Consider the following 144,179-nt stretch of genomic DNA (forward strand, 5'->3'; position numbering starts at 1 on the left):
CCTGATATTCAAAGAAAGTTGCTGCTCGAGTCAGATCTAAAATTGGAAAAAGCAATACAACTTGCAATGTCATTCCAGCAGTCATCAGATGAGGCGAGATCTTTAGCACCTTCAGAGATCCATGCAGTAAACAGCAGGTTAGTCAATAAACATCAACCCCAACAGAGCATTCCAACTTATGCTAAACACCCTGCTCGTTCAAATCCTAGATCTAAATCTAGTAATAATTATCAAAAATGTCATCGATGCAAAGGTCCCCATGCATCTCATCGGTGCAAGTTCAAGTCTGCAACTTGTTATAAGTGCAGTAAGCAAGGTCACATTGCTAAGGCCTGCTTTGCAAAGTCTTCGTCTGTTGCTAAATCTAGCCAGTCAAGACAGTACCGCAACCAAAGGCAGCACTATGTTAACTCTCACCAAGACTACCTAACCCAACCAATGAACCACTCTACCTGTGAAAATGCTCAAACTGATTCGCAGCCGGATTTCAACCTGTTCTCTGTTAAATCAATAAGTCATGCTCCCATCAATGTACAAGTTAATATCAACGGTAAGAGCATCAGCTTCCAACTTGACACTGGAGCATCTCTAACAGTCATAACAAAGAAAGATTTTGACGCTGTCATAGGAGGATCAGTGCCTCTACAGCCATGTCACAAGTGTCTAACAACATACACTGGTGACAATGTTCCGGTAATAGGAGAGTGTATGGTTCATGTAAGTTATAATGGTCAAAGTGTTAAACTTCCTCTTCTTGTGGTTGAAGGAAATGGACCGCCATTACTAGGTAGGAACTGGTTAAGTGATCTTAAGTTAAATTGGGAGAGTATTTGTTCATTGAAGAATGTAAAAGAATCTAGTCTTACTTCACTAGATAAAGTTATATCTGAAAATAAATGTGTTTTTGGTAATTCAGGTTTACTAAATGATAGAACAGTGAAGTTAAGCATTAAAGATACAAATCCAAGATACTGCAAAGCTAGAGTTCCACCTTATGCAATGAGGAATAAAATTGAAGATGAGCTAAGTAGATTGGAATCTAATGGCATTATAAAGAAGGTAGACTATTCCGATTGGGCGACACCCATTGTGCCAGTGTTAAAGAAGGATGGTTCTATAAGAATTTGTGGAGATTATAAAACTACACTGAATAAGCAAATAGAGCTAAATAGGTACCCTATTCCTAACATTGAGGAAATTTCTTTGAATTTGGCAGGAGGAGACAAATTCACTGAATTAGACTTTAGTCATGCTTACACTCAACTAGAACTGCATCCAGATTCAAAAGTCTATACGACAATAAACACACATAAAGGACTCTACCAATATGAAAGACTATGTTTTGGCATATCATCCAGCCCTGAAATTTTCCAAGCTGTCATGGACAGTATTTTTAAGGATATTCCAAATGTTTGTGTGTACTTTGACAATGTGTACATAACTGGTAAGAATGACACTGAACATCTTAAAACACTTGATAAAGTATTAAAAATTGTTGGTGAAAAAGGTTTAAAGATAAACAAAGATAAATGTCAATTCATGTTGACAGAAATTAGTTTTCTTGGTTATATATTGAGCAAGCAAGGCATCAGACCTCAACCTGAGAAAACAAAAGCCATTAAAGAAGCACCCAAACCTGAAAATACCCAACAACTAAGAGCTTTTTTGGGCTTGATAAATTACTATGCAAAGTTCATAGGGAATCTGTCTGGTAAACTATCACCACTGTACAAGCTGCTACAGAAAAATGCAACTTGGCACTGGGGTAAACAACAAGAAGCTGCTTTTAATACAGCAAAAGAGGCTTTGTCTGCTGACACCTTACTAACTCACTATGACCCAGGGAAAAGACTTGTATTGACATGTGATGCTTCACCAGATGGTGTAGGAGCAGTCTTGTCCCACATGGATGAGAAGGGTGACAGACCCATTGCTTTTGCCAGTAGATCTTTGAACCAGGCTGAGAAAAATTATTCTCAGTTAGATAGGGAAGGCTTAGGCATCATTTTTGGTGTTAAGAAATTTCATAAATTTCTGTTTGGTAGGAAGTTCACCATCTTTACAGATCATAAACCATTGCTAGGTTTATTTGGAGAAAACAAAACCCTACCTGAGCATGCCTCACCAAGAATTCAAAGATGGGCTATCACACTAACTGCATACAATTATGAATTGAAATACAAACCTGGATCTGAGAATAGTGCAGATAGTCTTAGTAGATTACCTTTAAAAAACCAAAGCCTGAGCTATGTACCAGAAGATGTATTTGTTCTCTTCACTATCATGGATAACTCCAATATAAATGTGAATGATATTAAGAGAGAAACACAAAAAGATGAGTGCTTAATAAAAGTATATGAGTACTGTAAGAATGGTTGGCCTGAAAAGTCTGTGAATGATGACTTAAGGTCATATTAAATAAGAAATAAAAACCTTTGTGAAGATAATATAAAAGATGGAGAAGATGCAGTCCATTATCAGTCAGAGCTACCTAAACAAAGTATTTGTAACTTAATAAATGATTATGGTGATATGGCAATTTCAAATGTTTTAAAGAGAATACATTAGTAAGAAGGAATGTGATCATCAAACAACTTTGCTAACATCATTAGCACTTACAGAAACTAAAAGGGAAACATCAAAAGAAGAAAAAGATTTTTGCCATTTAATACACCCACTTCAAATACTGGATCACAGTTGCAAAGTGATATGGTCCAGAATATTACTCATAAACAGTATTTTTAGTTACCAGGAAAGCACTATCAGATTACCTGAGGAAATTGATCAATCAAAGAAATCTATGTCAGTCAAGGATCTGAATAACAGCATAATACTTTCAGATGCCAATTCAAAAATAGTTCCATTAAATCATGACAAAACATCCATTGAAGAGAATTTGGTGTTAATGAGTATGTGTATTTAAGAAACTATGGGAGAAAGGAAAAATGGATACCAGGTCAAATTGTTCAATGTACAGGACCTGTGCCTTATAAAGTTAAAAATAACTTGTGCAGATAATAAGTGTGAATCTGTCAATCCCACCAAGTCTGATCAGTTCACACCAACTCAGTTTGTTCCACAACCAAGTTCTGTTGATATGAGTGAACCAAGTTGTCTGGAGTCAGAAAATGTAAATTCTGGAGTTAATGATTTAAATCCTAGACCTCCTGAGATAGAGAATCCAGATGGTCAGAATCTTGAGTCACCAAATCAGAAGCCACTGAGAAGGTCAAGCAGGACAATCAAAGTCCCAAATAAGTTAGACCTATGATTCTAAAGGTCAAGAGGACTTTGACATTATTGTTTTGTATCTTGATTATGTTGTGGCATATTGTGCATTGTTTGTAAGGATGTAATCTACCATAGTGTTCATGTTACAATATTATTGGTGATTTTAGGATACTATCAATTGTTCTATTGAGAGATGTGTTATTGTGTTCTAAGGGTAAAGGGATGTAATAGATTGAGTTAATTGTGAGGTCAAGGGAACTCACTCTCTGTATTAGTATTATATTTATATTGTTATCTTGAGTGATGTCCCTTACATGTTGTTATCTATAAATAGTTCTCTCTCGCCATTTCTCTCCCTCTCTTGGCATGATGGCGTCTGTACATAATAAAGACTGTTAACAACCAACGCGGCTTCTCGTCAGTCATTACAATCCACGTCAGAGCTCAGTGTTCCCTCCATACATTTTTCTCCGGGGGGGGGGGAGGTGTGGGAGCGGACACTGAGTGATAAATACAGAACATTGTGGAGGCAGGGGGTGAGAACTCACGCCGGTAAAGGCAAATTAAGAGCCGACGTTGGAAGCAAATGTAGCTAGCTCCATATATATATATATATATATATATATATATATATATATATATATATATATATATATATATATATATAATTATATATATATATCAGAGGCGAAGCGAGGGGCGGGGCGGGGGTGCGGACCGCACCGGGTGAAACCATTTAGGGGGGTGGCACCAAGGCAGAAAATAGCTAAATATATAGAGAAAAACTTGAGGGGGGTGAAAAATCGAAAGTTTGAGGGGGGGGGGGTGCAAATCGAAAATTTGAAAGTTTGTCCCCGGGAAGGGTTTCTACGCCTCTGGGGGTGACACCGTTAAGTGCCGCACCGGGTGACACCCGACCTCGCTACGCCTCTGATATATATATATATATATATATATATATATATTAGTCTTTATATTAATAGCAGCTGTATATACATAGTATATAATGATTCAGTTTTAATACAGCACTGACATATGCACAAGCCATATACACAAACTCAAATAACACTCGGGAATTCCCGTTATCTAATTTTAAATACGTTTTTTCCACTAGGTAAAATTCGGGGAGTTCCATTTCACACTGGACAGGAACAATTTTGATTAAAAAGTGTTAAAGATTTAAGAATTGTTGAAACTCCGTGACACGGCAGTCCTCTACACTATAAAGAGTGAGTCACAGACTCTATGGTCAACTTGGTAAAAAAAACTTAAGTTTTGCAATATTATTTACTAGCCTATAGAATAGATATCTAGATCTAGATCTACTTGTCTTTAGTAACTCTTTAGGTCTTTAGGACGTCTTTAGGTACTAGTCTTTAGGCCTTTACTGCCCGGGCCTTAGGTAGTTCTTTGAAAAATTGAATGAAAGGTTAGCTTAAATTTTCAGATCTTTTTACTAAATTTCACTTTTTTGGCGAACACTAGATTTCCTACCTTCACTATCTTAGTTTTAGATCTAGATCTAGTATAAATCTATCTATGACTATGCTAAGACAGACAAGACAACTAATATTTTATTATTTTATTTTCACCAGTGCCAGTAGGACTACTTTTAAAGTGGTAGACCAAGATATTATTTTTGTATTAAGTAGGCCCCTATACATTACATAATGCAATGGCGTCGCGACATGGGGGCGAGGAGTGTGGACCGCACTGGGTGACACCATGTAGGGGGTGACACCAAGACAAAAAAATTGCAAAATATAATATACAGCCTATAGTTTAATGCTTAATTAATAATTTAATAGTCTAATAAATACAAACTGACAAATCCCGCCAAGGGTGGGGATAAGTGACACCATGACGTAAACTGCTAACTATAGACTATAGAGAAAACAATGTATACATCCAACTGTATTAATAACTTACTCTAGATACACATTGTTATTGTAAACTGTACACACTAAAAAGCTATCACCCATAGGTGACACCAACTGCAAAATTTACCGAGGAAAAAATGTTTCGTTGAATCTTTTTAGTTACTGTAAATTAAATGACCAGGGTGGAAGTGTCACCATATCTAATACTTTACTATGAAAGTGTTGCTTAATAGGCATATATATATATATATATATATATATATATATATATATATATATATACTTTTTATTTGGTGGGGGAGGGGGTGACACCATGAGGTTCAGCACAGGGTGGCACCCAACCTAGCAACGCCACTGCTATAACGTTAATAAACTTAATATTTTCAATAACATAACTCTTTTTTTTTGTCATTAGTTTATATTTTAAACAGACTAAAGTCGGAACATGGCAACAGATCCATCTCAAAAGCTAGAGTACAGTTCACATTTAAGGAGAGCAATAAGTGATACTTTTATTAATTTTATCATTCCAAACAATGTGATCCATATAATTCATCGATACAACTTAAGTGTTCTAACAGAGAGGGATATTGTAAGTAGATAATTGTGACAAAAATATTGTAAGTAGATAATTGTGACAAAAATATTGTAAGTAGATAACTGTGACAAAAATATAGTAGTAAGTAGATAATTGTGACAAAAATATTGTAAGTAGATAATTGTGACAAAAATATTGTAAGTAGATAATTGTAACAAAATTATTGTAAGTAAGTAGATAATTGTGACAAAAATATAGTAAGTAGATAATTGTGACAAAAATATTTATCCTGAATGGTTTTACTTTTAAAAATGACGGTCAAAAATATTGTGTTTAGTATATAAATCTAGGTCTAAATATGGAAGCTGATGTCAAATAAATATTTTAACCAGGAAAATGTCAGGTCTTGTGAACACAACAGAGGACCAAAGGATGCTAATGAGCTTCTCTTAGAGCGTCTGCACAAATATGATGGATGGTTTGAATGTTTGATTAAAGTTTTACGTGATCCTGATGTGAAGCTTCCTCATGTAGCTGAAGCAATGTTGGAGACAAAAAGTAATGTCTACACTCTTATACTCACTACTTTATAGGTCATATGTATAGTAGTCCCACAATCATTTTACTAAATAAAATAAAGGCAAACACATATAAATATATATTATATCCTCATTTAATAAATAAAAGATTGGGTGAACTGGGACAAAACTGTTGGTTTTAGACTGGGGTTAAAGGTCAGAACTACAGCCAGCATCCCTGAGCCACACAAAGCTTACATAATCAACTCATATCAAGACTTTAAAAAATAATTGTTTAACAGACTAATGTGTATATATATATATATTATATATATATATATATATATATATATATATATATATATATATATATATATATATATATATATATATATATATATATATATATATATATATATAGGCCTATATTGCATTAGTTTTGGAGAAAAAAACGATTTTTTTTTCAGAAAATTTGGATCAAACTCTTGCTAAGAAAGGAATAGAAGTTAGTTGAAATTTGTTTTAATAACATCTGTAGACTATTTTATTCACTCCAAAGATTTGTAAAGAAAAATCCACTTTTATCTCATCATAATAAAGTCTAGGATAAAATGAAAGTTGTGGCTACAGTTGTTATCTAAGTATAAAATAATACTTCAGGCTTAACAGGAAAGTACAGTTTTTCATTACTTTAGAATTATAATGGCCAGGTAAGCTTAGAAAAGTAAGATTTCCTTTTGGTATCAGGGGACAGACAACTCATAGCTCATTGGCAAAATTGACAATACAATACTACCATCTATTAAAATAGAGTGATTGAAGAAATACTATCATATTGCATTTGTACATGGATATTTTAAAGTGTTTCAAGTTTTTTAAAATAAATATTAAAAAGAGTAGAAAATAATTTATAGTTGTATATTTACTGTTTTACAATGGTAATTTTTAAATATTGTTTCATATGTAATTACTGTATGTATGTAATATTAACAACACTTACAAAATCTTTCAGAATTTAAAAATAAAAGGTTCTTCAAAACCAACCAATGACTTCTCCCTTTCATGTAAGTAGTCATGTTTTTTTGGAGATAGTCACTTAGCATTTGAAAGTTTTAATTTGTCATTTATATTATTAATAGGAAACTAAGTGGATAAGCTTCTTCATCTAGATTAACACATTATTATGTCTTCTTCTTCTTCGTCAAATGTAATTGTTTCCTAATCAGGGGCAGGACATTATTTACCCGGGGGGGGGGGGGGGGGGGGGGATGACATTAAGGCAAAAAATTGCAAATTATCTAGAATAAAAATGCTTTTTTTTAGTTTAATTCCCTATATATATATATATATATATATATATATATATATATATATATATATATATATATATATATATATATATATATATATATATATATATATACATACATTTTTTTTTTTAATTTTTTAATTTTTTAATTTAATTAATTTATTTATCATATAATTATTTTCTTTATGGATGGGATGACACCATGATGTACAGCAGCAGGTAACACTTGACCTAGCAATGCCACTATTCCTAATAACTAATACCCTTGTTATATTTTAAAATGACCAATGCTTTGAGATAAAAAAAAATCTATTCACAAATCACCAGCTACCAGCCAAGATAGCACCGGGCTCAAGCAGTCTGAGGTAGGCTACTGTTGGCTGGCCCCAACATTTTCATTGCCTTAATATATCATTTAGTCATTTTAGGTTTAGGTGAACTTTGGATGGAGACAAAAGTTTATGACAAAAAATGCACTTCTAATGTTATAAATATCTGATCTATAGAGCAAAGAGGGAGTTTTAAATTCAACAGTTTTATATTAAAATACATTGCTCAAGTGATAAATAATAATTGCTTATAAATATAAGTTTTAAATTAACACTTATGTTTAGGAAGTTTAACAAACAAATATTCTATGAAAAGTTGAGAAAATTATCATCAGCTATTGAAAAAAATTCTCTTTATTTTCCAAGTTTCCTTAACACGTCCTATTGAATGTCACAGCATTTTATAAAATCTACAAACTGGTACTTTATGTAATATTACACACTGCACATTTGCTTCTGTGAAATTCATGAACAAAACTTGACAGGCTGACCCAGTGGAGGCAACTTATCCCGATGGTCATACTCCTAAGACTTCGTATAATCCTATGACGGCTGATAATATGCCACGGTAATTATCTAACTATTAATTAAAATTATTTTTTAACAAAAAGAAACAAAGAAAACTGTTTCACTTAGTTGTATGATATTCAATGTAATACATATAGGATGCCATGATTTAATTTTCAAACACCAAGTTAATTGATGGTACAAAAGTTCACTTGTGAAGAAACAAATAAATTAGTGTCTTAGAATGTAGTCGATTTCCTTTGTTTAAATAAAAGCTCAACAAAAGCCAAATCTTGACAAAAGTCCAATATTTTCTAGTGAGAGGTCCAATATTTTCAAGAAAAATATACTCTTATATTTGTTCCTAGTGATCGATATAAATTTATTTTATGACTGTCGTAAAATGATGTAATATAATTTATTTTTTCTTGTGCAGTGCACAAGCAGCTTCACAATCCCCAAAAGATGGTCCAACACAGGTGATTATTTTTAGATCCATCAACATTCTGCTACAACTTGATGAAATAAGCTTCTGTAGACAAATTTAGGCAGTAGGCCTTTAGTACCATAGTTTTATTTTAAATACAATTTTTTTAAAAATATTGACCCTTAACAGTTAATGTTTTGTTTCATTATAATAAATTAAGTCATTTTTTTAATAACTGTAGAAAAGACACAATGTCACATCCAATAAACCAGACAGAGACTTCACTGAGCAGGAGGTTCAAGTTTTAGCTGGCTTTAAAGGCTGGGATCCCGATATAACGGAAACACAAGTACGTCTTCTTTTACACCTGTGATAATTCATTTCTTGATTTCTAGTTGGCAGCTGTCAAGTGTGGAATCTATTTCATCGTCTAAACCCCACTGAATCATTATTTTTGTCAAACTTTCGTTAAACCTTTTCAGTAATTAATAAAACAGGGACAGCATGGTCAGGTGGTTGAGCACTCAACTACTAGCTCAAAGATCATGAGTTCAGATCTTGGTCCAGACAGAGCACTCAACTACTAGCTCAAAGATCATGAGTTCAGATCTCAGTCCAGACAGAGCACTCAACTACTAGCTCAAAGATCATGAGTTCAGATCTCAGTCCAGACAGAGCACTCAACTACTAGCTCAAAGATCATGAGTTCAGATCTTGGTCCAGACAGAGCACTCAACTACTAGCTCAAAGATCATAAGTTCAGATCTTGGTCCAGACAGAGCACTCAACTACTAGCTCAAAGATCATGAGTTCAGATCTCAGTCCAGACAGAGCACTCAACTACTAGCTCAAAGATCATGAGTTCAGATCTTGGTCCAGACAGAGCACTCAACTACTAGCTCAAAGATCATGAGTTCAGATCTCAGTCCAGACAGAGCACTCAACTACTAGCTCAAAGATCATGAGTTCAGATCTCAGTCCAGACAGAGCACTCAACTACTAGCTCAAAGATCATGAGTTCAGATCTTGGTCCAGACAGAGCACTCAACTACTAGCTCAAAGATCATGAGTTCAGATCTTGGTCCAGACAGAGCACTCAACTACTAGCTCAAAGATCATGAGTTCAGATCTCAACTTGAGACAGCAGGAGCTCCATTAGTCCACCCAACTCTGATGGGTACCTGACTCACGTTAGGGAAAGTGAAGGGGACTGGACATAGTGCTGACCACATTATCCCTTCATATGTGAGGTGAAGAAATCCATCTTCATCTGCCCTAGGGATCACTAGTGATATTTTTAACCTGTGTTTTGATAAAATCTTTCAACATGTATGCTAAACTTTAATAAACATTTGCAACACTTATGCTAAACTTTATTTTAAAAATGAAAAACATGATAGTTTTGTATCTATTGATTTTAAAACATGACAACACACTTGTAGTGACCTTCACCCCAATGTAATAGAATTAATTATATTGATGTAGCCTGCCTATCTGGTCAGGAAAGTGTTACCTGTGATTTAAATATAGGCCTACAACCTTAGTGTACCTTGACCACACCTGTGTTACCTGTGGTTTAAATATAGGCCTACAACCTTAGTGTACCTTGACCACACCTGTGGTTTAAATATAGGCCTACAACCTTAGTGTACCTTGACCACACCTGTGGTTTAAATATAGGCCTACAACCTTAGTGTACCTTGACCACACCTGTGGTTTAAATATAGGCCTACAACCTTAGTGTACCTTGACCACACCTGTGTTACCTGTGATTTAAATATAGGCCTACAACCTTAGTGTACCTTGACCACACCTGTGGTTTAAATATAGGCCTACAACCTTAGTGTACCTTGACCACACCTGTGTTACCTGTGATTTAAATATAGGCCTACAACCTTAGTGTACCTTGACCACACCTGTGGTTTAAATATAGGCCTACAACCTTAGTGTACCTTGACCACACCTGTGTTACCTGTGGTTTAAATATAGGCCTACAACCTTAGTGTACCTAGACCACACCTGTGGTTTAAATATAGGCCTACAACCTTACTTGACCACACCTGTGTTACCTGTGGTTTAAATATAGGCCTACAACCTTAGTGTACCTTGACCACACCTGTGGTTTAAATATAGGCCTACAACCTTAGTGTACCTTGACCACACCTGTGTTACCTGTGATTTAAATATAGGCCTACAACCTTAGTGTACCTTGACCACACCTGTGGTTTAAATATAGGCCTACAACCTTAGTGTACCTTGACCACACCTGTGTTACCTGTGGTTTAAATATAGGCCTACAACCTTAGTGTACCTAGACCACACCTGTGGTTTAAATATAGGCCTACAACCTTACTTGACCACACCTGTGTTACCTGTGGTTTAAATATAGGCCTACAACCTTAGTGTACCTTGACCACACCTGTGGTTTAAATATAGGCCTACAACCCTAGTGTACCTTGACCACACCTGTGGTTTAAATATAGGCCTACAACCTTAGTGTACCTTGACCACACCTGTGGTTTAAATATAGGCCCACAACCTTAGTGTACCTTGACCACACCTGCATCGTCTGGTTTGTTTTCAGGTGGTCCAGAAGTTGACCCCATGTTTGATGTATGACGGACATTTTATCCTGTGGTACTGGAAGACCAAGAAACGTCCAGCTATTTCTGTTATGTCAGTAGCTATTTTATCATACACTCTAGGCCTACTCTTATGTTAGTAGCTATTTTATCATACACTCTAGGCCTACTCTTATGTTAGTAGCTCTTTTATAAAACACAGTCGGCCTATTCTAATGTTAGTAGCTATATTATCATACACTCTAGGCCTACTCTTATGTAAGTAGCTATTTTATTATTCACTACTGTTATATTATTGTTTTTTATAAAGATAAATATAATTTTATAATAATTCTATTGATTATTTAAAATTAAAAATAGGCATAATAAAGCCATTAAGATGTGTTGATATGTTAATGTGTTGATATGTTCATGTGTTGATGTGCTGATATTTTGATGTGTTGATATGTTGATATGTTAATGTGTTGATATGTTCATGTGTTGATATGTTCATGTGTTGATATGTTGATGTGCTGATATGCTGATATGTTGATATGTTCATGTGCTGGTGTGTTGATGTGCTGATATGTTCATGTGCTGATATGTTCATGTGCTGATATGTTGATGTGTTGATATGTTCATGTGTTCATGTGCTGATGTGTTGGTATGTTGATGTGTTTATGTGCTGATGTGCTGTTGTGTTCATGTGTTGATGTGTTGGTGTGTTGATATGTTAATGTGTTGATATGTTGATGTGTTAATATGTTAATGTGTTGATATATTGATGTGCTGATATGTTGATGTACTGATTATTCCAGAGATAAGAAGCAGATCAAGACTCTGTTGGTGCACAAGAAGCCTGACCCCCAGGACCAATCCAAGGTCTCGTACTACATCAATAAAAATGGCACCTACAAGACCAACTTGAAGGAAATCCTGGATCACCACTTTAATGAGGGTGTAGAAGACATGGGTGGGGATTCTAATGGTGGGAAAATTACATTCATTCAACCAGCAAACTGATTAATTTAAATTTAAAGATTTATTTATGTGGATAATGGTTTCACTTATCCGTGTAAATAATTAATACATTTACTTAGAAATAACCTACTTTAAAACAAAAGGTATATTAATTTTCTATTGAAATTTTTTTGTTTTTATACTATCTGGTAACTCATTTGTTTAAAATGTAAAATTGAGTTTTCAACCAACTTGTTGTTTAGTTGAGCTACAGTTGTATGGTGGCCAGAAGTGTTAGATGTTGTTTGCTTACAGATGGGAGGTTGGGATGGTTTGGTTCAAAACTTGTCCTGGTGTGTGTCTGTGTGGGATTGTTGAGTCAAGTAGAAATGTCAGCACAACTTGACGTGAAATCAGCTGCCAAACTTTACAGGCATATCAGTAGTCTAGGGTATCTCTAATCACCGGTGAAACAAATTTGTATTTATTACATTTTTAAAAATCTTAAATACCATAGATAATGTAATTGACAAACAGGTCATCACAAATTACCAACTGGTCATTCACAGTTTGACCAACAGATCACCTGAGTTTCTAAACATATTTCACCTGTATGATTCAGGCAGCTTCTAAAATTGATTATGTGAACAAACATAATGGTTTTCTGATTTTATTAGTTTTATAATGAGATAGGCCTATATATGTCATAGTGAAATATTTTTTTAATTTAAATGTAACAATAGAATAATTGTTAACTTTTCAAACACATTTTTAAAACCTATTTTGATGCATACATAATCATATATGATTGTATGTATTGAATATAATTTTTTTTAAAAATCAAATAAGATAACATTTTTGAATGTAAATTATCTCAGAGTAAAATAAACATCCATTAAATCTGATCTGATGTTGATGTGTTTCTATTCTCATGTTGCTGACACACTGCTCATATGTGTATAACTATACAAACAATTATTTTTTACGATTTTTTTTATTTGTGTACAGCAACTATCCAAACAATTATTTTTTAAGTTTAAAAAAAAAATTGAATCACATTATTAATTACACTAAGATTGAGAACATTTCCAAGAGGACTATTCATGTAGAAGTTGCTAAAAATTTCGACGGTTCTCTCCCTTTGCGTAAGGACCGTGAATGCTTTTAAAATGTATTTTCATTTCTTGTTTCCAATTTAAATGTGAATTAGAATCTATATTACTAGGATCATCTTTTAAAAAATTGAGAAAATATGTGATTTATGTTTTTGTTTTTTTGGTAAGCATGTTTTTAGCTAGAATTTTCTTGATAATTAATTGGTATAAGTATAATACTTGATACAAGATGGAAAGTGTAGATAACATTATTTATAGTATTTAAATTATTTTAAGACTAGATAGATAGATAGACAGACAGACGGACCAACAGACAGACAGACAGATAGATAGATAGAATTGTACCCAAGTTCTGACTACGCCATTGCAGCCTTTTGTTTACTTCTAGCTTCTTCAATGAAAATATGTTTAAGCCTACAGTCCCTAAGTAGACCGCCAACCCTAGAAAAATACTCACATACTAACTGACTAATTTCACAGAATAAAACTGTTCACTCGCAACATTAAGTTTTAGTTTAGCTGCTTTGTAAAACACCTTTCAGATTTCTGTAATCTTGTTTCGGTGGTCCATATATCATTAGTGGTCTCCAGTTCCCCCCCCCCCCCCCCCCCGAAAACGTCTACAGATTCCCCCTCCCCCCAAAACGAAATAAAATTTATATAGAAAATACATTTTTTCCATTCCCCCTCCTCCCCCCCCCCCCCGAAAATTTCAAGTGTCCCCCCCCCCTGGAGAAAAAAAGTCCGTAAGAAACACTGGTGGCCTCTCCCTCCCTCCCCTACTTTACCAGCATGGGCAGGTACCCACCTCATGCCTCGTGCCAGCGGACTTAACGAAAACAGCCTAGGCCAACTTATCCAGGTACGTCTATTTGGAGAGTAAAAATTCTTTTTGAGAACCATTTGAATTTTGTTATTTTATTTTAGAGCTGTAGTTAAAATCTACACGTGTGAATGTGTGTTATCAACGATCTGGTGTGTTTCCATATCCTGCTTGTCTCGCGATGCTGACCGAGATTGCCTCCCTTGTCTGATACAGACACGGCTTCGATACCCGCCCACTATCGCTCACGCACCGGTTTCACGCACCACGCGCTCCGCCATGACATCAACAGTTCACCCGAACGCCTCCCTACGGCTCATGTTTTGTTGCTAGAATTAAAACCCCAGTCTCAAACTCACATTTGATAATTTTTCTATCGACAACATGTGTCCTACACTTTTTTATTTAAAAGGTTTTAAAATAATCGCTGACTAAAAGCTAATAGTTATCCATTCATACTTTTTGTTTACAAATCTATGCTAATTAAGTAGAGATTTTATCGAGATAAGGAAGTTTCTCGGAGACTCAGCAGTTGCCCTAGAGGCACTAAGTTAACCAAAAATATTATGCTCCGAGCCAATTGGACTAGATTTATGGAAATGGAAGGAATAAGAAAAAAATTCAGCCGAGATATCCACCCATTTTTGTTGGCTTTAGTCTGAAGACAAATAAATCAAGGAGATTTCAAGGGGGATAAGCTCTAGATCTACATTTTTAGAGCGATTTCATAATATAGAGGTCATTTAGTGCTATTGAAATGTTTCATTATTAAAACATCATGTACAAAAAGTGATGTTTGGTCCACGGTGATGTTGAAACATGTTTAAAGTGATGTTTTGTCTACGGTGAGCTGAAGCCAATACCTTCAATAAGTCACATTGACATGTTATTTGAAGATATTGTGAAAACTGTGATATTCAAATATTCGGCTTCCACACGTTCACACAACCAAATGTGTCTCGCGTGATGAGCAGTACTCAGATAAATGTGATTATAACAAGCATGTGAAATGTGATCCTATATTTAGCCAAGAAGTAAACTACTAGTGCATGGAACAATTTACTACTGATAACTTTAGACATGGTAAGTTGTTTTATTTTATTTTTACTAGTCCCTGGTAAAGATGTGTTTCACTAAAGGTGATCTATAACACAGTGTATGAGACATAGTATTTTACATGGGACGTGTTAATTTACATTGGACGTGTTATTTTACATCGGGTGTGTTATTTTACATTGGACGTGTTATTTTACATTGGGCGTGTTATTTTACATTGGGCGTGTTATTTTACATGGGTCGTGTTATTTTACCAAAATATTTGACAACATATGGTTTTGTAAAAACAGATCTACTACAGCACTGATAGCTCCACAATAACCAGCTCACGGTACATCAGCAGTACTGTGAAAGATCGGCAAACTTTCAAACCACGTCCATGATTTGTTGCTCATCTGTTTATAATCTAATAGGGGTGCCCATAAAACTCATTTAAAATTGTTTTTTTTACTGATTAAAATAAGGCATACAAAAGAATGACTTAGCTATAAAAATGGAGTTTATTCAAAATTAATTATAAATTATATAAATGCAAAAAAAAAAAAACCTGTAGAAAAAACAAACACGGGAAACTATAACACATATCAAGCTTTCGTTTTTCATATTCTTTTGACCGCCTTACCTGATATGAAGTTACACTTTTCACAATTTTCGGCAGGCACAAACGAGATAAAGACGTTTTTTTAAACCTCGATAACTTAGTCCAGAACTGAGTTTCAGCACATTTCTGTTTTTGAATTTTCGTTTTTGCGGAGAATCTTTTATCTTTAGTTGCGCCACTGAATTCTACTTGGGCGGTGTTATCCCACCAGATGGGCGGTGTTATCCCACCAGATGGGCGGTGTTATCCCACCAGATGGGTGGTGTTATCCCACCAGATGGGCGGTGTTATCCCACCAGATGGGCGGTGTTATCCCACAAGGTGGGCGGTGTTATCCCACCAGATGGGCGTAGTGGGGTAGGGGTGTGTGAATGCTCACAATGAACATGTAGGCCTACAATAAAAAACCAATCTGGCAACTCTGTCCACAGTATGGCGTCATCCACTATGTTGTCAAGGACATGATCGTCTCACAGTTTGGCCAGGAAGCTTTGGACCAAATCCTGTAAGTTGTTTTATTTATTGGACCAAATCCTGTAATTTGTTTTATTTATTGGACCAAATCCTGTAAATTTTATTTATTGGACCAAACCCTGTAAGTTTTTTTTATTGGACCAAATCCTGTAAGTTGTTTTATTTATTGGACTAAAACCTGTAAATTTTATTTAATGGGCCAAATGTTGGACCTTATTCTGCCAGTAGTTGACCAAAGTTTGTAAATTCGTTTCACATTAGACCAAATTCTGTCAGCTATTGAAAAGTTGAGCCAAATTCTGTCAATTCTGTTTCAAGCGTTAAGCAACTCTACAATTCTTAAATGTACCTGTTATGGGTGGATGGGGGGGGGGGGGGGGGGGGGGGCGGTTCACAGTTATTTGATCTTCCACCCGTACCAGCCCCCCACCCCTCCCCTAAAATGAAGCTCACCACACCCAACATAAATCTTTTGCCACCCCCATCCCCCATCTCAATTACGACAGTTGTAGCCCACACCTACATGACCGACTGTCGGTGCAAAAAGACCAATCTCAGGTCAGCTAAAGTAGGCTAATGTTATCAGGGACACCTGTACTCGTTCGTCTGACCCTAACACCCACCCCACCCTCACATACACACACTATAAAACACTGAACAACTGACCCTATCTTAGATCCCCCACCCCACCACCCCACCCTCACATACACACACTATAAAACACTGAACAACTGACCCTAACTTAGATACCCCACCCCACCACCCCACCCTCACATACACACGCTTTAAAACATACACTATTACATCTATAAATAGAAACAGTTCTTCTAACGGAAATCTCGCGTGATGTAATTATCAGCTTCTTGACTTTATTATCTGCTTATCAAAGACCGGGGTAGCGAATTTCTCAACACGAGACCCTTACATCACAGACATTGATTTTATACTGCTACAGCTGTGCTTGGAATCAAGAGCCTTCATACACAAAGGGCAATCGGCCATAAACAATACCGATATTATTTTCATTCAAGAAATTCTACACTGTCGTCACAACCTACGAGAGATGAAACAAGACAGCTGATTGGTTCAACCTACATGGTGCCGTGTACCCGGATGTATCCGCTGGCCAAGTCTAGGGAGAAATGAACTGGATATCAATTATTACTGACATGAGAAGATGGCAGAAACAGTTTCTTTCAGGCATCTCTTGAGGGGAAAGGGGACTGCCACTCTGGAGGCACGTCTATCGTCCTCGCCCCCCCCCCCCTCCGAACGAAATATAATTTATTCAGAAAATAGACTTATCCCTGGAGAAAAATGTCGGAAAGAAACACTGGTAAAAAAACATTGAACAATGGACTGATGCGGCCATAGTGACCCAGTTAACTGTCACGTGATTTGCCATCTTGTACGTATGGAAGAGATGTATGAAAGAAACTCTGGTGTTGCTAGACCTATGGTGACGTGGGGCTAAAGGCTTACACAATTGTTTACATAACAGCTCACAAAACTGTTTACATAACTGCTTACATACCTGCTTACAGAGCTGCCAACAAACTTGCTTACAGTTTGTAGTCTACAAGGAACTCAATAAATTCAGCAAAAATGGAATCCACAAAATTAAAACAATCGGCCCACCACAATTTTTTAGTAGCTATTGTTCCATTCACATCCCCCCTCCCTCAGTGTACAGCCCACAACAATCTCCTACTCATCCCCCCCCCCCCCCCCCCTTCTCCTACGGTCACGAGTCGCGACCTAGATCTATATGGCGCTTTGAACCAATCGTTTCTTTCTGTGCCAAATTAGTAAATTACGGTCAAATTCTATAAATAGATCCGTCCAAAGACTAAGACAAGTGCATACATGTCTATGTTGATGCAGCAGGCTCGTTGGTCTAGGGGTATGATTCTCGCTTTGGGTGCGAGAGGTCCCGGGTTCAAATCCCGGACGAGCCCTAATTGTTTTCCAAAAATATTTTTGTAACCGAAGTGCCGCATAATTAAATTCAGCGTGACATTCGGAAACCAAGAAAATTAGTTGGCAAGTCATGTCAGAATCTTATCGCTTGTTTTTGTTAACGGATGAAGAAAAAAAAAAAAACTCGTCTCAGTTTACAGCAGATTTACACAGATATGACAGGGGTCAGGATACTCATATGAGGGCGGGGGGGGGGGGGGGGGTCAAGGTAATCATATGACAGGGGTCGGCAGCAAACAGTGACGTAGCGAGGTCGGGTGTCGCCCGGTGCGGCACTTAATGGTGCCACCCCCCAGAGGCGTAGCGACCCTTCCCGGGGACAAACTTTCAAATTTTCGATTTGCACCCCCCTCAAACTTTCGATTTGCACCCCCCCCCCCCCTCAAGCTTTCGATTTGCACCCCCCTCCTCAAGTTTTTCTCTATATATTTTGCTATTTTTTGCCTTGGTGTCACCTCCCTAAATGGTGTCACCCGGTGCGGTTCTCACCCCCCGCCCCCCTCCCCCCCCCCCCTCGCTACGCCTCTGGCAGCAAATCATTAGAAACTGAAAGTGATGTGTTTTTAAATCATCAATTTCGCAAAACTTGTGGCTACTGTCCTCTCACACACACACATGTGGCTACTGTCCTCTCACACACATCTGCTATTGTCCACACACCTTGCCACCAGGTGAGTGAATGACGTCACTAACAAAACAGTTATCACCCCTTGAGAAAACCGATCGATCCTCACTAAGACAAAATGGCGTTTGATTGAGAAAATCAAACGTACTGCCCATTGTTCTCGACCATTCGACTGGGAATATTGTGTGTGTGTGGGGGGGGGGGGGGTCGAGCTGCCGCGGGTGGTCTTGGTCATTTGAAAACGTCCCCCCACATGTCCCACATTCCAGGCATCACTTCTACCGCCCTCCCCCCCCCCCCTCCCGCGAACGAGATGGAATTTATATAGTAAACATATACTTTTACTAGTGTCCGTAGACCGCCCCCCCCCCCCCCCCCCCCGAAAATATCAACTGCACCCCCGAAGAAAAAAGTCTGTAAGAAACACCGGCCATCACGTACACAAATCTACTGAGATTAATCCGCCATCATGTACACACACCTATTGTCACCAATCCGCCATCATGTACACAAATTAATCCGCCATCATGTACACCATTTGGGATCTGACCCTCCCTTCATATCTCAGATTTACATTCAGCGCTAAGTATATGTCATTCATTACTTGAAATTTCTTTAGGCGTGAAATAATTATTTTGATGTTTAAAATGTTAACAGAAAACTCACGTGATCAAATTTTGTATTTTACAGCACGTGCGCTGGCCTTGACGAAAGCCGACATTTTAAAATGTTCTACCCATACGACGACAAGATCCTTGAGGCTCTGCTAGGGGCCACAAGTAAATGTTTAGGTGAGTTTCTTACAACTGGAACCTCGAGGTTCTGTTAGGGGCCACAAGTAAATGTTTAGGTGAGTTTCTTACAACTGGAACCTCGAGGCTCTGTTACGGACCACAAGTAAATGTTTAGGTGAGTTTCTTACAACTGGAACCTCGAGGTTCTTTTAGGCGAGTTTCTTATGACGGCTGGATCATCACGGCTCTGTTAGGCTGCTTATTTGCCGAGGCAGTGGCGTCACAAGGTCGGGTGTCACTCCACCACTCCCAAATAAGTTTTGCATTTTCGGTTTGGTGTCACTCCTTCCACCTACTACTTTATAATAAAACATTGTTTTGAAAATAAATTTTACGATTTGGTGCCGCCCCCTAAATCGTCTCACCCCCGCGCCCCACCTTGTAAGGCAGGTATTGCCAAAAACCTTTATGTCGTCAAATCAGAAACTAATACAATTTTAATACAGTATGAAACTGTGTAGTGCTACTAGTGCACCGTCTCCAATAATACCGGGTACCCGTTTCAGCTGAGTGAACTCAACTATCAGTCATACAATATTAATACTTTCTTTATTATCGTCAAACATGACAGCAGACAAAAAAGAGATGGCTAGAAAAAATATTCCTGTTCTAAAATTAGGTTTCGCTAGCCCTTGACGAGTATGGCTTCATAAGGCATGCGCCCAACGTACTCTGGCGGCTCTGGGCTAGAGTGCAGGTCTTTTATGCCAGACAAAATCTGATGAATGCGGAAATCGATGACCGAAAAGTGTGCGCTCATTAGCCACTGATAAAATAAAATTACAAAAAATGAACAAATTGTTTGCCACTGATAAAATAAAATTACAAAACATTAACAAACTGTTAGCCACTGATAAATAAAATTACAAAACATGAACAAAGTGTTAGCCACTGATAAAATACAATTACAAAACATGAACAAATTGTTAGCCACTGATAAAATACAATTACAAAACATGAACAAAGTGTTAGCCACGGATAAAATTACAATACATGAACAAACTAAACCAACATTTTGTGAGATCGCTAAAAACAGTCCAACGCGATAAAAAAAAAATTCATCATTGTTAAAACCAACTCACATGTACGTCCCATAACCCACCAGCTTCTGTGATAAAAACGACAGAGCAGTGTAGAATTTGCCAAAGGTATGTTAAATAAATCGGGAGTGATCTCCCCTAAACTTTCTCGAATATTCTTATATAAAATAACAGGGGATGGGAACTCGGTCTATAGACATGATTTTTAATCTATTTTAAATACTTAAACTTTTTAAAATAGAATAAAATCTCGTGGAAAAAGAATTGCACACCAAGTGAACGCCAAATAAAATGTGCATAATAGTAAGCAATATTATTAGTACTTTATAAATTTACAGGTGTTTTTTGAGAAATCGGAAATAGCGTAAATTACTACTTCCGGTCGACGGAAATTACTCAAAATTTGACAGAATGTAGAGAATTAGATCTTTTACTTACACGTGAAATTTTATTTATCTATCTGAAATAGTACTCAAGTTATAGGCTTTTGAAAAATTCAAAGTAGAAAAAGTACCACTTCCAGTTATCGGAAATCGCACAAAAGTTAATACGGATCTACGATTTTGATAAAATACTTATATATGAAATTTGATCAACCTAGCTGTAACGGTACTCAAGTTATCCTGTTTACACACACAGGCACACGGACATAATTGGATAATCCAGTTTTTACAACTCCATTACGCATAAAACGCCAGAATTTTGATAAATATGGATTTATAATATTTGCCCGATTAAAATAAGTCCTCTATGTCCCGGATGTGATGAAGAACTGAGGAGTTAAACGGTAAAAATGTCAAAATTTCATGTGATTTGTGTGCACGATTACAACACTTTCTCTATACTCTGTATACAAGAAAGTAAGAATTATTTTAGTTAAACCGTAAGCTGCCTCTCTGTGTGTTTCAGGTTTGTCTGTGGAGATGGTTCTAGAAGTGTTCGGGGATTACTTCATCACGTTCAGCTTACGTCACGGATATGACGACATGCTGAGAACCCTGGGTGGGGACATGAGGAGCTTCATACAAAACCTGGACTCGCTGCACTCACTGTTGGCCCTCAGCTACGACAAGATGGTGGCCCCGTCATTCAGGTTGGTGGCCCTGTGCTTAGGGTGGGTGGCCCCGTCCTTCAGGTGGGCGGCCCCGTCCTTCAGGTGGGTGGCCCCGTCCTTCAGGTGGGTGGGTGGCCCCGTCCTTCAGGTGGGTGGGTGGCCCCGTCCTTCAGGTGGGTGGGTGGCCCCGTCCTTCAGGTGGGTGGGTGGCCCCGTCCTTCGGGTGGATGGCCCCGTCCTACGGGTGGGTGGCTCCGACCTTCGGGTGGGTGGCCCCGTCCTTCAGGTGGGTGGCCCCGTCCATCAGGTGGGTGGCCCCGTCCTTCAGGTGTGTGGCCCCGACTTTTAGGTGGGCGGTCGTGCTCTCTGGGTTTTGCTGCGTTAAGGTTTCTCATGTCAATGTTTTCTAAGGGTGTCCAGTCCTAACCCCGCTGGACGGTGTGCTGGCAAACTCACCTGACCATGTTTAGTGAATGACTCAAAATTCCCATCGTATGCATAGTCTATCACACTGTTCAAAACAAAAATAGACGAATTAGCGCTCACGGTTTAACCCCGGGCGACAAACTGCACCCTGCAGAGACGCCGGAGGACGCACCTGATTCGACTATAGCAACCCATTGTGTCCATAGCCTATCGCGCTGTTTAAAATGAACGTCAGCACCATAATGCTCACGGGTAAGCCCGGGGCGCCAAATTGCCCCTTGCCGGGACGCCGGAGAACGCGCCTGATTAGATCAAGTCAACGGTTATTGTTGCTCATCGTGTCTTTAGTGTAAAGCCTTTTTAAATTTAAAAAAAAAAACGTAGGTGCCATAGTGCTCACAGGGGAGCCCGGGGGGCAGAGAGACACACACACATTGCTTTTTATATATAAAGATTGATATTTTAATTAATGAAAACTTTAAACAGGTAGATTGTGAGTGATGCCTTGCAAATACTCTAATTTGGTGCGCAGATTTAAACTTTGAAGAACAGTTGAAATTTAAGGGCTGCTATCAATATTTTATTGTTTGTGTATGAGAAAACGTCATCTCTTTCTCTCTATCACGCTCTCTGTGTGTGTGTGAGTGTATACATGAGGTATATGTGCGTTCCTATGTGTGTGGGGAGGGGGATCAGGTGGATGCAGCTTCTCTAACCGGTCGCATATTGCATACACTTTCCTATATAATTTCACGACAGAACCGTTTACGCGAAATCGATCTTTAATAAAAACAACATTCTTACCCAGTCGATTTTGCTGTATTGCAGTTCTGGAGGGGTGGGGTGGGGAGGCATACTGCCGGGGTAGTTAAACCGGTTAGCTAGATCCAGACCAGTGTAGTTAAACCTGTGTAGTTAAACCTGTGTAGTTAAACCGGTGTAGTTAAACCAGTGTAGTTGAACTGGTGTAGTTAAACCTGTGTAGTTAAACTGGTTAGTTAGAACCAGACCGGTGTAGTCAAACCGGTTAGCTAGAACCAGACATGTGTAGTTAAACCGGTTAGCTAGAACCAGACAGGTGTAGTTAAACTGGTTAGCTAGAACCAGACAGGTGTAGTTAAACTGGTTAGCTAGAACCAGACTGGTGTAGTTAAACCGGTTAGCTAGAACCAGACCGGTGTGGTTAAACCGGTTAGCTAGAACCAGACCAGTGTAGTTAAACCGGTTAGATAGAACCATACTGGTGTAGTTAAACTGGTTAGCTAGAACCAGATTTGTGTAGTTAAACCGGTTAGTTAGAACCAGACCGGTGTGGTTAAACCGGTGTAGTTAAACCGGTTAGCTAGAAGCAGACCGGTGTAGTTAAACCAGTTAGCTAGAACCAGACCAGTGTAGTTAAACCGGTTAGATAGAACCATACTGGTGTAGTTAAACTGGTTAGCTAGAACCAGACTTGTGTAGTTAAACCGGTTAGTTAGAACCAGACTGGTGTGGTTAAACCGGTGTAGTTAAACCGGTTAGCTAGAAACAGACAGGTGTAGTTAAACCGGTTAGCTAGAACCAGACCGGTGTAGTTAAACCGGTTAGCTAGAACCAGACCGGTGTAGTTAAACCGGTTAGATAGAACCAGACCGGTGTAGTTAAACCGGTTAGCTAGAAGCAGACCGGTGTAGTTAAACCGGTTAGCTAGAACCAGACAGGTGTAGTTAAACCGGTTAGCTAGAACCAGACCGGTGTAGTTAAACCGGTTAGCTAGAACCAGACCGGTGTAGTTAAACCGGTTAGCTAGAACCAGACCGGTGTAGTTAAACTGGTTAGCTAGAACCAGACCGGTGTAGTTAAACCGGTTAGCTAGAACCAGACTGGTGTAGTTAAACCGGTTAGCTAGAACCAGACCTGTGTAGTTAAACTGGTTAGATAGAACCAGACCAGTGTAGTCAAACCGGTTAAATAGAACCAGACTGGTGTAGTTAAACCGGTTAGCTAGAACCAGACCGGTGTAGTTAAACTGGTTAGTTAGAACCAGACCGGTGTGGTTAAACCGGTGTAGTTAAACCGGTTAGCTAGAACCAGACTGGTGTAGTTAAACCGGTTAGCTAGAACCAGACTGGTGTAGTTAAACCGGTTAGCTAGAACCAGACTGGTGTAGTTAAACCGGTTAGCTAGAACCAGACCGGTGTAGTTAAACCGGTTAGCTATAACCAGACCACAGCACGAGACCTGGCTCTCGTCACTGACATTGTGGCTTCGGTTTCTTCAAGTTCCCCCCCCCCCTCCCCTCCCCCACTCACTCCCCCACTCCCCCCCCCCACACACACACACACACACATACAAACACATATACACTCTCACTTTGATGAAATCCATCTGATCTCACTTTATCAAACGATTCTTGTTAATTCATTAAACCCGGAGGGGAAAGGGGGGGGGGAAGTTAGAGGAGGGGGCACAAGGTAGAACACAACAACGGGGGGGGGGGGGGGCAGAGCTCGGGGCCGCCCATGAGATAACTCCTAACATGGGTGGATAACCCAGTTCTGCCCTACCCCATGTGGGGCGGTTATGAAAAGGGGCGTTGTATGTCCACAATGTAGACAAGGGGAGGCAAACATGTAAACAAGGAAGGTAACTAATAGGACAACATTAGTGAGTAGTGGAGAAACTCACGCGTGATTGTGTTGTGTCATCAAACTTGTGTGAACATGAGGTCATTGAACATGAGGTCATCAAACTTGTGTGAACATGAGGTCATCAAACTTGTGTGAACATGAGGTCATCAAACTTGTGTGAACATGAGGTCATCAAACTTGTGTGAACATGAGGTCATCAAACTTGTGTGAACATGAGGTCATCAAACTTGTGTGAACATGAGGTCATCAAACTTGTGTGAACATGGGGTCATCAAACTTGTGTGAACATAAGGTCATCAAACTTGTGTGAACATAAGGTCTTCAAACTTGTGTGAACATGAGGTCATCAAACTTGTGTGAACATGAGGTCATCAAACTTGTGTGAACATGAGGTCATCAAACTTGTGTGAACATGAGGTCATCAAACTTGTGTGAACATGAGGTCATCAAACTTGTGTGAACATGAGGTCATCAAACTTGTGTGAACATGAGGTCATCAAACCTAAGGTTAGGGCTAATGTTAGTGTGTCTTTCACTGGCAAATGGACTTGTATACAAATTCGGACTTCTTTTGTGTTTAGCTTCAAGCTAAAAAACTGGCCAGTCACGTGTCCTGGGTGGCTGCTGGGAGATGAGCACTCCCTCAGATGATGACGTACTTCCGGTTACCTAAAGAGTTTTCTAATAGTCAATTTATCAGTGTCACTTTCCTCTCACGCGAGCATACAAAGCTAGTCAGACATCAGGTGACCGTAGAGCTACGACTAGCTACACTGGTGCTAGACAGAAATCAGATGACCATACATGTTGATTTCAGAAGAAAAAAAAACATGGCCGATAAAAAAACACTTTTTCTACAGTTTCTATCTCCCAACACATCTAAAGCCATCAGTACCGTGGATTTGACCGAGTTCATTATTGTAAAAATGCCTCTAGCGTTTGAGTTCTGGTTTCAAGAATTCCTTCCCCAGGACTGGCGAGGCGGGATAACAAGAGAATTTTTAAACCAATTAGTTAATTACACCTTAATTGTTCCCTGAATAAATCCCTTTTCTATGCAGGTTATTTTAAGCAGGATTGAAAAAAAAATCTTCACCGAAATTATGACGTGTAATTTTGTGTGGCCTTTCAAAGATTTCACAGAAGTTTGTTTAGGTTCGTGCAATAGATCATGTATGTTATGTGTTTTATGTCTGTCATGTGTTGTATGTCTTTCATTTGTTGCTGTATGTCTGTCATGTGTTGCTGTATGTCCGTCATGTGTTGTATGTCTGTCATGTGTTGCTGTATGTCTGTCATGTGTTGCTGCATGTCTGTCATATGTTGCTGCGTGTCTGTCATGTGTTGCTGTATGTCTGTCATGTGTTGCTGTATGTCCGTCATGTGTTGCTGTATGTCTGTCATGTGTTGTATGTCTGTCATGTGTTGTATGTCTGTCACGTGTTGCTTTAAATTAAAGCATTCCAATGTTATTTGTAACGGCTATGTAAAGACGATTATAAATATCAGAGAATGTGATGTTTCATCTTGTAACTGTCTCACCCCCCCCCCACCCCCACCCGACAGGTCTCTCCCCCCCCCCCCACCTCTCGCCCAAGGACAACATATAACCTGATTGATGACCAGTTAGATCGATAACTTCCCATAGATCTGTGCACCTGATTAAGATCTTCATCTCCTTTATTTGGCCCCTCTATCAAACGTAGGGAACCCTGTAATTTTAAAATTATGATAAAAAGTTTAGCATGGCTAAAGATAGATAGACCCGCATTTAATCTAATGATAAAAACCTCTTTAATTCAAGGCCAACATTACATCTTGTTTAAACAGCTTTCAATAAAACTGTGTGTGACATGCACGTAGGATGTAGTTACAGCATAAGTGCCTGTCAGCAGAAAATTTGTATTTTATAAAGGAAACAATGATAATATTTTTAAAAACTAATTTAGTCACATTTGTGCATTGTCATCGAGTCCTGACCTACGTAAAATGTTTGAAACAAATCAGTGCGATAGAATGTAATCAGAAATAGGGACAAGTTCTACTTCCCTTCACCGGAAACCACTCAAAATTTTAGAGAATTGATATAATAAAAATTTATACAAGTTTATAAAATTTCGTCCACCTAACTGAAACGGTACTTATGTTATCGGTATTTTAAAAACCGGTAACAGAATAAAATATCTTTTCCGGATATTATGGATCTTATGGAATTTATATACAACATACAACGCAACTTAACAAACTTCTGTGAAATCTTTGAAGGCCACAAAAAATGAAACGTTCTACTGGACTAGAAATTATTTCAAACTTTCGGTGAAGATTTTTTCAATCCTGCTCAAAATAACATGCATAGAAATGGGATTTATTGAAGGAACAATTAAGGTGTAATTAACTAATTGGTTTTAAAATTCTCGTGTTATCCCGCTTCGCCAGTCCTGGGGAAGGAATTCTGTAAACCAGCACTCAAACGCTAGAGGCATTTTTACACTTGGTCAAATCCACGATACTGATGGCTTTAGACTTTAGATGTGTTGGGAGATGGGAAATTTAGAACAAATGGAAACAAATGGTTATATTTTACTGGCCATGTCTTTCTTTAAAATCAAGTTATAAATGTTTACTTCCTGAAATAAAAGCCAACAAATTACCATCCAAGTAAATCAACTGTTTCTAATCAAATGTTTAGCCAAACTACACTACAAAATCCTACTCAGAAATGGTGAGAGAAATCGATTATTTTTTTGTGACGTTAACGTGGGGAAAATGGAACCTTTTGGTGGGGAGTTGTCTGTTGTCTTGGTCAGACTTGTCTGTTGTCTTGGTCAGACTTGTTTTGTCTGATGTCTTGGTCAGACTTGTTTTGTCTGTTGTCTTGGTCAGACTTATCTGTTGTCTGTTGTCTTCTTTGTTTCGTTTGGTCAGATAATGGCATGTTGATCTTTGAATCTGACGGTTAACGGGGCAAGTAGAGTTCACCTGTTTATGGGGCCATGACAGATGATGTGGGGCTGTGGCAGGTTATGTGGTTTTATGACAGATTATGTGGGGTTATGACAGATGATGTGGGGTTATGACAGATGATGTGGATTTATGACAGATGATGTGGGGTTATGACAGATGATATGGATTTATGACAGATGATGTGAGGTTATGACAGATGATGTGCGGTTATGACAGATGATGTGGTTTTATGACAGATGATGTGGGGTTATGACAGACGATGTGTGGTTATGACAGATGAGGTTATATAAAATGTTGTGAGACTGCCAACAGCTACTAGAACTTCAGGTTTCTGAAGCGACAAATGAATATGGAATGGAAACGTCTCTAGTGTTTGACCTCAGCTCGTGAGTGCGTGGCTAAAATAGATTTACACATTCGACAATTACATGCAGTAATATATTTACACAATGACGCCTGGAGCGGGTCTATAAACTAAACTATTGTTACAACGTTTTTAAACTTCCAGTAGGTTCTATAGATGTAAAATTGATTTTTGTTGTAAGACATGGTGGCGCGTGTGTGTGTTTGTGTGTGTGTGTCGCAGTAAACTTTATTTGAAGAAAACATTAGAGTCGTATAAGAAACGGTTTGTTGAGTGTGTGTGTGTATATATGTGGGGGGGGGGGGGGGCAACAACGTTGTGATTAGCAGCTACAGCATCATACAGCCGCCATTTGGCTCTCCATTTATTGTCATTAAAGACTGCTTCACCCCTCTCACCCACCACACCACACTCCGACCACCTCACCCACCACATCCTCCCACACACCCAACACACCCTCCACCCCACCACAAATCTGAGACACAATACAAGTATAACTTTCAGCTGCACAACATCTTGTACTACAGTATCTGCAGTAAAAAAACAACATGAGAATTGTGTTTCTTGGCGAAATTATTGCTACACGCATGTAGGTAAATCTATTTGAGTGTGGGGGGTGTGGGTGGGGGTGTGGGTGGGGGTGTGGGTCGGGGTGTCAAACTGTTAAAAGTGTCGTGTATATACAGGTGTTGGGTGCGGGGATGGAAAGTGAAGACGTCTGTAGGAAATCTACCTTGTAGGGGGTGAGGAAGAAAATCTCCCTTACACAAAATTATATCCTTGATCAAAGCTCCTTAAGTGGACGCCCGTCAGGGGCAGGTAATAAATATCACGAGTAACGTCCCTTTGACGCTCCTGCTATACAGGGAGTTGTTGTTGCTAGAAGGAAAACATTGGATGGCGTGACACGTGAAGCCGAGTCGTTGGTTACCACAGGGACAACAGTTACCCTCGTTACCATAGGGACAGACAACAGTTACCCTGGTTACCATAGGGACAGACAACAGTTACCCTGGTTACCATAGGGACAGACAACAGCTACCCTAGTTACCATAGGGACAGACAACAGTTACCCTGGTTACCATAGGGACAGACAACAGCTACCCTAGTTACCACAGGGACATCAGTTACCCTGGTTACCATAGGGACAACAGCTTCCCTAGTTACCATAGGGACAACAGCTACCCTAGTTACCATAGGGACAACAGCTACCCTAGTTACCATAGGGACAGACAACAGCTACCCTGGTTACCATAGGGACAGACAACAGCTACCCTGGTTACCATAGGGACAGACAACAGCTACCCTAGTTACCACAGGGACATCAGTTACCCTGGTTACCATAGGGACAACAGCTTCCCTAGTTACCATAGGGACAACAGCTACCCTAGTTACCATAGGGACAACAGCTACCATGGTTACCATAGGGACAACAGCTACCCTGGTTACCATAGGGACAGACAACAGTTACCCTGGTTACCATAGGGACAGACAACAGTTACCCTGGTTACCATAGGGACAGACAACAGTTACCCTGGTTACCATAGGGACAGACAACAGCTACCCTGGTTACCATAGGGACAACAGCTACCCTGGTTTCCACAGGGACAGACAACAGTTACCCTAGTTACCACAGGGACAGACAACAGTTACCCTAGTTAACATAGGGACAGACAACAGTTACCCTGGTTACCATAGGGACAGACAACAGTTACCCTGGTTACCATAGGGACAGACAACAGTTACCCTGGTTACCATAGGGACAGACAACAGTTACCCTGGTTACCATAGGGACAGACAACAGTTACCCTGGTTACCATAGGGACAGACAACAGCTACCCTGGTTACCATAGGGACAACAGCTACCCTGGTTTCCACAGGGACAGACAACAGTTACCCTGGTTACCATAGGGACAGACAACAGCTACCCTGGTTACCATAGGGACAGACAACAGCTACCCTGGTTACCATAGGGACAGACAACAGTTACCCTGGTTACCAATAGGGACAGACAACAGTTACCCTGGTTACCACAGATACAACAGTCACCCTGGTTACCATAGGGACAGACAACAACTACCCTGGTTACCACAATGTTAGGTCCCCACCTTCATTTATCATACAACGACCACAAACAGGAAGTCAACACCACCCAAATATTTAAATGAGTTGCCTTTTTTGTGCTGGTTTCATTTCCTTGTGCGTAGAGTAGCTTCCCTTGTTTAGAGTTGACTGTAAACCAGACTTACGCCCCCTGATTTCTTCTAATCGATGAGTAGCTGGTCTGTGATCACGTATGCTGGAGATCTTGTCTTTACAAAAACAAAAACAAATATCGAGTCAGTATCTAGCAATTAACAGGAGAAGAAAGTGTAGAGAAATGTTTAGATGAAAGTGTAGTGAGATGTTTAGATGAAAGTGTAGAGAGATGTTTAGATGAGAAAGTGTAGAGAGATGTTTAGAAGAAGGTATAGCGATGTTTAGATGAAAGTGTAGAGAGATGTTTTAAAAAAAAGGTGTTATCAAAATGTTTTGCTGTCTACACGACTCGCCACACCCAATATGACCAACTGGCCAGTTGACCAATAGACCTGCGGACCAACAGACTAACTGACCGATTGACATGCTGACCAACGGACCATCTGACAAACTAACCAGCTGACCAACTGACCAGCTAACCAACTGACTAACTGACCCACAGCTAACCAACTGAGCAACTGACTACCCTCTGACTACCAACTGACTAACTGACCCACAGCTAACCAACTGACCAACTGACCAACTGATGTTTGACCGTCCTGTACCATAACTTGCTCTGCGAAAAGAAAATTGATTGCAACGCACTCACTTCTCAGGCGTTGAACTTTGTAAAAGAGGATTATCTATTGCTTTATTTTTAATGTCATTGGATCAGTTGAGCCTATAATGATTAATCTGTTTATCCAGATGGATATATGGATAACCCGAGCGTCACTTGTTCAATGATATCCATGGGATAGGTTTAAAAAGTTGATTGAGTTTTAAGTGGATAGTTTTTTTTTTAATTTATCCGCTGTAAAGATTAGCAATCATGCAGGAGTTTTTGTGTATGTAGGCATTTACAGGGTGTCATGGTCGGGGGGGGGGGGGGGGGTGGGGGGGTGGGAAGGGAGGTTGTGAGGGTGTTTGAAAGTTTAACCCCCCCCCCCCCCTCCAGCCCGCCAGCTTGTAACATTCTGCGGAAATGTGAGATGACGTCATTATGTTAGGAAATGTGAGATGACGTCATTATGTTAGGAAATGTGAGATGACGTCATTACGTTAGGGTATGTGAGATGACGACACTATGTTAGGGTATGTGAGATGACGTCATTATGTTAGGGTATGTGAGATGACGTCATTATGTTAGGGTATGTGAGATGACGTCATTATGTTAGGGTATGTGAGATGACGTCACTATGTTAGGGTATGTGAGATGACGTCATTATGTTAGGGTATGTGAGATGACGTCATTATGTTAGGGTATGTGAGATGACGTCATTATGTTAGGAAATGTATCGACATTTTAAAACGTTTAAAGTACAACTATCTAAAGAAATTAATTTTAATGCCAAGATGTATAGTGGGGGAGGGGGAACCAGCATGGAAAAAACATGATGTACATTAAAGGAATTTGTTCTTTAGTGGGGGGGGGGGGGGCAGGCCTCACGGGGTTTAGTCGACTTGCTATGGACTCAACGCAATTACTGCATATAATTTAAAAATGATCAGATGTTTTTTTTTCGATATTTGATGAATGATGTTTTTTTCTATAAACCTAAGGCACTGAACCGTATCATCTACGGGCAACTGATTCAGGAATAATGTTTTTAATTTTTTTAAGTTAAGCTTTTAGTAAAAAGAGCGGGGGTTGAATGGTGGGTGGGAGGATGGGAGAGGAGAGAGGGAGGGAGAGAGTGTGGGAGGCAGGAGACAGGGAGGGAGAGAGGGTACACTGAGAATGGGAAAAGCCTCTCAATGGTGGTAGCCTCTCAATGGTGGTAACGGAATTCCCGTTAAATGTATCTGGCCACTGTAAGTAGTATCTGCTCAAGCGAACGTGTCAGTCGCGCGCAACAAGCGGGCCGCTATTCCCGCAGGAAGTGGAGCCTTGTTGTGAAAAACTTTGGTCGTCTGCTACGGATTTGTGCTCTACTTGTACTTGCCAAGTGCAATCTTCAACAAGTTAAAAATATGTTTATACACATTCAAACTGCAGACAGATTTATGGCGAAGTTTAATACCAGTTTGTTTCGCTGAGAAAATACAAGTTTTTAACGGACCGGTCGGCCTTGAACCCACCCAATCCCACAAAGTGTTGTTAGACTTTTGAACAGCCCGTGTGTTTGTAGCTTGTCCAAAGTCGAGATGTCAAACAGCCCTGAATTTTGGGAGATCTGCCCTGTACTGGGTGCCGTAGGTGGGCCTAAGATAAAACCTGTAGGTTGAGCTTAGAATAAACCTGTAGGTTGAGCTTAGAATAAACCTGTACTTCGAGCCAGACTTTTTACCAGGCATCCCCCACCCGAAGAATGTCTACCGCCCCCCCCCCCCCCCGAACGAAATGGAATTTATATAGAAAATATATACTTTTAACAGTATCCGCCCCCACCCCCAGAAATTTTAGTCCGTCCCGTCGTCGTCGTCGTTCCCCCCCCCCCCCCCCCAGAAAATTTCAAGTGCCGCCCCGGAGAAACAAGTCTGGAAGAAACACTGCTTTGAGCTAAGATAAAACCTATAGGTTGAGCAAAGATAAAACCTGTAGGTTGAGCTAAGATAAAACCTGTAGGTTGAGCTAAGATAAAACCTGTAGGTTGAGCTAAGATAAAACCTGTAGGTTGAGCTTAGATAAAACATGTTTTCAACTGATAGAATCAAAGATATATTAAAATGAAATAACTTCACGATTTTTAGACTTTTCATCATCTCTACTTGTAAATAAAAGCCACGTGGTTATTTTTGTCTCATCCTTGACCTCAGGATGAGATTAAAATCTGTGTTTTCATTGGTTGTCCTAAATGTGGGATGTCTACATCGTCCTTGACAGAGAAACTTTCTCGGAGGATAAAAATAGATTTTCTCCTCGAGTTGTAGCACTTGTTTCACATGTTACGCCCCATACGTTTGAAATATTCCATTAGATTGAACTGCCGTGACGTGAGCTAATGTTGGTGTTGTTGTCTACACGCTGGTGAGTGAGTTCAGCTCAGGTTTACCTACACTAGTCTAGTCTCATCCCGGGGGTATCTGGTTCATTAATCGCTGTCCCATGTTGTGGTCAATGGCTCGACCATACATTACGTCATAGATCCTGAGAGACAATGATCAATGGAGGGAAGGAGTGTGTGTGGGGGGAGGGGAGGGGGTGGTTGTTTAGTTACGTGACGTAACATACCTTTTGTGTGTGATTTAAAAAAGATTATATAATGTTGGTTTATTTAGATGTGTGCTTATGCTGGGAGGGTGGAGGGGGAAGGGGGTGGGGAGTAAATTATGACGTCATCGGACGGGTGCTTTCTGCTTTTTGACGCGAAAAACACGAACCCCCCCTTCGACAACAACACAGTTGCAGCCCCCCGCCCCCCCCCCCCCCCCCCAAGGCTTGTCCACTTCTCGTCTTGAATTTTAATCTCGTCTCTCACAATACATGACGGATTATCTTCCCATAGCCTCGGATTAGGTGAATCATCTCCCTTGGTCCAGACAAAAAGAACATCAGGTGTACTACTGTCGTATGCCACGTGACGTGACAATCATTGTGAGACGTGACAATCATTTTTTCACTCAACGTGACAATCATTGTGCCCAGTCCACCAACAGTTATCTGCCCAGTCCACCAACAGTTATCTGCCCAGTCCACCAACAGTTATCTGCCCAGTCCACCAACAGTTATCTGCCCAGTCCACCAACAGTTGTCTGCCCACTCTACATATAACTATATCTGAGCAACAGAAGAAATGCTATTGGAAATGTGCATATATTTACCACTCAAGCGCTGATGAGAAGCGTCAGTAGTTACGGAGAGTTTCCGTTCTTGCTTGATAAATGATCAAGACAGAGTTGTGGTTCCTGCTAGGATAAAATCAGATAACTGCTGCATTAGACGGCCGCACCTCGACACACCCCAAAGATTGCAAGTCTCTGATCCGGGGGTCGCTGAATTCACCGACACCCGCCCTACCCCGCCCTCCACACAAACATGTTCCGCGTGAGTAAGGTGAGGCAGTGACCTTCACCTTGCCATTTGTTTACGCTCCAGTTTGTTTTCCGTTAGACTTGGCTGTTTTTTTTTTACCCCGAGGTTTACCGATGACGTCACTTCCGGTTTTCAGGTTTATCCCGCTTTGTCAGTTCGTAAGAGAATTATGGGATGTTGTACAACATCTCTGTCCTGTCTACAACATCTCTGTGTTTTCTACAATTTCTGTCTGCAACATCTCTGTCCTGTCTACAACATCTCTGTCCTGTCTACAACATCTCTGTCCTGTCTACAACATCTGTCTACAACATCTCTGTCCTGTCTACAACATCTCTGTGTTTTCTACAATTTCTGTCTGCAACATCTCTGTCCTGTCTACAACATCTCTGTCCTGTCTACAACATCTCTGTCCTGTCTACAACATCTGTCTACAACATCTCTGTCCTGTCTACAACATCTGTCTACAACATCTCTGTCCTGTCTACAACATCTCAGTCCTGTCTACTACATCTGTCTACAACATCTCTGTCCTGTCTACAACATCTCAGTCCTGTCTACAACATCTGTCTACAACATCTCTGTCCTGTCTACAACATCTCAGTCCTGTCTACAACATCTGTCTACAACATCTCTGTCCTGTCTACAACATCTCTGTCCTGTCTACAACATCTGTCTACAACATCTCTGTCCTGTCTACAACATCTCAGTCCTGTCTACAACATCTGTCTACAACATCTCTGTCCTGTCTACAACATCTCAGTCCTGTCTACAACATCTGTCTACAACATCTCTGCCCTGTCTACAACATCTCTGTCCTGTCTACAACATCTGTCTACAACATCTCTGTCCTGTCTACAACATCTCTGCCCTGTCTACAACATCTCTGTCCTGTCTACAACATCTCTGTCCTGTCTACAACATCTCAGTCCTATCTACAACATCTCAGTCCTGTCTACAACATCTCAGTCCTGTCTACAACATCTCTGTCCTGTCTACAACATCTCTGTCCTGTCTACAACATCTCTGTCCTGTCTACAACATCTCTGTCCTGTCTACAACATCTCTGTCCTGTCTACAACATCTCTGTCCTGTCTACAACATCTCTGCCCTGTCTACAACATCTCTGCCCTGTCTACAACATCTCTGTCCTGTCTACAACATCTCTGTCCTGTCTACAACATCTCTGCCCTGTCTACAACATCTCTGTCCTGTCTACAACATCTCTGTCCTGTCAACAACATTTCTGTCCTGTCTACAACATCTCTGTCCTGTCTACAACATCTCTGTCCTGTCTACAACATCTCTGCCCTGTCTACAACATCTGTCTACCACATCTGTCTACAACATCTGTCTACAACATCTCTGTCCTGTCTCAGTCTTGTCTACAACATCTCTGTCCTGTCTACAACATCCCTACAACATCTCTGTCCTGTCTACAACATCTCTGTCCTGTCTACAACATCTCTGTCCTGTCTACAACATCTGTCTACAACATCTGTCTACAACATCTGTCTACAACATCTCTGTCCTGTCTCAGTCTTGTCTACAACATCTCTGTCCTGTCTCAGTCTTGTCTACAACATCTCTGTCCTGTCTACAACATCTCTGTCCTGTCTACAACATCTGTCTACAACATCTCTGTCCTGTCTACAACATCTCAGTCCTGTCTACAACATCTGTCTACAACATCTCTGTCCTGTCTACAACATCTCTGTCCTGTCTACAACATCTGTCTACAACATCTCTGTCCTGTCTACAACATCTCAGTCCTGTCTACAACATCTGTCTACAACATCTCTGTCCTGTCTACAACATCTCAGTCCTGTCTACAACATCTGTCTACAACATCTCTGCCCTGTCTACAACATCTCTGTCCTGTCTACAACATCTGTCTACAACATCTCTGTCCTGTCTACAACATCTCTGCCCTGTCTACAACATCTCTGTCCTGTCTACAACATCTCTGTCCTGTCTACAACATCTCAGTCCTATCTACAACATCTCAGTCCTGTCTACAACATCTCAGTCCTGTCTACAACATCTCTGTCCTGTCTACAACATCTCTGTCCTGTCTACAACATCTCTGTCCTGTCTACAACATCTCTGTCCTGTCTACAACATCTCTGTCCTGTCTACAACATCTCTGTCCTGTCTACAACATCTCTGCCCTGTCTACAACATCTCTGCCCTGTCTACAACATCTCTGTCCTGTCTACAACATCTCTGTCCTGTCTACAACATCTCTGCCCTGTCTACAACATCTCTGTCCTGTCTACAACATCTCTGTCCTGTCAACAACATTTCTGTCCTGTCTACAACATCTCTGTCCTGTCTACAACATCTCTGTCCTGTCTACAACATCTCTGCCCTGTCTACAACATCTGTCTACCACATCTGTCTACAACATCTGTCTACAACATCTCTGTCCTGTCTCAGTCTTGTCTACAACATCTCTGTCCTGTCTACAACATCCCTACAACATCTCTGTCCTGTCTACAACATCTCTGTCCTGTCTACAACATCTCTGTCCTGTCTACAACATCTGTCTACAACATCTGTCTACAACATCTGTCTACAACATCTCTGTCCTGTCTCAGTCTTGTCTACAACATCTCTGTCCTGTCTCAGTCTTGTCTACAACATCTCTGTCCTGTCTACAACATCTCTGTCCTGTCTACAACATCTGTCTACAACATCTCTGTCCTGTCTACAACATCTCTGCCCTGTCTACAACATCTCTGTCCTGTCTACAACATCTCTGTCCTGTCTCTGTCCTGTCTACAACATCTCTGTCCTGTCTACAACATCTCTGTCCTGTCTACAACATCTCTGTCCTGTCTACAACATCTCTGTCCTGTCTACAACATCTCTGTCCTGTCTACAACATCTCTGCCCTGTCTACAACATCTCTGCCCTGTCTACAACATCTCTGTCCTGTCTACAACATCTCTGTCCTGTCTACAACATCTCTGTCCTGTCTACAACATCCCTACAACATCTCTGTCCTGTCTACAACATCTCTGTCCTGTTTACAACATCTCTGTCCTGTCTACAACATCTGTCTACAACATCTGTCTACAACATCTGTCTACAACATCTCTGTCCTGTCTCAGTCTTGTCTACAACATCTCTGTCCTGTCTCAGTCTTGTCTACAACATCTCTGTCCTGTCTACAACATCTCTGTCCTGTCTACAACATCTCTGTCCTGTCTACAACCTCTCTGTCCTGTCTACAACATCTGTCTACAACATCTCTGTCCTGTCTCAGTCCTGTCTACAACATCCCTACAACATCTCTGTCCTGTCTCATCTCTGTCCTGTCTACAACATCTCTGTCCTGTCTACAACATCTCTGTCCTGTCTACAACATCTCTGTCCTGTCTACAACATCTCTGTCCTGTCTACAACATCTCTGTCCTGTCTACAACATCTCTGTCCTGTCTACAACATCTCTGCCCTGTCTACAACATCTCTGTCCTGTCTACAACTTCTCTGTCCTGTCTACAACATCTGTCTACAACATCTCAGTCCTGTCTACAACATCTCTGTCCTGTCTACAACATCTCTGTCCTGTCTACAACATCTCTACAACATCTGTCTACAACATCTCTGTCCTGTCTACACCATCTCTATAACATCTGTCTACGACATCTCTACAACATCTGTCTACAACATCTGTCTACAACATCTCTGTACTGTCTACAACATCTCTGTCCTGTCTATAACATCTCTACAACATCTGTCTACAACATCTCTGTCCTGTCTACAACATCTCTGTCCTGTCTACAACATCTCTGTCCTGTCTACAACATCTCTACAACATCTGTCTACAACATCTCTGTCCTGTCTACAACATCTCTGTCCTGTCTACAACATCTCTACAACATCTGTCTACAACATCTCTGTCCTGTCTACAACATCTCTGTCCTGTCTACAACATCTCAGTCCACACGTCCTGTGTCGACAATTGTGCACTGTCCGGCCTCCGGCCACAAATAGACCACATGCGACGCATCAAAGGATACAAAGACTTACTACACAAGACATGGATTAATGTCCCCCATTTGCCCCCCCCCCCACTTACCACTGGAATAAAGAATCGATACGAGGGCCACCATCAGTTTGTAAGACGTCACTGACTTGTCGGTTAGACGTCACTGACTTGTCTGTAAGACGTCACTGACTTGTCTGTAAGACGTCACTGACTTGTCGGTTAGACGTCACTGACTTGTCTGTAAGACGTCACTGACTTGTCGGTTAGACGTCACTGACTTGTCTGTAAGACGTCACTGTCTTGCCTATAAGACGTCACTGTCTTGCCTGTAAGACGTCGTGTTCCAGGTCAAAGAGTGACTTGTCTTTTCTTGTCTAGTTCTCTCCCTTTGATCTCAGGTCGCCCTAGAGTTGTCTCCCATCTATAATTAAGTCATGATGGAAAACTGTCTATCAAAGCCACACGCGAGCTTTTATTTAATGTTTGTACAGTTTTGTGTGACGATGGTACAGTTTTGTGTGACAGTTTTACGTGACGCTGGTACAGTTTTGTGTGACAGTTTTACGTGACGCTGGTACAGTTTTGTGTGACACTGGTAAAGTTTTGTGTGACACTGGTACAGTTTTGTGTGACACTGGTACAGTTGACCATTATAAAATGTATTTAGAATTAATTATCAAAATTTTCTACACCATCAACACCAGCAGCCACATCATCAACTTCACCATCAACAACAACACCACCATTACCACCAGCCACACCAACTACACCACCACCAGCCACGCCATCTTGACCACATTCTACTTGCTATTTTAGTATTTGTTTTCATGCTCATTAATGTATTTCCCCCTCCCCCACCGCCCCTACACACTGCCCATCTTTTGTTATTGAGAAACATACCAAGCTATCCCAACATACCAAGCTATCCCAACATACCAAGCTATCCCAACATACCAAGCTATCCCAACATACCACGCTATCCCAACATACCAAGCTATCCCAACATACCAAGCTATCCCAACATACCAAGCTATCCCAACATACCAAGCTATCCCAACATACCAAGCTATCCCAACATACCAAACTATCCCAACATACCAAGCTATGCCAACATACCAAGCTATCCCAACATACCAAGCTATCCCAACATACCAAGCTATCCCAACATACCAAGCTATACCAAGCTATCCCAACATACCAAGCTATCCCAACATACCAAGCTATACCAAGCTATCCCAACATACCAAGCTATCCCAACATACCAAGCTATCCCATCATACCAAGCTATCCCAACATACCAAGCTATACCAAGCTATCCCAACATACCAAGCTATCCCAAGCTATCCCAACATACCAAGCTATCCCAACATACCAAGCTATCCCAACATACCAAGCTATACCAAGCTATCCCAACATACCAAGCTATCCCAACATACCAAGCTTTACCAAGCTATCCCAACATACCAAGCTATCCCAACATACCAAGCTATCCCAACATACCAAGCTATACCAAGCTATCCCAACATACCAAGCTATCCCAACATACCAAGCTATCCCAACATAGCCCTTGTGTCATGTAGCCCTTGTGTCGTGTAGCCCTTGTATCGAGAAGCCCTTGGGTCGTGTAGCCCTTGTGTCGTGTAGCCCTTATGTCATATAGCCCTTGTGTCATGTAGCCCTAACCTGTCAACCGTCCACCCCCAGGTGCGACACTGAAGCAGACGGCAGCTTGACCTTGCACTACCACAGCTCAAGGTGTGGCTACCATCCTCTGGTCAAAGGTGGGTTGTGGTCATCTGGTTGTGGTCATCTGGTGGTGGGTTGTGGTCATCTGGTTGTGGTCATCTGGTTGTGGTCATCTGGTGGGTTGTGGTCATCTGGTTGTGGTCATCTGGTGGGTTGTGGTCATCTGGTGGTGGGTTGTGGTCATTTGGTGGGTTGTGGTCATCTGGTTGTGGTCATCTGGTTGTGGTCATCTGGTGGGTTGTGGTCATCTGGTTGTGGTCATCTGGTTGTGGTCATCTGGTGGGATGTGGTCATCTGGTGGTGGGTTGTGTTCATCTGGTGGGTTGTGGTCATCTGGTTGTGGTCATCTGGTTGTGGTTATTTGGTGGCGGGTTGTGGTCATCTGGTTGTGGTCATCTGGTTGTGGTTATTTGGTGGTGGGTTGTGGTCATCTGGTGGTGGGTTGTGGTCATCTGGTGGGTTGTGGTCATCTGGTTGTGTTCATCTGGTTGTGGTCATCTGGTGGTGGGTTGTGGTCATCTGGTGGGTTGTGGTCATCTGGTGGGTTGTGGTCATCTGGTTGTGGTCATCTGGTTGTGGTCATCTGGTGGTGGGTTGTGGTCATCTGGTGGGTTGTGGTCATCTGGTGGGTTGTGGTCATCTGGTGGGTTGTGGTCATCTGGTGGTGGGTTGTGGTCATCTGATGGGTTGTGGTCATCTGGTGGTGGGTTGTGGTCATCTGGTGGGTTGTGGTCATCTGGTGGGTTGTGGTCATCTGGTTGTGGTCATCTGGTTGTGGTCATCTGGTGGTGGGTTGTGGTCATCTGGTGGGTTGTGGTCATCTGGTGGGTTGTGGTCATCTGGTGGGTTGTGGTCATCTGGTGGTGGGTTGTGGTCATCTGATGGGTTGTGGTCATCTGGTGGTGGGTTGTGGTCATCTGGTGGGTTGTGGTCATCTGGTGGGTTGTGGTCATCTGGTGGGTTGTGGTCATCTGGTGGGTTGTGGTCATCAGGTGGTGGGTTGTGGTCATCTAGTGGGTTGTGGTCATCTGGTTGTGGTCATCTGGTGGGTTGTGGTCATCTGGTGGGTTGTGGTCATCTGGTTGTGGTCATCTGGTTGTGGTCATCTGGTGGTGGGTTGTGGTCATCTGGTGGGTTGTGGTCATCTGGTGGGTTGTGGTCATCTGGTAGTGGGTTGTGGTCATCTGGTGGTGGGTTGTGGTCATCTGGTTGTGGGTTGTGGTCATCTGGTGGGTTGTGGTCATCTGGTGGGTTGTGGTCATCTGGTGGTGGCTTGTGGTCATCTGGTGGGTTGTGGTCATCTGGTGGTGGGTTGTGGTCATTTGGTGGGTTGTGGTCATCTGGTGGGTTGTGGTCATCTGGTGGGTTGTGGTCATCTGGTGGTGGGTTGTGGTCATCTGGTGGGTTGTGGTCATCTGGTGGTGGGTTGTGGTCATCTGGTGGGTTGTGGTCATCTGGTGGGTTGTGGTCATCTGGTAGTGGGTTGTGGTCATCTGGTGGTGGGTTGTGGTCATCTGGTGGTGGGTTGTGGTCATCTGGTGGGTTGTGGTCATCTGGTGGGTTGTGGTCATCTGGTGGTGGGTTGTGGTCATCTGGTGGGTTGTGGTCATTTGGTGGGATGTGGTCATCTGGTTGTGGTCATCTGGTTGTGGTCATCTGGTGGTGGGTTGTGGTCATCTGGTGGGTTGTGGTCATCTGGTGGGTTGTGGTCATCTGGTTGTGGTCATCTGGTTGTGGTCATCTGGTGGTGGGTTGTGGTCATCTGGTGGGTTGTGGTCATCTGGTGGTGGGTTGTGGTCATCTGGTGGTGGGTTGTGGTCATCTGGTGGGTTGTGGTCATTTGAAGGTGGGTTGTGGTCATCTGGTGGGTTGTGGTCATCTGGTGGGTTGTGGTCATCTGGTAGTGGGTTGTGGTCATCTGGTGGTGGGTTGTGGTCATCTGGTGGTGGGTTGTGGTCATCTGGTGGGTTGTGGTCATCTGGTGGGTTGTGGTCATCTGGTGGTGGGTTGTGGTCATCTGGTGGGTTGTGGTCATTTGGTGGGATGTGGTCATCTGGTTGTGGTCATCTGGTTGTGGTCATCTGGTGGTGGGTTGTGGTCATCTGGTGGGTTGTGGTCATCTGGTGGGTTGTGGTCATCAGGTGGTGGGTTGTGGTCATCTAGTGGGTTGTGGTCATCTGGTTGTGGTCATCTGATGGGTTGTGGTCATCTGGTGGGTTGTGGTCATCTGGTGGGTTGTGGTCATCTGGTAGTGGGTTGTGGTCATCTGGTTGTGGGTTGTGGTCATCTGGTGGGTTGTGGTCATCTGGTGGGTTGTGGTCATCTGGTGGTGGCTTGTGGTCATCTGATGGCTTGTGGTCATCTGGTGGGTTGTGGTCCTCTGGTGGGTTGTGGTCATCTGGTGGGTTGTGGTCATCTGGTGGGTTGTGGTCATCTGATAGTGGGTTGTGGTCATCTGGTGGTGGGTTGTGGTCATCTGGTTGTGGGTTGTGGTCATCTGGTGGGTTGTGGTCATCTGGTGGTGGGTTGTGGTCATCTGGTGGGTTGTGGTCATCTGGTGGGTTGTGGTCATCTGGTGGGTTGTGGTCATCTGGTGGTGGGTGGTGGTCATCTGGTTGTGGGTTGTGGTCATCTGGTGGGTTGTGGTCATCTGGTGGGTTGTGGTCATCTGGTGGGTTGTGGTCATCTGGTGGTGGGTGGTGGTCATCTGGTGGTGGGTTGTGGTCATCTGGTGGGTTGTGGTCATCTGGTGGTGGGTTGTGGTCATTTGGTGGTGGGTTGTGGTCATCTGGTGGGTTGTGGTCATCTGGTGGGTTGTGGTCATCTGGTAGTGGGTTGTGGTCATCTGGTGGTGGGTTGTGGTCATCTGGTGGTGGGTTGTGGTCATCTGGTGGGTTGTGGTCATCTGGTGGGTTGTGGTCATCTGGTGGTGGGTTGTGGTCATCTGGTGGGTTGTGGTCATCTGGTGGGTTGTGGTCATCTGGTTGTGGTCATCTGGTGGGTTGTGGTCATCTGGTGGGTTGTGGTCATCTGGTGGGTTGTGGTCATCTGGTAGTGGGTTGTGGTCATCTGGTGGTGGGTTGTGGTCATCTGGTTGTGGGTTGTGGTCATCTGGTGGGTTGTGGTCATCTGGTGGTGGGTTGTGGTCATCTGGTGGGTTGTGGTCATCTGGTGAGTTGTGGTCATTTGGTGGGTTGTGGTCATCTGGTGGTGGGTGGTGGTCATCTGGTGGTGGGTTGTGGTCATCTGGTGGTGGGTGGTGGTCATCTGGTGGTGGGTTGTGGTCATCTGGTGGGTTGTGGTCATCTGGTGGTGGGTTGTGGTCATTTGATGGTGGGTTGTGGTCATCTGGTGGTGGGTTGTGGTCATCTGGTTGTGGGTTGTGGTCATCTGGTGGGTTGTGGTCATCTGGTGGTGGGTTGTGGTCATCTGGTGGGTTGTGGTCATCTGGTGAGTTGTGGTCATCTGGTGGGTTGTGGTCATCTGGTGGTGGGTTGTGGTCATCTGGTTGTGGGTTGTGGTCATCTGGTGGGTTGTGGTCATCTGGTGGGTTGTGGTCATCTTGTGGTGGGTTGTGGTCATCTGGTGGGTTGTGGTCATCTGGTGGGTTATGGTCATCTGGTTGTGGTCATCTGGTGGGTTGTGGTCATCAGGTGGTGGGTTGTGGTCATCTGGTTGTGGGTTGTGGTCATCTGGTTGTGGTCATCTGGTGGGTTGTGGTCATCTGGTGGTGGGTTGTGGTCATCTGGTGGTCTGTTGTGGTCATCTGGTGGTCTGTTTTGGTCATCTGGTGGTGGGTTGTGGTCATCTGGTGGGTTGTGGTCATCTGGTTGTGGTCATCTGGTGGTGGGTTGTGGTCATCTGGTGGGTTGTGGTCATCTGGTGGTGGGTTGTGGTCATTTGGTGGTGGGTTGTGGTCATCAGTTGGGTTATGGTCATCTGGTGGGTTATGGTCATCTGGTAGTGGGTTGTGGTCATCTGGTGGTGGGTTGTGGTCATCTGGTGGTGGGTTGTGGTCATCTGGTGGGTTGTGGTCATCTGGTGGGTTGTGGTCATCTGGTGGTGGGTTGTGGTCATCTGGTGGGTTGTGGTCATCTGGTGGGTTGTGGTCATCTGGTTGTGGTCATCTGGTGGGTTGTGGTCATCTGGTGGGTTGTGGTCATCTGGTGGGTTGTGGTCATCTGGTAGTGGGTTGTGGTCATCTGGTTGTGGGTTGTGGTCATCTGGTGGGTTGTGGTCATCTGGTGGTGGGTTGTGGTCATCTGGTGGGTTGTGGTCATCTGGTGGGTTGTGGTCATCTGGTGGGTTGTGGTCATCTGGTGGTGGGTGGTGGTCATCTGGTGGTGGGTTGTGGTCATCTGGTGGGTTGTGGTCATCTGGTGGTGGGTTGTGGTCATTTGATGGTGGGTTGTGGTCATCTGGTGGGTTGTGGTCATCTGGTGGGTTGTGGTCATCTGATAGTGGGTTGTGGTCATCTGGTGGTGGGTTGTGGTCATCTGGTGGTGGGTTGTGGTCATCTGGTGGGTTGTGGTCATCTGGTGGGTTGTGGTCATCTGGTGGTGGGTTGTGGTCATCTGGTGGGTTGTGGTCATCTGGTGGGTTGTGGTCATCTGGTTGTGGTCATCTGGTGGGTTGTGGTCATCAGGTGGTGGGTTGTGGTCATCTGGTTGTGGGTTGTGGTCATCTGGTTGTGGTCATCTGGTGGGTTGTGGTCATCTGGTGGTGGGTTGTGGTCATCTGGTTGTGGTCATCTGGTGGTGGGTTGTGGTCATCTGGTTGTGGTCATCTGGTGGTCTGTTGTGGTCATCTGGTGGTGGGTTGTGGTCATCTGGTGGGTTGTGGTCATCTGGTGGTGGGTTGTTGTCATCTGGTGGTGGGTTGTGGTCATCTGGTGGGTTGTGGTCATCTGGTGGGTTGTGGTCATCTGGTGGTGGGTTGTTGTCATCTGGTGGTGGGTTGTGGTCATCTGGTGGGTTGTGGTCATCTGGTAGTGGGTTGTGGTCATCTGGTGGGTTGTGGTCATCTGGTGGTGGGTTGTGGTCATCTGGTGGGTTGTGGTCATCTGGTGGGTTGTGGTCATCTGGTGGTGGGTTGTGGTCATCTGGTGGGTTGTGGTCATCTGGTGGTGGGTTGTGGTCATCTGGTGGGTTGTGGTCATCTGGTGGTGGGTTGTGGTCATCTGGTGGGTTGTGGTCATCTGGTTGTGGTCATCTGGTGGGTTGTGGTCATCTGGTTGTGGTCATCTGGTTGTGGTCATCTGGTGGTGGGTTGTGGTCATCTGGTGGGTTGTGGTCATCTGGTGGTGGGTTGTGGTCATCTAGTTGTGGTCATATTGTGGTCGGTTGTGGTCATCTGGTGGGTTGTGGTCATCTGGTGGGTAGTGGTTATCTGGTGGGTTGTGGTCATCTGGTTGTGGTCATCTGGTGGGTTGTGGTCATCTGGTGGGTTGTGGTCATCTGGTTGTGGGTTGTGGGCATCTGGTGGGTTGTGGTCATCTGGTGGGTTGTGGTCATCTGGTTGTGGTCATATTGTGGTGGGTTGTGGTCATCTGGTAGTGGGTTGTGGTCATCTGGTGGGTTGTGGTCATCTGCAAACAATGACCAACTCTATAAACTCAAGGTACAGGCGATGACCTACTCTATAAACTCAAGGTGCAGACTATGACCTACACTACCTGATATGCTGTGTGCTGCTAACATTTCTTAATGCGTCATCCCAACTCTCCAGTTGAAAAACAATTTTCTTCTACTCAACAAATTATTCCAATCAAGCCATCGACCGCAGACATTAGCTACTTCCATTTGTTCAAATCTTCTTTGGTGAATCCTTTTTCAGAACCACGATCCTGAGCGCACACTGAAAATGGGTTATTTCCCCCCTCCCCCAACATTATCTCCCTTATTTCCATTGCTTCTCTCCCTTGTCTTGTCTCCCACAAGAAAAAACAAAACAGATTGGTGTCACCTTGGTTGCTGACCTGGAGACCGCTGTCTTCACAAAGTCTGCTGATAATGTCTTCACAATGTCTGCTGGTAATGTCTTGACTAAAGTTGTTACATTTGACCAAAATTTGTAATGGTCACATTGACCTCTGGTGTCACGTGGTGTCACGTGACCGCTGATGTCACGTGACATCTTGTGACCTATATTGTCACGTGACCTCTCCCGTTCATTGCTTGCTCCCCCCCCCCCCCAGGTCTGCTGTCGGCCGTGGCGCGTGAAATCTTCAACCAGAAGTGTGAGATCACGTTCGTGAGCAGCAGCCGTGACCAGGTGGACCAGGGCAGGGACCAGGAGCACGTGATCTTCCGCGTGACAGTGGCAAGGGCTCTGGACAAAAGTTTGTCGCTGGAGAGTCATCAGTCAGATGACGCCACGAGTCAGCACAACCACGACGACCCCATGATGTGAGTACTTATAAACGTGCTGGTAGAACTAGACTCTGACTCCATATTAAACCAGACTCTGACTCCATATAACACCAGACTCTGACTCTATAAAACACCAGACTGTGACTCCATATAAAACCAGATTGTGACTCCATATTAAATCAGATTGTGACTCCATATTAAATCAGACTGTGACTCCATATTAAACCAGATTGTGACTCCATATTAAACCAGACTGTGACTCCATATTAAACCAGATAGTGACTCCATATTAAACCAGACTGTGACTCCATATCAAACCAGATTGTGACTCCATATTAAACCAGACTGTGACTCCATATTAAACCAGACTGTGACTCCATATTAAACCAGACTGTGACTCCATATCAAACCAGATAGTGACTCCATATTAAACCAGATTGTGACTCTGTATTAAACCAGACTGTGACTCCATATAAAACCAGACTGTGACTCTATATTAAACCAGATTGTGACTCCATATTAAACCAGATTGTGACTCCATATTAAACCAGATTGTGACTCCATATTAAACCAGACTGTGACTCCATATTAAACCAGATAGTGACTCCATATTAAACCAGACTGTGACTCCATATCAAACCAGATTGTGACTCCATATTAAACCAGATTGTGACTCCATATTAAACCAGATTGTGACTCCATATTAAACCAGACTGTGACTCCATATTAAACCAGATAGTGACTCCATATTAAACCAGACTGTGACTCCATATCAAACCAGATTGTGACTCCATATTAAACCAGACTGTGACTCCATATTAAACCAGATAGTGACTCCATATTAAACCAGATTGTGACTCCATATTAAACCAGATTGTGACTCCATATTAAACCAGACTGTGACTCCATATTAAACCAGATAGTGACTCCGTATTAAACCAGACTGTGACTCCATATAAAACCAGACTGTGACTCCATATTAAACCAGATTGTGACTCCATATTAAACCAGACCGTGACTCCATATTAAACCAGATAGTGACTCCATATAAAACCAGACTGTGACTCCATATTAAACCAGACCGTGACTCCATATTAAACCAGATAGTGACTCCATATTAAACCAGACTGTGACTCCATATTAAACCAGATTGTGACTCCATATTAAACCAGATTGCGACTCTGTATTAAACCAGACTGTGACTCCATATTAAACCAGATTGTGACTCCATATTAAACCAGATTGTGACTCCATATTAAACCAGACTGTGACTCCATATTAAACCAGACTGTGACTCCATATAAAACCAGACTGTGACTCCATATTAAACCAGACTGTGACTCCATATTAAACCAGATTGTGACTCCATATTAAACCAGATTGTGACTCCATATTAAACCAGGCTGTGACTCCATGTAAAACCAGATTGTGACTCTGTATAAGACCAGACTGGACAAAAACCTTCTAAGTGTCTAAAATCTAGTGCCAGAAAAACCCAATTAAAATAAGATTACGGCGCCTGGGGTGGGTTGAGGGTGGGGTGAGTGGGGGGGGGGGGGGGGTATGTTCAGACTTGTCCGGTGTGGTACACAGAGGTCATTGTGTGACGTCACCTCTGATGGTGAGGTAAGTAAAACGAGAAAGATTTCAAAGTTAAAAAAAAAAAACATGGAGTCGTTTAATGCCGAGATGGACGTGGAAGTGATTGTGTGTAGGTGTGATTGTTTGATTGTGTGTGGGTGTGATTGATTGTGTGTGGGTGTGTGTGATTGTTTGATTGTGTGTGTGTGGGTGTGATTGTTTGATTGTGTGTGTGTGTGATTGTTTGATTGTGTGTGGGTATGTGTGATTGTTTGATTGTGTGTGGGTGTGTGTGATTGTGGGCTAAGTTGCGAGTATCGTTTGGTTATTGGTTTGTGTGTGTGTGTGTGTGCCTCAAGTATTTCCCTACAGAATGTCACATGCCCATATAGTCACATATTAGGTAATGTCAAGTTTCACATAATGTCACATGTCACGTAATATCACATATCACATAATGTCACATACCACATAATGTCACATGCAACATAATGTCACATGTAACGTAATGTCACAAGTCACGTAATGTCGTATGTCACATAATGTCACATGTCACGTAATGTCACATGTCACAAAACGTGACGTTTTCTCCCCAGACCAGCCGTGACCTTGAACAAGGACCAGTTCGCCACAGCCTTCCCCTACCACCTGATCTTTGACCAGACTCTCCGGCTCCGGCAGTACGGCCGGAGCGTGGCCCGGCTCTCCCCCGTCCAGCTCAGGGAGGGCATCCTGGTGACGTCAGCATTCCGCATCCTCTACCCCCGGGTCAGCTTCACTGTCGACCACATCCGGCGCTTCATCAACGCCATCTTCATCCTCTCTGTGGGCCCAGGGGAGACGGGCGATGGGGACAACGCCTTCAGCATGAAAGGTGGGTGCTAGGTGGGTGCTACATGAAAGGTGGGTGCTACATGAAAGGTGGGTGCTACGTGAAAGGTGGGTGCTACGTGAAAGGTGGGTGCTACATGAAAGGTGGGTGCTACATGAAAGGTGGGTGCTACGTGAAAGGTGGGTGCTACATGAAAGGTGGGTGCTACGTGAAAGGTGGGTGCTACATGAAAGGTGGGTGCTACGTGAAAGGTGGGTGCTACATGAAAGGTGGGTGCTACGTGAAAGGTGGGTGCTACATGAAAGGTGGGTGCTACATGAAAGGTGGGTGCTACGTGAAAGGTGGGTGCTACATGAAAGGTGGGTGCTACGTGAAAGGTGGGTGCTACATGAAAGGTGGGTGCTACGTGAAAGGTGGGTGCTACATGAAAGGTGGGTGCTACGTGAAAGGTGGGTGCTACATGAAAGGTGGGTGCTACGTGAAAGGTGGGTGCTACAACTCCCAGCATGAAAGGTGGGTGCTACGTGAAAGGTGGGTGCTACATGAAAGGTGGGTGCTACATGAAAGGTGGGTGCTACATGAAAGGTGGGTGCTACATGAAAGGTGGGTGCTACATGAAAGGTGGGTGCTACATGAAAGGTGGGTGCTACGTGAAAGGTGGGTGCTACATGAAAGGTGGGTGCTACATGAAAGGTGGGTGCTACATGAAAGGTGGGTGCTACAACTTTTAGACACAACATCCCTGAGACGTCTTTAAATCTCACACAAGAGCTCTGATAATTCAGCCCATTAGCAGCAGATGTTATATGCAGGAGATTCTTAGAAAAAAGTTCTGCGACTTGAATGCTTCGCCTACACGAGACAGTTGATGTAATCTTCCCCTCATCTAATGTGACCTGAATAATTTACGTTAAGGACACGTGTCCTTGTGGGTAGGTCGCAGGCAGCCCAACCCTCAATTGACCCAATCGAGAATGTTCTAGAAATTATTCGAAAGGCCCATCAAATATTTAAAAAATCATATACGATGTTGTTAAAAACCTGACTGTTTGAGTTTTGATGAACTTTTCTTAAGATTGGATGAATTTGATGTTTGAGTATTTTCGGTAACCAAACAAAATTTACTCACACAAAGCCAAAAACAATTTGTTTACATTTTATCTCTGAAAATTTACTAGGCAATGTGGTCTAAAACGGTATAATTTGATTGGAATATTTTATCGGCAAAGTTTTGAGAACAAATGACCAGGAACTGGTGTTGTCGGAATATCGATCTCCAAGTTCCTGTACAACCAATCGATGATTGTCTTACGAAAGTCAAACTTGAGCCTATAATTTAGCCTTGATGAAAATAAATAGAAATGTTGCCTTTAACTCAAAATATTTCCATGTTCTTTACATTTGCATCTTTAATACCATTGATACTTAAAATGTAAAATTTTTGACATTTTTTTTAAAGCCAAAGTTGTTTTGTTTTAAGCCGCCATGAAGACAAACTTGACAAAAACGACATTTTTTATGCATGTCAACAATAACGACGGAAGAATTCCCTTTGATGTCCATTAACCAATCAAATACCTTGCTCAGGTCAGATGATCTGGATGGCCGACACGCAACTGATGATTTTCATTGGCTCGCCGCGTCTGACGTCACTGAAGGAGATGAAACGGATGAACGTGTACATGGCCGACATCCCGCTCTATGACGTCACCAGGGAGATGGTCCTGCTCTACCAGCAGAGGAGCGCCGAGATCGACATCACGTGAGTCCACGTCACCGTCACTTAGGATGGCGTCACGGTAGCTTGTGATGACGTCATGTGAGCTTTTGTTGGCGTCACTTGAAACGTGAAGGTCGGTGTGTACCAACCCCTAATGTTCTAGAACTGACCTTGAGCTCATGACCTTGAACACGTGAGCCTGTCCTCTATTTGTGACAGACGACCTTCACATTGTGACAGTTTGTGCAGTGTGAGTAGAGTCAGCGCTGATCAATGCAGGTGGACTATTGGCACGTGCAATTCACTTTGTGCATGTACCTTTGATCCCAGTTTATGGTGATGAGAAAAACATTGATTGCCTCAATCTTTAGAAAAACATTGATTGCCTCAATCTTTAGTTAAGTAGTCATTCGTTCATTAAAATCGGATTCAAATAGTAAGCCTATTGTAGTACAAATATACTGTAACTGTTACAGTACCGTATGAATAAAATCAATGTGTAAACTTTTATACACTTTAAGATATATAATTAAAGGATGAAGAAGTGCAATTAGCACTTTAGTATCATCTGTGTACACACGTACACCCCTATCTGTGTACTTTACTTGTGTACTCTCAACTTTACTCATAGCAATAATAACATGTGGCCAACCGCAGCGTTAGGGTATCACGTAATATTTGATCATGTGATCAAATGTATATTTCATCACCTGATTTGACATTCGATCACGTGACCAAACATTTGATCACGTGACCTGACGTTTGATTACGTGACCTGACATTTGACCACGTGACTTGACATTTCATCACGTGACCTGGCATTTGACCGCGTGACCTGACATTTGACCATGTGACCTGACATTTGATAACGTGACCTGACATTTGATCACGTGACCTGGCATTTGATAACGTGACTTGACATTTGATAACGTGACCTGACATTTGACCACGTGACTTGACATTTGACCACGTGACCTGCCACGTGTTCCAGGAAAGAGCTGGACGAGACGACGGCTGAGTTGAAGAGAATGTCACGTGACCTTGAGCTGGAGAAACAGAAGACAGAGAAGCTGCTGTACCAGATGTTGCCGGAGAAGGTGGCCAACCAGCTCAAGAATGGCCAGGAAGTTGAGGCAGGTAGGTGGCCAACCATTCCAAGAATGGCCATGTAGTGGTAGGTGGCCAACCAGCTCAAGAATGGCCAGGTCTCAGTTCTATTATTCCCTAGAACGAGACCTAGCCATCAGTCACGTGATATGCTTTGGAGATGATTAAATCCAATTTTTCAGTTGCTTGATTAGGTGTGGGGTTGGGTCCACAGAAATGTCTAGCTTGACTTAGGTGTGGGGTTGGTGTCTAGAGACATGATGTCTAGCTTGACTTAGGTGTGGGGTTGGTGTCTAGAGACATGATGTCTAGCTTGACTTAGGTGTGGGGTTGGGTCTGGAGAAATGTTTAGCTTGACTTAGGTGTGGGGTCTAGAGAAATGTTTAGCTTGACTTAGGTGTGGGGTTGGGTCTAGCTTGACTTAGGTGTGGGGTCTAGAGAAATGTCTAGCTTGACTTAGGTGTGGGGTTGGGTCTAGAGAAATTTTTAGCTTGACTTAGGTGTGGGGTTGGTGTCTAGAGACATGATGTCTAGCTTGACTTAGGTGTGGGGTCTAGAGAAATGTCTAGCTTGACTTAGGTGTGGGGTTGGGTCTAGCTTGACTTAGGTGTGGGGTCTAGAGAAATGTCTAGCTTGACTTAGGTGTGGGGTTGGGTCTAGAGAAATTTTTAGCTTGACTTAGGTGTGGGGTTGGTGTCTAGAGACATGATGTCTAGCTTGACTTAGGTGTGGGGTCTAGAGAAATGTCTAGCTTGACTTAGGTGTGGGGTTGGTGTCTAGAGACATGATGTCTAGCTTGACTTAGGTGTGGGGTTGGTGTCTAGAGAAATGTCTAGCTTGACTTAGGTGTGGGGTTGGTGTCTAGAGACATGATGTCTAGCTTGACTTAGGTGTGGGGTTGGTGTCTAGAGACATGATGTCTAGCTTGACTTAGGTGTGGGGTCTAGAGAAATGTCTAGCTTGACTTAGGTGTGGGGTTGGGTCTGGAGAAATGTCTAGCTTGACTTAGGTGTGGGGTTGGGTCTGGAGAAATGTCTAGCTTGACTTAGGTGTGGGGTTGGGTCTGGAGAAATGTCTAGCTTGACTTAGGTGTGGGGTTGGGTCTGGAGAAATGTCTAGCTTGACTTAGGTGTGGGGTTGGGTCTGGAGAAATGTCTAGCTTGACTTAGGTGTGGGGTTGGGTCTGGAGAAATGTCTAGCTTGACTTAGGTGTGGGGTTGGGTCCAGAGATATGTCTAGCTTGACTTATCTGAGAGCCGCCCCCAACCCTGTTAGATATCTACCTGCTTTTATCTGATAAACTGTGGGGGGGGGGGGGGGGGGTAGAGCCCTCACAAGTGTGGCCAGATACAGGTTGACGGTGCTTGTCATATTCGTAATCTCGTAATTGAAGAGCTTCAACTGCGGGCTGTTATGTGATTTTAAATGTGGATCGTTTGCTGTGAAAGTGGCGTGTGCTCAGGGTGGATTGGGTGGGTGGGGGTGGGCTGGGGGGTCAAGGTTACTGTTAAATACCAGGTGGTTTTTTAAACTTTTGTTTCATGCTCGGTTTTATTCTTTTACACTTAATGTTTGGTTCAAGTCCTATGTTTAACTACGTGATGTTTAACGTTAATCCACGTGATGTATAACGTTAAATCACGTGATGTCTAACGTTAAACCACGTGATGTCTAGTGTAAAACCACGTGATGTTTAACCCCATACTGTTGTGTCCGGTCCAGAGAAGTTCGACCAAGTGACCGTCCTCTTCAGCGACATCGTCAACTTCACGACCATCGCTGCAGCCAGCTCGCCACTGGACGTGGTCAACATGCTCAACGACCTCTACCACAGGTTCGACCTTCAGACCAACGAGTACAGCGTCTATAAGGTACATTCACACTTAACACATCTTTAAGGTAGCTTCACACTTAACATATCTATAGGGTAGCTTCACATCTAACATATCTTTATACTGTATGGTAGCTTCACATCTAACATCTATATGGTAGCTTCAAATCTATTAGAGAGTATCTAACATATCTATTTGGTAGCTTCACATCTATTAGAGAGTATCTAACATATCTATATGGTAGCTTTACATCTATTAGAGAGTATCTAACATATCTATTTGGTAGCTTCACATCTATTAGAGAGTATCTAACATATCTATATGGTAGCTTCACATCTAATATATCTAAATAGCTTACAATATATTCATGCTTTACACAACTGTACAGCATGACAAATGTATATTTACATTTCTCATTGTTAAAGACTGTTCCACAAAAAATATCTAAATTTAGATTTTTCACGTAACACATTTATAAGGGGACTTGACGTGTATCACATTGTGGTCACTTTCTACGTCACATGACTGTGTTGTTGTGGTTGTTGAGGTGGTGGTGTTGTTGGTAGTGTCAAAAAACCTAGCTCTGTCTACACCGACACAGCGACTGGCTGACCCAACTGTTCTAGAAGCTTCTCGGCTCTAAGTTGGCGGGAAGTCGAACCAAGTCTCGTAAAACTGTTTTTAGCAGACGACAAGTCTGAACCTTCAGACGATGAGATAACGAGTGCCGGGATGCGTATAAATGGCAGCAGACGGTAATTAATTGGTCTTGATAAAATCACGTCAATTATCTGAGCAATCACAGACGCACACAAACACCCACGCATGTATTTATGTACACACACACACACACACATATATATATATATATATATATTTATATGCATGTATATTTATATATATATATATATATATATATATATATATATATATATATATATATATATATATATATATATATATATATATATATATATATGCATGTATATTTATATATATATATATATATATATATATATATATATATATATATATATATATACATATATATATATATATTTGTAATTAAGAATACTGACGAAGACTAAAGGTCGAAACATATAACAATTGTCAGTGTCATGTAAATAATTGTATAATACGATGTTACAGCCGTGTGTTCTCATAAATTACCGATAAAATAATGACTTCTTTGACTCCTCCTCCAAACCCCTCATCCAACAAATGTAAACAATTAGTTGTAGGTATAGACAGGACATGAACTGATCAGCCTGAAACACCACGATTGATGACGTGGAACACCACGATTGATGACGCGGCTAACGGCTTTTGTCTCGCGATATTGTGTCTTTATTCCCTGTGATCGCGTGCACACAAATAAACTACCGGATACCCTGTAGTCACCGGCGACCGACTCCACCAACTAAAGTTGACCGTCTGTCATCTGTCACAGTACCGCACGACCTGGGTACAACAACATTCATTGTCGTCTGCTCCTGCTCGCCGCCATGTTTTCACGTCTGCTGTGGCTAGGGTTGGACGTCTAACAAAATATTTCCCCGTCCCCCGGGGTGTAATAAAAGTCACCCAGAGAGTTAAGCAGCCTGTAGCAAGTTTGTTTCAAGCTTGGGATTTCAGTTTTTAGTGAATGTTTATTACCGGGAGCTTCTTGCTTCTCACTAATTAATTAGTTTAATTAAAAATACGTTTTAAATTTTATTTTATAATTTTTTAAAATAATTTCAACCTGACTTAAAAGCTGCTATTGTACAAAATCTGGTCCAAATTATCTTTTAATTATACTCAAAACTTGAAAATAAAATAAAAATATCGCGTGAGGTGTGACTTGTGGAGGGTAAACAGCGTGAAATGAAACCGTTTTGTTTAGAGGCTAGAGCTTTGTTGATGTCGTAAAATATGTGTTCGGATGTTTAGATGCTAGAGCTTTGCTGTTGTCGTAAAATATGTGTCCAGGATTCAGCCGCTTGTCCGTGCACTTTAACGAGGGCCAATGACAAGGTGTAGGTGAGTGTCGCACGTGCATCTGGTGCTAGAGTTTGGCGCCAGATCTATAAATAGTACATGTTAAAGTGCGTGCTTGTTAACGGTTAATTGTCGCTCGTTAACGCTTTCCTGCTGTTGACGTGTCAGTGGCAGTTGTCATTTATTTGATGACATGACATATCAGTGGCAGTAATCGATACTTCACTGATGTGACGGGGAGAGCCAAGTCATAACATCTCGCGAGAGTGTAGTCGTAACATCTCGCGAGACTCTAGTCGTAACATCACGCGAGATTGTAGTCGTAACATCTCGCGAGACTAGTCGTAACATCACGCGAGATTGTAGTCGTAACATCTCGCGAGATTGTAGTCGTAACATCCCGCGAGACTCGATTTTATTCCAAACTATTTTTGTGTGACCTGGGTAGTTTTTTCATAATAGCAATTTGCGACCCACACGAGCCATAGACCCGTGGACCCATAGACCCGTGGACCCATAGACCCGTTGATCCATAGACCCGTGGATCCATAGACCCATGGATCCATAGACCCGTGGACACATAGACCCGTGGACCCATAGACCCGTGGATCCATAGACCCATGGATCCATAGACCCGTGGACCCATAGACCCGTGGACCCATAGACCCGTGGACTCATAGACCCGTGGACCCATAGACCCGTGGACCCATAGACCCGTGGACCCATAGACCCAATAACCCCTAGACGCATCCATCCTTCCCTGGAGTTTTTGACCCCTGTTAAAAGCGGATATACTTAAATTAGAAAAACTCATTCATTTAATACAGCAGTCAGCAGACACTAATTAAACCTGAGATAGGACTTAACAACAAAGTAATAGTGACTCTGAACTACTGACAGACAGACGAAACCTGTGACAGACAAACCAAACCTGTGACAGACAGACCAAACCTGTGACAGACAGACGAAACCTGTGACATCACCCCCAAACTTCTGACAGACAGACCAAACCTGTGACAGACAAACCAAACCTGTGACAGACAGACAAACCTGTGACAGACAGAAAGGCCTGTATAAGGACAACATGGAAAAGTTATTTCCCTCACCTCATTAACCCCGACCACGAATAAATGTAATCGGGTAATTAACCGACAAATTAATAATACCCAATCGGATTACAACTTTAAAAAAATCTTCCTACTCTCATTATTGTATCGTTCTAATTTCTGGCCGCATTGCAACCTCCTCAATGATTCAAGATCATTTTCTCTCACATCTGTCTTGTTCTCTCAATATCTGGTCTGTCTCTGTCTCTCTCTCTGTCTCTCTCTGTTCCCCGTCTCCCCGAGATGTCTCCCACACGCTGATAGCTTGGCAGGTGGAACAGATTCTGGACAATGCGCCAAAATTACAATTTTCTCTTGAGTAGCTTAGCTTAAAGTAAATACCGATCTGAAATCAATCGATCAGTCCAGGATTATTGAACCCAACCACAAATATCTATCTCCTGGAAGGTTTGATCAGTCCAGGATTATTGAACCCAACAACAAATATCTACCTCCTGGAAGGTTTAATACGTGCAGGTTAGAATTTACAGACGGGTACAGAAATGTTGACCAGATAAGTATCCCCCCCCCACATTTTGTGCAGGTCAGTCATATGTGTGGACCCCCCCACATTTTGTGCAGGTCAGTCATGTGTGTGGACTCCCCCCCCCCACATTTTGTGCAGGTCAGTCATGTGTGTGGACTCCCCCCCCCCCCACTGTTTGTGTAGGCCAGTCACGTGTGTGGTCGTGTGTGTGTCTGCAGGTGGAGACTATCGGCGACGCCTACATGGTGGTGAGCGGTGTGCCAGACATCACAGAAAAACATTCCCAGAGGGTGGCCAACTTCGCACTGGACATGGTCAGTCAAGCGTGCAACGTGCTGTGTCCACACACGGGGGAACCTCTACAGGTGCGTCACGCGTCATTGACTCCCTGCGGCAGGTGCCTGCCAGGGTCATTAACTCCATGCGACAGGTGCCTGCCAAGGTCATTAACTACCTGCGGCAATTAATTCATCCCTGCCGTTTTGAAACTCCGCATTATAACGTAGTATTGAGATAAGCACATAGAGAACCTAACTTGGGTTGGTGAAGTAGAGTCACGTGGTATTAGGCCTTAGAGTCACGTGATATCACGTGACTCTGGGGACCTCCGCGTGGGTGTGCGGCTAATGATTGCCGCCCTAATAATTCAATTAGACTTAATGAAAAGCTCTAAAACTGGGGAGTACAGTTATAATTTGAACCTCATCCTTGCTAATAGAGTTGTTGATAGCTTCTTCTGCCCCGTATAAGGCTTACACAACTGCTGATGTTTTGTAAGCTCAGTATTGGATGACGTAGCCAGTAATTTTGTTTGGGCCAAATTTCCAATTTATTTTCATCGATTGTACTCCTCCATGTCAATATAGAATCTCGGTCTTACACAGTGTAGGAAGGTCGTTGGCTGACCTAGTGTAGAAAGGTCGTTCGATGACCTAGTATAAAAAGGACAGGACCTCCATAAAGCTTTCGTTTTAATCAAATTAATTATTTGCCATAATATCGGGACAATTTTTTAATGAATAAATTTTGAATCTGACAAAACTGGTAATCGAATTTTTGAATTGCACAGCTACGTCCAAGACTTCAATAGAGTTTTTGTATTGAAACTTTTCTTTATAATTGTAATCGATTCTTAAAACTTTGTCCCCAGTAGTCTTCAACTGTCGGGCTCCGATCAATGACTCCAGGGTGGGGCTCCATTCAATGACTCCAGGGTCGGGCTCCATTCAATGACTCCTGGGTCGGGCTCCATTCAATGACTCCTGGGTCGGGCTCCATTCAATGACTCCATGGTGGGGCTCCATTCAATGACTCCTGGGTCGGGCTCCATTCAATGACTCCATGGTGGGGCTCCATTCAATGACTCCTGGGTCGGGCTCCATTCAATGACTCCATGGTGGGGCTCCATTCAATGACTCCTGGGTCGGGCTCCATTCAATGACTCCATGGTGGGGCTCCATTCAATGACTCCTGGGTCGGGCTCCATTCAATGACTCCATGGTGGGGCTCCATTCAATGACTCCTGGGTCGGGCTCCATTCAATGACTCCAATTATTTAGTAAACATCTCTCAAGAACAAAATTGTTGGTGCAGATGTTGCTGTAGCGAGCGACACTGAACACAACTCATTCCATTGATGTACACACACGCACACACTCATAATACTCATATACACACAAATTGTAAGGAAAAATTGAAAGAAACCTGTCCTGTCAACAAATGACCTCAGGTTTTCCTTATTGCCATACAAGTTTTCATGCTCGCAGTTGAGAGGTTTATTTTTCTTTAATATGTTTTATTTTTGTTTTCCCTGTGTTCCCTGCACCCTGCCAGATCCGCGTGGGCCTGCACACAGGGCCTGTGGTGGCAGGTGTGGTGGGGGTCAAGATGCCCCGCTACTGCCTGTTTGGGGACACGGTCAACACGGCCTCCAGGATGGAGAGCAACTCGGTGCCAGGTCGCATCCACGTCAGCCAGACGACATTTGAGTGAGTACCTGTCTGTCCTCACCTGTCTGTCCTCACCTGTCTATCCTTACCTGCCTGTCCTTACCTGTCTGTCCTCACCTGCCTGTCCTGACCTGCCTGTCCTTACCTGTCTGTCCTCACCTGCCTGTCCTAACCTGCCTGTCCTGACCTGTCTGTCCTCGCCTGTCTGTCCTCACCTGCCTGTCCTAACCTGCCTGTCCTGACCTGTCTGTCCTCGCCTGTCTGTCCTCGCCTGTCTGTCCTCGCCTGTCTGTCCTCACCTGCCTGTCCTAACCTGCCTGTCCTGACCTGTCTGTCCTCGCCTGTCTGTCCTCACCTGCCTGTCCTAACCTGCCTGTCCTGACCTGTCTGTCCTCGCCTGTCTGTCCTCACCTGCCTGTCCTCACCTGTCTGTCCTCACCTGCCTGTCCTAACCTGTCTGTCCTAACCTGCCTGTCCTGACCTGTCTGTCGTCACCTGTCTGTCCTCACCTGTCTGTCCTCACCTGTCTGTCCTTACCTGTCTGTCCTCACCTGCCTGTCCTTACCTGTCTGTCCTCACCTGCCTGTCCTAACCTGCCTGTCCTGACCTGCCTGTCCTCACCTGCCTGTCCTAACCTGCCTGTCCTGACCTGTCTGTCCTCACCTGTCTGTCCTCACCTGCCTGTCCTAACCTGCCTGTCCTGACCTGCCTGTCCTTACCTGTCTGTCCTCACCTGCCTGTCCTAACCTGCCTGTCCTGACCTGTCTGTCCTCACCTGTCTATCCTCACCTGTCTGTCCTAACCTGCCTGTCCTGACCTGTCTGTCGTCACCTGTCTGTCCTCACCTGTCTGTCCTCACCTGTCTGTCCTTACCTGTCTGTCCTCACCTGCCTGTCCTAACCTGCCTGTCCTGACCTGCCTGTCCTCACCTGCCTGTCCTTACCTGTCTGTCCTCACCTGCCTGTCCTAACCTGCCTGTCCTGACCTGCCTGTCCTCACCTGCCTGTCCTAACCTGCCTGTCCTGACCTGTCTGTCCTCACCTGTCTATCCTCACCTGCCTGTCCTCACCTGCCTGTCCTTACCTGTCTGTCCTCACCTACCTGTCCTCACCTGCCTGTCCTCACCTACCTGTCCTCACCTGCCTGTCTGTCCTCACCTGTCTGTCCTCACCTGTCTGTCCTCACCTGTCTGTCCTAACCTGCCTGTCCTGACCTGCCTGTCCTTACCTGTCTGTCCTCACCTGCCTGTCCTCACCTGTCTATCCTCACCTGCCTGTCTGTCCTCACCTGTCTGTCCTCACCTGTCTGTCCTCACCTGCCTGTCCTAACCTGCCTGTCCTGACCTGCCTGTCCTTACCTGTCTGTCCTCACCTGCCTGTCCTAACCTGCCTGTCCTGACCTGTCTGTCCTCACCTGTCTATCCTCACCTGCCTGTCCTCACCTGTCCTCACCTACCTGTCCTCACCTGCCTGTCCTTACCTGTCTGTCCTCACCTACCTGTCCTCACCTGTCTGTCCTCACCTGCCTGTCCTGACCTGCCTGTCCTGACCTGTCTGTCCTCACCTGTCTATCCTCACCTGTCTGTCCTCACCTACCTGTCCTCACCTGTCTGTCCTCACCTACCTGTCCTCACCTGTCTGTCCTCACCTACCTGTCCTTACCTGTCTGTCCTCACCTGTCTGTCCTCACCTACCTGTCCTTACCTGTCTGTCCTCACCTACCTGTCCTCACCTGTCTATCCTCACCTGTCTGTCCTCACCTACCTGTCCTCACCTGTCTGTCCTAACCTGCCTGTCCTCACCTGCCTGTCTGTCCTCACCTGTCTGTCCTCACCTGTCTGTCCTCACCTGTCTGTCCTTACCTGTCTGTCCTCACCTGCCTGTCCTCACCTGCCTGTCCTCACCTGCCTGTCCTTACCTGTCCGTCCTCACCTGCCTGTCCTCACCTGCCTGTCCTCACCTGCCAGTCCTCACCTGCCAGTCCTCACCTGTACCTGTCCTCCACCACAGCATCACCCCAACCTACAGCAGCTCCAGCAACACAACCCTACCCATAATGCCTCGTGATCATCCGTGTTTAAGTTCTACATATTTCAGATCAGAACTTGCCCAATACTCTTTTTTACACAACTGACATTTGACGGGGGGGGGGGGGGGGAGATGGCTTGATAAATACAGACCTGCGATAGGGGGAGAGCTAGGTCCTCCTCCAGAGACCTCCCCCCCCCCCCCATAGGGAATACATTGAGATTATCAAATTTTTCGGCACTATCAAATAATTTGAGTCAAGTAAAATATTTCGTCGGAAGATCAAAACATGAATTACTGTCGACACGCTAAGTTTAGTAATCTGATTCATCTCCATAATTTAAGTTAATTAGGAGAAACAACTAATTACCAATGTCCGAACGAATCATGTGATGGAGAAGGGTGGAACTGCGATGACTCCCCCCCCCCCATCAGTAGGTGTTGCCCCCCCCCCCCCCCATCAGTAGGTGTGACCCCCAGCAGTAGGTGTTGACCCCTCCCCCCAGCACTAGGTTTTGACCCCCATCAGTAGGTGTTGACCTACCCCCCCCCCCCCATCAGTAGGTGTTGACCTACCCCCCCCCCCCCCCCCCCCGACAGCTGAGAGCAATTATTTTGTCTGCTAACGATTACCTGTAATCTCACCTGTAGAGACGTCACGTGACGATTAGATACCCGAGATGTCGGCACATGCCTAAAAATAGATGACCGCCATTTTGTCTGACGGTTTAAACTGCCAGATACCACGTGGTCAGTTCAACACAGAATTCCCCCACCCCCCCCCCCCCCCCCACCCCCCCCACCCCCCACACACACACAGCTCCAAGTTCTAGCAAATTAAAATACACAACCGGCCCTTCAACTAGAAACTAGATTCTGATTTTAAAACATTTCTTTGAATTTGTTTTCAAGCCAAAAGCGAAAGTACCTTTGATAACTTAAAAACAAGTTAATAAAAAGTCTAGTGACAATTTAAGCGCAATTTCCTTATGTTATCCATAAACAATTTTTAATTTTTTGTGACCGAAAACGAAAGGATATTTTTTTTGCGCTAAAAAAAAGACAACTATATTAACCTATATCAACGGAAATAGTTTTATTTTAACGAGTAGGCCTACACGATGCTCAGTTTAAACAAGTTAATAAAAAGTCTAGTGACAATTTAAGCAAAATTTCCTTAATTAATTTTTTGTGACCGAACGAAATGATATTTTTGAAAACTTTCTTCGGCAATATTGTTCTAAATTATGGCAGGAATCGATTGGTAAATGTTTCAAGTCGCTAAGTGGTCTGGTTGCCGAGATATGGGCCAAAAACAGAATTTTTTCGAGTTTTTTTTGGCTTTTCCGTGAAATCCAGGAAGGAATTCCGGGAATTTTTTTGGCCCACAATCATCCTCGGAACTTGCTTAACATATTTGCTTTGGAACTAGTCCTCGATATTGCTTCGTTGAGGAGGAGATACGACTTAAAGCTGCGCAAATCCATCCATCCATCCAGAAATAACAAGGTAATAATCGCAATTGTCCAGTATGGAAATTGCGCTAGAAAAGAAGTAAATATCATCCTAGGCCTACACGATGTTCAGTTTAAAAAAGTAGTAAATATTTTTTTGTGACCGAACGAAAGGATATTTTTGAAAACTTTCTTCGGCAATATTGTTCTAAATTATGTCAGGAATCGATTGGTAAATGTTTCAAGTCGCTAAGTTGTCTGTTTGCCGAGATATGGACCAAAAACTGCACTTTTTCGAGGTTTTTTGGCTTTTCCGGGAAACCCGGGAATTTTTTTGGCCCACAATCATCCATATTTTAACATATTTGCTTTTGGAACTAGACCTCGATATTGCTTCGTTGAGGAGGAGATACGACTTAAAGCTGCGGACACACATCCATCCATCCATCCATCCATCACCAGAAATGACGAGTTAATAATCGCAATTGTCCAGTATGGAAATTGCGCTAAAAAAGATTTAATAAACATATTCACATTCGCTTTTTAAAAAAAATAAAAATAGCTAGCTGGCACTTTTTTGATGACCCAGGAAAAGACATCATTTCTTTGTGTACTAAAGTACCCTATAGTTTGTAGAGCGCCCCCCCCCCAACCCCCCAACGCCATTCTGAAAGTTCTGTTATCTTAAAATCTTATAGTCTCATTAAGTCTCCTTCCTCATGTCCTTTTGTGTTAGATAAATCTGTGTCCTGGTGTCCTAATGTGTCAGGATGTCCTACTGTGTCCTTATGTCCTTTTGTGTCCTGATGTTATATAGCGTCTGTGTATCCTGATGTCCTACTGTATATATATATATATATATATATATATATATATATATATATATATATATATATATATATATATATATATATATATATATATATATATATATATATATATCATGATGTCCTGTATCTATATGTCCTGATGTCCTATATCTATATGCCCTGATGTCCTATATCTATATGTCCGGGTGTCCTATATATCCTGATGTCCTATATGTCCTGTTGTCCTGTGCCTATATATCCTGATGTCCTGTACCTGTTTGTGCAGGGCCCTGAGAGACCACGGCTTCCTGTTCCGGTCTCGCGGTGACGTCAACATCAAGGGCAAGGGCGTGATGACAACGTACTTCCTGGTGGGGAGGCGGGGCCACGCCTTGTCGGAACCTGACGACCAGCACGCGCGCCTGCCGCTCCTGATGGCCGACAGTGACGTGGACACGGGTCTCCATGACCTCTGTGAGTTCAAAGTTCACGTGCTTGTCATTTCCATCACGTGACATCTGACATCTCAGCTGTTGTTCTGTTTGTACAAACCACATCACGTCAGATGTACATATCGTGTCACGTCAGGTGTACATATCCTGTCACGTCTAGTGTACATATCGTGTCACGTCAGGTGTATATATCGTGTCACGTCTAGTGTACATATCGTGTCACGTCTAGTGTACATATCGTGTCACGTCTAGTGTACTTATCCTGTCACGTCTAGTGTACATATCGTGTCACGTCTAGTGTATATATCGTGTCACGTCAGGTGTATATATCGTGTCACGTCAGGAGTACATATCGTGTCACGTCAGGTGTACATATCGTGTCACGTCTAGTGTACATATCGTGTCACGTCAGGAGTACATATCGTGTCACGTCAGGAGTACATATCGTGTCACGTCTAGTGTACATATCGTGTCACGTCAGGAGTACATATCGTGTCACGTCAGGAGTACATATCGTGTCACGTCAGGTGTACATATCGTGTCACGTCTAGTGTACATATCGTGTCACGTCTAGTGTACATATCGTGTCACGTCTAGTGTACATATCGTGTCACGTCTAGTGTACATATCGTGTCACGTCTAGTGTACATATCGTGTCACGTCTAGTGTACATATCGTGTCACGTCTAGTGTATATATCGTGTCACGTCAGGTGTATATATCGTGTCACGTCTAGTGTACATATCGTGTCACGTCTAGTGTATATATCGTGTCACGTCTAGTGTACATATCGTGTCACGTCTAGTGTATATATCGTGTCACGTCAGGTGTATATATCGTGTCACGTCTAGTGTACATATCGTGTCACGTCTAGTGTATATATCGTGTCACGTCAGGTGTACATATCGTGTCACGTCTAGTGTATATATCGTGTCACGTCAGGTGTATATATCGTGTCACGTCTAGTGTACATATCGTGTCACGTCTAGTGTATATATCGTGTCACGTCAGGTGTACATATCGTGTCACGTCTAGTGTATATATCGTGTCACGTCAGGTGTATATATCGTGTCACGTCTAGTGTACATATCGTGTCACGTCTAGTGTATATATCGTGTCACGTCAGGTGTACATATCGTGTCACGTCAGGTGTATATATCGTGTCACGTCTAGTGTACATATCGTGTCACGTCTAGTGTATATATCGTGTCACGTCAGGTGTACATATAGTGTCACGTCAGGTGTACATATCGTGTCATGTCTAAAACTCACAACAAGTGCCCATTGGAGAAAATAAATAAGAAAGCGTATCTGTCGTTACAACGCTGTTGTGTTAGATGTAAATTATTTCAATTTTGTCTTTTTTTTTTACTGATAGTAGGTAATAACCATGTCTTCTTCTTCTTCTTCGTTCTTAATTATTAGTGCTGAAGGGGATCGAGATTTATCTGCCAGTGGGTTTGAACTCGAGACTGTTCGAATGTATCAACCATGAGCTTTTTGCCGACTCGACCACGCCCCCAACACAATTAAGCGTTACGTGTCAACTGGTTATGCGCCATTGAGGCCATTGACTCCGATTTCAGCCTGCTTTTCTTTTTGGATTTGCTTCCATAGCCTTTGTCCAACCAAGAACAAACTACAAGGCAGCAGTTTTTTATTTTTGGAGTTGTCTCTCCTAGAAGAGTGGCTGTCCCCAGCTAACGAGCCTCATCTGCCCGAGGGTTCGAACTCGAGACTTTTCGGTTTAGCAACCATGAGCTTTTACCGACTCGACCACGCCGACCCCTAATAACCATGTAATAACCATACAATAGCCAGGTTATAACCAGGAAATAACCAGACGATAACCAGACTACTACCAGGCTCTAGTCCATTTGACCTTTGTCGTATACGATGCTGTACGTCATTAGAAAAATAACTTCCGGAAAACTCGCTATACGCGGCTTCATTGTAGTTGATGCCCTGGGCATATGCCTAGTTGACCTTTGGACGGATATTTCATTTCTTTGCTAATTGTATTCGGTATAGTATACATGTATGACTGTATGGTATATCTGTCAGCTTGGCCTCCAGTCAAAGGACTTGGCACAACTGCCGAACAGCTCTACCGGACAGTTCTAACTATCGGACAGCTCTAACTGTCGGACAGCTGTAACTGTCGGACAGCTCTACCTGCCGGACAGCTCTACCTGTCGGACAGCTCTAACTGTCGGACAGTTCTACCTGCCGGACAGTTCTACCTGCCGGACAGCTCTAACTGTCGGACAGCTCTACCTGTCGGACAGTTCTAACTGTCGGACAGTTCTAACTGTCGGACAGTTCTAACTGTCGGACAGTTCTAACTGTCGGACAGTTCTAACTGTCGGACAGCTCTGCCGGACAGCTCTACCTGTCGGACAGCTCTACCTGTCGGACAGCTCTACCTGTCGGACAGCTCTAACTGCCGGACAGCTCTAACTGTCGGACAGCTCTACCTGTCGGACAGCTCTACCTGTCGGACAGCTCTACCTGTCGGACAGCTCTACCGGACAGTTCTAACTGTCGGACAGTTCTAACTGTCGGACAGTTCTAACTGTCGGACAGCTCTAACTGTCGGACAGCTCTACCTGTCGGACAGTTCTAACTGTCGGACAGTTCTAACTGTCGGACAGTTCTAACTGTCGGACAGCTCTGCCGGACAGCTCTACCTGTCGGACAGCTCTACCTGTCGGACAGCTCTACCTGTCGGACAGCTCTAACTGCCGGACAGCTCTAACTGTCGGACAGCTCTACCTGTCGGACAGCTCTACCTGTCGGACAGCTCTAACTGCCGGACAGCTCTAACTGTCGGACAGCTCTACCGGACAGCTCTACCTGTCGGACAGCTCTAACTACCGGACAGCTCTAACTGCCGGACAGCTCTACCTGTCGGACAGTTCTAACTGCCGGACAGTTCTAACTGTCGAACAGTTCTGCCGGACAGCTCTAACTGCCGGACAGCTCTGCCGGACAGTTCTAACTGTCGGACAGCTCTGCCGGACAGCTCTACCTGTCGGACAGCTCTACCTGTCGGACAGCTCTAACTGTCGGACAGTTCTACCTGCCGGACAGTTCTACCTGCCGGACAGCTCTACCTGTCGGACAGCTCTAACTGTCGGACAGCTCTACCTGTCGGACAGCTCTACCTGCCGGACAGCTCTACCTGTCGGACAGTTCTAACTGCCGGACAGCTCTAACTGTCGGACAGCTCTACCTGTCGGACAGCTCTACCTGTCGGACAGCTCTACCTGTCGGACAGCTCTACCTGTCGGACAGCTCTACCTGTCGGACAGCTCTAACTGCCGGACAGCTCTACCTGTCGGACAGCTCTAACTGTCGGACAGTTCTAACTGCCGGACAGTTCTAACTGCCGGACAGCTCTACCTGTCGGACAGCTCTAACTGTCGGACAGCTCTACCGGACAGCTCTAACTGCCGGACAGTTCTACCTGCCGGACAGCTCTACCTGTCGGACAGCTCTACCTGTCGGACAGCTCTAACTGCCGGACAGCTCTACCTGTCGGACAGCTCTACCTGTCGGACAGCTCTAACTGCCGGACAGCTCTAACTGCCGGACAGTTCTAACTGTCGGACAGCTCTGCCGGATAGCTCTAACTGCCGGACAGCTCTGCCGGACAGTTCTAACTGTCGGACAGTTCTAACTGCCGGACAGTTCTAACTGTCGGACAGCTCTAACTGTCGGACAGTTCTAACTACCGGACAGCTCTACCTGTCGGACAACTCTAACTGTCGGACAGCTCTACCGGACAGCTCTACCTGTCGGACAGCTGTAACTGTCGGACAGTTCTAACTGCCGGACAGCTCTAACTACCGACTTGTTTATTTTTTCAGCCGTCAACGGTCACCGGGTGAACGGCTACATCCACGACCTGGCAGGGATCGAGCGCCTACAGATCAACAACAACAGCATCGATACCCAGCACAAACTCCACAACAGCATCGATACCCAGCACAAACTTCACGTCTCGCAAAGTAATCGATCTCTTAAAGACAGTAATCGAGTACATGAAGAAGAGTCGATCTTCGCCAGCAGGAAATCGTTCAATGACGTCAGCACGGATCTGACACGCCCACATTCTACTTCCGGCAGCAGAGACGCCCTTCAAGCAAAGTCGGTGCCCGCACAGCTGACGTCATCAAGCCCCTCCGGCCACAACAATATTTTTTCTAACACACTGTCCTCGGGTGTTGAGGCCAAATCTCGTGGCAACAACGAGACTTCGAGATTTGACGCCTCCATCAAAAACCGGCGGGTCAAGGACGATGACGTAGGACGGTTTCCCATGTACAGTAAAACGTGTCGTATTTTGTGATGACGTCATCGACGCTGGTGCCACGTGATGGCGCCTTAGAAAATGAATTCTAAAATTAGATTAGCCTGCGATGTACAGTCCACTGAAGACACAGCGAGATTTGAACCACGGACCAACTGGGGCGTCACGAGCCAGAAAACAGACTTTTTTTTCTGTCGACGTCATGTTCACCAGAACACAAGGCCGTGTGACGTCATGCTCACGTGCAACTGACGGTTGACAAAAGGCCTAAAAATGGTGCCCACAATACAGTTTTAAGTTCATTCGGTTAACTTCAAAAGATGAATTTAACAACGAAAAGAAAGTTGAATGTCTGTAACGTAGTCTAGGTCTGCTACACGTAGTCTAGGCCTGCTACACGTAATTTAGGCCTGCTACACGTAGTTTAGACCTGCTACACGTAGCCTAGGCCTGCTACACGTAGCCTAGGCCTGCTACACGTAATCTAGGCCTGCTACACGTAGTCTAGGCCTGCCACACGTAGTCTAGGCCTGCCACACGCAGTCTAGGCCTGCTACACGTAATCTAGGCCTGCTACACGTAGTCTAGGCCTGCCACACGTAGTCTAGGCCTGCCACACGCAGTCTAGGCCTGCTACACGTAATCTAGGCCTGCTACACGTAGTCTAGGCCTGTCACACGTAGTTGATTTCACATTGTACTGATAATGTCAATTTGTATGATGGCATTTGTAATGCACGTATTTATTTCTGCATAAATGACGTTTTATAGATATTGGAATGATTTTTTTATTTATTTTTTTTGTGCTACACGGCAAAGTAGAGGGAGAAATGTTGTCTCGATAGTTGTGGTGCTTTCTCTTGGCTTGACCTGCTGCTTGTTGGTAGCACTGTGGGTGGGGTTAGCACTGTGGGGGGAGTTAGCACTGTGGGTGGGTCTATTACTGTGGGTGGGGTAAGCACGGTGTTAGTCCCGACAAATTAGCACACTAGAAGATGATAACTTTAAAAGACACATATCTTTTCCTTGTATGAGTCGCCTTGATATCTCAACACACATACACATGTTGCAGCACATCAGACACACACACATACACATGTTGCAGCACATCAGACACATACACGTTGCAGCACATCAGACACACACATACACATGTTGCAGCACATCAGACACACACACATACACATGTTGCAGCACATCAGACACACACACATACACATGTTGCAGCACATCAGACACACACACATACACATGTTGCAGCACATCAGACACACACACATACACATGAGTCGCATCACATCGGACACACACACACACACGTGTCGGAGCACATTAGACACACACACACATACTCACGTGTTGGTGTATGATGACTGTAGAAGGTTAAAAAAATCCTAACATGTTTCTAACCAGCTGGTGTCAACTTTCTAGTGTTGTGGCGTCATGGTGTCCTTGATTAGCACTCAGGCTGACACAGCCAAAATTTGAACTCGTTACAATCTAATGTGGGCTTGTGCTTTACTTGAGTTGTAGCTGGTTCGTCTCTAGCAAAGGTCAAACAAAGGTAAGACGGATCTTAAAGGAGGCCCATATCAGGGTCAAGGTCTAGTAGTTAAACAAGGTCAAGGTCTAGATCAAGGTTTATCGGTTAAAGCTAAACCAGTTCACGGTTTAGTGGTTTCAACAAGGCCAAGGTCTAGCGGTTAAACCAGCCAGTGTTTTTAGGTCAGGTACCCCAAAAGGTGAAGGTCAAATTGAACATAGAATCCATCTAGATAAGACGATCGTATCAATAGTAAAACCTCGGCAAGGTCAAGGTTAAAAGGGGAGTAATCGTCTCAAATACAAGCTACTCAATTGACTCGATTATTTCCCTTTATGGGAAATAATTTCTTTGTTGGGGCCACGTGAGGAAGCGCTGAGAAGGAACAAAAAGTTTCAAGTTGGACGATCAACTGGTGGATGGGTGGATGTTTAGTGTATGTTTGATGGATGGGTGGACGTTTGGTGGGTGGATGAATGTTTGGAGGATGGGTGGATGTTTAGTGGATGTTTGATGGATGGGTGGACGTTTGGTGGGTGGATGGATGTTTGGAGGATGGGTGGATGTTTAGTGGATGTTTGGAGGATGGGTTAGTCAAAATAAGTCTTTTTTTCTTAACTTTGACACCCTGTAATTCCGTAATGGAACTTAGAAAAATTAGCCTTTTCGTAATTTTTCTACCCCGGTTGGCGCCCTCTCTTGTGTAGGCGCTCGGAGCAGCCGACCGACCAGCCCCCCCCCCCCCCCTCCCCAGCTACGTCACTGGTCCATCCGTGTAGACGCCCGAACATCAGTTGTGTAGGTACGCCCTTTGAAAAGGTGAACCCCCCCCCCCCCACACACACACATGAAGCTGTAGACGCCCCAAGACCAGCTGTAGACGCCCCAAGACCAGCTGTAGATAGACGCCCCTAGTCCAACTGTGGACGCCTTGTGACCAGCTGTAGACGCCCCTAGTCCAACTGTGGACGCCTTGTGACCAGCTGTAGACGCCCCTAGTCCAACTGTGGACGCCTTGTGACCAGCTGTAGACGCCCCTAGTCCAACTGTGGACGCCTTGTGACCAGCTGTAGACGCCCCTATTCCAACTGTGGACGCCTTGTGACCAGCTGTAGACGCCCCTAGTCCAACTGTGGACGCCTTGTGACCAGCTGTAGATAGACGCCCTGCGCCCCGCGGACTGTAATCTCACCAGAAAGCTGATCGACTGCCAGTTACGTTTTGTTTATCACCAAAACAATAGAGGTCACGTGACCTACTATCATCAAGTGTGGCCTAAGTGCTGTGTCTGTGAGCTAGATGTGTCGCTGTTAGCCAGTCTTCCTTGTGTTGTCACTGTGTCACCAGGCGACCAAACTCTCTAGAAGGTATGTCCGTGCTTATGGTTCTTTACTTTTTCTCGCCATACAAATGTGCGACGCTGCTTTTCAAAGCCGGTTATTGTATCTAGGTGACGTCACATGAGCTGGTTATTGTATCTAGGTGACGTCACATGAGCCGGTTATTGTATCTAGGTGACGTCACATGAGCCGGTTATTGTATCTAGGTGACGTCACATGAGCTGGTTATTGTATCTAGGTGACGTCACATGAGCCGGTTATTGTATCTAGGTGACGTCACATGAGCCGGTTATTGTATCTAGGTGACGTCACATGAGCCGGTTAAAAGTGCCGGTCGCTGATCGTTTTATTATCGAGATTTCAAAAGTTGAAACGACAAGTCAAATTCGTTACACTGTTAACCCATTTCCTTCCGTAGTTCCTGTTGTTGCTGTGCCTGCAAATATCTAGCCCGTAGTGCAACGTCTGGGTTATGTCCGTAGAATTCCCCCTATCTGCTAGGGCAGGGGTTCCCAACCCTGTGCCCGCCGAACGATTCGTATGTGCCCGCCTCTCACTATTCGACAGAGACAGATTTTTTTTCATAAACATTATTGAAAGGTTGAAGGGGGATGCAAATCGAAAGTTTGGGGGGGGGGGGGGGGGGGGTTGCAAATCGAAAGTTTTGTCCCCGGGTGACGGGAAGGGTCACTACGCCTCTGGAAGGAGTTTGTAGATTTAAAATAGGTGGTGCCCGCCTCCCTACCGATATTTTAGAATGTGCTATAGAGTAAAAAAAGGTTGGGAACACCTGTGCTAGGGGGTCATCCATTTATGTCGTCCACAAAAATTTTGAATTTTTAGCCCTATACCTATACATCTGACCAAGCGAGCACATCATACACGCGCAGATATTTAAATATCTAAATTGTAACGTGGTTATTTTGGTTTTTTTTTTTTACATGAAAAAAATGACTAGATCTACATCTAGGCTTTGACACAAAATTAAGATTTTACGCCTACTATGATTTATTTACAATAGTTTGAAATGTTTAAAAATGAACTTGAAATACCAAGCATTGCTTACAATAGTTTGAAATGTTTAAAAATGAACTTGAAATACCAAGCATTGCTTACAATAGTTTGAAATGTTTAAAAATGAACTTGAAATACCAAGCATTGCTTACAATAGTTTGAAATGTTTAAAAATGAACTTGAAATACCAAGCTTTGCTGTAGAAAATTGCCGCGGTCAATGACCCCCGTCCTACCGCTCGTTAAAAAAAAATCGATATTTTTCTTAGGCGGGCGGTATACTGTAGTATACAGGTATACGGTAGTATACAGGTATACGGTAGTATACAGCTACATTCCTGATACATTCAACACAAGAGCTACCGACTTAATGTATGTTAATGTATAGTATAACCTTCTTTTTATGTGCAGGTTTTTAAATATTTTTGTAAACATTTTCAAATTTAAGTATTTTGTTGTTTAATTCAACATGTGGACGTCCACCTTGACCCGACCCCCCCCCCCCCCCACCCCCCGCGAGTCCATAGGCGTCCACAAAAATCGATTTTTTAACCCCCCCTCCCCCCTCGTGTGTGGACGTCATACATGGATGACCCCCTTGTGTATTTATGTAGTCAGCACTGAACGAAAAAGGTCACGCAGAGGCGTAGCGAGGGGGGGGGGCGGGGGGGGGACGACATATGTCCCCGGGCGCCGACCTTAGGGGGCGCCAAAATGGGTTGGAAAAAGAAATTGAAAGCTTGAGGGGAGGGGGGTGCAAATCGAAATCCTGATGGTGGGTGCAAATCAAAAGTTTGAGGGGGGGTGCAAATCGAAAGTTTGGTCCCCGGGCGCCGGGAAGGGTCGCTACGCCTCGGAGGTCACGCGTCCCAAAAAAGCCATTCAAACATTGCCAGTGCTGGATCCACTGCTTTGTTTGGGCTTCAGTGGACCATAGCGCTAGATTCATTGTAAGACATAGAACACCTAGTGTCTACATATTATAAATCGTGTGGTTTACTGCCCAGTACACCTGTGTCTACAGGATATCTTGTAGTTCCTCTGTAAATTTTGTTTGCTGTAAAACGTTGGTACTCGGCCTAACCTCCAACTCCCAACCGTTTATTTTACAGTGTTTGGAGGAAGTGTTGGGACTGCCTGAGTGAGAAGAAATGTCCAACTTTGTCGGGTAAGTGAGACTTAATGTCCAACTTTGTCGGGTAAGTGAGACTTAATGTCCAACTTTGTCGGGTAAGTGAGACTTAATGTCCAACTTTTGTCGGGTAAGTGAGACTTAATGTCCAACTTTTGTCGGGTACGATAAAACATCAGACTGCTGCTTGAGTTCGTGAATTAAATTACAGGGCATTACATTCACCAAACAGATTTGGACCAGAGTGTCATTAGCGAGAAAGCTTTATATGATGATACACATTTTGTGATGACTCCGTCGACTCCCATACTCACTGACTCTTCTGTCGACTCACTCATTCTTCTGTCAACTCACTGACTCTTCTGTCAACTCACTGACTCTTCTGACAACTCACTGAATATTCTGTCAACTCATTGACTCTTCTGACAACTCACTTGCTCTTCTGTCAACTCACTGACACTTCTGTCGACTCACTGAAAATCTGTCGACTCACTAAATCTTCTGTCGGGGCCCTTTTCCCTCTTTAATTTTTAAAAAACTTTTACATTGGGATTTTAATATTTGTATTATAAAAATAATTTTAAAAATACGTCGGTGCATACACTTGTTTTAATGAGCGCCATGCCCTAGGGATACGGAGGGCTACTATAATCAATGGCTAAAGAAAATAAGGGGTGTTCTCCAGCCGCCTCGGCAGTTGTATACAGTTGGGCGCCCCAAGTCTCTTCATTATGATGATGTCATGAAACAAGTTGTAGATATGCCACTTTCGTCAGTAGCTTGGCCTTCTAAGTATCGAACATACAGAAGCAGCTAAAATGGACTTCAAGGAACATAATCATTTTACAAACTTATAAGTAAGAGAAAAAAATCTAAATAAATCATGAGCAACTTTTTAAAAATTTGTATTTGGCAAGTGGCGTCACAAGTTTCGATATCACCCGGTGCGTTTAGTGAGTGTCACCCCCCATTCCGTCTAACAATTTTGCATTTCAGGTGGAGTGTTACCCCCTCTCCTTAATTTTTTTTATTTTTTTAATTGAATGAAACATAGTTTTGACAATAAATTTTACGAGTTTTCGTCATGGTGTTACGCCTACATTTAGAGGCCCACGCCTCTTGAAGCTACTGTGTTAGGTCACTTAAAGGTTACAGGCTTACAGTTAATTTGTTTTTACATAAAAGTGATATAAAATCAAAGGTATTTTACGCTACGTGGTACTACATAATTATACCGTATAAATACACAACTATGTACACAATTTACCGATTAAAGTAGGTGCCCAATAATGATTTTTGCATAGGGGCCCGAAAATCCTAGCTACGCCACTGTTCTGTCGACTTACCACGGCACTCAATACTGGTCGATAAGGGCAACAAAATATGGTCAATGTTTTTTTTTTTATCAATGGACTAATCCTACTACACAGTAGACCAAGACCATATCCGCGAAGCTCGCTATATTTTCAGCGAAGCAAGTCATCACTTAATGACCCTCATTAGTACTTAAGACTTCCAGGACTTAATTTTTATTTTTGCAATTGAAATCACTTTCGTTGATCCAACTATCGTTGGTCAATCTATCGTTGATCAAACTATCATTGATAAAACTATCGTTAATATGTTTTCGTAACACAGCAAGAGGGCCGTAGTTTATTTCTCAAAATGCAGGCTAGAGGTACATCGACATAAAATACGGTAGAGAATGACTTTTTGTTCGCCCTCTATGGCGAAATACGATTTGATCCGGCAATATCTCCAGCTATCTAGTGAGTTTCTCGGGGTGTGGGCAATATCTCCAGCTATCTAGTGAGTTTCTCGGGGTCCGGCAATATCTTCAGCTATCTAGTGAGTTTCTCGGGGTCCGGCAATATCTCCAGCTATCTAGTGAGTTTCTCGGGGTCCGGCAATATCTTCAGCTATCTAGTGAGTTTCTCGGGGTCCGGCAATATCTCCAGCTATCTAGTGAGTTTCTCGGGGTGTGGTCAATATCTCCAGCTATCTAGTGAGTTTCTCGGGGTGTGGGCAATATCTCCAGCTATCTAGTGAGTTTCTCGGGGTGTGGTCAATATCTCCAGCTATCTAGTGAGTTTCTCGGGTCCGGCAATATCTCCAGCTATCTAGTGAGTTTCTCGGGTCCGGCAATATCTCCAGCTATCTAGTGAGTTTCTCGGGGTCCGGCAATATCTCCAGCTATCTAGTGAGTTTCTCGGGGTGTGGGCAATATCTCCAGCTATCTAGTGAGTTTCTCGGGGTCCGGCAATATCTCCAGCTATCTAGTGAGTTTCTCGGGGTGTGGTCAATATCTCCAGCTATCTAGTGAGTTTCTCGGGGTGTGGGCAATATCTCCAGCTATCTAGTGAGTTTCTCGGGTCCGGCAATATCTCCAGCTATCTAGTGAGTTTCTCGGGTCCGGCAATATCTCCAGCTATCTAGTGAGTTTCTCGGGGTCCAAACCTAAGCTATCTAGTGAGTTTCTCGGGGTCCGGGCAATATCTCCAGCTATCTAGTGAGTTTCTCGGGTCCGGTAATATCTCCAGCTATCTAGTGAGTTTCTCGGGGTCCGGCAATATCTCCAGCTATCTAGAAGTTTCTCGGGTCCGGCAATATCTTCAGCTATCTAGTGAGTTTCTCGGGGTCCGGGCAATATCTCCAGCTATCTAGAAGTTTCTCGGGTCCGGCAATATCTTCAGCTATCTAGTGAGTTTCTCGGGGTCCGGGCAATATCTCCAGCTATCTAGAAGTTTCTCGGGTCCGGCAATATCTCCAGCTATCTAGTGAGTTTCTCGGGGTCCGGCAATATCTCCAGCTATCCAGTGAGTTTCTCGGGGTGTGGTCAATATCTCCAGCTATCTAGTGAGTTTCTCGGGGTGTGTGCAATATCTCCAGCTATCTAGTGAGTTTCTCGGGGTCCGGCAATATCTTCAGCTATCTAGTGAGTTTCTCGGGGTCCGGCAATATCTCCAGCTATCTAGTGAGTTTCTCGGGGTGTGTGCAATATCTCCAGCTATCTAGTGAGTTTCTCGGGTCCGGCAATATCGCCAGCTATCTAGTGAGTTTCTCGGGGTCCGGCAATATCTCCAGCTATCTAGTGAGTTTCTCGGGGTATGCAGGACTTAGTTGGAGGGCCCGGTCCTTTACAATGTGGTGGCTTTCAGGTGTGTACTAGCTGCTCAATGTATGTGTACCAGGAAGTACTAATTATAGAATTAGGTTGTGTGGTGTGTGTGTGTGCGGCGGGGTTGGGGTGGTAGGAAAATAAAAAAAAATTCCCTTAAAATTTCCCCGGAACTAGGTCATGGTCTCCTTTGTCGTCTCACAATGACAGCCCTTGAGTGGTTTGTTACTCGTGTGTACATAACATACATACGTGTGTACATGACATACAAACATGTGAACATGACATACACACATATGTACATGACATACACGCGTGCGTACATGACATACACACGTGTGTACATGACATACACACATATGTACATGACATACACGCGTGTGTACATGACATACACACATATGTACATGACATACACGCGTGTGTACATGACATACACACGTGTGTACATGACATACACACATATGTACATGACATACACACATTTGTATATGTACGTCACATACATACATATGTGCATGACATACACGCATGTGTATATGTACATGATATACGCACATATGTACATGACATACACACATGTGTACATGACTTACACACGTATTACATGACATACACACATATGTATATGTACATGACATATAGTGATATACACACATGTACATGTCATACACACGTGTGTACATGACATACATACACACATGTGTAAATGACATACATATACGCTGTGTAAATGACATACACGTTATGTACACAGTGAGACCGAATTTACTTCCCGACTCGCCTGACCACCCGTGTCACAATAGCACAGTGTGTGTGTGTGGGGGTGTGTGTGTCGGTACGCCCAGGTGTGTGTGTATGCCAACAAGACACCCTAGTGCTGAACTAGATTTGATCGTTTGATATCAACGCACGATAACACGAGATTAGAAAACATCGTCCGTCAGATCAAGTTTTGGGATAGAACGTGGGCCTCTAGTGTGTGGGCCTCTAGTACAGTGTGTGGACCACAGGTTTGATCTGAAACTGTTTAAAAAAGGATTGTAAAAGATGGATGAAAGGACTCCGATATTCGACAGCAGGTAAATTCTGTGACAAAAATTGTTTATGTATTTTATCTTCCTCTTACACGATGATTTATTGAACGCTAGACACTTTACATACCCTCAGAACAGTACACATTGTATTACTGCTACATTTTATTATTACAAAATTATTCTTTTCAAATCTTTACTTTTCAAATATTCGAAACGTCTATATTCTTATTTCAAGCTTTTATTTTAAATTTGCTTCCACTGTTGTCATAGATCAAAACGGGCGAGCGAAATTTCAAGTACTTCTAACTGACCGATTCGTTTAAGAGTTGGCACGTGGGTCAAGACTTAAAGACAATGAAATCTGACATTTAATTTGACCTAATTGGATGCCTAGTTATTTTTTTTTATGAATTAATTAAAACTTTCTGAAATGAGTAGGGTATCTTACTACTACTATTAGGTAGTCCAAACTGGCGAAAAAGTGCGTTTTAGGGTCAGTTTTTGCGGTTTTCAAAAAAAAAAAAATTTCACTACTTCTAGTTGTCCTATAAGAATAAAAATTATATGTCAATAAAGTTTTAGCCTTTATCTGTCGTAATCTGGTATTTTTATTTCTGTAACACATGTTTGAATGTGTTTTATATTTGTTTGAAAAGTATCAGTTACGTCAACAAATTTCACCGTTTTGCGTGTACCGATCGACCACACACTGTTTCATTTGGTTGCGGCTTCGCGACGAAGCATCGTAGAAGCATAATCTTAATGTCATTTTAAAGATCGAATTCTAGTCTATCGTTTGATGTATAAATTGAAAAAATAACTAGTTTATTTCATTTAAAAAATACAGATTTTAAACTTTAAATGACGATATATACACGAAAACAAACTAATTCTGTTTCAATCTTTACACCGATGTAAAGTTCACTTTTATAACTACTTTGTGTTGTAAATTCAAGTCTTTCTGATTTACGGTCGCGAAGCCGTACCCTCAATAAGCATATAACCCTCGAGTCAACTTTCAGCCCCGAATGAGTTGCTCGCCGAACGGTTTTAAAGGTTGACGACCGATGATGCTAAACGGATTTTACCCTTGCTAGAGCCTTCAAACAAGTTGTAAGTATCATTTTTAAAGTTTCATTTCCATTTTAATGAATGAATTTTAAGTTTGAATGTCAGTTTGGTTTAATTAGCACACGTTATTAATGTAAATTTGAACCCTACTAGTCCACGGTTTTAGCGTGTGAACTACGCTTGTACACATGGTGTGTTTAAACGTGAAGCTATTTAATTCAGGACATTCTAGGGACTTAAAATATGGATGCACTTAACTATTAGATGCTAGTGTTTACTAATTCTTTAAAATCTATCGAATGGGATTAATTATAGGGTCGTATTACTACAGTTTATTTGGACTATCACGTCAAAATTATGAATCGACAAATTCAAAATGGCCACCAGACAAGCCTGGTTACTATGTGGACGAACTCAATTATTTACAGGGAACGAAGGTTAAATACTTATAAAATATTAATGAAATACAAAAGAAATGTATAATTATAATAACTATACATTTTTATCGATTTATTTAAAACAAAAGACACTAAATTTTAAGGACTAATGTGATTAATTTTTTTATATTCTGTTGTGTACTCTGATTCTGATTCCCCTGCTAAATAATGTGAAATGGTCTGCGCCAGTCTCCGTAATAAAATGTACCAGATCAATTTTTAGATGGTGGTGCAATTTGTTAAGATTCTACATGTTGTGACTTAGTTTTAAATGTTATATTAGTTGTAAGTGTAAGTAGTACTAGTAGTATTTCTCATTATTTATTTATTTTATATGCATATAATAGTAACAATGAAGGACAGTTAAGTTGTCCTATAGGATGTTGAGAACCACAGTATGGCATCTTCATCATTGGATATCTCAACCAGTGTCGGCAGTGTGGCACAAGCAACGAATATTTCAAATTTCATTCAGTAGAATTACTCTTAAAAATATATATAAAGTATAAATTATTTTTAACAAAAAGGTGTTTCAGGCTTTTTCATATGTTTCCAGTTATAGTCATAGGACAAATAGTAGGCCTACACACTAGGCTAGTAGTAAATTTAATTATATTTTATTAATCACTAAATCAATTGTTTATTCCATAGCTGGAGACATTTACGATGGCCTATCCAGAACTTTCCTTACAAGGGAAGGGAAGAAGGCCAAGACCCCACTCCCCCCTACTATTCCCAAAACATATTACTTACTCTTGATGCTCCACAAGATCAAGGTTGAGGGAAACCAGACGTACAAAGATGTGGAGTTGTAGTTTTAAAAACTGTTCCCCCAAAGCAGTTATCAACCGGATAGGTTTGAAAAGAAACCAAAGCATGTGGCATCAACTGCTGCATCACTTGTAGGCATCACGTCTTTATTAAACTACATTACATTACATTTACTGGTGACAGGACAAATGATCTCAGGACAAATGATCTCAGACAAAATATCTCAGACAAAATATCTCACGGACAAATGATCTCAAGACAAATGATCTCAGGACAAATGATCTCAAGGACAAATGATCTCACGGACAAAAGATACCAGGACAAAATATATCAAGACAAATGATACCACGGACAATTGATCTCAGACAAAATATCTCAGACAAAATATCTCACAACTAAATTTTAATAGTGTATTGGATGATTTTAATTGATCTGAATTTTTTTTTTATTGACTCTCTTATCGTTTTGTTTACTATGTTTAACATTGTTTATAGGCCTCTATAGTAATTGTAAGAAATGTTTGCCGTATAAATTTGTCATATTGCACTAAACATTTTAAGGTTAGTATTAGTAATATAGTATACCAAGATTAAAGAAATAATTTCGAAAGACAGCGTAGGTGTGCTTGTCAAACGTGAGACAATTCTACCACGTCAGGTGGACGAAACTAGATCAAAGGGGATGAAATAACAATAAAGACACACCTTCGTATCAAGGTGGCCGCTCGCTTTGATGGCAGAGACATGCCTTAAGGGAAAGACATCCGCACTCCATGGACAATACGACTAGCTTTTCAAGTCCATTGTTATGCTTCGGTCACACCTTAGAGATCAGGTGACAAATGCTTATTTAAAAGACAGCGGTCATCGCGAAGCTAAGTATGTCGTAGTGTGCATCAAACAAAGCAGTATTAATGGTGATTGCTTTGATATGGTCTCTTTCGTTACCTCGCAGAAAAATATTAGGACATTAGTTTCTGGTGAATGTATGTTTGCCATTTGGAAATGTGAAATTAGGACATGTCCAGCAAGAGTTCACACAATAGATGATCACATAGTATTGGAGAGGTGTGATCATAACGATGTACCTACCAGTAAAGAAACTTACACTTTATGTTTGTATTGATGATGTAATAAAAACAATAGTTTAACGTTACGAACCTTCAGACCCATTCACATTTTTGAAAGATATTTCGCGTGATATGAACATTAATGTTGTATAGCTACCGTTACTTTATATGTTTTATACCTTTGAGGCTAAAAGACAAAGTTTGTTTTAATTTTTACTTTTTCAAATCAAATGCTACTACAATTTTTTAATACACCTTTGATGGTTTGTTAGGTTAACTAATTCATTTTATTCACAATTATTATACTCAAAAAAGTAAACAAAACCATATTAACAGTCAATAAAAAAAGTTCAACTAAAATCATCGAAATACTATTAAAATTTCCCTGTGAGATATTTTGTCTGAGATATTTTGTCTGAGATCATTTGTCCATGATATCATTTGTCCTGATATATTTTGTCCTGGTATCTTTTGTCCGTGAGATCATTTGTCCTTGAAATCATTTGTCTTGAGATCATTTGTCCTGAGATCATTTGTCCGTGAGATATTTTGTCTGAGATATTTTGTCTGAGATCATTTGTCCTGAGATCATTTGTCATGGAACCCATTTACTCTACTAAATTTTGATTCTGTTTCTCCTGCACTAGATAACTGTGGTATTTTTTAAAATAATATTTTAACTCATGTGATTTTTGAAAATAATTAACACATTTTTCCACGTTGATGTTACCAACACAATAGTTTTAGAGTTATTCCAAAGCAAAAAAAAAAAATTGAATTTTTTTTTTTTATGAAAATAAAAGTGACCAAAACGTATTTTTGTCATTTCCAATTATTTTTTTACCTTAGAAAGACTCATTTTAGATGACTGAAAAAAATTGGGCATATATATTACAAACTTCGCAGCAACTTTACCAATTTCTACACTTCTATGTTATTTAGTTTAAAAAATATGGGTTCTCAAAAATGGCACTTTTTGAAAATCACTTTTTTACCAAATTTTGCTTTTTTAAAAATCGCATAACTTTTTTATTTATTGAGATATTTTTATAAAATTTGTGGCATAGACCTTACAATTAAAAGTTATTTCATGACATACTCACTCCAGAAGTCTGCAATCAATAGTTAATTTCAGTTTGGACTACCTACTACTATTCCACACTAGAATACACGTATTATCATGTTCAATATGGTGCGCAATAGTTTTTAGTCAAGAAACTCTATTGTATTTTGTTTTAATCTTAGTTATATTTAAAGAAAATTATGTATTTTCGCCTTTTAATTTTAAGTGCATTATTACATTATAAGCTTGTTATTAAAACGTTTTATGCTTTTTTTAACAAGCTTTAAACTTGCTTCCTCTGCCTAATTATATATCTGTCGTCATGTATCGAAGCTGCCGAACGAAACTTCGATCACTTCTAACTCACCGATTCGTTTTGAACTTGGCACGTGGGTCAATCTAACATCAAATTTGACTTAATTTAATTTTTAAAGAATTAAAGTTTTCTAGATTGTACGTACATTTTTCGGGTTCATTTAATATACTAAACATTTTAAAATACTGAAGTAAAATTCATAAACAACGTTTAATAACACGCTTTACATAATTATGCACTAAAAAGTAGAGAAAAAAATGATTTCCTTTGAATCTCTAATAATGCACTACACTACTATTCAAACAACTATAACGATTAGCGTAGGTCACTATGTTATGTTTTGAAATCTTGACTAAAATTTAAGAAGCGACCTGCGCTTTTCTTTTAATTTACTTAAATTGTGGTGCATTATTATATATTTCAAGAAAATAATTTATGTTCTTCTTTTTAGTTCATAATTATATTAAAGGTTGTTATTAAAATGTTTTTAATGAGTTTTTAAATTTTATTTTGGCGTTTCTTGAAAAACATTTTTTGAGAGCAACAAATGTTCTAGTTGACATCTTATTGTATTGTTCACTTGTGATGTGACATCGTTAACATAATTGTGACGGTAACATAATTGTGACGGTAACATAATTGTGACGGTATTATAATTGTGACGGTAACATAATTGTGACGGTAACATAATTGTGACGGTAACGTAATTATGAGGGTAACGTAATTGTGACGGTAACGTAACTGTGACGGTAACGTAATTGTGACGGTAACATACCTGTGACGGTAACATAATTGTGACGGTCACATAAATGTGACGGTAACATAATTGTGACGGTAACGTAATTGTGACGGTAACGTAACTGTGACGGTAACGTAACTGTGACGGTAACATAACTGTGACGGTAACATAATTGTGACGGTATTATAATTGTGACGGTAACGCAATTGTGACGGTAACGTAATTGTGACGGTATTATAATTGTGACGGTAACGCAATTGTGACGGTAACGTAATTGTGAGGGTAACATAATTGTGACGGTATTATAATTGTGACGGTAACGTAATTGTGACGGTAACGTAAATGTGACGGTAACATAATTGTGACGGTAACATAATTGTGACGGTAACGTAAATGTGACGGTAACATAATTGTGACGGTAACATAACTGTGACGGTAACGTAATTGTGACGGTAACATAATTGCGACGGTAACGTAATTGTGACGGTAACGTAATTGTGACGGTAACATAATTGTGACGGTAACGTAATTGTGACGGTAACGTAATTGTGACGGTAACGTAATTGTGGAATGTTCCCCAACAGCGCAGGCGGGTCTTACAGTGGACAGCCCCCCTACCCCCCACACGGAGGTGTCCCTGGAGCTTATCCACCCGGTGTGGTGCCACCACCCCAGCCTGGGTATCCACCCCAGCAGGGGGCGCCCCCAGGTAAGAGGCCACACTGTCAATGTCCTGTCACTGTGCTGTCACTGTGTGTGTGGTGACCCATGACCTTAACCTTGTCGTTGCTAGGTGGCGCCCCGCCCATGAAGGACATCCCCCACGACGCCATAGCTGACCCCAACGAAGACCAGATGGCCTCAGCGCCCCCCGCCGAGCTGATGGAGAGTCTACCGGGCTACTCTAACGTCGGCTACCAGGGAGGTCAGTCACGTTACACCTTTCGTGGACTGACTAAATTAGTCACGTGACAAACGTACTAGACTGAATAAATTAGTCGCGCGACACCCTTAGTGTTCTGATTAAATTATTCACTTAGCAAACGTACTAGATTGACTAAATTAGTCACGCGAAAAACGTACTAAACTGACTAAATTAGTCACGTAGCAAACGAACTGAACTGGCTAAATTAGTTGACCTAAACGACAAGTCATTAGCCATTTGTTGTGTTCCAGCCATGCTGCCCCCGCCCACATACCAGGAGGCCGTGCAGGAACCACAGGACCGGCAGCTCATTAGGAGGTAGGTGTTACAGCCGGACATTTCGGCCGGAAGCAGTGTTTTTCCAGACTTTTATCTCCGGGGTGGGGGGCTAAAATTTTCGGGGGGGGGGGGGGGGGCAGACGCTGTTATTAAAAGTATATATTTTCTATGCAAATTCCATTTCGTTCGGGAGGGGGGCAAAGCCGGACATTTCAGCCAAACAACCTACCACAACAACCTAATCAGTAATACAACAACCAAATATAACAACCATCGTGTGAAGACTAGCAAGATCGAACAACCAACTAACCACTACCTCCCCGCCCCACCCACAGCAACCACGCCGTGACAGAAGAGCAAGCTAGGGAGGCGCTGCTGCAGTTTGTGGCTGAGCACTGCTGCTACGGCAAGAAACCCGCGCAGATGATGAGAATCAACGAGCTCCAGTCGTCGTCTGCCCTACATGTGAGTCAGACGTCACGGACCTTTAGGGTGACCTTGACACCATAATAGATTGACCTTCAGACCTACATAGGATGGCCTTCAGACATTCACAGGGTGACCTTCAGAAATTCAAAGGTTGACTTTCATACATTAACAGGGTGACTTTCAGATCATCATAGAGTGACCTTCAGACCACAATAGGTTGACCTTCAGACCTACACATGGTGACCTTCAGACCGTCAGGGCGTGACCTCAAGAGCGTCATGGCGTGACCTTCAGAGCGACATATGGGTAGCATTGACCATTGGCATTAAGACTGATGAGAATTGTAAAGTTACTTGAAATTTAACCTGCGCTTAATCTGTTATTCTCCCCCACCCCACCCCCAGTACACCCTTGAAACTTTCGGTGAAGGCCGCTCGACCAAGTGGACGTGCAAGCCGTACATGGGGGAGGGGCTGGTGGTGACGGGCCCACCCCCGGGGCCCTGGGACATCCAAGCCCAGCCGCCACAGATGTTCCAGACAAGCAAGGTCAAGGTTGAGGTGCCCAACACGGCCTCCATCAAGGTGAGGGTCACCTTCTGACATGTAACTATCACGTGACCAGATGTCATATGTCAACTGGCGGGCTCATGTCAGCTGTTGACATGTAAACCTGTGTCATAACCTCATAATCAAATGTAATCTGTCCATATTTTGGTCCAGCTAGTTGGCTTCTGATACCAAATGTCATCTTATAACATATGTGATTTTATTTTGTCATGTGTCATCTGGCGATATAAAGCGAGCTACTGTGTCATATAGTTACACTATTTCAGTGGCTGTCATATAAATGTCATGTAACACCTTTATATTTCAGTGGCTGTCATATAAATGTCATGTAACATCTTTATATTTCAGTGTTTGTCATATAAATGTCATGTAACATCTTTATATTTCAGTGGTTGTCATATAAATGTCATGTAACATCTTTACAGTGTTTGTCATATAAATGTCATGTAACATCTTTATATTTCAGTGGTTGTCATATAAATGTCATGTAACATCTTTACAGTGTTTGTCATATAAATGTCATGTAGCACCTTTATATTTCAGCCTTGTCATCGATGTGGAGCAAGAGGCTACAAGTACTGCTACAGCTGCATGGGGGTGGGGAGGGTAAGTTGTGGGGGTGGGGAGTGTAAGTTTAGGGGTAGGGAAGGTAAGTTGTAGGGGGTGGGGAGGGTAATTTGTAGGGGTGGGGAGGGTAAGTTGTAGGGGTGGGGAGGGTAAGTTGTAGGGGTGGGGAGGGAAAGTTGTGGGGGTGGGGAGGGTAAGTTGTGGGGGTGGGGAGGGTAAGTTGTAGGGGGTGGGGAGTGTAAGTTAAGGGGTAGGGAAGGTAAGTTGTAGGGGGTGGGGAGGGTAATTTGTAGGGGTGGGGAGGTTAAGTTGTAGGGGTGGGGAGGGAAAGTTGTGGGGGTGGGGAGGGTAAGTTGTGGGGGTGGGGAGGGTAAGTTGTGGGGGTGGGGAGGGTAAGTTGTGGGGGTGGGGAGGGAACGTTGTGGGGGTGGGGAGGGTAAGTTGTGGGGGTGGGGAGGGTAAGTTTTGGGGGTGGGGAGGGTAAGTTGTGGGGGTGAGGAGGGTAAGTTGTGGGGGTGGGGAGGGTAAGTTGTGGGGGTGGGGAGGGTAAGTTGTGGGGGTGGGGAGGGTAAGTTGTGGGGGTGGGGAGGGTAAGTTGTAGGGGTAGGGAGGGTAATTTGTAGGGGTAGGGAGGGTAAGTTGTGGGGGTGGGGAGGGTAAGTTGTAGGGGTAGGGAGGGTAATTTGTGGGGGTGGGGAGGGTAAGTTGTGGGGGTGGGGAGGGTAAGTTGTAGGGGTAGGGAGGGTAATTTGTAGGGGTAGGGAGGGTAAGTTGTAGGGGTAGGGAGGGTAATTTGTAGGGGTAGGGAGGGTAACTTGTGGGGGTAGGGAGGGTAAGTTGTGGGGGTGGGGAGGGTAAGTTGTGGGGGTGGGGAGGGTAAGTTTAGGGGTAGGGAGGGTAAGTTGTAGGGGGGTGGGGAGGGTAAATTGTGGGGGTGGGGAGGGTAAGTTGTAGAGGGTGGGGAGGGTAAGTTGTAGGGGGTGGGGAGGGTAAGTTGTGGGGGTGGGGAGGTAAAGTTGTAGGGGGTGGGGAAGGTAAGTTGTAGGGGTGGGGAGGGTACGTTGCAGGGGGTGGGGAGGGTAAGTTGTAGGGTGGGGAGGGTACGTTGTAGGGGTAGGGAGGGTAAGTTGTAGGGGTGGGGAGGTAAAGTTGTAGGGGTGGGGAGGGTAAGTTGTAGGGAGGGGAAGGTAAGTTGTAGGGGTGGGGAGGGTAAGTTGCATGTGGGTGGGCATTTTAAATAATAAGTAAACTTTGACTGATGTGAACTTTGACCTCCGACCAGAAAATGTGCGTCTTCTGTGGGGGCTCGGGCAGGAGGAGCTACTACGAGAACGGTGAACACAGACACGGGCACTGTCACAGCTGTGTAGGAGGGTGGAGCACGTGAGTAGGGGAGGGGGTGGGACATGTGAGTAAAGGGGTGGGGTGGGGCATGTGAGGAGGGGAGATGGGGGAGCATGTGAGTAGAGAGGTGATGTGAGTAGTGGGGTAGGGGGCATGTGATGAGTGGGGGGTAGGGTGGGGCATGTGAGTACAGGGGTGGGGGGGCATGTGAGTAGTGGGGGGTAGGGTTTGGCATGTCAGGAGTGGGGTGGATGTAGGGTGGGGCATGTGAGTAGTGGGGGGGTAGGGTTGAGCATGTGACGAGTGGGGGTGGGGCATGTAAGTAGGGGGGTGTGGTGGGGGGTAGGGTGGGGCATGTCAACTAAAATGTAACTAGCTTTATACGATCTTAAAGTTACCACACCCGTTTCTATTTTTAGATGTTTCGTCTGCTCTGGGTCAGGTCAGCTGGTCTGCAGGACGTGTCAAGGTCGCGCCAACCTGCGCTGGTTCATCCAGCTGACCATCAAGTGGTAACTTGTGCTCATCACGTGACTAGCTTTAGACCAGTGGTCTAGTTGTTAGGGCTAGAGACAAAATAACACGCACAATGTAACCTTGACCTTGATCTTTGACTCTGGTGTTTCAGGACGAACCATCTTGACGACCACATCATCGAGCGTACGTCACTTCCGGACGAGTTGATCCGGACAGTGTCCGGACAAGTTGCCTTCGAGGAGACCTCGCCCCGGGTGAGTTGATTGTAAAAACTTACGGACATTTTAGACTGCGCTAAATCTCGACATTTTAGACTTCGCTAAATCCCGACGTTTTAGACTTCGGCAAATCTCGACATTTTAAACTTCGGCAAATCTCGATATTTTAGACTTCGGCAAATCTCGACATTTTAGATGTTTTACACCTTCCTGTCTAATCTCGACATAATAAATAGAATTCCAATTGTGATAAATTTGAATCGAGTAGTTTTGTCAGACTTTTGTATTTCTATAGCCCGATTGGTCAAATAATGATACCCTAAAATAACCCTTACTGACTTACTGGTAAATATTTTAGCCGTTATTAAACGAAAGAAACATGAAATTTAAAAAATTAAAACATTTAAAATTATAAACTTTTAAATGCAATGAAAAACAACTAGGTCGCTTATGAACTAGCAACATATGCTTTCACTAAAAATGAAATTCTTTTTTGTTTTACTGTTTAAAATTTTTAATACATTTAAATTGGGAATACTTATATTTATAAAGGTACTAGCCGTCCCTGCCAGGCCCTGCACTGGCCTCTGTGAAAAACCTATGACTTGTGTGTTTAGTAATCAGCATACACCCGGCATTGCACGGGTTTAGGAGATATATTACTTTTTGAATTAACCCTAACCAAACCAACCAAAAACAAAACACACAATAAAACCGCAAACATAACACAGACACAAACCCAACCCCAAATAAAAAGAAAACTTAAATGCTAACAAAAAAGCAAACACAAATACAAATAGAAACACAACCGCAAACCTAAACGCAAACAATAACTCAAAATAATGCAAATAAACGCAAACATAAAAACAAACTTAAATGCTAATATAAACGAAAAGTGCTCATGGTCTATCCCGGAGCGCAAAAGCGCACAATGCTGGGACGCCGGCGGAACCGCCTGATTCAACTTAGTAAACGACTATATTACCCCAACTTATTCATAATCTTTTTCACTCACTTAAACGAACGTAGGCACCATAGCTAACACGGGAAGGCCCGGGGCGCCAAATAACACCCTGTCGGGGTGCCAGAGGACGCCCGGATTCGATTCAGTTAAAGACTATATTAACCTTCCATATCCATAATCTATTGCACTGTAATATTTTTTAAAGGGAAGTAATTTATCAAGGGAGGTAATGAGTTCTAAAGGACTAAAATCAAATAACTGTCAGACACAATTAGAATTTTTGTGAAGGGTGATACATTTTCTTTAATTTTGTTTAATGCACATGCCGTCAATTAACACTATAAGTTTGGAAAATGAAATTTGTTTTATAACACCTTCAACATTAATTGTTTATATCGTTGATTTAGATGATGAGCACTTTAGATATATCACACTATGGCGATCAATTCTTTTTTTTTTTTTTGCTATATTCCTTTGTAATCACGGGTCTTTCCGTCGGCTGTACTGTATGTGTGTCTGTTTGTTTGTCTTTTAAGAATTACTACACCTTGCATCCGATCGCCATGAAACTTTGCAAAGTTGTTGAGAATACTCCTTGGGAGGTTTATTCGAAAAAAATATCTAATTCGTAGGGGCGCCCCTGCAGGGCGAGATTCAATTATTCTTTATATGCGGTTTATAAAAACAAAAGTCGATTGCAGGGGAGATTTCTGTAAAACAATTTTTTTTTTTTAAATTTCGCAAGGGCGGCGCCCCTGGAGGTTGCGAATTTTCTCTATATACTATATACGGTACCATGAAACTTTGGGGAGAAGAGAATACTCCGGAGATGATTTCTGCGGAAAAAAAAATTTCTAATGGGCGGCGCGATTTTCGTGAATACATGGTTTGGCGCCCAGAGTTCCAGAGTGGCTACATTAGCACTTGGCATCCGTTAATTGGGCGTCCTGCATTATGGATAAGGGGTACTACTATATTCGGCGTTAAGACTGCAACAGGCGCAACCACAGACGCCCTTTAGATTGCGCGACCCGAAGCGTCCTAGTGCGGTACGGATAAGATGGGGCGTTTAGGTCGTTCACTAAATTGAATCAGGCGCGTCCGCCGAAGCCCCGGTAGGGTGCTTTTGCCCCCGACTGTCATTGGACTTTCTTCAAATTCCGCGGCAACCCGCGGGAACGGGCACGCTAGTATTTTATAACATGTCAAATCTGCCAACCAGAAGCCGGTTGGTAGGATCTAATGTTGATCTAATGTTGATCTGATGTTGATCTAATGTTGATCTAATGTTGATCTAATGTTGATCTGATGTTGATCTAATGTTGACCTAATGTTGATTTAATGTTGATATGATGTTGATCTGAAGTTGATCTGATGTTGATCTAATGTTGATCTGAAGTTGATCTGATATTGATCTAATGTTGATCTAATGTTGATCTAATGTTGATCTGATGTTGATCTGATGTTGATCTATTGTTAATCTAATGTTGATCTAAAGATGATCTAATGTTGATCTAATGTTGATCTAATGTTGATTTAATGTTGATCTAATGTTGATCTGATGTTGATCTATTGTTTATCTAATGTTGATCTAAAGTTGATCTGATGTTGATCTAATGTTGATCTGATGTTGATCTAATGTTGATCTAATGTTGACTTAATGTTGATCTAATGTTGATCTAATGTTGATCTGATGTTGATCTAATGTTGATATGATGTTGATCTCATGTTGATCTAATGTTGATCTAATGTTGATCTGATGTTGATCTCATGTTGATCTGATGTTGATCTGATGCCCTAGGTGTGGCCAGTCAACCACTTCCCCGAGCAGGAGATCAACGCCGCGTCTAACACGCTGGTCAGCAGACATGGCTCAAGCTTTGGGGGGGAGCGGATTTTGATGCAGGTAACACATCACGTGACTTATCAGGTAACATCACGTGACAGATCAGGTAACATCACGTGACTGACCAGGTAACTCATCCCGTGAAAGACCAGGTAACTTATCACATGACTGATCAGGTAACTCATCACGTGACTGACCAGGTAACTCATCACGTGACAGACCAGGTAACTTATCACGTGACAGATCAGGTAACTTATCACGTGACTGATCAGGTAACTCATCACGTGACAGATCAGGTAACTCATCACGTGACAGATCAGGTAACATCATGTGACAGACCAGGTAACTCATCACGTGACAGACAAGGTAACTCATCACGTGACAGATCAGGTAATTTATCACGTGACAGACCAGCTAACTCATCACGTGACAGATCAGGTAACTTATCACGTGACAGACCAGGTAACTCATCACGTGACATATTAGGTAACTCATCAGGTGACTGACCAGGCAACTTATCACGTGACAGATCAGGCAAATTTGATCGTTAAGTATCTTTAACCATACTGTTGTTGAAAGATGTCACCAGTCTGTCATGACACCTGTGACAGGTCTGCCATGACACCTGTGACAGGCCTGCCATGACACCTGTGACAGGCCTGCCGAGACACCTGTGACAGGCCTGCCACCGATGTGTCCACAGAGACACCGTGTGCGCGTCATCCCAGTGACGCAGGTGTCCTACAGCTACAAGGACAAGGCTGACTCCTACTTCGTGTACGGCTTCGAGCACAAGGTCTACGCCCCTGACTACCCCGCCAAGTGTTGCTGTTGTAGTGTCCTGTAGCTGGCGTTGGTCCAGTGGTCAAGTGTTGCTGTTGTAGTGTCTTGTAGCTGGCGTTGGTCCAGTGGTCAAGTGTTGCTGTTGTAGTGTCTTGTAGTTGGCGTTGGTCCAGTGGTCAAGTGTTGCTGTTGTAGTGTCTTGTAGCTGGCGTTGGTCCAGTGGTCAAGTGTTGCTGTTGTAGTGTCTTGTAGCTGGCGTTGGTCCAGTGGTCAAGTGTTGCTGTTGTAGTGTCTTGTAGCTGGCGTTGGTCCAGTGGTCAAGTGTTGCTGTTGTAGTGTCTTGTAGCTGGCGTTGGGCCAGTGGTCAAGTGTTGCTGTTGTAGTGTCTTGTAGCTGGCGTTGGTCCAGTGGTCAAGTGTTGCTGTTGTAGTGTCTTGTAGCTGGCGTTGGTCCAGCGGTCAAGTGTTGCTGTTGTAGTGTCTTGTAGCTGGCGTTGGTCCAGCGGTCAAGTGTTGCTGTTGTAGTGTCTTGTAGCTGGCGTTGGTCCAGTGGTCAAGTGTTGCTGTTGTAGTGTCTTGTAGCTGGCGTTGGGCCAGTGGTCAAGTGTTGCTGTTGTAGTGTCTTGTAGCTGGCGTTGGTCAAGTGTTGCTGTTGTAGTGTCTTGTAGCTGGCTTTGGTCCAGTGGTCAAGTGTTGCTGTTGTAGTGTCTTGTAGCTGGCGTTGGTCCAGTGGTCAAGTGTTGCTGTTGTAGTGTCTTGTAGCTGGCGTTGGTCCAGTGGTCAAGTGTTGCTGTTGTAGTGTCTTGTAGCTGGCGTTGGTCCAGTGGTCAAGTGTTGCTGTTGTAGTGTCTTGTAGCTGGCGTTGGGCCAGTGGTCAAGTGTTGCTGTTGTAGTGTCTTGTAGCTGGCGTTGGTCCAGTGGTCAAGTGTTGCTGTTGTAGTGTCTTGTAGCTGGCGCTGGTCCAGTCGTCACGTGACCAGCTAGACGCTGCGGTTTGGAACTATGCAATAATTCACATCAAACACATTCACACAGACATCACATCAAACACATTCACAAAGACATTACATCAAACACATTCACATTCTACCAACTCAACATTGTAGGCCTACATTGTTCACAATAATGGTAAAGATATTTCATACAATTAATGTTTGTGGTTAATTTTTTTCGTACAACCATCATACGCCTTTAATTAACTTTAAGTTGATATGGAAACCAAATGACCTACATTGAATAAACGAATATTTTTTGTTATAATATTGTTTAATTAATATTGTTTAATTAATGCCTTACCTGTTGCTGTGAGGTGAACAAATGTTGTGTGCAAGCCCCCCCCCCCCCCCCCCATGTGGCCCCAACTCACCAGATGGCAGGCGAGTTTTCAACACAGCCGTGCGAAAACTCCGGGCGGAAAGACAAATGGCATAATGAAACCGAGAAACTAGGCGGTAACGCAAAAAAGACGTGGAGGCTTATCGCAGGGTTAGAGGGTTGCGGAACCGACAGGTCCCTGGCCTCACTCCGCACCGACTCAAAGGTCGCATCATCGGACAAGGATTCTGACGCAATCCTTAACGAATACTTCGCCGCAGCGAGCGAAAGTATCAAACCCTGTGAACGAACAGAAGAGGTAGAGGGCCTATTGAAAACGGCGGAGACGGTGGAGCCGGCGGTCACCGACCCCCTCTTTAGCTCCCCTATTACGATGTCAGAACTACAGCGTGCCCTGAAAAAAAGCAAAAAATGGCAAGGCACCAGGACCCGACCTGGTGTCGAACGATATGCTTAAACAGCTGGGGGCGGAAAGTAGGAAGCGTTTACTTGCCCTGATCAACCGTTCATGGTAGCTTTGCGTACTCCCAACCAGTTGGAAAAAAGCAGTAGTGGTAGCACTGCCCAAATTGGGTAAGGACTTAAGCTCACCTGCGGGCTACCGTCCAATCTCCCTCTGCTCCAACAGGGGGAAACTCATGGAGCGACTGGTAAATGGACGGTTGTACTGGTACCTTGAGCAGAATAAAATAATAGATCCTGCCCAATGCGGCTTCCGTAGAGGTAAGCAGCCCATGGACTCCATTCTCCGGTTGATTAAATAGATCATCAGTGGCTTTCATGCAAAAAAGAGCACATACGCGGTGTTCTTCGATGTAAAGCAGGCTTACGATAAGGTATGGCGAACTGGTCTACTGTTTAAACTCAGGAAAATCTGCAAGCTGTACCGGTGGTTAAAGGACTTCCTAGGAGAACGTGAAATATGCACCAGAGTCGGAGCAGACCGATCTGGCAGAGCAAAAATAACTAGAGGTCTACCACAGGGATCAGCCCTGAGCTGCACGCTGTTCCTGATCTTTATTAACGATCTTGCTCGATACATCGACGGTGGCAAGGGGCTTTTCGCTGATGACCTGTCGACGTGGGTCAAGTGTACCCTGGTGAACGTGGCACAGCAGAGGGCCCGTCTCCAAAGCAACTTAGATCGCATCTCAAAGTACTGCCATGATTGGTTCTTAGAGATCAACACGGAAAAGACGGTTTATTCCCTTTTTAGCACCGGGACGTTTATCTTGAAAGAAGCGGTCAGCTTCATGGTTAAAATGGCCAAGTGCTTAGATGGGAAAAGCACCCAGTGTACCTTGGGGTACGACTGGACCAGAAGCTGACCCTGACTCAGCATATTAAGGATCTATGTGCGAAAATCTCAAGAAGGTTAAGCATTTTTAAAAAGGTGACCCATACCAGGTGGGGCGCGGATGCCCGGCTACTCAGGACCGCATACATCAGTTATGTCAGGGGAGCCATCGAGTATGGGCTTCCAATACTGGCCCATGCGAATAGGACTGCCCTCGAGTCTCTGGATAGAGTCCAGAACGAGGGGCTACGCCTAATTACCGGGGCGTACAAGACTACACCCGTCCAAGCCTGTGAAATAACAGCGAACGTTGAATCCCTGAAGTTCAGGAAAGAAAAGGCAATCTTAAAAAAGGTCGAAAGATTCGAGCGGCTCGACGAGTTTGAGCTGTCACATGCCGTCCTGGCTGAAGGAAGGGTGCGACTCAAACGACAAAGCTTCGCAGGGGCTGCAAGAAAAGCATAAAATGCCGACGAATCGGGCAAAACTAAGTACAGTGATTAATAGAATATGATAAAATTTACTACTAGTACTAGCCTATTGTGGAGGCCTACTACTTGTCCTATAACTGGAAACATGAAAAAGCCCGAAAACACTTTTTGTTAAAAGTAATTTATACCCGATAGTGCACTTACATAATATTATATCTTTAATATTAGGTCTACTGAATGAAACATTCGTTGATTGTTCCACACTGGTTGAGATATCCAATGATGAAGGTGTCATACTGTGGTTCTCAACATTCTATAGGACAACTTAACTGTCCTCCATTGTTACTATATGCATCTATGTATATGTTACGGTCAAAGCCCGAAGTCTGCCAATGCGCGCATAGGCCAATATTGCTTCCCATTAACCGGTCAAAGTCCGAAACTTTGCTTGATTTCGGCCTTTGGCCGGCCAATCCGCGGACTGGCCATGATGGACCGGCCAAAGACTGAATTAGAAGATCATCTGGCTAGGGACGACTAGCCTAAGTCCGAATTAAAAGATAATGAGCAGATTTTATGTTTTTTTTAATACCGTAAGGATCATAAAATTAAGTCTTTATTGATTATTCATTGAAGTAAATGACAGAAACATTCAAATTTTTTATTGTACTATAGTCTCAATCAATCAATATTATCACTTGTTACAACAAGTTGAACTTTTATGGCATTTAGAATTACATAGTAGCTTGTTATTTTTATACTTGCAGCGATTTGTTGTGCACTTAGTTGTGCAATTGCAGCGAGTGTAGCCTTGACCGCATTGTGAAGATGCGATGGTTCGTAGTGATTTTTCCTCAGTGTCAACTGACGACAATAAGAGCAGTTTTTCGTGAAGAATTGAAAACTCACTTCTAGCATACAGTTGTTTTAGAACACCTTGTTCCGTTCCTGACTTGTAGAAAGTGCCCTCAATGCTCATGACAACTGCAATGACACTTCAGGGATCACCGCGACCTCTGTCAACATGTGGTATATGGATGCGTACATTGTCACCCACTTCAACGGTGATGGGTCTGCTTCATTTGGTATTCCCCTTTTGTTGGCGAAATATGGTTTCTGACGCTATTGTTCAACTTACAAGGGTAGCATCGAACGCGGCAAAGTCTTTTGAACGTTCCGTCTTGTTGCACGTGGTCGGTGACGACGACCGTCTTTGATTTTATTTTTTTTATGATTGTCTCACCTCGCCATCATGGAGGAGGATATCACATACAGTTGTAGCCCATGTATGGAAACTAACATGGATTTACATGTTTTTCTTTTGACAGCCATCTGCTATGTCTGTCTCATGGTCTGACGGCCCTTTTGGTCCATGTCCCCTTGCAAATAGAATGCTATACAAACAAGAGCCAAACAATACGTTACTCACAATGAAACCGCACCCAGAATAATGAAAACTCGATCACAACTTAGTCTAGATAGAACATTGGCCAGGACGTCCCGGCCAGTGCGCGCATTGGCCGGCCAAATACGAAATACGCTCTTAGTGCTAAGTTCTTCGGGCTTTGGCGCACTTCGGGCTTTGACCGTAACATATATAATTCTCTTCATGGGGACTATGCGAGACACCACGTTAACGCACGCCGTTACTCCCCCGCTCTCTAGGCATATACCTACCACACCCACCAGTCTGGTGAGCTGTGGTTAACACTTAATGTTTACAATGTGACGGCTATTAGGGGCAGATAATTTAGTTTTTATACGATTTGAAACTAAGGGGAGGTAATAACAAGTTCTGCTTGATCTTTTCACTGTCGTCTGTAACTTGTCGTCACGGACGGCTGCTTTCAAGGGGGGTGGAGAGAGAGTAGAAAGTGAGGGTGAGGATAATCGTCCTTCACGGGCTACTGATAGTGTTTGAAAACATTTTCAGTCGCAGCACTGGTAGTGTCGAATTCACAAATTATGAATTATTGAAAAATAGAAAGTAAAACAACTAAATAGCGGTGTATGCTACGTCGCGGGTCAGCTCGTATAAAATGATTAAATAATGAGAAACACTACAAGTACTACTTACACTTAAATCTAAAATAACATTTAAAACCAAGTCACAACATGTACAATCTTAATAAATTGCACCACCATCTAAAAATTGATCTGGTACATTTTATTAAGGAGACTGGCACAGACTATATCACATTATTCAGAAGGGGAATCAGAAAGCACAACAGAAAGTAAAAAACAAACCGGGAGTGATCTCCCCAAAACGTTCTCGAATATTCTTATATAACACTACGGGGGATGGGAACTCGGGATATAGACAATATTTTTAATCCATTTTTAATTACTTAAACTTTTTAAAAATAGAATAGAATCTCGTAGAAAAAAGAATTGCACACCAAGTTAACGCCAAATAAAATGTTCATAATAATGTGGGATATTATTAGTACTTTATAAATTCACATGCGTTTTTGAGAAATCGGAAATAGCCTAAATTACTACTTCCGGTCAACGGAAGTTACTCAAAATTTGATAATAGACAGAGAATTAGATCTTTTACCTATATGTGAAATTTCATTTATCAATATGAAATAGTACTCAAGTTCTAGGCTTTTGAAAAATTGAAAGTAGAAAAAGTTCCACTTCCTGAAAAGTTGATACGGATCTACAAATTTGATATAATCAATTTTATAATACTTATACATTAAATTTCATCAACCTAGCTGTAACGGTACTCAAGTTATTGTGTTTACACACACACACACACACACCGAGACATACGGACAAGATTGCAAAACTGCGTTTTTCCTACTCGTGGAGGTGTAAAACGATTTTTTTTTCACGATTGCAATACTTTCTCTATAGGGCCTACGTCGTATACGAGAAAGTAAAAATGGTACTTACAACTTGTTTGAAGGGCTTAACAAGGGTAAAATCCGTTTAGCATCATCGGTCGTCAACCTTTAAAACCGTTCGGCGAGCTACTCACTTGGGGCTAAAGTAAAAGTCGGCTCGAGGTTTATATGTTTATTGAGGACATTTACAACACAAAGTAGTTATAAAAGTGAACTTTACATCGGTGTAAAATTGAAACAGAATTAGATTGTTTTTTGTGTATTTTCGTCATTTAAAGCTTAAACAAGTTATTTTTTTCAATGTATAAATCAAACGATAGGCTAGATTTCGCTCTATAAAATGACATTAAAAGTATGCTTCTACGATGCTTAGTCGCGACCAAATGAAACAGTTTGGGGGTCGATCGGTACTCCCAAAACTGAGAAATTTGTTGTCGTAACTGATACTTTTCAAACAAATATAAAACACATTCAAACATGTGTTACAGATATTTAAAAAATACTATGTTTTGACAGATAAAGACTTAAACTTTATTGACACATAATTTTTATTCTTATAGCACAACTAGAAGTAGTGAAATAATTTGTTTTCATAAAATGACCCTAAAACGTATTTTTTCGCCAGTTTGTAGGCCCTACTACCTAGTAGTAGATCCCGTCAGGTCAAACAAGACCCTGTCAGAGCAGAACCTAACAATCATGTATAAATGTGTCATCTAGTCCATGTAGGTCTTGGTGCTAAAATTTCACTTTGCGCAATTTTCTGTGTGCGCAAATTTATGTTTGCACTTTTTTCTGTGTGTGCTTTTTCCGTTGCGCATTTTTCTGTTCACCATCAGTTTGACACCCCTACTTAAATTTTGTGAAAATTAGGGAATAGGGAATTTTTTGTTACTTTTATTCAGATATTTTTCACTGTATATGATATACTATAATTATAATATGCATCGTTTCTAAAACAGTCCACTTGAATATTCAGGTAGCAGATGTTTTCTTGAGCTTAGCTTGTGAAGGAATGGTGTGGTCAGCAATGCCCAACTTCTTGCTGGGTGAACTCATGGACGTCATGCAGATAACCATCCGAACACGAGTTTCGGATCAGCAGACCTGCGCTCTACCTTCCAACCATGCCGTCCCTTTTAAAACTTTATCCTATGTTTTGTTATGAAATGAGCGTGATAATTGTTGGCAGTAAAGGTGGTTAAACTATTGTGTTCAGAACAGCATATCATTTTAACTATAAACTTTCTTTATGCTGAGACTATGTCTTCTACCATTTTCACGCGTATTCATGTTTGTATAAAAATAAATACAATGAAAACTGAGCAGGTTGGAATATTATATTAATACGAGAAAAATGGCCCGTTGAGGAAGGATACAACGGGCGCTAGGCTGATAGTGCTGTCTCTTTTCCTAAACTAAAACCAACCCACCACCCCCCCCCCCCCCCCCCACCCACCCCCCCCCCCCCCACCCCCACAAAAACATGTCTACCGTCCCATTCAACGAAATATAATTATATACTTTTTCCAGTGTCCGCCCCCTCCCCAAAAATTCTACCCCCGCCCCCGAAATTTTCAAGTACCCCCACCCCTCTCCGGGGAGGAAAAAGTCTGAAAGAAACACTGGTGTCGCGCTTAGCCACTACCCGAAGAATTGCATTAAAGAAATTGCAAGAAAACCACTTTTTAGATTAGACACATTAATTAGGCGGTAATTTTATTATAGAGTATCGATGAAGAAATTTCTTTTGAGTTGGGGAGGGGGGGGGGGGCTCAGACGTTCTTACGCGGAGGGGGGTGGGGCTTCGCCCCTACCCGAAGAATTGTATGCAAGAAAATCTTCACGCAAACCATTTAGATTAGACAAAATTTCCTTTGTATTCAATGTTTACTCGATAATCAATGACGTCATATTACTGTGTGCACTCTCCGGCTTGAGATGCTAAATGTGTCGACGTCATACTTCGTTTTTCGAATTACTATGCATGTTTTTATTTTGCTTGTGTTTTCTCTAGAGCGTTCTTGAGTTCTTGTCAGATAGATAGATAGACAGACAGCGAAACTATTAGTATTTAAAGAGAAAAATGGCCCGTTGAGGAAGGATACACCGGGCGCTAGGCTGATAGTGCGGTCTCTTTTCTCTAAACTAAAACCACCCCCCCACACACCCCCCACCCACCCCACACCCCCCACCCCCAACCCACACACACACCACCCCCACCCCCCACCCCCCCCACCACCCCCACACCCCAAAAAACATGTATACCGTCCCATTCAACGAAATATAATTATATACTTTTTACAGTGTCCGCCCCCTCCCCGAAAATTCTACCCCCGCCCCCGAAAATTTCAAGTACCCCCACCCCTCTCCGGGGAGGAAAAAGTCTAAACTAAAACCACCCCACCCCCCACATACACCACCCCCCACCCCCCACCCCCCACACACACACCATCCCCCCCCCCCCCCCCCAAAAAAAAAACATGTCTACCGTCCCATTCAACGAAATATAATTATATACTTTTTCCAGTGTCCGCCCCCTCCCCGAAAATTCTACCCCCGCCCCCGAAAATTTCAAGTACCCTCACCCCTCTCCGTGGAGGAAAAAGTCTGAAAGAAACACTGGTGTCGCGCATAGCCACTACGCGAAGAATTGCATTAAAGATATTGCAAGAAAACCACTTTTTAGATTAGACACATTAATTAGGCGGTAATTTTATTATAGAGTATCGACGAGGAAATTTCTTTTGAGTTGGGGAGGGGGGGGGGGGCTCAGACGTTCTTACGCGGGGGTGGGGCTTCGCCCCTACCCGAAGAATTGTATGCAAAAAACTCTTCACGCAAACCATTAAGATTAGACAACATTTCCTTTTTATTCAATGTTAACGCGAAAATCAATGACGTCATATAACTGTGAGCACTCTCTGGGTTTGAGATTATTTTCTACTCTGTGCTAAATGTGTCGACGTCATACTTCGTTTTTCGAATTACTGTGCATGTTTTTAAATTGCTTGTCTTTTCTCTAGAGCGTTCTTGTCAGACAGATAGATAGATAGATAGATAGATAGATAGATAGATAGATAGATAGATAGATAGATAGATAGATAGATAGATAGATAGATAGATAGAGAGACAGCGAAACTATTATTATAGACGAGAAAAATGGCCCGTTGAGGAAGGATACACCGGGCGCTAGGCTGATAGTGCTGTCTCTTTTCTCTAAACTAAAACCACCCCCCCCACACACCCCCCACCCCCACCACCCCCCACCCACACACACACCACCCCCCCACCACCCCCACACCCCAAAAAACATGTATACCGTCCCATTCAACGAAATATAATTATATACTTTTTACAGTGTCCGCCCCCTCCCCGAAAATTCTACCCCCGCCCCCGAAAATTTCAAGTACCCCCACCCCTCTCCGGGGAGGAAAAAGTCTAAACTAAAACCACCCCACCCCCCCCCCCCCCCCCCACACACACACACCATCCCCCCACCCCCCCCCCCCCCCCCAAAAAAAAAACATGTCTACCGTCCCATTCAACGAAATATAATTATATACTTTTTCCAGTGTCCGCCCCCTCCCCGAAAATTCTACCCCCGCCCCCGAAAATTTCAAGTACCCTCACCCCTCTCCGTGGAGGAAAAAGTCTGAAAGAAACACTGGTGTCGCGCATAGCCACTACGCGAAGAATTGCATTAAAGATATTGCAAGAAAACCACTTTTTAGATTAGACACATTAATTAGGCGGTAATTTTATTATAGAGTATCGATGAGGAAATTTCTTTTGAGTTGGGGAGGGGGGGGGCTCAGACGTTCTTACGCGGGGGTGGGGCTTCGCCCCTACCCGAAGAATTGTATGCAAGAAACTCTTCACGCAAACCATTAAGATTAGACAACATTTCCTTTTTATTCAATGTTAACGCGAAAATCAATGACGTCATATAACTGTGAGCACTCTCTGGGTTTGAGATTATTTTCTACTCTGTGCTAAATGTGTCGACGTCATACTTCGTTTTTCGAATTACTGTGCATGTTTTTAAATTGCTTGTCTTTTCTCTAGAGCGTTCTTGTCAGACAGATAGATAGATAGATAGAGAGACAGCGAAACTATTATTATAGATTAATATGTTTCATTTTATGATACGATTATTTTTATTATTAGTTTGCTCTTTCTGAATACTTTACAAATACAAATGTTAACACAATCCACGCAAATACAGATTTGTGACTTTATAACTTTTTTTTTTCAATGGGGCCAACATATTTGTCCTAAGATGCCTTGAGCAGGGCGATTGTACGGGTAGCACAGTTTGATAGAGTTGTTAACTACCAGTTCATTCTTTATGAAAAAAAAGCTATCCCTCTTCCCCACGCCACCATTAACGAGGGGTGAATCCGTGGCGTAGACAGGACGGTAGAGTAGGTGTTTTGTGTGTGTGTGTGTGTGTAAAAATAGAGTATTGTTTTGTTTTTACGGCCTACATTGTATGTTTGTTCTTATTCCTTCATCAGAGTACTTTTTCATTTATTTTACATCGTAGCAAAGCAATCACATACAACTAATATATATATATATATATATATATATATATATATATATATTGAAATAATTTGAACACCCCCTCCCCAGATGAGACGACACGCTACGGAAGGGGGGGGGGAGATCATATTAAATTTGAAAAAAATGTCAAATTATGTGAAAGTTTCAAAATGAAGCACATGACACAGTCGAATAATTTCTGTAAGATTTAAGAGCCCAGCCAAAGCATGGACGGAAGAAGGCCAGTCTAAAATTTGCAACAAAAGGATCGCCTCTTACGGCTAGCTAACCAAGGACAAAACACGGGGGATCCAAGTCCACTTGCGTACCGTACACAAACAACAGCTTTCAAGTTTACCTTACGTTTCTATACCAACTAGCCTGGGGTCACACACCATTCGGTCAGCACGTCAGCAATGGAGGCAATGTTCCGCCCCAGCGTGTAGTCAACATGTAAACTAGCATGGCATGGTGTACACACGTCTGTATACAGAAAATTGTGTATACACAGCACGTAATTGTATTAAGAAATTGTGTATACACAGCACGTGTCTGTATACAGAAATTGTGTACACACACATGTCTGTATACAGAAATTGTGTACACACACATGTCTGTATACAGAAAATTGTGTACACACAGCACATGTCTCTAATACACAGCTCGTCACTAGCAGTGTTTCTTCCAGACTTTTTTCTCCGGGTGGGGTACTTGAAATTTTCGGGGGGAGGGGGGAGGCGATATAATTTATTCGGGGGGGGGGGGGAGGCTAAGTGCCCCCCCCCCCCCCCCCCCCGAAGAAATGCCTGGAACTGGAAGAAACTCTGGTCACTAGCAATACACTGTGTACACAACATACAGAAAATAAGTACTAAGAAAAACTCATGAATTGACGTTTAAGTAAAGTTCTTTTTCAATCGTAAGATTATCACACAAGAGGCCTATATTTTATAAAGATTAAAACATTTGTTTTTAGATTGCAAACGTTTTGCTTTATTGAGCTCACTTTCTATTTCAATGTGTGTTTGTGGGTTATATTATATTAAATGACATGCTACGAGTACGAATGTTGTGTTGTATAAGAGAGTGTCAGAAGTTTGAATACACTTGTTTTTGACACATAGATTGTGTATAGGCCTATCGTTCACGTAGAGCAGGTATATAAACACCATTATCGGTATACTAGAACTTAATGATTAGTACTTTCATCTACTTGTAAATACATCGTCAAATAAAACCCTAGGCTATACGTAAATAATTATGAAAATAGAATAAACATTGAGAAATGGTCTATTAATTATCAAGCCATCTTTACGTACTTTTGGCTCTTTAACTAATACTTATAAGTATTAAAAGTGTGACCATTAGAAATGTTTATCGAATATAATAGTGAATTGTAACACAAGAAATTGTATGCATTTAATATGTGACTTAAGAACTGTAGATTTCTTTTGGCCACTGTATTTTAAAGGTCTTCTAAGAGCCACATAGGGGTGCTCCTGACTGATACATTGGGACTACTGGCCACTTTGGAACGATCTAGCTGGGGAGAGACACTTCTCAACTGACTAATGTAAGGCCCTATGTTGTTGAGCCTGAGTCTATAAATAGAACTGATATTGGAACAAAGCTGTGGGCCGTGACCAATGAGCGTGTCCTGTGATTTAGCCACGCCTACTCGGACTGACCATTGCGGTCAGCTAAGGTCCAATGGTCATATGACGCACTAGCCTTGGGTTCAAAGGGCTTGAACTAGCTTGTGGTCAGTTGTGGTCAAACGCCCTGACCAAAAATCTAGGACCTAGGCTGCAAACTTGAAGGTAAGACTCCTTTCGTTCAAGTCAGGACATTAACTTAAGGTCATAGAAATCAAACAACTTGAATCTTAAAGCTGAAGCCATTCACCAATTTAAGTTGATTAAAGCCTTAGGAAACTTTGAATTCATTTAGGTCAATGTAGTAATACTAGTAATATTAGTATGTTATCATTCTAGGCTTGGGCACAAAAGTTCTGTTTAGCACATGCAGTGTGCTTAATTTACAAACGGTTCATTGGTGTGTTAAACTACCTTATTATATAGGAAAAGTTCATTTAGTACCGTCATTAAATTTATATAAAGGCCTAACTAACAAGTATAATAGACTAAATCACTGTAGAGTGGTAACAAATTTCAGATCAATGTTTAGGCCTAGGTCTATATGAATTTTTTATTTTTATTTAATAAACCTACACCTATATTAAGAATAGCATTTTAAATAATGACATGATTGCCTTTTAGTGTCTAAATATATGGCATAAGATTAAGAACAACTATGATTACTTATTTGTGTATAGGCCAACCCTAACCCTAGCCACAGGTCACTGCGCATGCGCAGAGCTATCTTTTACCGACTAAGTGGAGATGTTGGGGAGAAAAATCTCCTTCCGAGGAGTCACTTCGATATTATAATAGGCATATAACCTGTGTGATATAGGCCTATATATAACTGTTCACTTTCTCTACAATACACTGCACGTCCCACCAAACTGCAAACACGTAAGTCTTGAGTTAGCAACCCCAGTCTACCCCGCTAGGATGGGTCCCTGACTCAGGCAGATGTTTGATGATGCAGTGTAGTATAATTAGGTATTCTAAATGAGCCGAAAAATTTAAGCCGGTTTTAAAATTTTTTGGTCGCGTTGCGGCATCGCGCGGCGGTCCGACCCCATAATACATACGCAATTAGAAACCACTGATTTAGAAAGAAGAATGGTAGCTCTGTAAGATGGTATAACTTTGCCAGCTGTATAATATAATTAAATGCTAAAAATGTTCAATTTAAAATTTTAAAATGATTTTTTTCCATGAAAAAATAATTTTACAGCCGCCAAAGTTGTATATTCCGAAAGGGCATCCAATTTGCCATAAAACTGTTACGATTTAATGAACACTCCATGTATGGGGTCGGACCGCAGTAAATGAAACCAATGTATACAAATCGCGACGACCCGCATCTAAATTTCGCCGGCTCGAGTCAAGATTGTGTTGAATTCCGGAACACCCGATCTCGGTTCAGAGCAAGATTTTGTGTTCATTCGTGGATTACAGTGGATTTAAAAACACGTGCAGGTAAGTTGAATGCATATTATATTACTAGCTATATTCTATTTATTTATGATTAACTGCTGCTTTAATACATTTGAATATTAGTGTCCGCTTATCGGTAATTGCTCCACGCTTAAAAAATTTGTTTCCAAAAAATTATCTAGCCTTTTTTAAAAGTCAGTTGTATTTAATTTATGGTCACTGAAATAAAAAAGGAATGCGCAATTAAATCAAAAAGATGTTTAAAAGGATGATAGAATTTAATTTGTTTTAGTAAATTATGTTAGTTAATAACATCGGCCGATTAAACTATCAATATTTTGTCGATATTTCAAGCCGATTGTCCGCCATGTTTTTTTTTACTTTCTCGTAGTGTTGGGTTCAACTATTATATTACCGCAGCGGTTAACAGCATACTTTCAATTTATTGTAGCATTGTTTTCTTTTTGTCTTTCCTAGTTTCATAGTTAACTATTCTATACATGTGCAGTAGTTACATTAAATTTTAGAATATTACGATCTTTTACATTTTTTATCTCTAGATTTATTGTAAAGACGACTTAAAATAAAATGTAGCCCCCCTTCCATAATAGTTTAGTCCAAAGTTGTTTCTAGATTTAGTCTAGATCTACTTAGATTAGTTAGATTCACTATTGCTTTCATGTTAATATTTAGATCTAGTAGTATAACTATCTATAGTGCTTACATTTAATATCTAAAAAGCATTGAGCAGCCTTACTTTTAATATTATTATTATTCTATTTACAGAGCAAGATATTAGCATGAAAGAAAGGGGAAACTCATTGGCCTACCAAAAATTTTGTATTGTTGTGAAAGCAACAACAGGACTCCTGAATACTTTTGAAGGAAACCATATGTCAAATGTTAGTATTGTATGCACTTTGCTTATTATTTATAATGATGTAATGTTACATGATTGATATTTAAGTCGGTATAAAGATATACAGGCCTGTTATATAAGTCAGTATATTTGAAATGCTAATTAATTGTTTTTATTCACAGACATTTTCTATACTCTGGACCAATGGAAGGATCCCTTACTAGATTCCATAATTTGATCTGTAACCTTGAAGAAGACACTCAACCAGGATATTGACTATTAATTACAATGCTACCCAACCTCATACTACTCATAGAGAAATTTCCCAATCAGGATATTGACCTGTCTTTTTGAACCTGCTCTAAGATTTCTGATGATTGTATAAGTTAGGACCTAGACATTTCCAGAAGTTGACTTTGATCAATAACTAACTAGAAGAAATAAATATACTAGTAACAAGTAAATTTATGCTAAACAAGTTATGATTAGGAACCAGAGTAACAAAACTAGATGAACATCACAACTCTATTAGGGTAATTTAAAAAGAATTTCAGTTTAATTAGTTATCTTACTTCGTCAGTTTTTAAAATGCATGGAATTTCTTCTTATAATAGTATATAAGTAAAGAAGTAGTATAGTTATTTAGTTTTTTATAACAAAGTAATGCTAACATGTTTCCTACACAATTTATATTACTTTCTTAAAAGTAAGAACACTTTTTGCAAGATGTTAGGTAATGAAAATTCTTGATTTTGGGCGTTAAGGAAGGATGCCTTGTATTGTTTTGCAGAATGATTATTTTATGTCTCTGTGTTTACTATATATTAAGAACATAATGTGCTTTAAGTTGGTGTAAAATTTATTAAGATACCTTACTTAAATATTTTTTAATAATTTTTTGAAAAAGGATGAAATTTCAAATTTTTATAAACTGACCTTGCTGAATCTGGTCTCGCTAATTACTTTCTTTATTAATTCTTTAACTGCTTATTTTATATTAACATGGTTTGAATTTCCTTTCTTAGAACATTTATATTATTAATGTGGCTTAATTAGTTGATTTTCTATGATTTTTTAAAAATGACTGTAAATTAACTTTTTGTCTCCCTTTTCGTACTTCGGTAAAATTGTGCTTTGACTCATTTTTATGTGAATAAATTTTCTATTTATATCTGTCTGACTACCTTGAAAAAAATTGGGTTTGCTATTTGTATTACTGGCTGTGTGTGCAAGAAATTTGAGAGTTCTAACTTAGTTATTGTAGAAGTTAGTAGGGGTCTCAAATAGACCCTTTACTGTTCAAAAAGCGAACGCATTTTTTAAGTTTTAAAAAATTCATAACTTTTTTAAAAATGGACATACATCAATAAATTTGGTGTTTCTGTTCTGATGAAAACAGTCTCTATCAGGTGGAAGTGTTAAATTTTATTTAATTTCATTATAAAAATTTCATTTTGAATACCTAGTATAATGCTCTGTAGGTTAGAGGGTCCCAAAGCAAAGACAGCAGGGGAAGAAGACTCGAGCATTGGTGGAAGAACATGGGGTTGTTCAGAGTGAATGACGGCAAAGACGATAGACACTTGGCTACTCTTGAGAAAACATGATATATTGCAAACTCGATAGACTGACATCTGAAGACCATGATATATTGTAACACGATAGACTGACATTTCAAGAGCATGATTTGTTCTTTCAATTGAGAATGTGGTCATCGATCATATATAACGATCTCGAAAAGTTGAGGCCGTATTTCCTGGTTGTAATCAGGTCACGAGCACAGCGGTCAGCTGCCTTCTACACACTGACCAGTCATTTCCCACCTACTGCGCAACGCTGGACTTGATAAAGGTCAAGGTCGCTCTTATGTCCTAAAGCGAGGCCAATGGACCGTGGCAAAAGTTGGCAGCCCTTGCCCCGTAGCACTGAGTAAGGCGGTGTGTTGGTGTAGTTGTTTACACAAGTACGCTAGTGTGTACCACTGTTCGCCTTGTAGTTTGTAGTTGCTGGTACGCTAGTGTGTACCACTGCTAGCCTTCTAGTTTGTAGTTGCTGGTACGCTAGTGTGTACCACTGTTCGCCTTCTAGTTTGTAGTTGCTGGTACGCTAGTGTGTACCACTGTTCGCCTTGTAGTTTGTAGTTGCTGGTACGCTAGTGTGTACCACTGCTAGCCTTCTAGTTTGTAGTTGCTGGTACGCTAGTGTGTACCACTGTTCGCCTTGTAGTTTGTAGTTGCTGGTACGCTAGTGTGTACCGCTGCTAGGTAGCTTTTTTATAACGATATGGGGTGTCACACAGAGGCGTAGCGACCCCTCCCGACGCGAACTTTAAGTCTCCCCTCCCCCCCCCATATAGGCTCTCTCTATATAAATATATGTGTATATATATATATATATATATATATATATATATATATATATATATATATATATATATACACATACACACACATATATATACATATTATATATACACACACACAAAACTGGGTAGTGAATTCGTGCATTAAGTGTTAATACAATTGATTTCTTTTCTAAGTGTTAAAAGAGTTATCTAGTAACGGATCCAGTAAAGATCCTGCGACTTTTATTGGTGATAAAGCGTACCACCGTCTTGGACAAAAATGGTATAGCGGATTTTAAACGTCACTAACTATTTTTTTATGTTACACAATCGTGAAATACGCTTTAGTTCTCTGGGTTTCTTTTCTGAATGATGTCGGTTATTTATTCTTTAATCCGGTGTGAATTTTTCCGATTTTAGTCTTCGAAAAAGCCCCCCCCCCCCCCCCTCCCCATCCAGGAAAATTGGAAAGCGGTTTTTCCGGTCACTGTTTCTTAAGGGTATATGTTTTACAGGTACACAATCAAGGTAGAAAACAGTTAAAGCAGTATACAAAGACTATAAGCCGTTAAATTTCTTTACTTTGCCTGTTTATAATTCAAAACTGCAGCTTAAATTAAAATGAGCTTTTATTTTTTTTCTACCCCTTTTGGCGCCCCTATAGGGTCGGCCGCCCTCCCCTAGCTACGCCTCTGGTGTCACATACTGGCGGGTGGGTTAAAGCTTGTGTGGACCTGGGGCAGACATGCCTACCCCTGTAAGCCCAAAGTAGGAACAGTCATGCCTAAAAAGAGGTTTTAATCAAAAAGAGGAACATGCGCGGCGCGGACACTACTTTACTAAGTCAAAAATTTAAAACAAAATGATTAAAATTAGTCTATTGACATTAGTAGGCTTTCTAGTTATATATAACTAGTCTCTAGGCTACATTTAAATACTGCTTAAACTTAATGTCAGCTTCCTTTTTAAAAAAAAAGTTAGCCAGTAACATGAGCCCCCCCCCTCCCCCCAATTTAAACCATAGCTTTGACTTAACATTATTGTTTTAAATATTTATGCCTTGCTATAGTAAAAGTCCTAGTTACTTCTTACTAAGTTCTTCATATTAGTAGTTACTAGTTACAACTTACAAGTAATACAAGATAGATCAGTATTCACTATCTAGTAGGTCTACTATCTAGATCTAGAAATGTGCGTGTTAGTCGTGATTTTATTGTATTTTTCTCCCTAATGTTATTTAAGGCATAATTTAAATCTAGATCTACAATTCAACTACAAATACTAAAAAAAAACTCTCAGAAGCTAGATTGTCCACATTATTAGTAGATCTAGTATTATATGATACTTGTAGATAGTTAAGATAGTGTAAGTAAACTAGGAAACGAGTACGTGTGCCAAGGGGGATAATTGCTTTTTCCATTCCTTTTTACTTTCTCGTATATACGAAGTTTAGAGAAAAGTCTTGTAATTTGTAATCGTGCAAAAAAAAAAATCGAGATTTTTACAAACCTCGACGTTTTACACCTCACTGATACGGAAAAACATAATTTTGCAATCTTTTCCGTATGTCTGTGTGTAGACACGATAACTTGAGTACCGTTACAGCTAGGTTGATGAAATTTATATACAAGTATTTTATCAAAATCGTAGATCCGTATCAACTTTTGAGCGATTTCCGATAACCGGAAGTGGTACTTTTTCTACTTTGAAATTATCAAAAGCCTATAACTCGAGTACTATTTAGGATAGATAAATGAAATTTCATACGTAAGTAAAAGATCTAATTCTCTACCTTCTGTCAAATTTTGAGTAATTTCCGTTAACCGGAAGTACTAATTTACGCTATTTCCGATTTATAAAAAAAACCGCATGTAAATTTATAAAGTACTAATAATATTGCGAACTATTATGCACATTTTGTTTTGGCGTTCGCTTGGTGCTTAATTCTTTTGTCTATGAGATTCTATTCTATTTTTAAAAGTTTAAGTAATTAAAAATCATGTCTATATTCCAAGTTATATAAGAATATTCGAGAAAGTTTATGGGAGATCACTCCCGGTTTATTTTTATTCGATTCTTTACTTTTCTTTATTAATTATTTTAAAAAAACAACGGGACAAACTTCGACAAAAAAATAAACCGGGAGTGATCTCCCTTAAACTTTCTCGAATATTCTTATATAAAACAACAGGGGATGGGAACTCGGGATATGCACCAAGCGAACGCCGAATAAAGATGTGTATAATAGTAATAGTGCGGAAGATTTTCTTGTAGACTTTCAAAATGAATTATTCTTGATAACTGTTTTAATAGAATGAGTAAAATTTCATGCTATTTCTAGCCTCAACATTCGCAGTTCAGTTTTTGTTAACCCCAATCTCATGTCATTCTCAAAATTTAATTTATTCCTGTTTTGGAAAAGGGTTGAAAATCTATTCTCGCAAAGATATGTAGACACAAAAGGAACTAAAACTCGAAAGGCAATTTCACGTTTGGGTATAAATGGTGCGTACTACACCAAAAATGTGAGCAGTTTTTTATATGACGCGGAGTCATTTCATACATTTAAGAATTCATCTTGTAATTCATCGGGAATGTATGCAACATCAAGGAACGTAGATAATGGGTTAGGGTCAATGCAGTTTCTCTTTCTGTCAGCTCATGGAAAATGCCGCGGTTCGTTTTCTAAAGATTTAAGATGCCCAGAAATCTCATGTTTTAATTTTTTATTCATCTCACAATCAGATTCATCTACCACACTGCAGTTTCTAAAATAATGGCAATATTTCCATGATTTATTTTTATTCGCAGCTCTGATATAAATACCCCGAGATTATCATGAAAAGAGATAATATCCAATTACACCATGTCTTTAAAGTATATCAAAAGGTCTTGCTTCTCTTGCACTTCCAGAACAACTTGATTTCATCTTTCAATTTAAAAAAACGTGAGTCACACTATTCCCTTCTGACAGCCAGCGTACTGTAGTGTAGAAAAGCAAAATCTAGTGATCTTTATTAAGGTCTTGTCACAGTTCTTTATAACAGACAGGCGTTTAGGGCTCCAGATTTAATATATTTTACGACTTTTATTAGCTATGGAGTCCGAAGTCTTGCTGGCGAGAGCATACCGGTAAATCATGCAATGGATTCTCCTTGATTAGGGAGCTAAATCTTTTACTTTTCTAAAAGCCCGATTTTGATTCAAACATAGATGGCGTACCATGCGTACAAAGCCCACATCCGTTTTCCCATTTTAATACTCCAGTTCTAAAAAAAGTTGATTTTCTCCATAATATCTTCACAAAATAGCAGCTCTTCTTTGCTATCATCTGAATGAATATATTTCACAAAGACAAGCAACTGCGAACACGAACTCGTATCTGTTAATTCATCAACTTGAAAAACAGACTATGGTGAAAGTTTAACTTCATTCTAAATTTATTCTTTAACATCTACGGACATGTCTGCAATAAGCCGCTGAATAGTATTATTAGACAGAGCTTTTTGTTTCATCTTTACTGCACTGGAATGCCCAAAAATTAATTTCACCATCTTCAACATGCAGGGTTTGATGGGATTTTCTCCTATCGTGTTGTTTTTGCTCGACAATTTCTAATGCGACTTCATATGATACTTGCACTAATGCCGTGTTTCCTTGAAGAAAACTTCATGTTCGATTAAGTCTCTGACGTTTGCAACTAACTTCATGTCGACAAAAGAACTCCGTATCTTTTTGGTGTGTTCCGAATGACTCGTCTTAAAATGTTTTGAAGGTTTTATAGACTTATGACTGAGAACAGCACAGTACGCATTATTTTTCTCTATTTCATTTCCTGTGATGTTAGTAAAGCCGAATTTGAGATATTCTTGTAATTTTTTTTTCATTTCTAGGGTTTAGTCTAAAAGTTCGCCCCCCCCCCCCCCAACCAGAAAGCCCTTTTGCGACCCCCAGTTTGGGAACCCATGCATTAGATGGACCGAACTTTCTAGGCATACTGCTTTGTTTAGGTTTTCGAAAAACTTTTGACAAAAATATTACCCTTTACATAAGCTGTGTACTTTTTCCCGCCGAAATCGCCTTTGAGCCGTTAGAGTTGTCCAGTTGCTGTATTTTCTTATAACTTGTATACACAAAAGCATTACGTCATTCGGTATACGTACGAGGGATGTAACTTTTTAAAGTAATAATTTGTATACAATTTTCAACAAAAACAAAAAATCGCAAAGTATAGCATTCGCTTAAATAAAAATTTCGTTAAAAAATTAACTTATGTATCGTAATTAAATTGTAAAAATTAATTGCAAAAGTTAATTTAATATAATATTCGAGGTATACTTTAAAGGAAGTCTTTGCAGTTCTAATCACCTTGCGAATATTCATCATATGTTTTTCGGTCATATAGGGGATGAGAGGAATATCTGTTGATTGGGTGTCCTACATAGGGGATCAGAAGGATATCTGTTGATTGGGTGTCCTACATAGGGGATCAGAGGAATATCTGTTGATTGGGTGTCCTACATAGGGGATCAGAGGAATATCTGTTGATTGGGTGTCCTACATAGGGGATCAGAGGAATATCTGTTGATTGGGTGTCCTACATAGGGGATCAGAGGGATATCTGTTGATTGGGTGTCCTACATAGGGGATCAGAAGGATATCTGTTGATTGGGTGTCCTACATAGGGGATCAGAGGGATATCTGTTGATTGGGTGTCCTACATAGGGGATCAGAGGGATATCTGTTGATTGGGTGTCCTACATAGGGGATAAGGATATCTGTTGATTGGGTGTCCTACATAGGGGATCAGAAGGATATCTGTTGATTGGGTGTCCTACATAGGGGATCAGAGAGATATCTGTTGATTGGGTGTCCTACATAGGGGATCAGAAGGATATCTGTTGATTGGGTGTCCTACATAGGGGATCAGAGGGATATCTGTTGATTGGGTGTCCTACATAGGGGATCAGAAGGATATCTGTTTGGGTGTCCTATATAGGGGATCAGAGGAATATCTGTTGATTGGGTGTCCTACATAGGGGATCAGAGGAATATCTGTTGATTGGGTGTCCTACATAGGGGATCAGAGGGATATCTGTTGATTGGGTGTCCTACATAGGGGATCAGAAGGATATCTGTTTGGGTGTCCTATATAGGGGATCAGAGGAATATCTGTTGATTGGGTGTCCTACATAGGGGATCAGAGGAATATCTGTTGATTGGGTGTCCTACATAGGGGATCAGAGGAATATCTGTTGATTGGGTGTCCTACATAGGGGATCAGAGGAATATCTGTTGATTGGGTGTCCTACATAGGGGATCAGAAGGATATCTGTTGATTGGGTGTCCTACATAGGGGATCAGAGGAATATCTGTTGATTGGGTGTCCTACATAGGGGATCAGAGGGATATCTGTTGATTGGGTGTCCTACATAGGGGATCAGAAGGATATCTGTTGATTGGGTGTCCTACATAGGGGATCAGAGGAATATCTGTTGATTGGGTGTCCTACATAGGGGATAAGAAGGATATCTGTTGATTGGGTGTCCTACATAGGGGATCAGAGGAATATCTGTTGATTGGGTGTCCTACATAGGGGATCAGAGGAATATCTGTTGATTGGGTGTCCTACATAGGGGATCAGAAGGATATCTGTTGATTGGGTGTCCTACATAGGGGATCAGAGGAATATCTGTTGATTGGGTGTCCTACATAGGGGATCAGAAGGATATCTGTTGATTGGGTGTCCTACATAGGGGATAAGAAGGATATCTGTTGATTGGGTGTCCTACATAGGGGATCAGAGGAATATCTGTTGATTGGGTGTCCTACATAGGGGATCAGAGGAATATCTGTTGATTGGGTGTCCTACATAGGGGATGAGAGGAATATCTGTTGATTGGGTGTCCTACATAGGGGATGAGAGGAATATCTGTTGATTGGGTGTCCTACATAGGGGATCAGAAGGATATCTGTTGATTGGGTGTCCTACATAGGGGATCAGAGGGATATCTGTTGATTGGGTGTCCTACATAGGGGATCAGAGGGATATCTGTTGATTGGGTGTCCTACATAGGGGATCAGAGGGATATATGTTGATTGGATGACCTACATAGGGAATCAGAGGTACTTCTTGAATCAACAGTAAAACTGCATCAGTCTCATCCACTAAATTGAATCACGCGAGTCCCCTGGCGCCCCAGCAGGGGGCGATTAGGCGCCCTGGGCTTCAACCATCAGCAATATAGGGCCTACATTTCCTTTAAAGAGAGAAATGCACTTTGGGTATAGTGGAGTACTATAACCATTGGCTATATCAAACCACACTTCCACCAGCCCCTTTGACTGTGACCCAGCCTCCCATGACAGCACTATGGTGCCTACATTTAATGAGCACCCTACAATACAATGAGCCACAACATTCAATGACTAACTGAACCAGAGGACGCACTCGGCGCCCGTGGTAGTGTAACAAGTGGCTCCCGAAGAGCGCCCTGCAACACCCTTGATATATGGACTGTTGTCAAGGTATGTTCCAGTCACTATTATAGAGGTTGATTAATATACACCATAGGTAGTTGTAAAGCACATCCAAGGGCATCTGTGCTGGAGTGTAAACAAATCTCACTTTTAGAAAAGAAGGTTGCGCGTCAAAAATGCACCATTGGTAAAACATTGATAAAAACCTATTAAAATATCAGGTTAGCCTGCAGCAATGCTGGTCACGCCAGTCTTTAATGAAAAGGTTATGTAGTCAACTGGCAGGTCACCCAGTCTTTAATGAATCTGTTTACTACTTTGAACTGTTTTACTTGCAGTTGCAGGTGCTTTCGAATTTCCAGTACAGCTGCAGTCAACAAAAGATTCAGCTACAACACAACTTTGCTGTCCAGAGATGGGGTACTTGATCATCAGCAAAGCAACTGTGGCATTAGATTAGGGGGGAGAAATCAAAACAAAAAGGATCACAAATGAAAACAAAACCTCAATACAATTCAAATGAATGATGAAACATTCTAATGATTATAGTACTAGAATCACACCATCAATAGCAGATGAATGATAGGATGCATGGTTGCTGTCTTGAATGAAGAATGAGTTCCCAGTCTGTAGTATCTACTAGTTCATCCAGCCCCAAGGGACAGAAACGTACACGGGCAGACAGTGAGAAGAGGAAAGACGCCAACAAAAAAGGTGAGTCATGTTACACAAACCTTCATCCACATCATAATACACTTGATTTGGATGACAACTAAACTATCTGTTACACAAACCTTCATCACATCATAATACACTTGATTTGGATGACAACTAAACTATCTGTTACACAAACCTTCATCCACATCATAAGACACTTGATTTGGATGACAACTAAACTATCTGTTACACAAACCTTCATCACATCATAATACACTTGATTTGGATGACAACTAAACTATCTGTTACACAAACCTTCATCCACATCATAAGACACTTGATTTGGATGACAACTAAACTATCTGTTACACAAACCTTCATCAACATCATAAGACACTTGATTTGGATGACAACTAAACTATCTGTTACACAAACCTTCATCAACATCATAAGACACTTGATTTGGATGACAACTAAACTATCTGTTACACAAACCTTCATCAACATCATAAGACACTTGATTTGGATGACAACTAAACTATCTGTTACACAAACCTTCATCACATCATAATACACTTGATTTGAATGACAACTAAACTATCTGTTACACAAACCTTCATCACATCATAATACACTTGATTTAGATGACAACTAAACTATCTGTTACACAAACCTTCATCCACATCATAATACACTTGATTTGGATGACAACTAAACTATATGTTACACAAACCTTCATCAACATCATAATACACTTGATTTGGATGACAACTAAACTATCTGTTACACAAACCTTCATCAACATCATAATACACTTGATTTGAATGACAACTAAACTATCTGTTACACAAACCTTCATCAACATCATAAGACACTTGATTTGGATGACAACTAAACTATCTGTTACACAAACCTTCATCACATCATAAGACACTTGATTTGGATGACAACTAAACTATATTTTACACACTTTGCATCTATTTAGTTTTTGTTACACATCTAGGATGTTTCTTTTAACATTCAGTACACCAGACAGTTAAGAGATTTAAAATTTCACATGAAAGCTTCATCATTTTTTACCAAGGCTCATGAGGCATATGAAGTAGAGTTTGTCTATTTCAATGTCTTTGTCATGTCAAGGTCAGCAATATGCTCAGCCAACTTAGTTTTCCTAATCCGTCAGTTTTGGTGGACTCACATACAAGCTTTCTTGACAGCTGACCTATTTACAATTTACACATTAAAGCTTTTGTTTTTAAAACTTACACCCTCAAGCTAAAAATACCTGAAATCTTAGCAATTTATAAATTACCCATTTATAAGTAACTCCTGAAATCTTACCACTGTATAAACTTGACATGTCAGCTTACGTCCCCTCCTATGTACAAGAAGGAGAGAAGTGTGTGGTGTGTGGTGACAACTCTACTGGGACACATTACAGGGCTATGACATGTGAAGGCTGTAAGGTAGGTCACATCATACATGCTACCACATTCATGGACTCATTGCCAGGACATGTATAGGTCTTTCAGGAGATGACTTTATAGAGGGTGTTGGGGGGTGTCATCTCTGTAGGGCTGGATGAGAGTAGTGCAGTCTAGCTAATTGATAATTTGTCATCATAAGAAAAGTAGTGCAGTCTAGCTAATTGATAATTTGTCATCTGAAGAAAAGTAGTGCAGTCTAGCTAATTGACAATTTGTCATCTTAAGAAAAGTAGTGCAGTCTAGCTAATTGATAATTTGTCATCTTAAGAAAAGTAGTGCAGTCTAGCTAATTGATAATTTGTCATCTTAAGAAAAGTAGTGCAGTCTAGCTAATTGATAATGTGTCATCTGAAGAAAAGTAGTGCAGTCTAGCTAATTGATAATTTGTCATCTGAAGAAAAGTAGTGCAGTCTAGCTAATTGATAATTTGTCATCTTAAGAAAAGTAGTGCAGTCTAGCTAATTGATAATTTGTCATCTTAAGAAAAGTAGTGCAGTCTAGCTAATTGATAATGTGTCATCTGAAGAAAAGTAGTGCAGTCTAGCTAATTGATAATTTGTCATCTGAAGAAAAGTAGTGCAGTCTAGCTAATTGATAATTTGTCATCTTAAGAAAAGTAGTGCAGTCTAGCTAATTGATAATTTGTCATCTGAAGAAAAGTAGTGCAGTCTAGCTAATTGATAATTTGTCATCTTAAGAAAAGTAGTGCAGTCTAGCTAATTGATAATTTGTCATCTTAAGAAAAGTAGTGCAGTCTAGCTAATTGATAATGTGTCATCTGAAGAAAAGTAGTGCAGTCTAGCTAATTGATAATTTGTCATCTTAAGAAAAGTAGTGCAGTCTAGCTAATTGATAATTTGTCATCTTAAGAAAAGTAGTGCAGTCTAGCTAATTGATAATTTGTCATCTTAAGAAAAGTAGTGCAGTCTAGCTAATTGATAATGTGTCATCTGAAGAAAAGTAGTGCAGTCTAGCTAATTGATAATTTGTCATCTGAAGAAAAGTAGTGCAGTCTAGCTAATTAATAATTTGTCATCTTAAGAAAAGTAGTGCAGTCTAGCTAATTGATAATTTGTCATCTTAAAAAAGTGAACTATTTTAGGGGCTAGGTGAACCATCTTAGATTCAAGGTTAGTCAGTCTCTATGGACACATTCTTATGTGTTAGTTGCTATTTATTGCAAGAAGTCAAAACTTACTTTGGGTCTAATGGAGTGTTACTATTTGTTTTAGAACATTCCCTTTACTTTACAACAGCTCAAATGTATCATCAGTTTTATATGTGTTTTGAAGTTTGTCTAAATAACTTGCTTTTTGATCAATTATCAGGGTTTTTTTCGTCGGACCATTCAGAAAAGTAATGGAGGCACTCCTGACTTGCTTTGTAAGAAGGAGAAACAGTGTGAGATTACACCTGAGACAAGAAATGCCTGCCAGTACTGCAGGTTCCAGAGATGTCTGGCCATGAGGATGGACCCAGGATGTAAGGCTGTTTTGTGTACTTCACATACTTATTGTAGCAGGAGCTGCTGTAACAGAAAGTATGTACCCAAAATAATTTTTTTGACTCTCTGCAGCTGTGTTGAATGAGAGAGAGCGACAAAATCTGAAAGTATTGATTGACACCAATAGAAAAGAAAGAAAAAAAAAAGGGGTGCTAACACTGACAGATGAGGAACTTAACACCCTGAAACAGTTAGGACTCAGCTACAAAAGGGCCTTTGTGTCAGACTGCTACACGTACACCAGTCGACAGGTGCGTTCTAATGGACTATTCATTCCTCTATGTATACCTGTGACAAGTCATTCCTCTATGTATATCTGTGACAATCCATTCCTATCTGTGTATCTGTTACAATCCATTCCTCTATGTATACTATACCTGTGACAATCTAATGCTCCGTGTATATCTGTGACATTCCATTCCTCTATGTATACTATACCTGTGACAATCTAATGCTCCGTGTATATCTGTTACAATCCATTCCTCTATGTATCTATCTGACCCATAAGGAGCTGTATGCCACGGACAAGACTGAAGTGACAAAGCCAGCACCAGGAACACGTCTGTCTAACCCAAGCTTAAAGCAGCTGGTGGACTTTGTCTTCAACATTCCAGACATCAACAAGGTAGTTAGTCATAAGCTAATATTACTTAGTCACGTTTGACATGCCAGTCAGTGACGTGTATAATTCTGGTGAGCTGACAATGTTTGTCACGTTTGACATGCCAGTCAGTGACGTGTGTATTTCTGGTGAGCTGACAATGTTTGTGTTTGTCATGTTTGACATGCCAGTCAGTGACGTGTGTATTTCTGGTGAGCTGACAATGTTTGTGTTTGTCACGTTTGACATGCCAGTCAGTGACGTGTGTATTTCTGGTGAGCTGACAATGTTTGTGTTTGTCACGTTTGACATGCCAGTCAGTGACGTGTGTATTTCTGGTGAGCTGACAATGTTTGTGCTTGTCTGCAGGTGACGCGTGCTGACCTCTACACTCTGTGTTGTGCTCGTCTCATTGACGTGGTTGCAATTCGCCTGGCTGAGATGTTTGACCAGCAGAAAAATGAGCTTTGCTTTCCCAACTTTCGACTTGGTGAAGGAGACTTAAAAGAGCAGCCCCACCTGTCTCTGATCTTCTACTTTGCCAGAGAATATGCCAAGTTTGTCACAGCAGATGGGATCATCCTTGGTTGTCTGTGTGCTACCAGGTTTCTCAACACAGGTCTGTTTGCTTAGTTCTGAAGTACTGTCATTCCAACTGCATGTACAGGGGTAGTATAGAGAGAGCCAGTGTTATATTTTGTATGTTGTTTTATTAAAATTAAACTAATTCACTGGCCTAACTTGCATCTGTAGATAACACAAGTGTAGTGGACTCCAATCTGGTGACTGGGATAATGGATAAGATCCAGAACATTTTCCACAAGTACTTGGCACAGGAGAAGCCTGGCTTGATCCGCCTGATCTACAGCAGGTTGCCTGACTTGGAGGACATCAGAGATTACCAAGCCAAGAAACTGACCAAGTTGGCCATGCTCAGCTCAGATGATGTGCTGTTGGATCTGGCCCTGCTTGACCGGACTGGGTTCAAGCCAGCCCAGCTTGTGACAGGAGGTCAGCTTATGATGCCAGAGCACACAGGTAACACAAGTAACTCCAGACAGCTGAGAGAGAACACAGGTAACACAAGTAACTCCAGACAGCTGAGAGAGAACACAGGTGACACAAGTAACTCCAGACAGCTGAGAGAGAACACAGGTAACACAGGTAACTCCAGACAGCTGAGAGAGAACACAGGTAACACAAGTAACTCCAGACAGCTGAGAGAGAACACAGGTAACACAAGTAACTCCAGACAGCTGAGAGAGAACACAGAAGACCACACACAGATGAAAGATTGCTACCAACTCAAGTCTGAAACAGAAGTGGATAAAAAAGATGTCTCCACCATGGTGGATGCTGGCACATCCACCTTGGTGGATGCTGGGATGAAAACAGATGAAGAGACTTTAGCTCAGATTGGACAGGATCTGGCAAATCTAGACACTCATGTTGAACACATTAACAGACAAGTGTCCACATCTCCAGCAAATGTAGGACATGACAGACAGGTGATGTTCTCATCTCCAGCAAACGTAGGACATGACAGACAGGTGATGTCCACATCTCCAGCAAATGTAGGTCATGACAGACAGGTTATGTCCACATCTCCAGCAAACGTAGGACATGACAGACAGGTGATGTTCACATCTCCAGCAAATGTAGGACATGACAGAGTTGTGTTGGGCTCTAGCCCTAGTGGGCTAATAGGTGATATGTTGTCAGTCAAGGTTCAGGATGCTCATGCCACACATTGGTTGGGCAACGGCAGACTTGAAGCATATTATGAGCATCCATCAACTCATTTTCAACAGATCAACTATCACCCCCCACCTCAAGGCATCCAGGATCACGTGGAGGCACTTCTGATTAAAAAAGCTGCTTTAGAGGCAGCTCTCAGACAACTGCAGGGACACAGCTCACCCGGCTACCCTTCTCATCCCTCCCCAGCTGTCCATCACAGCTCACCACTGGACCAAACCTACCCCCTTGACAGTCACAACTTGCATTTGAGCACATTCCAGCCTATCTCCCAGGCCCACATCATCCAGCCTGTACCCCAGGCCCACATCATCCAGCCTGTCCCCCAGACCCACATCATCCAGCCTGTCCCCCAGACCCACATCATCCAGCCTGTCCCCCAGGCCCACATCATCCAGCCTGTACCCCAGGCCCACATATATCAGCCTTTAGCTCACACAGACCCAGGCCCCATCCAAATGGACCAGTTCTCCAGTCCCCAGCACAGCTCCCACTTCCAGGCTCCCACCTCCCCTAACCTGAAGCCTCCCCTAGCAAGTGCTGGCAGTGGCACCATGACAAGCTATACAGCACTAACTCAGCTCGGGAGCCAGCAAGCTGGACAATACAGGCAGGAGGAGCCCAGCACAGTTAGCACCCCCATGGACCTTAGAAAAAATAAAGTAGGTCATGAGGTCAAGGTCAATCAAGGACTCAAGAAAAGATGGCTAATGGTATATTCACAAGATTCATAATACTTTACTGGCATCACCAGCACATATAGTCTGTGCAAAGCCAACCAGTACAATGTCTATCAGTATTCTATGGCAAAAACACTTTTCTTTCATCTATAAAAAAAGAGTTCAAATGATTTACCGTAGCTGATTATTAACACCAGTATGCATATGGTGCAATGAATGCATTGGTTCAATGGGTATCTAGTCAAGCTGTAAGTGGCAGATCTGGGTTGTTTGTTGGCTAAGACATTTAGTTCATTTATTTAGTCAGCTACATTTTATTTTGTTTTTTTAGTCAGCAATATTTTAATTATTTTTTTAGTCATTTTATTAATCATTTATTCTAACCAAAAGTACAAGCCATATTTCATGCAAAGTACCAATGTGTTTAAATGAAATTTTAAGCCATAACTAGATGCCATAATTATTTTTTGAAATAGGTCAAGGTAAACTTGAATTGACTTAAATGTGATTGATTGAATAGCTAACATTGCTAGTACAACACTAGGAGTAGGTTATAAGGGTTAACTCTGGATATTAAAAGTTTTAAGTAAACTCTTGATATTAAAAGTATAGTGTAAAACTCATAATATTATTAGAAGTGTAATCTAAAACTCTAGATATTAAAAGTGTAGAGTAAAAATCATAATATTATTAGAAGTGCAGTGTAAAACTCTAGATATTAAAAGTGTAGAGTAAAACTCATAATATTATTAGAAGTGTTGTGTAAAACTCGTAATATTTTTAGAAGTGTAGTGTAAAACTCTAGATATTAAAAGGCTAGTGTAAAACCTTGGATATTTTCATTTCTTTGTGCTGGACACAATGGATTCATGTGTATAATGGGGCCTGATTTTGTCTCCCTATTGGCAAGAACATGTGGTCTGTATCTGATCATCTTATTGCACTGATGCTCTTCATTTATTGACACACTGAATTGTTGACTTGTTAAATATTAATTTACTTCACAAAGGTGCCAAGATGTTAATGTGTAATGTTTTCTAAAGTGATAGTAATTGATGGAAGGCTACTGATGATCTGTTCATCATATGGATGTATTTTTTTGGAACCCTGTGATTAGAAGGACATGCTGCTGGTGATTCAGGAATTAATGTGTTTGGAAACAAGTTCAAAACTTCTTACAAACAGGGATGGCAGTTTTTACTTATCAGGGGAATTCTTTGAATTTTAGCTTTATCTTTGGATTTTGTCAACTCTTTATCTGTGGATCTTGTCAACTTAATCTGCGGATCTTGTCAACTTTATCTGCAGATTTTGTCAGATGAAGCAGTGGATCTTTTGTGCTCACTCACTCTGAGTTTAATTGGAGTTTATGAGCTGAATTATTGAGCTTTAAGAGCTCAATAAGAAAGTTTCCCGAACAAGTGAAAATTGTGAAGCCAGAAAATGTTAAGCCTAAATGTTATGAGTTTGCCTACAAGTTAAGTTCTATTTGAGCCACATACAATGTAAACCTACCATATCCAAACAATGGACATATCTGACCATATAAGTCATCAAAGCTTCATGTTCTGATTTTTAAACTTCTTTTTGTAAAAATTAATAATTACTAATACTTGAATCTATGCTTATATATTTTTTTTTATTTTCATTGAGTGACATCGGATCCTTTAAAAATGTAAGAGTTATTAAAAATCTTGATTTTACTTTGTCATGGAGAAAATGTACATTTTCTAAAATTAAACATTTAATTGTGCAATACAAATCTAAACATAGCAAAGCCAAGTTTTTGTGCATAATATTAATATTAAAGGAGAAAATCTGCTCAACATGTATTTTGATTGTTGAAAATATGTTTGTAAATGTAAATACAGCTTTATGATGAAAGCTGCAATAAATTTTATAAATTTTTTTATCAGGCTAAAGAATTTTAGCTATAGAAGGAGCAATTGTACCACAACAGTTTGAATCAGTGTCTAGTAATAAAATTAATTTTCCAAATAGTTACTTTTACAATCTCTGTTAAAATGTTGTTTTAATTTTCTCAAATTTAACTAAACCTGCAGCACTCAATGTATAGATCCTATTTATATTGTTAAAATTTTGATACTTGTTAAAAAATTACTGTTTACATGATAAGCTTTTATACCAAAGACAGCAGTTTGTTTTGTTTTTTTAAAATGTAAATAGTTTGTATAACATTTTTTTATTTACTTACTTACTTATATAGTGTGCTGAAGCATTATTTTGAAAATATTTAACTATATAACATGACAATTCACAAATATCATGTTAAAAAGAATTTTTTTTTATTATTCTGAGTTGTATTTTGACATATTTCAGTCATTTGTAAATTTTTAAAATTACCATTGCTCATCCTTACTATCGACACTCCAGTCAATTAATGAACTTATGAATTTTTACAACTATGAAATATGTTATTATTTTGTAACTATTCTATTGCTGTATTTGTATGAGGTAAAAAAAAGTTAATTCAGCTAGTCATGCCTAGTATTAGTATAATTAAGTATTATAGATAAAATAGATCTAGTCTAGTATTTAGTCTAGATCTAAATGTCAATAATAATAAAAAGTGTTGGATGATCATGATGATTTCTCATTCATTGTGAATCATTGTCATGATAAAAATGAATCAGATAAAAATGATAGATCTAGATTTTAGATCTAATAATTAATACTATTGTTGTTAATGAAATTGAAAAGTATAAAGCACAAGAAAATGTAGGTGAGTGATGGATGAGTGTGTGTGAGTGGCAGATAGTCCGGATAGACATTGATTAATTAATAATTAATTAATTAAATTTCTGATTTTAGTCAAATTTATTATTTATTTTTTAGTCATTAAATTTTAAATCTGTAACCTAGATTAGTAGACTAAGGGGTAATCTATCGTTTTGGGTATGTAAAATCGCCCGTGGCTATTAATGTACGAAAAAGTTACCTCATTGTCAAGGCTTTAATTATACTTTAATAGAAGTATATTGTGATATATTTGTGTCAAATATTATAGATAAATGAATAATAAACCTAAATCAATGGCTAAATATATCATTTATCAATATAGGCCAGAAATTAACTTTAAACAGCAGTGTCTGCAAGCAAGATTTGCTATATAAACAGCAGCCATTTGTAAAATAGAGTGACTTCCGCCTGAATCTCGCGCTATAAATCTATAAAAATAAAACTTTAACAAGATGGCTGCTATAGTAAATGAGCATGGTTGCATCTGTTGGAAACATCGCTGGTGTTCATTTATTACTGAAAAGTTTTAATTCAATTGTTTAAAAAAAGGTACATAAATGAAACAAGGAAACATTTTTGTATTTTTCAAAACATAAATCCTCCTCAAAATGTGAAATAATTATTAAAATGTAAGGAGTCACCTGTTTTTCACATTACTAGATCTAGTCGCGGGCGATTTTACGTACCCAAAACGATAGATTACCTTTTTTTTACGTACCCAAACGATCTAGATTACCGACTAAGGTCACATTAGATCTAGAGTCGAAAATCTCAACATTTCTTGCTTATTGATTAACTAACCTTTTATATTTGCAATAATTAAACCTGTGTACTTCATTGATGCAATATTGCCCGGTTAATTTATTCCTGTAATAAGTTATATTCATATTCCTGTGACCTCCTGACTTTTTTGACTTCTCACCGGTGCTACTTCTGCTGCCTTACACTTCCGGTGAACCTTCAGCTAAATAGTTTCACTATTTCTTTTATCTTTTTTATATTTATAATTACCATTTATGCAGATTTTTATAAAGTTTTTTTAAAATGTTGCAATAAATAGTTGTTTGTTTAAAACTTGTTTTTTTTTTAATTTAATATAATTAAAAATGCATATTAATAGTACTAGATCTATGCAGAGGCGTCGCTGCGGTGTGTGTGTGTGGGGGGGGGGGGTTACATCTGTCCCCGGGCGCCGACCCCACGGGCGTCAAAATGGGTTGAAAATAAAATTAAAAGCTCATTTTAGCTGCAGTTTGAATTATAATTTTAATAAGTATAAAAAAAATTGGGGGGGGGGGGGGGGGCGCCAAATTAAAAGTTTGTCCCCGGGCGTCGGGAGGGGTGGCTACGCCTCTGGATCTATGTGAAGTTTGTTGTTGGTTGAGGGGGAGTGGGTTCCGTAATATGATAATATCCCGTCAATTGAAGTGAATGGGTAGGCCTAAATGTGATGTAAACGTCTGTACGTTAAACTTAACACACGAACGCATATAGATCTAGTTTACAGCGTGTATAATTCATAATTCCAAGTTCTGATTGCATTCATATGATTGCCAAGCAAGTTCTTAAGGCTAACCGCACATGTTGCCATCATTAACGTCAAAGGATTTTTTTTTAAAGTTTATAGATCTATGTATTTAGGTTTCTGTAGTAGATCTAGATATTTGCTGATCGCGTAGGGAAATATATTTTTTTTAATGAGAAAGGGGTCGTCCATAAATGACGTCACACTAGTAGGGTGGATGGGGGGGGGGGGGGTCGGTAATTTTGTGACGATGTGTGATGAGGAGTGGGGGGGGGGGGGGGGTCAGATCGTGTGACGTCACACTTTCTTCATTATAAAAAAGAAATGTTAGAAAACGAATTTTAGACGTTATTTCGCGTTTTAGAAAACTGTTTTAATAAATTGTCATAGGAATTGATTAAAATACTCTATTTTGACAGATTTCAGACAAGAGTTTTGAAAAATATCGATGTTTAAAAAAAAAATTCAACTGCAATTTTGAGGGGGGGGGGGGTGTAGGCTGAGGTGTGACGCCATTTTAGGGGGGGGGGTCTGGCTTTTTGTGACGATGTGTGACGGATTGGAGAGGGGAGGTAAAAATCGTCAAAAAAGCGTGACGTCATTTATAGATGACCCCAAAGTCTGCTTTCTTGATGTAGTTTATTAACCTCTTGCTGTTATTAGTTCTACACATGACTAGACACAGGGCAGCACCATGGGGTGATGCTGGACTGGGTTAGCTGGTGTCACCCATCTAGTGAGGCCATGGGTTAGCGGGTGTCACCCATCTAGTGAGGCCATGGGTTAGCGGGTGTCACCCATCTAGTGAGGCCACGGGTTAGCGGGTGTCACCCATCTAGTGAGGCCATGGGTTAGCTGGTGTCACCCATCTAGTGAGGCCACGGGTTAGCGGGTGTCACCCATCTAGTGAGGCCATGGGTTAGCGGGTGTCACCCATCTAGTGAGGCCACGGGTTAGCGGGTGTCACCCATCTAGTGAGGCCATGGGTTAGCGGGTGTCACCCATCTAGTGAGGCCACGGGTTAGCGGGTGTCACCCATCTAGTGAGGCCATGGGTTAGCGGGTGTCACCCATCTCGTGAGGCCATGGGTTAGCGGGTGTCACCCATCTCGTGAGGCCATGGGTTAGCGGGTGTCACCCATCTAGTGAGGCCACGGGCAAAATTTTTCTTTTGTTTTTTCATTTCCTGTTTTGTACCACTACTATAGCGCGACAGCCAGAAGTTTTTAAAATGTGTAGTCTAGCTAATGTTTAGCATATCAAGGTACAACATGAAGCATTTTATCTCAACTGACCTGTGTCCCGTAACTGAATGACATAACTGAGTGACGTATTGAACGATAGGCTGAGCTGTGTAGGCGGAAGCCTTCTGATGTGTGGAGGGAGGTCTTAGGTTATATACGTAATAAATCATTAGGACGGTTATGTCACATTTATAATTTTTTAATCTGTTATCGTCCCCCCCCCCCCACCCCACTATCCCCCCCCCCCCCCCCAGTACACCCTTAAAACTTTCGGTGAAGGCCGCTCGACCAAGTGGACGTGCAAGCCGTACATGGGGGAGGGGCTGGTGGTGACGGGCCCACCCCCGGGGCCCTGGGACATCCAAGCCCAGCCGCCACAGATGTTCCAGACAAGCAAGGTCAAGGTTGAGGTGCCCAACACGGCCTCCATCAAGGTGAGGGTCACCTTCTGACATGTAACTATCACGTGACCAGATGGCATATGTCAACTGGCGGGCTCATGTCAGCTGTTGACATGTAAACCTGTGTCATAACCTCATAATCATATGTAATCTGTCCATATTTTGGTCCAGCTAGTTGGCTTCTGATACCTAATGTCATCTTATAACATATGTGATTTTATTTTATGTCATGTGTCATCTGGCGATATAAAGCGAGCTACTGTGTCATACAGTTACACTATTTCAGTGGCTGTCATATAAATGTCATGTAACACCTTTATATTTCAGTGGCTGTCATATAAATGGTATGTAACACCTTTATATTTCAGTGGCTGTCATATCAATGTCATGTAACACCTTTATATTTCAGTGGCTGTCATATCAATGTCATGTAACACCTTTATATTACAGTGGCTGTCATATCAATGTCATGTAACACCTTTATATTTAGGTGGCTGTCATATAAATGTCATGTAACACCTTTATATTTCAATTCTGTCATATCAATGTCATGTAACACCTTTATATTTCAGTGCTGTCATATAAATGTCATGTAACAGGAGGAGCTACTACGAGAACGGTGAACACAGACATGGGCACTGTCACAGCTGTGTGGGAGGGTGGAGCACGTGAGTAGGGGAGGGGCATGTGAGTAAGGGGGGGGGGGTGGGGCATGTGAGTAGGGGGGGTGGGGCATGTGAGTAGTGAGGTTGGGGGTGGGGTATGTGAATAGGGGGGGGGGGGGTGGGGCATGTGAGTAGTGAGGTTGGGGGTGGGGTATGTGAATAGGGGGGGGGGTGGGGCATGTGAGTAGTGAGGGTGGGGCATGTGAGTAGTGGGGTTGGGGGTGGGGCATGTGAATACGGGGGGTGGGGCATGTGAGTAGGGAGGTGAGGTGGGGGTGGGGCACGTGAGTAGTGAGGGTGGGGCATGTGAGTAGTGAGGTTGGGGGTGGGGCATGTGAATACGGGGGGTGGGGCATGTGAGTAGGGAGGTGAGGTGGGGGTGGGGCACGTGAGTAGTGAGGGTGGGGCATGTGAGTAGTGAGGTTGGGGGTGGGGCATGTGAATACGGGGGGTGGGGCATGTGAGTAGTGAGGTTGGGGGTGGGGTATGTGAATAGGGGGGGGGGTGGGGCATGTGAGTAGTGAGGGTGGGGCATGTGAGTAGTGGGGTTGGGGGTGGGGCATGTGAATACGGGGGGTGGGGCATGTGAGTAGGGAGGTGGAGGTGAGGTGGGGGTGGGGCACGTGAGTAGTGAGGGTGGGGCATGTGAGTAATGAGGTTGGGGCGTGTGAGTAGGGGGGGGTGGGGCATGTGAGTAGGGGGGGGTGGGGCATGTGAGTAGTGGGGGTGGGGCATGTGAATAATGTGGGTGGGGCATGTGAGTAATAGGGGGTGGGGCGGGGCATGTGAGTAGTGGGGGTAGGGTGGGGCACGTGAGTAGTGGGGGTGGGGTGGGGCATGTGAGTAGTGGGGGGTGGGGTGGGGGTGCATGGGAGTAGTGGGGGTGCGGCATGTGAATAGTGGGGGTGGGGCATGTGAGAAGTGGGGGTGGGGCATGTCAGTAGTGGGGGATGGGGTGAGGCATGTGAGTAGTGGGGGTGGGCATGTGAGTAGTGGGGGGTGGGGTGGGCATGTAAGTAGTGAGGGGGGCATGTAAGTAGTGGGGTGGGGCATGTGAGTAGTGGGGGTGGGGCCTCTGAGTAGTGGGGGTGGGCTTGTGAGTAGTGGGGGGTGGGGTGGGGCATGTGAGTAGTGGGGTGGGGCATGTGAGTAGTGGGGGATGGGGTGGGGCATATTAGTAGCGGGGGTTGGAGTGGGGCATGTGAGTAGTGGGGTGGGGCATGTGAGTAGTGGGGGATGGGGTGGGGCAGGTGAGTAGTGGGGTGGGGCATGTGAGTAGTGGGGAATGGGGTGGGGCATATGAGTAGCGGGGGTTGGAGTGGGGCATGTGAGTAGTGGGGGTGGGGCATGTGAGTAGTGGGGGATGGGGTGGGGCAGGTGAGTAGTGGGGTGGGGCATGTGAGTAGTGGGGGTGGGGCATGTGAGTAGTGGGGGATGGGGTGGGGCAGGTGAGTAGTGGGGTGGGGCATGTGAGTAGTGGGGAATGGGGTGGGGCATATGAGTAGCGGGGGTTGGAGTGGGGCATGTGAGTAGTGGGGGTGGGGCATGTGAGTAGTGGGGGGTTGGGGTGGGATTCGTGAGTAGGGGGGTGGGGCATGTGAGTAGTGGGGGTGGGGTGGGGTAGGGCATGTGAGTAGTGGGGGTGGGGCATGTGGTCGTGGTGTGTGGGGATATTATGGGGCTCTGTTCGGTTATTTATGTGTGCTAGTGTGTCTATGTGATGGTGTCATTGTGTAATGTGTGTGTGCGTGTGTAAGTGTGGTGTCAACTAAAATGTAACTAGTTTTACACCATCTTAAAGTTACCACACCCGTTTCTATTTTAGATGTTTCGTCTGCTCTGGGTCAGGTCAGCTGGTCTGCAGGACGTGTCAAGGTCGCGCCAACCTGCGCTGGTTCATCCAGCTGACCATCAAGTGGTAACTTGTGCTCATCACGTGACTAGCTTTAGACCAGTGGACTAGTCGTTAGGATTAGAGACAAAATAACATACAATGTAACCTTGAACTTGATCTTTGACCCTGATGTTTCAGGACGAACCATCTTGACGACAACATCATCGAGCGTACTTTTGCGAAGTTGTTGAGAATACTCCTGGGGAGGTATCTTCGAAAAAAACGTTTAATTCGCAGGGGTGGCACCTCGTCAGGGCGCGATTCGATTTTTCTCTATATACGGTATATAAAAACAAAAGTCGATTGCAGTCACAACTGATCGGCATGAAACTTTGTTGATTAGAAACTCCAGGGGAGGTTTCTGCAAAAACTTTTTTTTTAAATTTCGCCAGGGCGGCGCCCCGGGAGGTTGCGAATTTTCTTTATATATGGTGCCATGAAACGAGAAGATGAGAATACTCCCGAGAAGATTTCTGCGAAAAAAATTAAAATTTCTAATGGGCGGCGCGATTTTCGTCAATACATGGTTTGGCGCCAAGAGTTCCAGAGCAACTATATTAGCACTTGGCATACGTTAATTGGGCGTCCTGCATAGTGGGTAAGGGGTACTGCTATATTCAGCGTTAAGACTGCAACAGGCGCAACCGCAGACGCCCTTTAGATTGTGCGACCCGAAGCGCCCCAGCTCCCATGCGAGCACTATGGCACCTACGTTAGTTTATAACAAAAAAAAAGGCTTTACACTAAATCGTTGGCTTTACCAAATCAGGCGCGTCCTCCGGCGTCTCTACGCGGTGCGATTTGACACCCCGGGCTATCCCCGTGACCTCTATGGCGCCTACGTTTGTTTTAAATAGTGCGATAGGCTAAGGATAAGATGGGGCGTTTTGGTCGTTCACTAAATTGAGTCAGGCGCGTCCGCCGACGCCCCGGTAGGGTGCATTTGCCCCCGACTGTCATTGGACTTTCCTCTAACTCCGCGCGCGGGGACGGGCACGCTAGTATTTAATAAAATATTAACTCTACCAACCAGAAGTCGGTTGGTAGGATCTAATATTGATGTAATTTTAATGTAATTTTGATGTAATGTTGATCTGAAGTTGATCTAATGTCGATAGAATAATGATCTAGTATTAATCTTATGTTGATCAAATACTGATCTTTTGTTGATCTAATGTTGATTTAATTTTGATCTCATGTTGATCTAATGTTGATCTGATGTTGATCTGATGTTGATCTGATGTTGATCTAATGTTGATCTGATGTTGGTCTAATGTTGATCTCATGTTGATCTGATGCCCTAGGTGTGGCCAGTCAACCACTTCCCCGAGCAGGAGATCAACGCCGCGTCCAACACGCTGGTCAGCAGACATTGCTCAAGCTTTGGGGGGGAGCGGATTTTGATGCAGGTAACACATCACGTGACAGATCACGTAACATCACGTGACTGACCAGGTAACATCACGTGACAGGGGTCTGTAGAGTCAGCAGCTTAATGATGCCATCACGTAATAATCTGGTGCATACTGATGCCATCTAAATGTTTCTAAATTTTAATCTAATGGATTTAATCGTTAAGCATCTTTAACCATGCGGTTGTTGAAAGTTGTCACTGGTCTGCCATGACACCTGTCACTGGTCTGCCATGACACCTGTGACAGGCCTGCCATGACACCTGTGACAGGCCTGCCACCGATGTTTCCACAGAGACACCGTGTGCGCGTCATCCCAGTGACGCAGGTGTCCTACAGCTACAAGGACAAGGCTGACTCCTACTTCGTGTACGGCTTCGAGCACAAGGTCTACGCCCCTGACTACCCCGCCAAGTGTTGCTGTTGTAGTGTCCTGTAGCTGGCGTTGGTCCAGTGGTCAAGTGTTGCTGTTGTAGTGTCTTGTAGCTGGCGTTGGGCCAGTGGTCAAGTGTTGCTGTTGTAGTGTCTTGTAGCTGGCGTTGGTCCAGTGGTCAAGTGTTGCTGTTGTAGTGTCTTGTAGCTGGCGTTGGGCCAGTGGTCAAGTGTTGCTGTTGTAGTGTCTTGTAGTTGGCGTTGGTCCAGTGGTCAAGTGTTGCTGTTGTAGTGTCCTGTAGCTGCCGTTGGTCCAGTGGTCAAGTGTTGCTGCTGTAGTGTCTTGTAGCTGGCGTTGGTCCAGTGGTCAAGTGTTGCTGTTGTAGTGTCTTGTAACTGGCGTTGGTCCAGTGGTCAAGTGTTGCTGTTGTAGTGTCTTGTAGCTGGCGTTGGTCCAGTGGTCAAGTGTTGCTGTTGTAGTGTCTTGTAGCTGGCGTTGGTCCAGTGGTCAAGTGTTGCTGTTGTAGTGTCCTGTAGCTGGCGTTGGTCCAGTGGTCAAGTGTTGCTGTTGTAGTGTCTTGTAGCCGGCGTTGGTCCAGTGGTCAAGTGTTGCTGTTGTAGTGTCTTGTAGCTGGCGTTGGTCCAGTCGTCACGTGACCAGCTAGACGCTGCGGTTTGGAACTATGCAATAATTCACATCAAACACACATCACATCAAACACATTCACATATTCTACCAACTCAACATTGTAAGCCTACATTGTTCACAATAATGGTAAAGATATTTCATACAATTAATGTTTGTGATAAAGTTATTTCATACAACCATTATATATTTGTGGTAAAGATATTTCATACAATCAATGTTTGTGGTAAATTTATTTCGTACAACCATCATATGCCTTTAATTAACTTTAAGTTGATATGGAAACCAAATGACCTACATTGAATAAACGAATATTTTTTTATTGTTATAATATTGTTTAATTAATATTGTTTAATTAATATCATTTAATTAGTATCGTTTAATTAATATCGTTTAAGTAATATCGTTTAATTAATATTGTTTAATTAATGTCTTCCCTGTTGCTGTAAGGTGAACAAATGTTGTGTGCAAGCCCCCCCCCCATGTGCCCCCACCTCCCCACGGTATATCCCTAGCCATAAATGTATGTAGTTAGCCCTTCACCCCAGTACACATATGCCTACACGTGTAGTTAACAAGAGAACTACTTCATTAAGCCGCCCTATCCCTGCTATTCTAGTGTTTCTCTAACCCGCATTGCTTTTGATTACAAACGATATAGATATACAGGCCTATATGTGTATGTATGTATGTACCACTATCACATATGTTACCCCCCCCCCCCCTTGAAAAAAGTCTTCTGCCCCCCCCCCCTCTTCCCTCCCCGAACGAAATGGAATTTAAATAGAAAACATACTTTTAACAGTGCCCCCCCCCCCCCCCGGAAATTTCAAGTGCACACGCATAACTTTGATTTTTTTAAATCACATTTTCCATTAAAAATCACATCGTTCACAAATGTACCGGCCTAATTGTTAAACGTTCTCAAATGTATCGGCCTAATTGTTTAACGTTCTCTTTACACTAAAGATTCCCCGCACAAACTTCCATCAACTTCAACATAATTGTCAACAAACTTTTCAACAAACACACAACTTGTCAACAAAACTATCAACTTGCTAGCGAAAACAAAATGTGTCAACATATTTGTGCCAGCCCATCAGCGCGGCCTCTGACACCTCCCCACCCCCACCCCGTCTAGCAAGCTGACGACACTTTGGCTCTCATTAATTAACTTTAGCCTCCACAAGAAGTGAATTCATTCAAGGGGAAGTAAATACATTTAGGGGAAGAAAACCATTGACGTTGTTTAAAAATAGATCTGGAAACCCCCGAACTGTTGAGGAATATTTCCATTCAACTTCCTATTGTGTGTGTTAATGTGTTGTGTTGATGTGTTGTGTTGATGTGTTGTGTTGGTGTGTTGTCTGCCCACTTGATCATCACACGACACGACACAACTGAGCTATGAGTGAAAACACAAACTTCGCGTCTGGAAGGTAATTATTTTTTATTTGTTTTCCTACCTGTCTGGGTTTCAACTTGCAGACTGATTCTACCTGTCTCGTCTGATTCTACCTGTCTTGTCTGATTCTACCTGTCTTTGTCTGATTCTACCTGTCTCGTCTGATTCTACCTGTCTCGTCTGATTCTACCTGTCTTGTCTGATTCTACCTGTCTTTGTCTGATTCTACCTGTCTCGTCTGATTCTACCTGTCTCGTCTGATTCTACCTGTCTTGTCTACCTGTCTTGTCTGATTCTACCTGTCTCGTCTGATTCTACCTGTCTTGTCTGATTCTACCTGTCTTGTCTGATTCTACCTGTCTTTGTCTGATTCTACCTGTCTCGTCTGATTCTACCTGTCTCGTCTGATTCTACCTGTCTTTGTCTGATTCTACCTGTCTCGTCTGATTCTACCTGTCTCGTCTGATTCTACCTGTCTTTGTCTGATTCTACCTGTCTCGTCTGATTCTACCTGTCTTGTCTGATTCTACCTGTCTTTGTCTGATTCTACCTGTCTCGTCTGATTCTACCTGTCTTTGTCTGATTCTACCTGTCTCGTCTGATTCTACCTGTCTCGTCTGATTCTACCTGTCTTGTCTGATTCTACCTGTCTTTGTCTGATTCTACCTGTCTCGTCTGATTCTACCTGTCTTGTCTGATTCTACCTGTCTTGTCTACCTGTCTTGTCTGATTCTACCTGTCTCGTCTGATTCTACCTGTCTTGTCTGATTCTACCTGTCTTGTCTACCTGTCTTGTCTGATTCTACCTGTCTTGTCTGATTCTACCTGTCTCGTCTGATTCTACCTGTCTTGTCTGATTCTACCTGTCTTTGTCTGATTCTACCTGTCTTGTCTGATTCTACCTGTCTTGTCTGATTCTACCTGTCTTTGTCTGATTCTACCTGTCTCGTCTGATTCTACCTGTCTTGTCTGATTCTACCTGTCTTGTCTACCTGTCTTGTCTGATTCTACCTGTCTCGTCTGATTCTACCTGTCTTGTCTGATTCTACCTGTCTTGTCTACCTGTCTTGTCTGATTCTACCTGTCTCGTCTGATTCTACCTGTCTTGTCTGATTCTACCTGTCTTGTCTACCTGTCTTGTCTGATTCTACCTGTCTTGTCTGATTCTACCTGTCTTGTCTGATTCTACCTGTCTCGTCTGATTCTACCTGTCTTGTCTGATTCTACCTGTCTCGTCTGATTCTACCTGTCTTGTCTGATTCTACCTGTCTTGTCTACCTGTCTTGTCTGATTCTACCTGTCTTGCCTGATTCTACCTGTCTCGTCTTATTCTACCTGTCTCGTCTGATTCTACCTGTCTTGTCTGATTCTACCTGTCTTGTCTACCTGTCTTGTCTGATTCTACCTGTCTTGCCTGATTCTACCTGTCTTGTCTGATTCTACCTGTCTCGTCTGATTCTACCTGTCTTGTCTGATTCTACCTGTCTTGTCTACCTGTCTTGTCTGATTCTACCTGTCTCGTCTGATTCTACCTGTCTTGTCTGATTCTACCTGTCTTGTCTGATTCTACCTGTCTTGTCTGATTCTACCTGTCTTGTCTGATTGTGCCACACTCTCGTCTATCTATCTAACCACCAGCAGCCTTAAAGTACGCACTAGGCTACATCACAACTACCCGTCTTTACTTCAGACAACTGTCAGAGTATTCTGACCTTGACATTCCTAGTCCCACTGTTGGAGCCCCACTGTTGGAGCCCCACTGTTGGAGCCCCACTGTTGGAGCCCCACTGTTGGAGCCCCACTGTTGGAGCCCCACTGTTGGAGTCCCACTGTTGGAGCCCCACTGTTGGAGCCCCACTAAGTTCCTTGACCAGCCACAAGTTGAACCAAAACTAGAGCTGGGTCTGACACGTTAGGGTGTGCTAGCCCCCGCGGTGTGTACGTCGTGTGGCGTCACACAGGGGGAGTCAGGGACCGATCTGTGGGGAGGGGGGGTGGAGTAGATAGTTGATATCAAGTGAACAGTGGCGTCACACAAGAATGGACCGAGGGGGTGGGGTGGAGAGTTGATGTCCAGTGAACAACGCTACCGTTAGAGTGCTCTACATTTGTGACGACGGGAGAGTTGTCTGTCAACACACGCACACATATACACAAACGCGTGCACACACAAACACGTGCACATACAAACACGTGCACACACAAACAAACATACTGACAAACACATTGAGCAGCTGTCACACGACCCTAACACTATGAAAAACGTTGAGATCCAAAAATCTCTCCCTCTCCTTATAAGGATAAAACAAACACCAAATAATCGAGCTAGTCTCATATGCCCCCCCCCCAACACACACACGATCATGATACCCATGTTCTCATCCCCGCCCCTACCGTTCCATCTGCCCCCCCCCCCCCCCCCCCCCGCACACACACACAAACACTCCAACTTAACCGAAGCGAAATCAATTAACTTAAGTGATCGAATACATTCAAAGAGGTGGGGGATGATAGGATAGTTAAGATGACATCGATGTCACACTCACTTTGATGTCATATGGCAGAGTAATTCTATTTTTAAATACGGTTCTATGTGTATGTTAGTAACTCGTACTGAACACGCACTTCAAGTGAATGCCTTCAATTACTCGGGTCAACTCTGTGTGTATGTGCGTGTATGTTCGTGCCTGTATTTTTGTGTGCCTGTATGTGTATCTGTATGTATGTATGTGTGCCTGTATGTGTGTGTATGTGTGCTGTGAATGTCCTCACATGATTCTAGTGTGTATGTGTATGTGCCTGTATGTGTGCCTGTATGTGTGTGTATGTGTACTGTGAATGTCCTCACTTGATTCTAGTGTGTATGTGCCTGTGTGTGTGTCTGTATGTGTATGTGCCTGTATGTGTATGCCTTTATGTGTGCTGTCAATGTCCTCACATGATTCTAGTGTGTATGTGTATGTGTGTGTATGTGTGTGCTGTGAATGTCCTCACTTGATTCTAATTTTGTCCTAGCCGGACACCCTATGGGGCCGTGCAAGGCTCGATCTATCCAAGTGTAGGGCAACATGCAGGTAAGGCGTTACACGGCTTTTAATATGGGGGGGGGGCAATACGTGGGGAGGGGGGTCAGGGGTCAGTATATGGTAGGGATTACTGGGTGGTGGGTCAGTGTTCAATATATGATTCATGTATTTGAAATAATTGAAATGTATTTCTCTATAAAAATTATATGTGTATATAGAGTATATATATATATATATATATATATATATATATATATATATATATATATATATATATATATATATATATATATATATATAAACATACTATGGGCTGTAAAACATTCTTCTATTTCTGAAGGTGCTAGCCAGTCAAACACTAAAGCAACTCATGATGCAAGTGTACCGCCGCTAGAACAAATGGATAAAATCCCCGGATATGCCGCCGTAGGATTTGATGAAGGAAGTATGAAACACGAGGCTTAGTTTTTTAGCGCAATTTCCATACTGGAATTGCGATTATCAATTCGTCATTTCTGGATGTGTGTCCGCAGCTTTACCGCAGCTTTAAGTCGTATCTCCTCCTCAACGACGCAATATCGAGGACTAGTTCCAAAAGCAAATATGTTAAGCAAGTTCCGAGGATGATTGTGGGTCAAAAAATTCCCGGAATTCCTTCCTAGATTTCCCAGAAAAGCCAAAAAAACTCGAAAAATTGCAGTTGTTGGCCCATATCTCGGCAACCAGACCACTTAGCGACTTGAAACATTTATCAATCGATTCCTGCCATAATTTAGAACAATATTGCCGAAGAAAGTTTTCAAAAATATCCTTTCGTTCGGTCACAAAATTTTTTAAAAAATTACATTATATATAATATACTACAGTACTGTAGAGCAATATAGAGAGCGCGACAACTAAAATCCCCTAAATACCCCCTATACATCCGCAATTTTTTTTAAATCTCGTTAATAAATATTTTTTCTTTTTTGTTTTGAATTATTAAAACTACTTGTGTTGCATTATTTATTTGCTGAATATATGATTTATCTCGATTTAAAATTGTTATGGATAACATAAGGAAATTGCACTTAAATTGTCACTAGACTTTTTATTAACTTGTTTTTATCAGTATTAGATTAATGATATAAGTAAACTAGACGTTAATTTTAGATTAATGGATGCTCACTACCATGTGAAATCTCGTAAATTTAGAGTATTATTTGTGAAATATGTGTTATAAATATATGTGTGTTATAAATATGTATTGAATTGACTTATAATCTGCGCACCTCTTTGGCTCCCTGATCTAGTGTTTCTGGCGCCCCCCTCTCAACAGCCACGGCTGGACGAGGCGTCACCCCAGCAGGACCAGAGACCCAGGAGCACTTTCAAGTAGGCTAAACCCAGGTGTACATGTAGGCTAAACACAGGTGTACATGTAGGCTAAACACAGGTGTACATGTAGGCTAAACACAGGTGTACATGTAGGCTAAACACAGGTGTACATGTAGGCTAAACACAGGTGTACATGTAGGCTAAACACAGGTGTACATGTAGGCTAAACACAGGTGTACATGTAGGCTAAACACAGGTGTACATGTAGGCTAAACACAGGTGTACATGTAGGCTAAACACATGTGTACATGTAGGTTAAACACAGGTGTACATGTAGGCTAAACACAGGTGTACATGTAGGCTAAACACAGGTGTACATGTAGGCTAAACACAGGTGTACATGTAGGCTAAACACAGGTGTACATGTAGGCTTAACACAGGTGTACATGTAGGCTAAACACAGGTGTACATGTAGGCTTAACACAGGTGTACATGTAGGCTAAACACAGGTGTACATGTAGGCTAAACACAGATGTACATGTAGGCTAAACACAGGTGTACATGTAGGCTAAACACAGGTGTACATATAGGCTAAACACAGGTGTACATGTAGGCTAAACACAGGTGTACCTGTAGGCTAAACACAGGTGTACATGTAGGCTAAACACAGGTGTACATGTAGGCTAAACACAGGTGTACATGTAGGCTAAACACAGGTGTACATGTAGGCTAAACACAGGTGTCCATGTAGGCTAAACAAAGGTGTACATGCAGGCTAAACACAGGTGTACATGTAGGCTAAACAAAGGTGTACATGCAGGCTAAACACAGGTGTACATGTAGGCTAAACAAAGGTGTACATGTAGGCTAAACACAGGTGTACATGTAGGCTAAACACAGGTGTACATGTAGGCTAAACACAGGTGTACATGTAGGCTAAACACAGGTGTACATGTAGGCTAAACACATGTGTACATGTAGGCTAAACACAGGTGTACATCTAGGCTAAACACAGGTGTACATGTAGGCTAAACACAGGTGTACATGTAGGCTAAACACAGGTGTCCATGTAGGCTAAACACAGGTGTACATGTAGACTAAACACATGTGTACATGTAGGCTAAACACAGGTGTACATGTAGGCTAAACACAGGTGTACATGTAGGCTAAACACATGTGTACATGTAGGCTAAACACAGGTGTACATGTAGGCTAAACACAGGTGTACATGTAGGCTAAACACAGGTGTACATGTAGGCTAAACACAGATGTACATGTAGGCTAAACACAGGTGTACATGTAGGCTAAACACAGGTGTACATGTAGGCTAAACACAGGTGTACATCTGGGGTAAACCCATGTGTACATGCAGAGATTCTTCCAGGCATCTCTTCGGGGGGGGGGGGGCTAAACACAGATGTACATGCTGGCTAAACACAGGTGTACATGTAGGCTAAACACAGTACACGTCCCTGGTTTAACCTAACCATTGTCGTTGTGTGTTGGGAGTTTAGTTATACATCTAGTCAACATCGCTTAACCCATCCAAAAGACAAGGTTAAGTCCTATACAAAACGTAGGCCTACATGTCAAGTGGGTAGCCATATTAAATGGCTTGACCATTTTGTCCATTTATAAAGTTTAACGAATTGAAATGTGTGTTTTACCCCTAGCTGCACAATAAAGTTTAACGAATTGAAATGTGTGTTTTACCCCTAGCTACACAATAAAGTTTAACGAATTGAAATGTGTGTTTTACCCCTAGCTACACAATAAAGTTTAACGAATTGAAATGTGTGTTTTACCCCTAGCTACACACCATTGACCAGAGAGCAAGCAAGGGAGGCTATCATACATTATGCCGCTGATCACTGTTGCTATGGCAACAATCCAGCTGTTAAAATGGAGTTTACCAACATGGCGTCAACAAGTTCTTTTCATGTAGGCCTACTACTTCACTCACTTTCAAAGTATACATATATACAGTTTTATATATATATATATATATATATATATATATATATATATATATATATATATATATATATATATATATATATATATATATATATATATATATATATATATATATATATATATATATATATATATATATATATATATATATATATATATATATATATATATATATATATATATATATATATTAGTTCCCCTTAATTTTCTTGAGTGTATTAAGTTTTAAGCCAAGTTATTTCTGAAAATGTTGACAGTACACCCTGGAAACCTTTGGCGAGAGCAGGTCAACCAAGTGGACCAGCCATCCCTACCTGGGGGAGGGGCTGGTGGTTACTGGACCCCCACCTGGACCCTGGGACGTCATGGTGGCGCCCCCTGTCATGTTTCAGAAAAATAAAAAGAAGATTGAAGTTCCCAACACAGCCTCAGTAAAGGTAGATCATCCTCAGTTATTGTTTCCCTTTACAATGTGGTTAAATGATGTTTTCCTATCTAACGAAGAATTGTGTCGTCGTATTTAATTCTTCTTTCAATCCATTCGACAGCCATGCCACAACTGTAACGGCAGGGGAAATAAATCGTGTGGCTTTTGTCAGAGCAGCGGAAGGGTGAGATAAATGCTCAGGTTTCAAGTTGTTATCAACACAAAAAAAGACATCCCTCTAAAATGACATCACCAATGTTTCCTTTATACCATCTTCAAGTGGCCCTCATAACCCCCCCCCCAAATTCCCAAGGAACATTATCTGAAAGAAACTTCAATTACCCCACCCACCCTTCCACATTGTTTTGATCGTTTGTAAATATTAAACTGCTAAGTATGTTAGGTAAATCGATCCATTAATAATAAAATGTACACAAAAAAAGTCTTTATAAAATAAAGCGGGAGTGATCTCCCCTCAACTTTCTCGAATATCTTCTGTATATATATATATATATATATATATATATATATATATATATATATATATATATATATATATATATATATATATATATATATATATATATATAAAATTCTCTTCTGTGAGACGCTAGAAAACAAGCTGTAAACGCGCTCCCTACCATCCCCACCCCTACATGGTCTTAGTGGGCTGTGGTTCACGCTAAAAATAAATGTTTATATTCGTGGAGCCGGGTTCAGTGACGGCTGTTAGGGGCAGATAATTTAGTTTGAAACCATTTTAAACTTAGGGGAGGTAACTAAGAGGAGGCTGCTTTCACGGGGGGTAGGGTATGGGTTGGTGGAATGGAGGATGGGGGTAGTATCGTCATTAACGACCTACTGATAGTGTTTTAAAGCAAATATTTTCAGTGGCAGCATTGTTAATGTCGAATTCACAAATTATGAATTTCTGAAAAGTAGAAAATAAAACAACTAAATACCGGCGTATGATATGCCGCGGGTCGGCTCGTATATATATAATTCTCTACTTGAATACCACCACGATGTAAGCCAACTATCTAATCCGCACCCCGACCCCTCCCTTGCTTTCCAGGCATGCGCAACAGACCATATCGCGATCACCGTCACCCCCACCACTCTGGTGAGCTGTGGTTCACGCCGAATGTTTACAATCGTAAACCGGGTCGAATTAGTGACAGCTATTTGGGGCAGATAATTTAGTTTTCAAAACAATTTTAAACTAAGGGGAGGTAACACAAGTTCTGCTTGATCTTTTCATTGTTGTCTGTAAACTGTCGTCACGGACGGTTGTTTTCACGGGGGGGGGGGGGGGGGGGGGATGACGGCCATGACCTAAACATATAAACTGTAGAGAAAACAATGTTACATCCAGCTGTTATTAATTATCGGCTATAGATAAATACCGTTAGTATAAACTGTGAACAATTTAAAGCGAGGGCGAGGGTGACACCAACTGCAAAATTTATGTGAATAATTATAATGTGTGCACAAATTGACTCCATTTGGCAAATATATATATATATATATATATATATATATATTATATATATATATATATATATATATATATATATATATATATATATATATATATATATATATATATATATATATATATATATATATATATATATATATATATATATATATATATATATATATATATATATATATATATATATATATATACATCCTATACTTTTTTCCTTTGGGGGTAACACCATGAGGTGCCGCACAGGGTGACACTCGACCTAGCGACGCCACTGTGTATACTACTGTTGTAATGAATGTTATTGCTTTGTAATAGATTTGAAAACTTACCTTGAAAAGTTCAGTTTCATAATAGTAGGCAAATGTTTAGAATTTAAACACTAATTGTTTTATAATAGACAAAGTGTTAAGAATTGTAACAATAATTGTAGATGTATTTGACAGAGAAAGTGTTAAGAATTGTAACAATAATTGTGGATCTATTCGACAGAGAAAGTGTCTCACCTGTAATGGTACGGGCAGAAGTAGGATGGATGCCGGACCCTCACAATGCATGAGTTGTCAGGGAGGATGGACCAAGTGAGTCATATGACTGAATGACACAATAAGTCATATCCAGAGGTGTAGTGAAGGGGGGGTACAAATGTCCCCGGGCGCAGACCCTAGGGGGCGCCAAAATGGGTTGAAAAATTAAATGCTCATTTGAGCTGCAGTTTTGCATTATAAATATAAAAATATATGGGGGGGGGGGGGGGGGGGGGCGCCAAATTGAAAGTTTGTCCCTGGGCGCCAGGAAGGGTTGCTACGCCTCTGGTCATATCAGATGGTAGATAACTGAATGACACAATACAGTCATCAGGGTTTCTTCCAGGCATTTCTTTGGAGGGAGTGCCCCTGAACCCCCCCCTCCCCCCTCCTGAACAAAATGGAATTATATAGAAGATATATACTTTTACTAGTGTCGTCATTCCCCCCCCCCCCCCCCCCCCCCCAGGAGAAAAAAGTCTGAAAGAAACACTGTCAGTAATGCCAGCTAGGTGTAAGTCACCTGACTTTTGTATGTTGCAGGTGCTACTCTTGTATGTTGCAGGTGCTACTCTTGTAATGCCAGCTAGTTGTAAGTCACCTGACTTGTGTATGTTGCAGGTGCTACTCTTGTAATGCCAGCTAGGTGTAAGTCACCTGACTTTTGTATGTTGCAGGTGCTACTCTTGTAATGCCAGCTAGGTGTAAGTCACCTGACTTTTGTATGTTGCAGGTGCTACTCTTGTATGTTGCAGGTGCTACTCTTGTAATGCCAGCTAGTTGTAAGTCACCTGACTTGTGTATGTTGCAGGTGCTACTCTTGTAATGCCAGCTAGGTGTAAGTCACCTGACTTGTGTATGTTGCAGGTGCTACTCTTGTAATGCCAGCTAGGTGTAAGTCACCTGACTTTTGTATGTTGCAGGTGCTACTCTTGTATGTTGCAGGTGCTACTCTTGTAATGCCAGCTAGGTGTAAGTCACCTGACTTTTGTATGTTGCAGGTGCTACTCTTGTATGTTGCAGGTGCTACTCTTGTAATGCCAGCTAGGTGTAAGTCACCTGACTTTTGTATGTTGCAGGTGCTACTCTTGTAATGGTGCCGGCCACAATGTTTGTACTAAATGTGAGGGCAGGGGTAACCTCAGATGGTACATCCAGCTCACAGTACAATGGTAAGTGCCAGCTCACAGTACAATGGTAAGTGCCAGCTCACAGTACAATGGTAAGTGCCAGCTGACAGTACAATGGTAAGTGTCAGAGGTAATCTCAGCTGATAGTACAATGGTAAGTGCCAGCTGACAGTACAATGGTAAGTGTCAGCTGACAGTACAATGGTAAGTGCCAGCTGACAGTACAATGGTAAGTGCCAGCTGACATACAATGGTAAGTGCCAGCTGACAGTACAATGGTAAGTGTCAGAGGTAATCTCAGCTGACAGTACAATGGTAAGTGCCAGCTGACATACAATGGTAAGTGCCAGCTCACAGTACAATGGTAAGTGCCAGCTGACAGTACAATGGTAAGTGCCAGCTCACAGTACAATGGTAAGTGCCAGCTCACAGTACAATGGTAAGTGCCAGCTCACAGTACAATGGTAAGTGCCAGCTCACAGTCCAATGGTAAGTGCCAGCTGACAGTACAATGGTAAGTGCCAGCTGACAGTCCAATGGTAAGTGCCAGCTGACAGTACAATGGTAAGTGCCAGCTCACAGTACAATGGTAAGTGCCAGCTGACAGTCCAATGGTAAGTGCCAGCTCACAGTACAATGGTAAGTGCCAGCTCACAGTACAATGGTAAGTGCCAGCTCACAGTCCAATGGTAAGTGCCAGCTCACAGTACAATGGTAAGTGCCAGCTGACAGTCCAATGGTAAGTGCCAGCTGACAGTACAATGGTAAGTGCCAGCTCACAGTACAATGGTAAGTGCCAGCTCACAGTACAATGGTAAGTGCCA

General features: G+C 42.1%; 5 protein-coding genes and 1 non-coding gene across 9 annotated transcripts in view; all 6 read left to right on the forward strand.

The window, feature by feature from the left end:
* Positions 1–4,353: 4,353 nt before the first annotated feature.
* LOC131937246 (uncharacterized) lies at positions 4,354–13,166 on the forward strand. 3 transcript variants are annotated; one of them, XM_059294518.1, is made up of 11 exons: positions 4,354–4,460; positions 5,543–5,703; positions 6,042–6,207; positions 6,635–6,672; positions 7,180–7,231; positions 7,804–7,841; positions 8,291–8,373; positions 8,749–8,791; positions 8,981–9,088; positions 11,324–11,415; positions 12,119–13,165. In XM_059294518.1, the coding sequence occupies exons 2-11, from the start codon at positions 5,557–5,559 to the stop codon at positions 12,321–12,323; spliced, it is 972 nt and encodes a 323-aa protein (XP_059150501.1). In that variant the 5' UTR covers positions 4,354–4,460; positions 5,543–5,556; the 3' UTR covers positions 12,324–13,165. The 3 variants fall into 3 exon arrangements, with proteins under 3 accessions (XP_059150501.1, XP_059150500.1, XP_059150499.1); XM_059294517.1 differs by having other exon boundaries at positions 4,360–4,488; positions 5,527–5,703; positions 12,119–13,166; XM_059294516.1 differs by having other exon boundaries at positions 4,360–4,488.
* Positions 13,167–15,087: 1,921 nt separating this feature from the next.
* On the forward strand, positions 15,088–46,239 carry LOC131937215 (guanylate cyclase soluble subunit beta-1-like). Its single transcript, XM_059294460.1, has 6 exons — positions 15,088–15,281; positions 16,287–16,360; positions 19,625–19,725; positions 21,678–21,861; positions 40,122–40,198; positions 46,103–46,239. The coding sequence occupies exons 1-6, from the start codon at positions 15,279–15,281 to the stop codon at positions 46,237–46,239; spliced, it is 576 nt and encodes a 191-aa protein (XP_059150443.1). The 5' UTR covers positions 15,088–15,278.
* Trnap-ugg (transfer RNA proline (anticodon UGG)) lies at positions 18,216–18,287 on the forward strand. Its single transcript has one exon. It is a non-coding gene; the product is annotated as a tRNA-Pro (tRNA).
* A 135-nt stretch (positions 46,240–46,374) lies between the features above and the next one.
* Positions 46,375–68,549, forward strand: LOC131937236 (guanylate cyclase soluble subunit beta-2). The gene is made up of 9 exons (XM_059294504.1): positions 46,375–46,570; positions 48,712–48,989; positions 50,535–50,709; positions 51,659–51,804; positions 53,497–53,645; positions 57,398–57,544; positions 59,013–59,167; positions 63,705–63,892; positions 67,742–68,549. Exons 1-9 carry the CDS (start codon positions 46,566–46,568, stop codon positions 68,221–68,223), a joined length of 1,725 nt encoding a protein of 574 aa, XP_059150487.1. The 5' UTR covers positions 46,375–46,565; the 3' UTR covers positions 68,224–68,549.
* Positions 68,550–70,989: 2,440 nt separating this feature from the next.
* LOC131937241 (protein SSUH2 homolog) lies at positions 70,990–91,702 on the forward strand. Of its 2 annotated transcripts, XM_059294510.1 has the most exons (13): positions 70,990–71,093; positions 73,192–73,247; positions 83,417–83,541; positions 83,626–83,757; positions 84,009–84,075; positions 84,372–84,501; positions 84,870–85,049; positions 85,578–85,640; positions 86,884–86,984; positions 87,365–87,457; positions 87,574–87,676; positions 90,406–90,510; positions 91,154–91,702. In XM_059294510.1, the coding sequence occupies exons 2-13, from the start codon at positions 73,231–73,233 to the stop codon at positions 91,295–91,297; spliced, it is 1,260 nt and encodes a 419-aa protein (XP_059150493.1). In that variant the 5' UTR covers positions 70,990–71,093; positions 73,192–73,230; the 3' UTR covers positions 91,298–91,702. The 2 variants fall into 2 exon arrangements, with proteins under 2 accessions (XP_059150493.1, XP_059150492.1); XM_059294509.1 differs by lacking the exons at positions 70,990–71,093; positions 73,192–73,247 and adding an exon at positions 77,205–77,411.
* A 41,525-nt stretch (positions 91,703–133,227) lies between these two features.
* Positions 133,228–144,179, forward strand: part of LOC131937242 (protein SSUH2 homolog) — a 13,000-nt gene continuing 2,048 nt past the window's right edge. The window contains exons 1-9 of the mRNA XM_059294511.1: positions 133,228–133,493; positions 136,475–136,533; positions 136,826–136,930; positions 137,778–137,859; positions 139,614–139,743; positions 140,037–140,216; positions 140,328–140,390; positions 142,191–142,279; positions 143,305–143,397. Coding sequence (XP_059150494.1) covers positions 133,462–133,493; positions 136,475–136,533; positions 136,826–136,930; positions 137,778–137,859; positions 139,614–139,743; positions 140,037–140,216; positions 140,328–140,390; positions 142,191–142,279; positions 143,305–143,397 — 833 coding nt within the window. The 5' untranslated portion in view covers positions 133,228–133,461. The remainder of the gene's footprint in view (positions 133,494–136,474; positions 136,534–136,825; positions 136,931–137,777; positions 137,860–139,613; positions 139,744–140,036; positions 140,217–140,327; positions 140,391–142,190; positions 142,280–143,304; positions 143,398–144,179) is intronic.

This window comes from Physella acuta, unplaced genomic scaffold, assembly GCF_028476545.2.
Source record: "Physella acuta isolate Inbredline_101_S28 unplaced genomic scaffold, ASM2847654v3 ptg000204l, whole genome shotgun sequence".
Lineage (NCBI taxonomy): Eukaryota > Metazoa > Mollusca > Gastropoda > Physidae > Physella > Physella acuta.

Bases quoted from the DNA above. Each gene is read 5' to 3' on its own strand.
- LOC131937246 (XM_059294518.1), top strand. From the start codon at position 5,557: ATGGCAACAGATCCATCTCAAAAGCTAGAGTACAGTTCACATTTAAGG. The intron at 6,673-7,179 runs GTTAGTTGAAAT...AAAATCTTTCAG, and splicing joins TTGCTAAGAAAGGAATAGAA to AATTTAAAAATAAAAGGTTC. The intron at 7,232-7,803 runs GTAAGTAGTCAT...ACAAATCACCAG, and splicing joins CAATGACTTCTCCCTTTCAT to CTACCAGCCAAGATAGCACC.
- LOC131937215 (XM_059294460.1), top strand. The intron at 19,726-21,677 runs GTGAGTTTCTTA...TGTGTGTTTCAG, and splicing joins GGCCACAAGTAAATGTTTAG to GTTTGTCTGTGGAGATGGTT. The intron at 21,862-40,121 runs GTTGGTGGCCCT...GTCCACCCCCAG, and splicing joins ATGGTGGCCCCGTCATTCAG to GTGCGACACTGAAGCAGACG.
- LOC131937236 (XM_059294504.1), top strand. The intron at 57,545-59,012 runs GTGCGTCACGCG...GCACCCTGCCAG, and splicing joins ACACGGGGGAACCTCTACAG to ATCCGCGTGGGCCTGCACAC. The intron at 59,168-63,704 runs GTGAGTACCTGT...CTGTTTGTGCAG, and splicing joins GTCAGCCAGACGACATTTGA to GGCCCTGAGAGACCACGGCT.
- LOC131937241 (XM_059294509.1), top strand. From the start codon at position 77,380: ATGGATGAAAGGACTCCGATATTCGACAGCAG. The intron at 83,758-84,008 runs GTCAGTCACGTT...GTTGTGTTCCAG, and splicing joins TAACGTCGGCTACCAGGGAG to CCATGCTGCCCCCGCCCACA. The intron at 84,076-84,371 runs GTAGGTGTTACA...CCCCACCCACAG, and splicing joins GACCGGCAGCTCATTAGGAG to CAACCACGCCGTGACAGAAG.